This window comes from Mastigoproctus giganteus, chromosome 13 (assembly GCF_048544385.1).
Source record: "Mastigoproctus giganteus isolate SK-2022 chromosome 13, ASM4854438v1, whole genome shotgun sequence".
NCBI classification, from domain to species: Eukaryota; Metazoa; Arthropoda; class Arachnida; order Uropygi; family Thelyphonidae; genus Mastigoproctus; species Mastigoproctus giganteus.
The window spans coordinates 40,004,112-40,107,761 of record NC_143587.1 but is presented as its reverse complement, the minus strand read 5'-3'; the positions used below and the strand labels follow the sequence as shown (position 1 = coordinate 40,107,761).

At 37.0% G+C, this 103,650-nt stretch overlaps 1 protein-coding gene across 1 annotated transcript; it reads left to right on the top strand.

Annotated features, from left to right (window-relative positions):
- The first annotated feature begins 27,509 nt into the window (after positions 1 to 27,509).
- Positions 27,510 to 95,169, top strand: LOC150075983 (aldo-keto reductase 1B-like). The gene is made up of 9 exons (XM_090387225.1): positions 27,510 to 27,595; positions 34,800 to 34,967; positions 40,351 to 40,467; positions 48,299 to 48,379; positions 52,720 to 52,836; positions 68,815 to 68,921; positions 78,126 to 78,207; positions 78,362 to 78,445; positions 95,038 to 95,169. Exons 1-9 carry the CDS (start codon positions 27,512 to 27,514, stop codon positions 95,167 to 95,169), a joined length of 972 nt encoding a protein of 323 aa, XP_090243351.1. The 5' UTR covers positions 27,510 to 27,511.
- Positions 95,170 to 103,650: the final 8,481 nt, after the last annotated feature.

Genomic DNA, 103,650 nt, shown 5'->3' with positions numbered 1-103,650 from the left:
TCCAAAAAAATATTGTGGCAAATACCATCTTTCATTTATTCCTTTCTAGAGTGAGTATTTTGAAAATGTCCAGGCTCTGAAGGGGAGTTCTTCATGAGTGACTCTATGGAATGAATTTTGTCATGAAATTTTGAAAATTTATAAAAATGAAAAATTTATACAAAATGCTTTCAGATATTAATCTGTTCTTATTTTAATTTGGTCATCTAATATTACAGTGAAATTATTTTAAAAATCAAATAATTTTTAAAAAATTTGTAAAAATTCATAAAAAAACTTGGCATTACTTCTTTTTTGATGTAAAACTCTTTTCTTATTTATGTACCACTTGACAGAGAATTTTGGCTTTTGTGAGTCAAAATCAGACATCATGGTGACAGGCACATCTCCTCCCCCTCTGATTTTGAAACCTATTTTCAGGATATCATCTATTATAAACTGTGTTTACAATGTTTTAGAAACACAGATAAAAGATGATAGCACTTACTGAAAGATTTGTAGTGTAATTTAAGTGTTATTTGAAATGACCTTGAAAAACACACACCGTACCCTCTGTGATCACTGAACCCTCTGTGATAACCATCCCACCTGTAATGGACTATGCTGCATAGACAGTAGTATAAAAAGCTGAACAGCTTCCTATACTAGAGCAGTGATAATTTCTATCTGATTGTGAAAATCAAGGTAATAAAGTAGGAGTTATGGGATTTTATCAAGGTGATAAAGTAGGATTATGACCATCCCACCTGTAATGGACTATGCTACATAGGCAGTAGTATAAAAAGCTGAACAACTTCCTATGCTAGAGCAGTGGTAATTTCTATCTGATTTTGAAAATCAAGGTGATAAAGTAGGAGTTATGGGATATAGTAAAGATATCACAGAGTTTCAAAAGGGCATGATTGTGGGAGCTTGTACATCAGGTGCTTCCATATCAGAAATGGCATGTCTTTTCGGTTGCTCACTGCCCACTGTGGTTAAGATGTACAAAGAATAGTGTCAAGCAGGTCAAACCACCTTCTGCTGACAGAACTGCAAAGGATTATGCAAGGTGGATGTCTGTGGCAAGCAAAGCATGCAGTGTGTTGTGCAGGCTCAACAGTAGTCATTGTGTGACAGTTGACATCACAATACAATATGGGGAATGGAAGAATAATATCCAAAATGATGATGCACTGCATACTCAGACATATGGGGTTTCATAGCATATGACCCAAGAGACTCCCCTATCCCTCCTCATTACTGATCATCATCAATAGCGAATGCTGTTGTGTTGCAACATGCTGGTAGGATGCTGGAAGACTAAAAATGAGTGTGCTGGTTAGATGAGTCCAAATACCTGGTGCAGCATACTGATGGATGCCTTTGTATGTGTGGTGCAAGCAAAATGAGTCCATGGAACCCATTATTCAGGCAGGTGGCAGTGGTTTCTTAATATGGGTAGCACAATTGGTATAATCACTGTCCTCCCCACACCAGGTGGAAAAGACCCAAGTTTGAATCCTGTCAGTGAAGTGAGGAATTTTATGGACCTTTTTATGGATCCAGACCTTTCCTTCTAGCATTAACAGCAAAGGTTTCTTTTCTATTTTCCTTTGCATTTTTAGCCAGAGACTTCTCATAATATGCCTTAGCTAATGCCTGTTTGCAGCCTCATTGCAGATTAGTTTGTATGTACTGTTAGTTTCTGTATCCTCTGCTAATTTATAATGAATCCATGCATTTTTCTTCTCTGTCACTAGTCTCATCAGTTCATCTGACATCCACATTTAGGTCTCAACCTTGACAATATATCTTAGTTGGTATAAAAAGCTGTGTAGCCTCTATGATTACTTCTCTGAAAGCTTCCATTTATAATTTGCATTTGATAACTTCATCGATTAGTCTCACTGAAAGAATTTTAAAACTGTCTGAGACCACTGTGGTTGCCGTTATGAACGCAAAATACCTTCCCTTTACCCTCAACAGTAGTTATATCTTTAAGTAAATCCCCATCAGTATATTATGATTGCTGCCACCTAGTGGTTTCTTTATCTGGAGATTGTTAATGCATAAAGGATCACAGTACATAATCAGATCAAGTGTTTTTCTTTCTCTTGTTGCCTCTCTGATGTGTTGGTGTAGAAAGAAGTCATCCAATTCATCCAGAAGAGTCTTGCTACTGTGTGAACTACTTACCCACAATTCCATTAAATATGTTGAAAGTTAATATTATTATTATTATTATCATTAGCCTTATGGTGCAAGGAAGCCCCAGGCTTTTGCTGCATCAACCAAAAAAAAAAAAATTCTGAGTTACCTTGGGGGGGGAGAGAACAAGAGTCAGAAGTAGAAAGGAATCACCAAGGAAGAGAAGAATGATGATATCCAGCTCAGGACCCTGGTGTGCCAAGCCCATACTCACTAGATGTGAGCCCCTGCAGTTATATTCTCCATTATAAGGCATTCTGACTTGTTAACCCTTTCTATTTGTCTGTGTGTCTGTTCATTATACTCATCACAGACTCCTACTCTCATTTTAGTTTTCTTTGTGCTTATGTCCCACCAAATTTATTCGACATTGCACTGGCCACCCACATCAACTGGATGCACTGCCTTAGATTCTGTATGCTCCTTAGCCAAGAACATAACTTCTTCCCCACCATCCTGGCTTGTCTGTCCTTCCTGTGTGTATTTTACTCACCACTTTCAATTTCTGCATTCCATATATCTGTGCGGCACATGTTTCTGATAACCCTACATTGTCCACATTAGCAGAGGTATACAATGCAAGAAAGCAAGCTTATGCAGCATCAGCCAAAAAAAAAGAAAACCCTCATATTTCACCCCTCCATTCATTCATTCCAAATGCCTGTCCAGCTCAGCCTTAAATTTATTTAGGCTATCAACTTCCACAACAAAAGATGGAAGTGTGTTCCACCAATCAACTACCCACTGGCTAAAGGCAAATTTCTGCACATCTATTCTACAACAGTCTTTTCTCAATTTGAAACTGTGCCCCCCCTCAGGTTCTTAATCTGAGCAAGAGGAAGAATCCCATCAGCATTCAGCTTGCTCAACCCATTCAAAGCCTTATAGACCTCAATCAGATCATCTCACAGGTGCCGACTCTCCAGGCACTGCAATTTGCAGAACTTAAGCCTTTCTTTGGTAAGATGACCCCTTTCTTCCCCTCACCATCTTGTTGCCATTCTTTGTATTTGTTCTAGCAACTCTACATCTTTCCTAAAATGAGGCCTCCAGCCCTGTACACAGTACTCTAGGTGTGGCCTGACCATTGTCTTGTATAATGGGATAATCACCTCGCTGTCCCTGCTAGCAAAATTCCTATATATCATTGACAAGACTCCATGACCTGCCCTGGCAGCCCATCTGCACTACTCAGCGAACTTCACATTTGACTGCACAATTACCCCCAGTCTTTTTCACTTTCCACTTCCCTGAGTATAGTACCACACAGTTGGTACATTTCTTTTCGGTTATTGCTACCCATATGCAGCACTTTGCATTTGTAAATGTTAAACTTCAGTTGCCATTTCTCGCCCATTTGCCCAACTTATCTAGATCCAGTTGGAGTAGCATACTGTCTTTACTGTCGTTAACAACCCTGCCAACCTTTGTATCATCAATAATACCTTCATCAATATCATTGATAAATATACAAAACAACAATGGGTCCAACACCGAACCCTGTGCAACTCCAATAATAACATTTGTCCACGAAGAGCAGTGTCCATTGATTACCACTCTCTGTCGCCTCCCACTCAACCATTCCTTTATCCATTGTAGCAACTTACCCTTAATGCCATACCTCTCCAATTTGTACAGCAGTCTTCCATGTGCAACAGTATCAAAAGCTTTCCTGAAATCCAAGTATATGATATCAAAATTATTTTTGGCATTTAGTTCCTTTGTGACCACATTATAGTATCCAATCAAATTTGTCAGACAAGATCTCCCTTTAACAAACCCACGCTGTGTCTTAACTATTACTGCAGTCTTTTCTCGATGATTTTGCAATGCTTCTTTAACCAGTGATTTCATTATTTTCTTCAGAACACAAGTTAAACTAAAGATCTATAGTTACTTGTGTCACCTTTTAAATTGGTGATACATTTGCACACCTCCAGTCCATGAGGACCTCCCCTGAGTCCAAGGAAGCTCTCATAATTATGGCTAAGGGTTTGCTTACTTCCTTTGCTGCCTCCTTTAATATAACTGGATAGATCCCATCCACTCAATGTTTATCCCATGAGCCTTGCACAGTCTCTCCAAGGCTGAATTGATTGACAAGCCTCTCATTATGTACTCCTTTCTGTTATGTCTAGGGACAATTGCAGACACTGAAATTAATCTAACTCGTGACATTTTATCAACATTTCCCTATACTTATTAATTAAATCCTCAAATGTCTTGTAGTTTATTGAGCATCAAAATGAGGTTGAAGATTCAGTTCTGTCTTGTAGTCTGCTGAGCATCAAAATGAGGTTGAAGATTCAGTTCTGTCTTGTAGTCTACTGAGCATCAAAATGAGGTTGAAGATTCAGTTCTGTCAGCATGCCTAATTATTTCAAGCTTTGTCTCAATCATGTGCTTCTTATCACTATTATCAGCACTTAATTTTTCCTTTTTCTCTGATTTTTATAAAATAACAAGTGTAAAATATATTAAAATTGTTAAATAATTGCACAAACACTGCTGCACTGACCAAGATGGTGATAATGCTGAACCTGAAGACCAAAGACAACATCTGAGAGGCAATTTAAGTGTATCAGTATATAATGTTTGAAAATTCAAGGACTACCCTGTATAGTGTGTGGATATTTCTGTACCTGCTTGGAATTGGCAAAGCACAGGCTCCTAGAAACGTTTCTCAGTAAGAAATTTTTTCCCAGTCCATCCATTGTAGATCTAAGTTAATAATGAATTAAAATGGTCCATAATGGCCTTCATTCTGATATTCTGTGCAAAATATTTATAGTAAAATTTATTCTGTATATTAATTTCTATGCATATGTATAAGATAATATTTATTATTTAATTCCTCATATAAATCATATTCTGTGAATTAATTTTAAAAGTAGTTTATATTTAATTCTCTCCACTTTTTTTTTTATAGGGATCAAGGAAATGTTCATTATCCTTTTGCAATACCGTATTGATAATACCAGAATTTGCCCAGTGTATGCTGTTCCAGACATGTACAATAAAGAAATTAAAAACTTAAAACAGTTATAATGTCATATGGCATTTGAGCATAGGTTATGCTGTCACTTAATTAAAATGGGTAATTAATTGGGTGAAACTAAACATACGAAGTGAATAAAATTCCCAGACTAGTGCTATAAAAAGAACACAAAATAGAGCTCAAAAATGGTTTTATTTTTATTCAAAGTATCACATTGTTCTAAAAGTTTCTGAAAAGAATCAGCAAAGGGGTACAAAAAAGATGTTTAGTTTGACAGTTACATTTTCTTTATGTCCTCAGCATCCTGAAATTCTTTTCTTTGAGAACAGTTTTCACCTTGAGAAAAAGAAAGAAGTCCAATAGGGCTAGATTGGGAGAGTACGCTGGAGATTGATTTGTACAATGACAAGTTTCGTCAGAAATGTCTTCACAAGTGCGGAATGGATGGGGGGCATCATCATCAACAAGAACCGCTGCCTTTCTCTCAAAATTGCAGCCTCACCTAGAAAATGTGCTTCAATAGTCTTTGAAGCACCTGTACATAGAACAGAGCATTGACTCTCTCCCCTTCAGGTATAAAATTCCTTGTGAATCATACCCTGCTTGTCAAAAAATGTGAACAGCATTTTCTTTATCATGGACTTCTGTAAATGAAACTTGGAGATGATCTTGGTCTTTGAACCTCTTATATCATTCAGACACACTGGTCTGACAATGATTCATCACCATAAACAATTTTTAACATTTCATATGTTTCTATCACAGATTTTTCCAGTTTAAAGCAAAATTTGATATTTGTTCTTTGCTCCATTGGAAAAATTCTTGGGGTGGGGGGGGTGGGGAAATACAAGGACTAATAGATTAACAGTCGCCACTGGCAGAGGTGAAAGTGATTCTTGCACTGCTTCTATTGGAATGAGCAACAGCCTGCTAAACAAGATGCAGGGTATTTCAGAGACTGCTGGGAGTCATTGCGGTACAAGTAAACACATGGGCTGTGTTAGGGTAGCTAACAATAGAAACAAGTGCATGTATACTTGCGTATACACCAATGCTAGGAGTTTGGTAAATAAATTTGATGAATTTCAGGTATTGCTCAAAACATCAGAGACAGATATTGTTGGGATATCAGAGACGTGGTGTCACACAGATATAAGGAATGCAGAACTGGAATTTTGGGAGTACAATGTGTACAGAAAGGATAGACAAGATAGGAAGGAAGGAGGGGTTATGCTATTAGTTAAGAAACACATAAAATCCAAAGAAGTGAAGCCGGTTGACATCGCTGGACAGTGCAGTGTCAAGTCAGTTTGTTGTGACATAGGCATTGAGAGATCAAAATTGAAAGTAGCAGTTGTTATAGACCTAATGACTCTGATGAGTATAATAAGAAACTGTATAGGGAAATAGATTGGGCCAGTAAATCAGAGAGTCTTATAATGGGGGATTTTAATTTCCCAGATAGTGACTGGAATGTGTGGGTTGGTCACTCACACACTAGCAAGGCTTTTGTGGATTTATTGGGTGATTGTTTTCTACATCAGCATGTTCGGGAGGCAACTAGAGGGAGTAATACTCATGATTTGATTATCAGTAGTGATTCTTTATGCATTAAGAATCTACAGATAAAGGAACCACTAAGTGGCAGTGATCACAGTGTGCTGAAGTGGGAGTTATTCAAAGAGGTAACTACCATCAGGGGTAAAGGGAAGGGTTTTTGCTTTCATAAAGGCGACTACGGTGGTCTGAGACAGTATTTAAATTCTATATGGTGGGACCAACTGATGATGTTACCAACAGCCAATTCAAAATGGGAAGCATTCAAAGAATTTATCTTGGAAGCTACTAGGCTTTACATACCAACAAAGAAATATTGTTCAAGGTTTAGGCCTAAGTGGATGTCAGATGAACTAATGAGACATGGCAGAGAAGAAAAATGCATGGGATGCATATAAATTAATGGGTGACATGGAAGCCTATGACAGATATAAGCTGGTTTGTAACCAAGTCACAAAGGATATTAGGCAGGCAAAGGCAGATTATGAGAAATCTTTGCAAAGGATGCAAAGAAAAACAGCAAAGAGTTCTTTACTTATGTAAACTCTAGAAGGAAAGGGATGAATCAGATTGGTCCACTGGATATTGATGGTTCACTGTTGATGATCCTGCTCAGGTCGCTAACAAACTAGAGTATTTTGCATCTACATTCACACATGAGGAGTTATTCAGGGAGTTAAATTAAATTCTGGCTGTGAGCTAGATGATTTTGTAATAACTGAGAGGAAAGTAGAGGTGAAATTGTTAAAGATAAACATAAAAAAGGCACCCAGGGTGGATGGGATCTATCCAGTTATATTAAAGGAGGCAGCAAAGGAAGTAAGGAAACCGTTAGCCATAATTGTGAGAGCTTCCATGGACTCAAGGGAGGTACCCATGGACTGGAGATGTGCAAATGTGAACCCAATCCACAAAGGAGGATCAAAGGGAGACATAGGTAATTAAAGACCTGTTAGTTTAACTTCTATTCCAGGGAAAACAATGGAGGCACTGGTTAAAAAAGCATTGCAGGATCATCTAGACAAGACTTCAGTTATAGCTCAGACACAGCATGGGTTTGTTAAGGGGAAGTCTTCTCTGACTAATTTGATTGGATGCTATGATGTAGTCACAAAGGAACTGGATGCAAAGAATAACTTTGATATCATATATTTGGATCTTAGAAAAGCCTTTGATACTGTTGCACATGGAAGACTGCTGCACAAATTGGAGCAATGTGGCATTGGAGGCAAATTGCTGCTATGGATAAAGGGATGGTTGAGTGGGAGAAGACAGAGTATAGTAATCAATTGACACTGCACTTCGGGGACTAATGTTATTAGTGGAGTCCCTCAGGGTTAAGTGTTGGGTCCATTGTTGTTTTCTGTATTTATAAATGATATTGATGATGGTATATCAGGCTTAATGCCCAAGTTTGCAAACGATACAAATGTTGGTAGGGTTGTTAATGACACTAATGCCAGTACGCTGCTGCAACAGGATCTAGAAAAGTTGAGCAGATGGGCTGAGAGGTGGCAAATGAAGTTTAACATTGACAAATGTAAAGTACTACATATGGGAAGCAGTAATTTCAGAGTAATGTATCAACTCTGTGGTACCACACTGACAGTGGTAGAGAATGAAAAGGACCTGGGGGTAATTGTGCAAGCAGATATGAAGTTTTCTGATCATTTTAAGAAGGATGTAGAGCTTTTGGAACGAGTACAGAGAAGGGCAACAAGATTAGTGAATGGAACAAAGGGTTGCTCTTATGAAGAAAGGCTTAATTAAGTTTTGCAAATTACAGTGTCTGGAGCCTAGGCACCTGCGAGGTGATCTGATTGAGGTGTATAAAGCCTTGAATGGTTTGAGCAGGCTCAATGCAGATGGGATTCTTCCTCTTGCTCAGTATAATCTCCTGAGAGTGCATAAATTCAAATTGAGTAAAGATGGTTGTAGGATAGATGTGCAGAAGTTTGCCTTTAGCCAGCGGGTGGTTGATTGCTGGAACAAACTTCCATCTGTCTTTGTTGAAGTTGATACAAGGTAGAACTCGACAAACATTTGGAGCAAATGGATGGGTGAAATAAAGGTTTTTTTTTTTTTTTTTTTTTTTTGCTGATACTATATAAGCTTGCTTTCTTGCATCATGTGCCTTTGCTAATGCTAACCATCGGGTTTCTTTCCATCTTCTTCTATTGCTTGTCCGTCCGCAGACCTCTGTCACTCCTACTATAGTCTTTGAATGCTTTCCATTCTGATTCTATGCTGTTCACTACTGTCTCGGGTACAACCTTCCTGAACTCTTCTCTGAACATCGCTCCCCCTTTCCTCTTCTTTCAACTTCCACACCCTGAGTTTTCTCTCTCTTGTTATTTTGATCCTCTTCAATTTAGGGAATCTTAAAACTCCAACAACTAACCTGTGATCACTACCCAAGGAGATACTAGGAATGAACTTGATGTCCACTTAGTCTTCTGTATCACTCTTTATCCACAAGTATATAGTCAAGGAGGAATTCCTGTTGACTGTCCGAACTGTATCTTGAAGAAGATACTGTTCAAGAAGAGAAAGTCACTTTGTGACTCTTTCTCTTCTTGAATCAGGTGTTTCCTATGACCAAGCTGTTCCATAAACAGAAATCCTACAGTCTGTCACCATCATCATTCCTAGGTCTCCAACCATGCGGACCCATAATGTATTCTAGTCCTTGTTTCTCCAATCCGACTTTTGCATTCAGGTCACCCATGATAACTATATCACCCATGATAAGTTGTTGCTTAAGATGATCTTTCTTTTATTTTATGAGTATTAACAGGTTAGAAATTGTATATAGAACTACAGATATTGTTGATTGTTCTTTAAGTATTCAAAGTATTTTATTAAATTTTTTCGGGCTCAATAAAATACCAAATACGGAGGATGCGGAAAGGTCAGGGAATGACCACCGCATATCCCGGAGCAATATGGCCTTAGTTGCTAATGCTCCTAAAAACCAAATAACAAACAAACAAACAAACATCTGGTGTATAGGTATGGGGAGGGAGACAAGACTGGGGGGAAGGCAGAAGAATGGGGACAATGGTGAAGACAACCCCAGTGGTCAGTGGGGCCAGCTCAGGCTCCACCAGAGGAAAGGAGGGGGTGACAAATTCAAATTATTATATTAGGGCCACCCGTAATTTCTCACATCTACCCATATATTTATTTGTCTGTAAATTGCGTGTGTTCTCTGGTTGATTTGCCTGTTTGCTGGACGAAAACCCCAATTTCTGGAGGAAAAAACCTTGCTATCTATGCCTGAGACGGACTAATTCAGCCACTGAGTGAAAAAACCCACTAAAGTTCCTCGCGTCATCGACGGGATTCGGACCCAGGCCTTTTCCACCCAGTGTGGGGAGGACGGTGACAATACCACTGCACCTAAGCAAGGAGAAGTGGCAGTCAGGGGAGGAGACGGAGAATCGTCTCCCCCTACCAGGGAGGAGGGTATAAAGTAAATTGAGACTGCGAGCTCGCTTTAGATCGCCAATAAGGCGCTTTGCAGCAGAGCTGCACTGTCAAGTCCAGTGGTATCCATCTAGCCTCCACAGAGGTCTGATCAGGTAGTTGTCATTCGTGAGACTCAGGTCCTGTCCATGCTGTCTTGAGTATAATCCTTACAAGTGGTAGTCAGGTCCAGTGTTTGTCGCATTTTCATCACCCTTCTCCGGGAAGTGGAGTTTACTGGCTGGGTCTGTTGGTCATTCGGTAGTCGTGTTTGAGTTAGTCACATTTCATGATGACTTGTCAGAAAAGCCCAGACAAACACAAAAGCTTCTCACCTGGAGAATCCACTGAAGTTAAAAATTTAATTGATGTGCTTTTCCTGAAAGGAAACACACTTGATCCACATGTTATTAATTAAATGGCGGAGCGATGAACAACGTATCCGACGTGGTTGGCACCCATATTGGCGATCGTGAAGGTGGCCATATTGGCGTAAGCATGCGCTACATACAAGCACAACGCTATCATATATAAGAATTAAAGGCTCACAGAAATTCATTAAATCCACACAGAATTTTACATAAAGTCACCTAGCGATCCAGTATCTTTAGTTCTTCAAGTTCAAATCTTTGGCGAACAGTAAATCCATGATTAATCGGCACTATAATCACTTTTAATCAGAGCACATAGAAACGTGACCGCACGGTCGAAAATCCTCTCGTCTCCCCCCCTGATGACAAAAGTGTAAAGTGTTCATTGTGTAACAGCCCCAGGGGTTCCCCCCATCTCCGTGTTTGTACTCTGTTTGTGAAACACAGAACACTGTGAAGGCCAGAGATTTTAAAAAGTGTAAGGTGCATGTTTATGTCGTGTAGTGTCATGTTGTGTTGTTCCTCTGACCTTTTAACCGTTGGGCCCCTAGTGGGACCCCCCCGTTGCCCACACTTAGCCCCGAGGAGGCAGGTTAGGCATTGAGGGATCTCATTAGAAGTAAGTACTCTGGCAGGCCCTGCCACCTAATTTCCTAAGTTTCAAGTGGCAAGGGCCTAAAAAAAAATAATAATAAAAAATAAATAAAACAATAAAAAATAAATAAATAAAATAATAAAATAAATAAATAAATAAAATAATAAAATAAAAATAAATAAAATAGTAAAAAAAATAGATAAATAAAATAAAAATAAAAAAAATTAGTAATAATAATAAAAATATAATAAAATAAATAAATAAAATAAAAATAAATAAAATAGTAAAAAAAATAGATAAATAAAATAAAAATAAAAAAATAGATAAATAAAATAAAAAAAAATTAGTAATAATAATAAAAATATAATAAAATAAATAAATAAAATAAAAATAAATAAAATAGTAAAAAAAATAGATAAATAAAATAAAAATAAAAAAAATAGATAAATAAAATAAAAATAAAAAAATAGATAAATAAAATAAAAAAAAAATTAGTAATAATAATAAAAATATAATAAAATAAATAAATAAAAAATATAACAAAAATAATAATAAATATATAAAATGCATATTTAGTTAGAGTAGGGGTGAAGACTGAGAAAGGGGGGACATATAGAAATGTGGGGATGATAGGGAAGCCAACCCCGGGGAAGGTCAATGGGGCCTGGCCCCACCAGGAGAAAAAGGGGGGTGGCAGGGAGGGGGAGGAGACAGAAACACGACCCTCCCTCTCCCTACCAGGGGAGGGGGGATTAAAGTGAACCAAGTTAGGGTACGCGGCTCGGAATGCTAGTTGGCCAAGAAAAGCAGTTGACATCTAATGGCACGCCGGTGGCATGTCTTTATCTAGGAGATTGTCTTATTGGTCACATCTGTGAGAGTCAGCTCCAGAAGTATACGAACCTGTTTTCTTTCTTAGATTGTCTTAATTTGTGGGTTGTCTCTATTCAAAGGTAGTTATCTTTGGTGGTGAGATCTTTGGAGAATGTATGGTGGTTCACACCAAGGATGGTAATGCGGGTCAAGTTTAGCTGCCTTGTTCCAGTACCATCAGGGTCCCTGGGTTCATTTAGTAGAGGGTTATCACGTTGCTGCGATTAGTTGTCTTCTCCTCAAGGAAGGCTGCTGTGCGTAGTTGGTGAGAGCTTAATACTCTTCCTTAGTATCCAGTAGGTGGTTTTCTTTGCCTTTTGGTATATAAGTCAGCTTTGTGATAAGCTGGCAGCGGAGGTCATTGTAGAGGGGACACTCGTGCATGAGGTGATCCCAGTCCTCATTTCCTCCAAAGGAGCATGTTGGGTCTTCTTCTAGGCCAAAGGTTGTTAGTTTTGCCTTTATTGAACCATGGCCAGTAAGCAAATACGTGGCATACAGGCCTGGAGAAAACCATAATGGGGATTTTGGATAGACTCTGCTAACATTTGGGATGAATCTCCTGGTGATTTCCCCCTTGGTTGAATTTATCCAGCGGTCCTGCCACACTCGCTGCATGTGTGCTTGAAGTCTCTTCTCAAATTTTTGGTTGTTGGTAAGATTCAGCTCGAATCCCAAGCAGGTCTGAGACATGCCCTTAGAAAGATGATACAACATTCCAGTTCTCACCACCTCCAGGTCGAGAGGGAGGGCACCACCAGGACCTGGAGAGCGTGAGTACTCACAATGCAGCAGGCACGAGAGATGGAGAACAGGACCGTGCGTTGAGTGGAAACCAGTCGTAGCCTTGCCAAACCAAATTCTGGCTGCATACGTAATCACAGGGATAAAGGTAGCCTTGTAATACGAGAGGGTTTGCTTGCTGAGACCCCAGTCCCGACGGGATATCCTAGCAACCATGGCAGTATAGTTTCTTACTTTGGTTCTGATGTATTTGAGATGAGCTTGGAAGGAGAGTTTTCTATCTAGTACTATGCCAAGATATTTCAGTTACTCTGACAACTTTATGGTCTTGTTTTCAATTTTAATCTGTAATGGTCTTGTAATACAGAGAGTTCCTTTAAGAAGGAGAGAGTTTGTTTTTGATGGTGATATGGTCAAGCAGTGTGTTTTTGCCCGGTTCTGGAGGATTTGGAGTGCATGGTTTGCCAAAGTCTCAAGCTGGCCCTGGAATTTGCAGCCACCATCAGGATGAAGTCATCAGCAAAGGCTTGTGAACGAACCTCCCCGAGGTCAAGGCATAGAAATTCGTCCATCACCATGTTCCATAAGGTTGGCCCCAGGACCAAGCCCTGGGGGCAGCCACGGTGCATCCGTCTTGTGAGTTTCTGATAAGGTGCATTTACTGTGATCACCCTATTTGAGAGGTAGCTTTTCATGATATTGAACAAATTGTCGGGTACATTTGCTTGCCTGAGTCTGCGGAGGACGCTCGGCCACCAAAGGGTGTCGAACGCTCCCATGAAATCAATTGTAATCATCAGGAAGTATTTCCTGTCTGCTTCGCGGGCCTCAGTGAGCAGTGCCTGTAGAGCATCAACTGTGAAATGCCCCGGTCTGAAACCATATTGGTTTGGTGATACTAGGTTTGTTTTCTCATAGTAACTTTGGATCCGTACATGGAGATCACCTCCATGTACGGATCCATGTGATGCTCTAAGAGCTTGCTGCATACAGACAATAGGGCTATGGGCCTGTATGAACTTGGTAGATTTGGTGGTTTTGTAGGATTTTTAAGGATCAGTTTCATATTTGCAACCTTCCAGTCATCCGGGAAGGTGCTAGTGTGTAAGCAGAGATTGAATAGGTACAGCAATAGCTCCGGGGCGAGCTCCACAACCTTCTTCACAATCTCAGGCCCTGGACATTTTTCCCCATTGATAAGAGCTGCTGCGGCTAGGAGTTCTTCCTGTGTGAACTGCGGTTCAACTTGTCCAGTCCAATAGGTTTCATTTTCTCTGCAGATCTCATGCTGGTCAGTTGTTGTTGGATTAATGTTTGGATGAAAAACGTAGTTTAAGATATTTGAGACTGTGTCCCTCCAGGTGGTGGTTAGGTTTCCCTGTGGGTTTTCCATAGCAGTGTTCACTTCCCCCCCTGGGGAGTTTATTTGTGGCGATTTTGTACACCACCCCCAGGGGTCAGAATTTCCCGTGTAAGAGACAAGTTGCTCCCAGGATTGCTGCTTTGATTTCTTTATTCTTTCCGTATACGCGTTTCTTGCTGTTCGATATACTTGTTTAAGTTCTTCGACCTCCACATCAAACCAAGATCTTCTCGCCCTTTGAAACACTTTCCATTTGGCTTGTACCTCCTTTCTCATCCTTCGAAGCTCCTCGTTCCACCAGGGCACCGCTCCTAGAGGTTTTTTCCTTTTAATTGTGGCATTGCAGACTTGTTAATAGGCTGGTAATCTCTTTTTGAAGAAGGTTTGGATTTTGAGTTTGCCTGAGTTTCTGCTGCTGTTGTCCCACCATTTCCAGCAGGGCACCGCTGAACGTGTCCCAGTTTCTTTTTTCTATTGCATATCTATATTGCATTACTCTGGAAATGGGTTGTCTATTACGGTTTTTTGTGATCCTGAATGCAATGGCTCGGTGGTCCGATGTCGTCCAATCATCTTGGACCTTCCAGTCAGAGATATAGCTGGCTGTGTTTCTTGTAGCAAGAGAAATGTCAATGGTGGCTTCCCAAAAGGTGCTGCTGAAATTGAAGGAAGTTGTTTGGCTGATTGAGGATTTTCCGAAAGGGGAGTTACCCAGGTAGTCTTCCAGTCTTTGGCCGTTTGTTGCTCCTCGATAGTCTGGTGTTGTGCTGTACCACGCGGGAGACCTGCAGTTTACATCTGCCCCGACGATAATTCGCCCTCCTGGAAGAGTGTTAGTACACTTTGAAGGTATCTTATTGCCCCTATAATATCTTCGCCTGGACGGAAATATATGGCGACGACGTAAAAGTTTCCAAGCACTATAATAATGTGGGCACATACGGCCCAGGCTGTGCAAAGTTGGATTATCTTTGTGGCTGTGATGTCAGGGTTTCTTACAGCTATTGCTGCCCAGGGGGTTTTCCCTTCCACCTGGATGACTTTGTAGGTCAAAGAACCAGGCGTACGCCCATAAGAACCAGGGCAGAGGCTATCGCCTCTGACCTGGTTCTTATGGGCGTACGGCTCTTGCAGGATAATTACATCCATGTTGTCCTCGTCTGCCCGAATCCTGATTTGGCCGACCACAGCTTGGACCCGTTGTGCGTTAATTTGCATTATTTTTACCTCTTCGAAGTTAAATTTTTTAAGGTGTCTCCCCATAATCGATCCGTTGTTGGTGCTGACCCTTGGCTTTTATATATATGTTGGACATATTCTGTCTCTGATGGAATGTGCTGAGTCCATTTTTGAAACTTTTACAGTTCACACAAATAGGATCTTTGGTTTTGTTAGGACAGTTGTTAAATTCGTGGCCTTTTTCAGCACAATGGCCGCGCGTTGGCACTGTCTGCCTACAAGTGTGTGAGGTGTGGCCGAACCTGCAACACTTAAAGCATTTAGACACAGCCACGTGTTTGAGAAAGCGGTGGCTGACCCAGTTTATGTATACCCTTGCTTGATTGTTTAGGACCTTCCAGGCGATTGGGTTGAGTTGAACAATCAAGTTTTTGTCTCATCCTCCTTTGACTTTTTTTGAGTATTTAAGTGTGCTTAAGGCATCTGCCTCTAAGTCTGGGAAGTACTCCTGTAAGTTCCTACAGTATAGTTCCTCAGTGAGTTGCTGTGGGGTCAGGTTGTCACTGAGGTCAAAAATGATGATAGAGGGCCCCAACTTTTTTGGCGCCTCTGCCTTTAAACCCATTGTCGTTATTTTTGCATTGGTCATAATTTTGTTAGCTTCTTTTTTTAGTTTCCGTTTCGATCACTGGGAGCAACTTGTCTCTTACACGGGAAATTCTGACCCCTGGGGGGTGGTGTACAAAATCACCACAAACAAACTCCCCAGGGGGGAAGTGAACACCGCTACAGAAACTCCGCAGGGAAACCTAACCACCACCCGGAGGGACTCAGTCTCAAACATCTTAAACAACGTTTTTCCTCCAAACATTAATCCAACAACAACTGAGCAGCATGAGATCTGCAGAGAAAATGAAACCTATTGGACTGGACAAGTTGAACCGCAGTTCACACAGGAAGAACTCCTAGCCGCAGCAGCTCTTATCAAAGGGAAAAAATGTCCAGGGCCTGACTTGTTCGAGCCTGAGATTGTGAAGAAGGTTGTGGAGCTTTCCCCGGAGCTATAGCTGCACCTATTCAATCTCTGCCTACACACTAGCACCTTCCCTGATGACTGGAAAGTTGCAAATATGAAACTTATCCTTAAAAATCCGACAAAACCAAGACATCTACCAAGTTCGTACAGGCCCATAGCCCTATTGTCCGTATGCAGCAAGCTCCTAGAGCGTCTCCTCCATGTACGGATCCAAAGCCACTATGAGAAAGCAAACCTAATATCTCGAAACCAATATGGTTTCAGACCAGGGCGTTCCACGGTTGATGCTCTACTGGCACTGCTCACTGAGGCCCACCAAGCAGACAGAAAATACTTCCTGATGATTACAATTGATTTCGCGGGAGCGTTCGACACCCTTTGGTGGCCGAGCGTCCTCCGCAGACTCAGGCAAGCAAATGTACCGGACAATTTGTTCAATATCATGAAAAGCTACCTCTCAAATAGGGTAATCACAGTAAATGCACCTTATCAGAAACTCACAAGACGGATACACCGTGGCTGCCCCCAGGGCTCGGTCCTGGGGCCGACCTTATGGAACATGGTGATGGACGAATTTCTATGCCTTGACCTCGGGGAGGTTCGTTCACAAGCCTTTGCTGATGATCTCATCCTGATGGTGACTGCAAATTCCAGGGCCCAGCTTGAGACATTGGCAAACCATGCACTCCAAATCCTCCAGGACTGGGCAAAAACACACTGCTTGACCATATCACCCTCAAAAACAAACTCTCTGCTTCTTAAAGGAACTCTCTGTATTACAAGACCACCACAGATTAAAATTGGAAACAAGACCATAAAGTTGTCAGAGCAACTGAAATATCTTGGCATAGTACTAGATAGAAAACTCTCCTTCCAAGCTCATCTCAAATACATCAGAACCAAAGTGAGAAACTATACTGCCATGGTTGCTAGGATATCCCGTCGGGACTGGGGTCTCAGCAAGCGAACCCTCTCGTTGTATTACAAGGCTATCTTCATCCCTGTGATTACGTATGCAGCCGGAATTTGGTTTGGCAAGGCTACGACTGCAGTAAACAGACGAATCCTGGATTCCACTCAACGCACGGTTCTGCTCTCCATCTCTCGTGCCTGCTGCACTGTGAGTACTCACGCCCTCCAGGTCCTGGTGGGGGCCCTCCCCCTCGACCTGGAGGTGGTGAGAAATGGAATGTTGTATCATCTGTCTAAGGGCGTGTCTCAGACCTGCTTGGGATTCGAGCTGAATCTTACCAACAACCAAAAATTTGAGAAGAGGAGACTTCAAGCACACATGCAGTGGGTGTGGCAGGACCGCTGGACAAATTCAACCAAGGGGGAAATCACCAGGAGATTCATCCCAGATGTTAGCAGAATCTATCCAAAATCCCCATTATGGTTTTCTCCAGGCCTGTATGCCACGTATTTGCTTACTGGCCATGGTTCAATAAAGGCAAAACTAACAACCTTTGGCCTAGAAGAGGACTCAACATGCGCCTGTGGAGGAATTGAGGACTGGGATCACCTCATGCACGAGTGCCCCCTCTACGATGACCTCCGCTGCCAGCTTATCACAAAGTTGACTTATATACCAAAAGGCAAAGAAAACCACTTACTGGATACTAAGGAAGAGTATCAAGCTCTCACCAACTATGCACAGCAGCTTTTCTTGAGGAGAAGACAACTAATTGCAGCAACATGATAACCCTCTACTAAATGAACCCAGCGACCCTGATGGTACTGGAACCAGGCAGCTAAACTTAACCAGCATTACCATCATTGGTGTGAACTACTATACATTCTCCAAAATGTCACCCACCAAAGATAACTACCACATAACTACCTTTGAATAGAGACAACCCACAAATTAAGACAATTTAAGAAAGACAAAAGGTTCTTATTCTTCTTGACTTGTCTCTCATGGATGTGACCAATAAGACAATCTCCTAGATAAAGACTGACAATGCCACCGGCATGTGCCATTAGATGTCAACTTCTTTTCTTGGCCAACTAGCATTCCGAACCATGTACCCTAACTTGATTCACTTTAATACCCCCTCCCCTGGTAGGGAGAGGGAGGGGACAGGTTTCTGTCTCCTCCCCCTCCCTGCTACACCCTTTTTTTCTCCTGGTGGGGCCAGTCTCCACTGACCTTTCTGGGGTTGCCTTCCCTATCATCCCCATATTTCTATCTGTCCCCCCCTTCCTCAGTCTTCACCCCTACTCTAACTAAATATGCATTTTATTCTATTTTATTTTTATTTTATTATAATTTTTTTTATTTATTTATTATTATTTTTTTTTATTTTATTTATTTTTTTTATTTTATTTTTTATTTATTTATTGATTATTTTTTTTATTTATTATTTTTTATTTTATTTATTTATTTATTATTTTTTTTTATTTATTTATTGATTTTTTATTTTTTATTATTATTTTTTATTTTATTTATTTATTATTATTTATTTATTTATTTATTTTTATTTTATTATTATTTTTTATTATTATTATTATTTATTATTTTTTTTATTTATTTTTTTTATTTTATTATTTATTTATTTTATTTTATTATTTTTTTTTATTATTATTATTTATTTTTTTTTTTTATTTTTATTTTTTATTTTTTTTATTTTTTATTTTTTTTTTTAGGCCGTTGCCACTGAAATCTTAGGAAATTAGGTGGCAGGGCCTGCCAGAGTAATTACTTCTAATGCGATCCCTCTATGCCTGACCTGCCTCCTCGGTGTTAAGTGTGGGCAACGGGGGGTCCCACTAGGGGCCCAACGGCTAAAAGGTCAGAGGAACAACACAACATGACACTACACAACATAAACATGTACCTTACACTTTTTAAAATCTCTGGCCTTCACAGTGTTCTGTGTTTCACAAACAGAGTACACAACACGGAGATGGGGGAAACCCCTTGGGCCGTTAGACAATGAACACTTTACACTTTATGCGTGTATTATAGCGGAGATGGGGGAAACCCCTGGTGCTGTTAGACATCAATACACTTATGCCTGTATTATAATTATTATTTTATTTTATTTATTTTTTTTATTTTATTTTTTTTTTTTTTTTGGTCCTAGCCACTGAAATCCCAGGAAAGTAAGTGGCAAGACCAGCCAGAGTACAAATATAGGTAACACCCGGCCGGCCTCCCTGTGGCGGGTATTGGTAACGTCGGGTCTCACTAGGGGCCCGGCAGCAAACAGGGGTGAACAATGAGCACAACAAACTACACAGTACATATCCCACACACTTTTAAATCTCTGGCTTGTCCGATACAGAGAACATACGCGGAGATGGGAGAAATCCCAGGTGCCGTCAGACCCCGAACATACCTAATACGCCTGTATCACAGTGGTAACGTCACCGTCCTCCCCACACCGGGTGGAAAAGGCCTGGGTTCGAATCCCGTCGATGACGCGAGGAACTTTAATGGGCTTTTTTCACTCCATGGCTGAGTTAGTCGGTCTCAGGCATAGATAGCAAGGTTTTTCTCCCAGTAACTGGGGTTTTTTCGTCCAGCAAAACAGGCAAATCGACCATAGAACATATGCAATTTACAGACACAAATACGGGTTAATGTATTTAATTACGGGCAACCCTAAAATAATAATAAAAAAAATAAAATACCTGTATTTCTAGTTTTTCTTATTGCTGTTATTTTCGTAGTTTTGAGATCATCTTTCAACTCTGTCATTATTTTAGTTCTTGATTTGTTCACTTGTATGTGATTTTTTGGAGTTAATGGGTCTGATAACCACCAGATTCTACTGTTTTATCAGGGTTCTCTTTTTTATATGCTGAGGATTTTGTCGACTGGTCTGTGGTGGATGCCCTTGGATGGAGGCATCCGGTTTAGAGGTTGGAAGGTTCTTAAGTACAGCACCGGCATAAGATGGCACTGTAAATGATTCAGGTCCTGTGGTTAGGCCCAGTTCCCGCTCGGATGAAGACTGGGGAAGCTTAGCACAGACGTCTAAGGCCTTTTCCAGTATTGTAGACCTTGTCTTGATTTCTTCGTTGACAGCTTTTAGCTACTCATTCTCGATTAGAAGAGCTGTTGTGATTGTTTCTAGGCTTGTCCAACGCTCCTGGACATAGTTTCCAGTGGCTTTGGTGAATCTTATGGAGTCTTGGTTGAGGAGTGCCACCAAGTTCCTGTGCAAGACTGAAATGATCTGATGGAGTGAGGTGGTGTCTCCCTCATTAAAGAGGCCAGCCAGAACAGGTCGTGGGATCCCAGGTGAGACCACTTGGTCCAGAGCAGACGGTAGTTGTGTAGCCAAGAAGTCTGCTGGGGCAGTTTGAAGTGGCAGAGCTGATGGAGTTTGGTGAGCACCTGAGGAGACTCGCGTCTCAGGAGCAGCAAGAGTGTTTGTAGCTGCAGTTGAGGTGGAGTTTGCCATCGATTCGAGGATGGAGGCAGCTATTGGTGTAGAGATTCTTTGGTCCAAGGTGGAAGCTGAGTAATTATGGTCTATGAAAGGTGATATACAATGGCCGATCGCCCTGGAGGTCACGTGACTTGTTATTTCAAACAAAATGGCCGATGAAGAAAGGACGAATTATTCGCATCAAAACAATATGTCCTTCAAAATCACAATAATCAATACAATTTCACCAAAAATCAGTATCAACTGATATGAAATTAATTAGGGTATCCATAACTCTCTAAAAGATAGAGAAATCTAAAGATAAGTGGTCTAAAACTCTGGCAAAGAATGATAGTTAAAAACAACGGCCGGACCTATTGGGCGTAGCCATTATGAACGAGCCGTGAATGAACGATAAGGTGAAGATTTAAAATCGTTCATAACTGCAGAACGCCTTAGAAGTTAGGCATAAAATAAACATCAGTCGACTCACCGAACCAAACAGACCCACTTCGACTTGAATTTAATCCAAAATGATAAATTGGCACCACTTTAAAAAACACACTTTGAAGAGCACTAATTAACACATCCCGTCCACTGTGGCATCACTTCCGGCCATCCTCCTGATGAAAAGTTGGAAATTGCATTCTGTAGAGTTACTCGAAATTCATTGTATGAGGGACAAGAGTACACGTGCAGCCAATCTTCCACACCGCCGCAATGATAGAGTTCCGTAAGAGACAATCGAAATTTAAACAGTTTATGATTTAATGATCGATGTCCTGATAACAAATAGGAGGTAAACAAGTCAAGGCTAAACCAGACTGTAGATTTTTTATCTACAAGAGTGTCAACTTCAGGAAAAAACTTAACGTGTTACACTGCCCAGTGTTCTGCTGTCCCACCTACTCTGCCACAAATTGATCAACTCTTGCCAAATTCTTTGTCGTTCAGCTTTAACATTGACTTGAGTGTTAATAGAAATTCCAATAAGACTTCGGTTCCTGAGGGTACTTGTCTGGTTTCCTAATCAGCTTGATAAGGGCAGTCTTCCACAAATCCGGGAAAGTTCCGCATCTAAACATTTATCATACGTTGTAAAAGTATGCTGGGCTTAATCTTGGCGAGACGCACAATTAGCATTAGCATTAGCATTAGTAGAGGCATATGATGCAAGAAAGCAAGCTTATGCAGCATCAGCCAAAAAAAAAAAAAAAAAAAAACCCACTTCCACTTCACCCCTCTCTTCGTCAAAATACCTGTCCAGCTGAGCCTTAAACTTATTTAGGCTATCAACCTCCACCACAAGGGATGGGAGTCTGTTCCACCAACCAACCACCCGCTGGCTAAAGGCAAATTTCCGCACGTCTATCCTACATCTGTCTTTCCTCAATTTGAATTTATGCCCTCTCAGGTGATTTTTCTGAGCTAGAGGAAGAATCCCATCAGCATTGAGCATGCTTAAGCCATTCAAGGCTTTATACACCTCTATCAGATCACCTCACTGGTGCCTAGTCTCCAGACACTGTAATTTGCAAAACATAAGCCTTTCTTCGTAAGAGCACTCCTTTGTTCCATTCACTAATCTTGTTGGCCTTCTCTGTACTCGTTCCAGCAGCTCTACATCCTTCTTGAAATGAGGCCTCCAGACCTGTATACAGTACTCTAGGTGTGGCCTGACCATTGCCTTATACAATGGAATAATCACCTCCTTATCCCTGCTGGAAAAATTCCTGTATATCATTGACAATACTCCATGAGCTACTCTTGCAGCCCGTCTGCACTGCTCAGAGAACTTCATATCTGCCTGCACAACCACCCCCAAGTCCCTTTCATTCTCTACCACTGTCAGTGTAGTACCACAGAGTTGATACGTTGCTCTGGGGTTGCTGTTTCCCATGTGTAGTACTTTACATTTGTCAATGTTAATCTTCATTTGCCACCTCTCAGCCCATCTGCTCAACCTTTCCAGATCCTGTTGCAGCAGCATACTGTCAGTAGTGTCCTTGACAACCCTGCCAACCTTTGTATCATATGCAAACTTGGACATTAAGCTTGATATACCATCATCAATATCATTTATAAATACAGAAAACAATAATGGACCCAACACTGAGCCCTGAGGGACTCCACTAATAACATTAGTCCACGATGAGCAGTGTCCATTGATTACCACTCTCTGTCTTCTCCCCCTCAACCACCCCTTTATCCATAGCAGCAATTTGCCTCCAATGTCACACTGCTCCAATTTGTGTAGCAGTCTTCCATGTGCAACAGTATCAAAAGCCTTTCTAAGATCCAAGTATATAATATCAAAGTTATTCGCTGCATCCAGTTCTTTTGTGACTGCATCATAGTATCCAATCAAGTTGGTCAGGCAAGACTTCCCCTTAACAAAACCATGCTGTGTCTGAGCTATAACTGAAGTCTTGTCTAAATGATCCTGCAGTGCTTCTTTAACCAGTGCCTCCATTAATTTTCCTGGAACAGAAGTTAAGCTCACAGGTCTATAATTACTTGTGTCAGCCTTTGATCCTCCTTTGTGAATTGGGGTCACATTTGCATATTTCCAGTCTATGGGTACCTCCCCTGAGTCCAAGGAAGCTCTCATAATTATGGCTAAGGGTTTGCTTACTTCCTTTGCTGCCTCCTTTAATATAACTGGATAGATCCCATCCACCCCGAGTGCCTTTCTTGTGTTTATCTTCAACAGTTTCTCCTCCACTTTACTCCCAGTTATTTGAAGATTCTGTAGCTTACTGCTAGAGTTGAATACACCTCTGGCATTCCCCTTGCTGAATAACTCCTCATGTGTGAATGTCGATGCAAAATATTCATTTAGTTTGTTAGCTACCTGAGCAGCATCATCAACAGTTGACCCATCAATATCAAGTGGACCAATCTGATTCATCCCCTTCCTTCTAGAATTTACATAAGTAAAGAACTCTTTGCTGTTTTTCTTTGCATCCCTTGCCAAGGATTTCTCGTAATCTGCCTTCGCCTGCCTAACCTCCTTTGTAACTTGGTTGCATCTCAACTTGTATCTATCATAGGCTTCTGTGTCATGTGTTAATTTGTAAGTATCCCATGCATTTTTCTTCTCTGCCATATGCCTCATTAGTTCATCTGAGATCCATTTTGGCCTAAACCTTGAACAATATTTCTTAGTTGGTATGTAAAGCCTAGTAGCTTCTAAGATAAGTTCTTTGAATGCTTCCCATTTTGAATTTGCTGTTGGTAACATCATCAGTTGGTCCCACTGTATAGAATTTAAATACTGTCTCAGTCCATCGTAGTCGCCTTTACGAAAGCAATAACCCTTCCCTTTACCCCTAATGGTAGTTACCTCTTTGAGTAAATCCCACTTCAGCACACTGTGATCACTGCCACCTAGTGGTTCATTTATCTGCAGATTCTTAATGCATGAAGAATCACTGCTGATAATCAAATCAAGAGTACTCTAATCAAGAGTACAATAAAGGTACTCTCTCTCTCTCTCTCTCTCTCCAGCATGTCCATTCCTGGGCATTTCTTAACTTTCACTTGCTTGACCGCTGTGTCCAACTTGATGGTACTAAAAGGTTCGGTCTTAATTGAAGAAACATACAGAGTATTGGCAAAACGAATATTAGTGTGAAACTCAGAATCAGAGCACCCATTGTCTGTAGAAAAGATTATCTAGAATAACGTTTACAGAATCCGTCCAGTTAGTCGTCTCCAAACCATTGTATACGATCAATCAATACTATTCTTGCGTCAATAATTTATTTCTTATAATTTTATAAAGTATCCCCCACGGGTGTGCATTACCAGAGTTTTGCACAAATTCTGTCCATGTTTTCTTCTTTGTAGTAGCAATCGCCTTCGCATACTGTTTCTTGAGACCAATGTAACAATTAGAAAAGTTGCGAACATCAGCCTGAGACAAATGACGATTACGCTGATATGTGCGTCGAGCGTGATGGACCTGTTTCCGAAGCAAACATAATTCTGACAACCACTAGGAACATGTTCTGGAATTGACACGTTTTTTCCTTGATGATACGGATACGAATACTCGAAACTGAGGGACGAGAAGGTATGGAAATCGAGAAAGAAATTGCCCGATGGTCACTAGTTGTCTCGTTAGGTTGCACAGTCCAATCGTTGATAGTAGATTACAGAAGGAATTTGAGAAAGTGATATCAATGTTTGATTCGCCAGAGAATGTAGTAAACTGTTGAGGTCTGTTAAAAAATCTTCATGTGATGATTAATAATAAATTCTTCCAGTAATTGTCCTTGAGCATCAGAGCGTCCACTAAACCAAAACTTAGACTTGGCGTTTACATCCGCTGAAATAAGGACATTATAAGGCCCCAAAAAATTCAATGTGAATTCTAGATAATATAACGAATTATTTAAGGAGGGCAGTATATTGAGATGATGGTAGAATATGTGACAAGGATACAAGTTGCAATTTGGTGACAGAGACCATTAATGACAGTTACATAAATTTTATCGTTTAATACAACAATACAAGTCTTCAGTTGCTGGTGAACAGGTTGGATTACTCGAGTGGAAAGGGAATAACCCGTGATCTTTGAACAATCTCCCATTCGGTCTTTAGCAAAATATGGCTCTTGAATAGTGATGATTTCGATTGAGTTTTGTTCTGCTGTTAATCTAATCTCGTCCCTAACAGCTCTAGAATGATGCCCGTTTATCTGCATAAGTTTCAGAATAATAGACTGAACACTAGGTAAGTTGATGGGAAGCGATATCTCAGAAGACGAAAATCAGAGGCATACAATGCTGACTGCATAACACCGATTGTAAAGTTCCCCGTCTGTCAGATGGTCTGACGATGCATAACAAACAAAGGAGTGGGGCGAATTAAGTTTATTAACGGAACGGTGTATGCAGAAACCTACACAGCTATCTTGAAGGGGTGCCTGAAACACGTTATTAGAGATCACCACAAGACGTCTAAAACTGCATTTTTCAACAGGACTCAGCATCTTGCCACACAGCAAAATTCGTAAGTTTTATGCTATTTAGATTTAATGATGAGTTTGTATTCTTGTCTCACAAGGCTTGAAACATACACCAATGTTTTCCCTCGTTTTTCTCCCTTAAGCAGCTGCAGTCATACCTCAGAAATTCTGGCATTACAGTGTTGGACTGGCCTGGCAACAGTGCAGATTTGAACTCTATTGAAAATCGTTGGTATACAATGTCGTCTAAAATTGCTCAGAAGAAGCTAACGAGTAAGATTCAGCTGCAGGAGATCATTGTAAGGGTGTGGTTCCATGAAATTGGGCAACCGCATAGCCAGAAGTTGATTAACTCTATGCCAGATCGTTTCAAGGCTGTAATTGAAGCTCGAGGAGGAGTAACAACAAAATATTGTTGTTCCTCCTCGAGCTTCAATTTTGCTGATTTACAGTACGTAATTGTTGTTGTCGGTGACTCTATTGTCAGGGAAACTTACTGTGCAAAAAGGATAGATGGAACAGGACCAGCGTATGTCTGCCAGGGCAAAGGTTGATGACGTTGTGGAGCAGTATCATCTTTTAAGGGCACAAAAGTTGATATTTTTGTACACGTTGGCACTAATTTTTTTTTTAGCATAGCATTAGCATTAGCATTAGTAGAGGCATATGATGCAAGAAAGCAAGCTTATTCAGCATCAGCCAAAAAAAAAAAAAAAAAAAAAACCACTACTCCCATTTCACCCCTCCGTTCGTTCGAAATACCTGTCCAGCTGAGCCTTAAATTTGTTTAGGCTATCAACTTCAACAACAAGCGATGGGAGTCTATTCCACAAACCAACTGCCCGCTGGCTAAAGGCAAATTTCCGCACATCTATCCGACATCCGTCCTTCCTCAATTTGAATTTATGCCCTCTCAGGTGATTATTCTGAGCAAGAGGAAGAATCCCATCGGCATTGAGCATGCTCATATGATTAGGCAATCTACATTATCATCGAGTATTGTTTTAAAATTATTTGATGTTATAAAACCTCTCTCAGACTTCTAAACTGCATTCAAAAGAGGACAGTTCAAGTTAATTAATGTCTCTTGAAAAGTCTGCCCACTCTCTGTCTTACATCATTCATCCCGTTTTCTCTAGAAGCCCTTTTTCTCTACAAGCCTTTTGAATATGGTGGCCCAGTAGGACCATCTGGTGGCCACCCTGCAAGGTCACCATCTAGTTTCCCTGCAAGGTTTACAGCATGTATTCTGTAATCCGACAGATTTCTTCCAAACCAGTCTGAATACATGCCTGAACCAGTCAAGATACATTTGCTGTTCTCCTTCAAACTTGCAGATCAACTTTTTCTCTTCCTCGTTTATCCCTTCTACACCTGTAATGTTCGGGAAATACATGTGGAGAAAGGATGGAAGAACATTACAACAAAATTATAATATATAGTTAAAGTAATATCAACAAGTATCCTCTGTCTTCCCAGCTTTCAACTCATCTTCGGTACTAAATATCAGCTTTTAATACCCTCCACGTTTGTTGTTTTCATAAAAATAAATAAATAATATAATATAATATCCATAAAATCATCAATAAAAAAAAAATATCTAAATTGGAGGCGCTGGTGAAAAAGTCTTGAGAATGCGTATTTTATGTTGAAAATAATTAATGACGAAATGCGTTGGTTTAGAAGTAATTAAATAATCGAACTTGTTATAACGATCTGTATGCTGTGAGGAACAAAAATTAAGTACAGCGGACTTCTCGTGGTGGTGGGATCAAGTCAAAACATGGATCAAAATATGGTGGTTGTTCCAAATCAGACTCTAGCAAATGGAAAGATGATCCCAGTGTTTGGTTTAGGGACATGGAAGGTTTGTTATTATCTTTTCATATATTTAATAAGTCTTTATGTTTTTTTTCCCTTCTTAAATTGGGTTTTCTTAATTAGCTTTCACTATAAAAATAAATCTGGAAAATTGATTATAAAGTTTTTGAGGATTCCCAAGTGATTGATATTTTACATTGAAAACTGTACTTATTTCAATTTTCATTTACGAAAAAATATGGCAGTTAAAGTTATTCAAAATTAAACGGACACATTTTTTCCCCAATACAATAAAATGCAAAAATAAATAAAACCGTCATGCCGACTATAGGCACGGCAGCCTTTCATTTGCTAATATCTGAATACTGTGCTCCCTTACTCTTTGAAAGTTCAAATTAAACAAAACTTTTATGAAAACTTAAAACATTTAAAAGCTCATCAGAATTAAACACTTCGGGGTAATCCTGCACTTTAGTGTCCTGAGTCACGATCAGTCCGCAAGTCACTGCCAGCTCGGTACTGTCGTGAATCGTATTCTAACGGACAGTTCCGACTTTATCGAGCATGCGCAACACTCACTCCATCTGCCTGTCTGTGCTGGGAATTGTCACGGAGCATGCGCGACACTTATTGTATATACGGTACTGGCAATGTGCTACGTACGCGCAGTAGTATTATTTATTATTTTTCGTTTTCAGAAAGAATAAAAAACAATTTCCTGACTAAATAGAAGAATTTTATTATAAAAGTATAAGTAGCTAGTTATAAAAACAATAATGGACAAACCTATATGTAGTCGGGAAACAATTTTCTGACTACATAAGAAATTGATTTTATGAAAAGTAATTTGTATCTGCTTTTATTTTTATAATCAAATTCTTTTATGTAGTCAGGAAATTGTTTTTTATTCTTTCTGAAAACGAAAAAAAAAATAAATAAATAAATAATACTGTGCGTATGTAGTAGATTGCCAGTACTGTACAGTATATACAATAAGTGTCGCGCATGCTCCGTGACAATTCCCAGTACAGACTGGCAGATAGTGTTGCGCATGCTCGGTCAAGTCGGAACTGCCCGTTAGAATACGATTCATGACAGTTCCGAGCTGGCGGTGACTTGCTGGCAGATCGTGACAGACTCAAGACACTAAAGTGCAGGATTACTCACTTCGGCATACGTCCTCTATTTGTTACCGTAGTTTCATATTTTATTTTTTTATTTAAAGGTATCCCCTGAAGGCCACCAGCTGGTTTCCCTGCAAGGTTTACAGCCTACATCAGTTCGTCGAAATGTCACTCACTTGTTCTCTTTGGTGAGGGTACTTTCGTAAAGACAGCCACAAGAATAAGTTCAAATGGGCATAATACTACAGAGAAAAATAAATCTAATAGCAATCGATATATTGAAAAAAAAAAAAAAAAAACTGCAATAAACTCAATAATTTACTGTTTGCTAAATTGCACATTCACCTCAGTAGCTTGTTGAAGCAGTGCTCAGTTAAGATATAGGGAGAAAGTTATGAAGCTGGGCTTGTCTTTACAGAATATTTTTAAGAAATGTTTCATGCCTTTCTACTTTGCTTAATTATGATGCTTATCTGTGATATGACCGGCAGGAATGGCATTTTAATAGTTTTAAAGCAACTAAACTGCTGGTTTGACCTAGATAAAATAAGTGTTATTTTATTTTAATTGCATCTTTGTAAGGAAACAAAGATCGGCAGCGCCCCCTGTCATGGTAATCTGAATTATATTGGGTTAAAAAAAATTTTTAAATTTATTTTTAAATTATTTATTATTATTTTATTTATTTATTTATTTTATTTTTTTATTTTTTGAGAAGTTTCAAAATAGCTAGAACTGTCTAGCATGTGCTTCTGCCTGTGTTCAGCAATGCAATTTTTCTATGCTCTCAGACAGTGGTGAAACTATGAATTCTGGGTTATCCCCTACATGATCTTCAACAACTTAACAATCAGCTGTAACAATTTGCAGTGACCCCTGGGGGGAGGGAAACAGCTTAAACTTTTCTTAACTAAGAGCAGTAGCAAAACTACCACATATGGTAGTTTCAACAAACAGTAGCAATACAGCCATACTATGAGATTTACCACTGTGGTAGGGTGAAGTAAAGGGGGAAAAACATGTGGTACCAACAGCAGGTATATGGTTTTTAATAATTATACATGAAGCCCATTTGCAAATCTCATTCTGGACAAATCTTGGAATTTGTAGTTTTGCTACTGTTATGATGTCTTGTAATAAGAGGAAGTACAAAACATTATCTCCTTTAGAGAAGTGTGACATTTTAAAGCAGCTTAACTCAGGAGAAGCTAGAACCAAATTGTTGGCAGAGGCATTGAGAACCAGTGCAAGCCCTGGAGCAAACAGACTTACTGGACCAGCCTGCCTTTCTTGATGGGGTGGTGTTGCAGATTCCAATTCTAGGCCCCTTCCGTACAACAGTGCCTAGGCTGGGGCAGCTGACCCTACCCTTGATGCTCTTGAACATTGGCAAGTCTTCTTTTAATTTTCAAATTTTGTATTCACAAATTTGAAAACTGACTACATATTTCAGGCTAGTGGCAGGTAAATCAACAAATTTTAAAAGGTGCTATGGAATTAGGTGTTTGTATATGAGTGATGGAAAATTAATAATATTGTTGCTGCTGTTGTAGCAGAATGTCTCAGTGTAAATTTATTCAGTGGATCACTGAATTTGGTTTGAGTCCTGAACAAGTTTACAGTACTAATGAGAATTTTTACATAAAACTTTAGTTCATAAAAGCAAAAATTCTGCATCATATTTCAAAATCAGGGAAGAATGAGTGCTGTGCACACCTTTTGCAAAGTCCATCCGACGAAACCACAAGTGATAGGAAAACCCGAAAACTACCCTTTTCTTGTTTTACATAATGACCACAAGAGAGGTTGGGTATTGTGGTGTGGTAAGGTCAACAAGGATGGTGTTCCTCAAGACTCAGTTCTTTCTCCCACTCTTTTCCTCCTGTATATTAATGACCTTTTTCCACTAACTGTAAATCCTGTTCATAGTTTTGTTAAGGCACGCTACATTCCACCTTCTAGTTTGAGATTTGCCCTACTCAAACAGCTTCAACTTTTCAAATATCCACCACCAATTCCTTACATGATGATCTCCAATGGGTCAAAGATAACTTGGTTAATTTCAATCCTTCCACAATTGAATTTGTCTTATATCTTGCAAAAAGGAGTCTACTGCTCCTATACTTATCTTCAGTGACTCTCAGATTTTGAGACAAGATCATATATCTGTGTTAGGAATTACTCTGACTTCTAATCTCTCTCTCTCTTGGCATAAAACACATCACAAATATTGCTTCCTCTGCATCTAAAAAACTCTGCTTTCTTTTCTTCTAAACAATTACTCACCCCGTACAAATCTCAAATCTGCCTTAATGTTTAATGTAGTTCCTACATTTGGGGTTGTGCCCCCAAAACCTCTCTCAGGCTTCTAGATGCCATTCAAAGGAGGGCAGTCAGATCAATTAATGACTCGTCTCTTACAAATTTTCTCCACTCTGTCTCATAGACATTCTTTTCTGCTGCATGCCTTTTCTATAGATACTGTTTTCTATAAGCACTGTTTTCTCCTGAATTGGCTTCTGTAATTCTCCCTCTCTCTTATAAATCAGTCCAAACACATCAAAACCAGTCAACATCCATCTACTGACCTACTTGAAACCCACAGAATCAACCTTTCTTCTTCCTCCTCATTTATCCCCTCAACTTCTGTTTTCTGGAACAACCTTCCTTGACATGCATTTCCTGAAAAGTACAATCTACAGAAATTCAAGTCTGATATCAACAAGTATCTTCTGTCTTTTCATCCTTCACCCCATGTGCAGTACTAAGTACCATAGGTTCTAATACCTTCATATTTGGGGTTTCTTAAAAAATATATGTATACAGGGTGTTTCAGTTAAACGTTTCAGAACTTCTAAGAGGGGTAGGGTACATCCTGACAACTCGAAATCATATAGCAATGTGGGGTCAGAAATGCTTTCCTGAAGCGGTGTTGTACACAGAAGCACCATAAAGAAAAGAGACCGTAAGTGAGAAATCGTTTTAATAATACATGAAAAGAAGCAAAAGGTACATGGATTAAAGTAAGTGTTCGAAGTTTCTTCCACGGGCTACAATGCACGCCTCACATCTCCGACGCATGGACATCCGAACATTCTGGAATACTCCAGGCGAATTTCGAATTTCTTCGGCAGCTACTGCGATTCTTGCAACCAGGTCAACAGGGGTGTCATAAACTAGCGATTTCATATGACCCCAGAAATAAAAATCAAGACATGATAGGTCGGGTGACCGAGCAGTCCAACGCACGGGACCACCACGTCCGATCCACTGTTGACCAAATGTGACATCCAGGTAGTTACGAACATCTCCGCTATAATGGGCAGGGGCTCCATCGTGTTGGAACCACATTGTCTGTTGCGTCGATGCAGAAATCTGTTCATCTCTCAAAAGTTGTGGCAATACTTGCTGCAGAAAGATCAAGTAGATAGGTCCGGTTAGATGACACGGTAACAGGTAAGGTCCGATGAGGTGATCTCGCAGGCCAACGCACGGGACGTGGTGGTCCCGTGCGTTGGCCTGCTCGGTCACCCGACCTATCATGTCTTGATTTTTATTTCTGGGGTCATATGAAATCGCTAGTTTATGACACCCCTGTTGACAATGCTGAGGAGCTGGTTGCAAGAATCGCAGTAGCTGCCGAAGAAATTCGAAATTCGCCTGGAGTATTCCAGAATGTTTGGATGTCCATGCGTCGGAGATGTGAGGCGTGCATTGTAGCCCGTGGAAGAAACTTCGAACACTTACTTTAATCCATGTACGTTTTGCTTCTTTTCATGTATTATTAAAACGATTTCTCACTTACGGTCTCTTTTCTTTATGGTGCTTCTGTGTACAACACCGCTTCAGGAAAGCATTTCCGACCCCACATTGCTATATGATTTCGAGTTGTCAGGATGTACCCTACCCCTCTTAGAAGTTCTGAAACGTTTAACTGAAACACCCTGTATATATATAATGCTTGAAGGACCCCCTTAAGGCCTGGAGCCCAGGTGCAGTTGCACACCTTTGCACCATTGTAGCTATGTCTCAGTTTGGGTAAACCTGTGGCACAACTTCAATGGTGCAAATTGAGAACTGTTTGTCAAACAGTTTCAATCTGAATTTGTCCTTCCTGTATAAAGACATCAAAAAGAAATAAAAAATTCTAGAAAACTCTGCTTATTCTTGACAATGCATCAGGTCATCTGGATATAAATGAATTACAAAGTGATGACAACATTATAACAATGTTTTTTCCCTCATAACTGTACATCTGTGATATTACCAATTGACTAAAATGTGAATTCATGAAATCAAATTATGGTACCTCAAAAATCTTGTTCATGTAATAGTGCAGACTATAGATATCACAACCATATTAAAAAAGATAACAGATAATTTTCTTAAGATATTGAAATGGGATGGGTAGCAAAGACCTGATATCAGTTGTTGACCTGATAAGAAGGTGAAATAAGTTAGGAAGTGGTTGTAGATTGAATTAACAGCAAAAATAAAAATTATTTTCAGGCCAATAGCAAAATTATAAATAGTATCTTTCTTTTCTTCATCTTGCAAGATGAAGGAAAGAAAGGTGGATTTAGGAGCCATTCAAACAAATTTGGTGAAACATCATTATGCTTTTACACATATTATGAATGTGCTACAGAAGGTGACATATCAACTCACCAAATCCTGATTTTACATCAACTCTGTGAGTGTTTTGAGAAAGAGACTAAGCAAAGTGAAACAGATAAAAATCTGCAACTTCTTTATTAAAAACTGAACACTATATTGTATAATATATTCTGAATAATAAATAAATATGCAAACAAATATGATAATTCATGTTCATAAAATGTGTTTTCATGCTATAATCCCACTAATCTGAACATTTCAAAAATCCACCTGCATTAATTACTGAAATTGCTCTGGACTTGGGAATGAAAATTAAATTAAATATATTTTTTTCAACCTATTTGTTCAGTACATGCAGACATTATATACAAATCTTCATTGGTTCTGACATTTGGACACAATGATTAATTATGAATGTGCTGAAAGTTATAATCATTAATAACCACCATAATATTTCAAGTTATTTTTGGAAAGTTTAACAACCAGAAGGCATTGAACTTAATTTCAAAAAGTAAACTTAATGACTGGAACAGTGTTTGGGTGTATTCTAGCCTAATTCAGACTCTACAAACAAGTATAGAGTTGTTTAGATTTGACTAGACTGTTAATCACTAGTAAATGTTTCCATTGTTTTTTTTGAAGATAATGGTAAAATAATGGTTAAAGAATATAATGATGGAAACATAATGGTAAAATAAAATTGAAGAGAAGAAATGAAAGAAGACTCACTTGAGAAGTCACTGAATATTCTTATGATTTCCTTGGCATTCTACCTAAATGTTAAGAGAAACAAGACCTTAGTTACAAAACAGGTGAGTAATGTTACTAAGGTCTTGTTTCTGCTAACATTGGCAGGGGCAAAAACCCATTGTGTTAACCTACTCATGGAAGCCATTTTAATCCTGTTCTGCAGTTTCTCAATTTTTTAATGGAGAAATTAGGGTAAATGCTTTTCCTGAAAGATATTGGGAATTCATCTAGGTGAACAGAGTAATTTACAGCACAAAAGAAACAGAAAAAAAAAAAAAAATGAAGGTTGGAATGATCCCCATGTACTTAATAATGGGTTAAAAAAGCTTTTATTTGGAAACTCTCTCATGTCAGATGGTAGGAACATTTCCATTTTGCTGAATTAGTCTCAGATAGAGCTGGTAGGTTTTTTTTTTTTTTTTTTTTTTTTAATCAAGAAACCAGTTTTTTTCACTCCAATAAACAGATAAACCAACCTTTAAAACATCATAATGTGCATACATAATATACATATATAAGGCGAACAGAAACTTCTGCTAATAAAATTGCAAATTATGTTGGCAGTAAATTACTTTCAAAGTTGAAAATGCTATGGTGTGCATGTTTAAGCCACAACTGTCTATAAAAGATATGAATGCAGAAAATATATAGTTAACAGAATCTTATTTTAAAATGCAACAGACTCTTTTAAGGCTTCATTTTCATGTTATGTGATGTTAAGTTTAATAATGGAATTAATATCTGTTATTAATTTTGCAGTCAAGTCCACTTCAAGTTGGGCGGATCGTTTGTTCAGCTATTGATTTTGGATATCGTCATTTTGACTGTGCATTGGTATATGAGAATGAAAGCTACATCGGAGAAGCCCTTAAAAAGAAAATGGATGAAGGAGTAGTCAACAGGGAAAATCTGTTTATCACAAGTAAGGTGAGTGATATCTTTTTTAGGATGAGCCACCATAATTTTGTTAATTTAATTTATTCTTAGTAGTTGTATGTGTGTGCAGCTCTCCCCCATCACAAAAAAGCTAATTCACAATAGTGAGCAAAGATGTCACTTTCAGCTACATGTGAAATGTTTATTGCAGCAATATGATACTGATAATATATCCTATTAGCAATAAACATTTCACACGTAGTTGAGAGTGTCTCATTTATACACTAGTTCCAATCCTTATGTGATATCATTCAGACCACATTTTAAATTAGGCACCTGAATTTTTACAAACTGGAAAGTTAATTTTGGCAGCTTTCCCACATTTCCCAAGAAATGTGAGAAGTTTCCTTGGGAAACATGCCCTTTCCATGTTTACCATGCTTCAGAAATGTAATTGTTCTTTTAGTGACTATTTTGAGCCACATTTTTTCTTTAACATTGTTTACTTCATTCTTTAACACTGTTTACAGCAAGGATTCACAAAGTGCAGCCTGCAGGCCATCTGTGGCACGTGAGCTTTTTTTGTATGTATCCTGATGCTGTTATGATGTTATGTATAAATTTGAATAAAATCTTTCTTCAAATTTTATAGAATCAAAGGATTTATGTACTAACTACAGTGGAAACCAGTTAATATGAAATGTGCAGGGCTTTCACAAATATTTCTTGTTAACCAAATTTCATGGTAAAATTTTTGTTGACCAATTCCAATAGAGAAAAATGAAGGGATCTGGGTGTATAGGTGGGATTGATTTGCAGAAAGTAATTAGTTGACCGGTAGGTATTCTGAAAATCCCAATTATCACAGTCACGATAACAAGCTGCACCTACAAACCTTTCTCTTTCCAACCATCATGTGAGAATGGCAGTGATATCACACATTAACCCAGCCCACTCACAATTTCTATCATCATATTTCATCAATATTGGCCAAAAAAGAACTGGTTTACAGTATTTGACTACTACAAATGCAGTTAAAATTTTCAGTCTATAGACGTATCCATTAGGAAATTTGGGAAATCTTTACAGTTTTCTATGCACAACAAGTTAAAATTTTCACTTGTTGTGCATAGTATTTTCACTCTTATTAGAATGTCTTCATCCCTACACACTAGCAAATTTTTCCATATTTGTATATTTTGAAAGTTCACAATCATATGGAAAATATCAATATTATATTGACTTTTGAATTCATTTTTAAAATTGCCCACAAATGCTTGTTAACACGTTTGCTGCCACTTATATTTCCGAAAGTCCGTTCTATGTGCTTTTAGTGTAACTTAATATTTTTTCTAGATTTTGATTCTATATCATTCTTCAGTTGGATTATTTTTCTGGGGCACCTGGAACAAGTAGGCACTGCTTTTTGGTAAGTGGAAGGGATTTCATCTGATAATGGACTTCTAACACTAACAGATGCATCCATATTGATGGATTTCTGACACTAACAGATGCATCCATATTGATGGATTTCTGACGCACTAACAGATGCATCCATATTGATGATTTCTGACACTAATAGATGCATCCATATTGATGATTTCTGACACTAATAGATGCATTTGAATGAAATTCAGAATCCACATCATTTTAATAGAATTCTATTTCAGTGTCAGATGATATATTATAAAGAGCTGATTCTATGTCATCAGCTTCAGCATACTGTCCATACCTGTTCCTTTTCAGTCCTGATGTCCCAGGCTGTTGATCCTGGGACATCAGGATCACCCTTTAGGGTGAAATTTTATAGAAAAATATTTTTTTTGCACTAAATTTTATTAGTAGACACACTGAGGATGATGTTTTATTTTTCACAAAATAAAGAATTAAAATTTAGCATAATCTTCAAAAATTTTACCTTTTCTTCTTGTGGAAAATACTAGAATATATAACTTCAATATAAGCAAAGAACATTTGAAACTGGACCAAGTATACAGCTTTTATAGCACTCTCAGAGATCATGAGAAGGACCAGGACAAAGATGATGAAGAGCTGCCAACATCATCCCCAAGGTGGCCTCACAAACTGAAGAATTAAATTGAGCAGCATAATCTTCAAAAAATTTTATTAAATGTTATTATAAAATGTTCATTTTATGTGCCTTTCCTTTTATAGCATTCATTTAATGACTGCAATTGAATGGATGCAGATTTCCATTAAGACACAAACTTGCAGTTCCTTTTGACACATCTGTGTTCTAGTAATGAATGTGTTAACAAAATTATTTTAACCCATCATTTCAGAAATGTGCAAGCCAAGGAAACAAATATGCAAGAATTGAAATTTTTTTTAAATCTACTGACATAACACTGCACAATACTAAAATAGAAGAAATTATTTTCAGAATCACTTATGAAAGTATGCATTTCTTGATGAGATAGCCTTATCTGCTTTGCAGTATGTGCCTTCCATTTGCTAGATTTGTGAACTAAAAAGGCAGTAGATAAATGATAGAATGCAATTAAAATATATGATGGAATAAAGATGGATTTCTTCTACCAGTGGTCCTATCATATCAGGAACCACAAGGTGCCGGCATCAATACAACTAAAGGACATAGCATTTCAATTACTTATAAATTGTCAAAGGTTTAGAAGTAGTTGAAATGTTTGAAAAAAATGAAAAACATTGAATTGTATAATGTGATTAAATATGTGGATATCTTAAGTAAAACCATCCTTTAAATAATTATACAGCTGACATTTACAAATTTCTTATTTTCATTGTCAGTAAAATTTAGCACTATATAAATAACAAATTGAGTAATATATGCATTAAATTACATTACAGATGCATTCCATTGTTAAAACCTCTGTACCATACTCATAAAATTGTTTACAAAACTTCACCATATGATGGGGATAGATGTGAGTTGGAATTTGTGTAACAGTGCTTTCTTAGGAGAAAGTGCACACAGAAATGGATTAACCTATCAACATGAAATTTAATGGAGAGGTTCTTAAGAATATCCTAAGTCTTGAATGTTTTAAAAACATCAGCACTGTTGTTCCAGTTAATAGCATTTATGTTTCAGTGGGGAGATGGGGTGAAACATAAGTTGCAGAATTCGATATAAAATTCCACGGTGACCAAAACACTTGCTGAAAATTTGATGTTCTTGGAATTTCTCTTCTCAAGTAATTCCCAAAACTTATTTTCTTATGTATAACTATTTATGTGAGGGTGGGGGGACAATTATGGACTCAGAATTGGGTATAAAACTTTCCCACTGACATAAATAAACATGTGTTTCTTTGGACAAAACAATGCAGAGAAAGCAGTTTGTTTCTTCAAGTTTAATATTTGCTTGTTATGATGTCATTTAACACATACTTAGTAAAAATCAGATCAATCAGGCATAAATCAGATAAACACCAAATTTCCCAGGGGAAATTTGACTGACTGAATGTTGATCTGACTTGTGCTTATTGGATGATTGGATGATACTTATATATAGAGATAACTTTGAAAAGGATCAGAGCTGCTGTTCCAGTTTGTATCTAATGAGATTTTGTGAAAAAAATAAAATTTAAAAAATTATCAAATTTATATTGGTCTGATTTTAATTAAATTTGGGATCGCTAAACAAAATCTTTATAAATAACCCAAATTTCATGGAAGTCTGTCCAGTGGGAGTCAAGTTGCTACAGATGAATGGATGGTTGGACATGGTAAAGACAAATAGGCACTTTGCCACGAATTTGATAAAAAAAAATGTTATATTCATAATGGTAGTAATTATTATTTCATATTTTTTAATTTTATAGCTTAAACAGTTATACTAGACAAATTTCATATATCACCATTAAAGATTATAATAAAGCTGTGTGTGAACATTTCTCAGTGGCAATTTATTTACAAAATAATAATTTTTTTTCCAATGAATAACATTTTTCCTTCTCAGTGTAGACTAATTTTTCCATTCCAACTTTTAAAAGATTTCTATTTTGTTTTATTTTTATTTTTTTTTATTCTGTGCCTCTGTAAAATGTTTTAGAAAATATTTTATTAATGTATTATAGTATTTATAAAGTTATTTTATTTTATAAAAATATTTTATCCATAACATCAAGAGTTTTTTAAAAACATTTCAATTTAAATTGGTCACATTAGGAAAATTATATTTACTTCAATCTTTAGATTATTTGGGCAAAGACAATGAATTTTCTCATTTTTTGTTTGATGTTCAGAGACTTATTTTCAGGCTATTTGATGTGCTTTATTATTCCTCCACTACAATAAAGTTTTAAAAGAGCTGCTAATTTCTCAGAGACAAAAACAATAAATAACATTTTCCATGTCATAAATCAATTTGAATATGAGCACAGGAAATGTTTAATTTTGATATCTTGTTTGAAAATAATTTGCACAAGTATTCTTCCACAATTACTATTCAGATGAAATATTGAACTGTGGCAAGGGAGAGAAATTTCTTTCCCTTGCCACAGTTCAGATTATATGGTTGTGTGCATATGGGCTCACTAGATTGGAACAGTCAGTCGATATGCAAGTGTTGCCATAACCCCCTTATTCTTTTTGCAGAGGTCATAAAGCTTGACTGAAATGTACAGACAAATTACCTCCCCATGTAAATTTTATGTACAGTAGAATCTCATACATCTAGGATCTTTATGACCCAGCATATGTCAGATAGTTAAAAATTCCAGTTTTATTTTCTTTGAAAGTTAGGCACATCACCTAAATAATGCATTATTTTTAATAGTTAATACAGTAACTGTGATCTCTTGTAATTTCCACAGAATAATAGTTGCCAGCATTAAGCCAAAACGTTAACCATGCTACTGGACTAGACAGTGGGTAATGTTGCTTCCAGTACTGACATCACAATCATTCAGCATATTTTTTAATATGAGGTATAAATATTACAATGTGATTTCAGCAACAGAACTATATTGTGAACTAGTATTAATGTCTCTGGAAACAAACAATTTTATATGTTGCAAATACATAGTGACTGTCTAGGAAACATATAAAATAAATTGTGTTTTGGATATCATTAATGAAACATAGGGCATAAATCTGGATTTTTTTTTTTAAAGTCTGGATAGGCCTATTTTCCTTCTACCTGTGCCCAGTCAGCTATCTTCAGAGAAGTATTCAAAAAGCTTCAAATTTTTAATAATTTTTAATGCCAAATTTTTGAGGTTCCACTGTGTTTTGTACTTCATATTTTACTTTTGTTCAAAATTCATTCTATCATAAGCTCATGAGCAGTTTCTCAAATTTATATAATCGATTATTACTCACACAGAGCAGTTTGTTTCTTCAAGTTTAATATTTGCTTGTTATGATGCCATTTAACACATACTTAGTAAAATTTATTTTAGTGAGAATGTCTCATTTTTTGCTGTAGTGTTGGAATACTTATCACAGAAGAGCCAGAGTCATGAAAGGTTGCCAGCAGTCACTGAGAGACTTAGGCTTGGAATACTTGGATTTATATCTCATCCATTGGCCTATGGGATATGAAGTAGGTAACATAATGTATGATATTTCACTTTTTCAAAAGTTGCTTTAGATGCAGAAATTTTACCACTATTTTTGTATTTCTTTTTTTACATGAAAATGTATTGCATATCACACAAAAGGCTCCACTTTATATCACATAAATTACATTTGTGTGATATACAGTTGAGCCTTTTGACAGCAATTTATGTGTATTACACGTATGTATTGCAGTGAAACCACACTTTTCAGTTTTCATGAATTTAATTTTTACAAGTAGACTGGTAAATTATTTAAAATTTATGAATCTTTTTTTACATAATATGAGTATCTTCCTAGTGTATTTATAAAGTTTGCATTATACAGTAGATTTTCTCAAACCATATATAGACACATTTTACAAAAATCTCTAGAACTACTTAGTTAAAGATTCCTTAACACTCCATAAAATTGCACAGATTTGTTTTTTAGTTGAAGAGGGGGTGTGGGAAGCCATCTTATTTACGGTCACCTAAAAATTAGTTTTGGCAAAATTTTCAAACTCTTAGTAAGCTGAACAGCATGCCTTAAATACCTGGACATGTCATCAAATTAAATTAAAAAAATTAGTCTAAGAAATTTTGCTATTTTTTCAAAAATAGCAAAATTTCCTAGATCCAGAAGACTTTCACAGATTACAGAAAGTAGTGGGGTGTCTTATAGGAACAATGAAATTTTAGTAATTAATTTCATGTGAGATGTGTTAGTGCTGTATATGTGTTTTTCTGTGCAGTTTATGGGTTGTAGGTCAGTTTCTATAGTGACATATAAATTGTTTTTTTTTTTTTTTTTTTTTTTAATTCAACTGAATTCTCTTTAAACTTTAAAATATAACCATTGCTTTATATTTTTAGATTTTCCTTTTTATCCGTTGACAAAAAATTCAAACTTTTTGCACAGTATACAGTGCATAGTATTAGAGTAAAGCTGATTTTATATGCAAAATAGGAAATTGCAAAAAATTTAACTTTGTAGCTAAAATAATTTATTAGTTTCAAACAGTTTAATACTTTTTTTTAGTTAAAAATAATTTATGAGTTTGGAAATAGTAGACATCAGAGGCAGAACCTATATATAAGTAACAGCATTTTAGAACATAACTTTACTACATAATTTTTAGAGAATACTAGAATGAAATGTGTTGTGATATGTTGGTATTATGTTGGCATTGGCATTTTTTATCTGATAAAATACAGTTGAAGCCTTGCAACATCATTTTTAATGTAAAGATTATAATCTATTACAAAGAACCCTCCTTAACAATTTCTTGTGTTTCAGCTGGTATTATATTTTACTCTTATAAGCTTTCTAGCATATTTATAATTTTATGCTATGTGGAATTATCTTCATTTCCTTTTCATCCCCATCATTTTCTTATTTCCATCTTGAATATACTCTTGTGACTTGAATATTCAATCACATATTTTAATGTTCCTCAATTTAAAAAAAAAATTATAGTATATAGAAAATGGTCCAGGCTCAAATAAACCTTTTAGGTTGGTAACACGAATCCTTATACTATTTATTAAAGTTTATTTTCTGGTTTATTTTGAGAGTGGTGCTGTCACTCATCTTCATATACAATGCATCAAATTTAATGTTGAAAAACCATAAATCTCTCAAAAGATATAAAACAAAAACAAAATCTGTACTGAATTAGTTAAGAGCAGCACACTTTCGCATGAATGACATAAGAAAGCAGGACCAAAAGTCAAAATTCATCAGTGTCATATTTATAAATATCTCCCAGCAATTTTATTATTCCCTCTCAGTATTACCATTTAGTTTGTAATGCTATACAAAAATATCCTATTTATAATGTAAAGTGGTCATTTCAAAAAAAAAAAGAAAAAAAAGTAAACTTGTGTATGTTATCAGAGCAGTCCATTCAGTTGGCTGAATGGACTGCTGTGATAACCTACACAAGTACAGTGGAGGCTTTTCGACAGCAATTTCTAATTCACTGTAATACATAAATGTGCACTGCACATATGTATTACAGGGAGACTACTTTTCAGTTCTTGTAAATCAACTTTTTACAAGGAAATTGGAATGTGGAAGCAATATTATTAGCCACCAAAGCAAAAAAGACAAATGACACTGCATATTCAGAACATATTCAGACGGAGACCAAACAAAAAAAAGGGGGGAGGGGAGAGATAGTAGAAGTGGTAGGTAAACGGAGAATGAGGAAAGAAGGCATCCTCCAGCAGAAAGAAGAGGTGGGAAGGGAGAAGTAGGAATCATCCCTGGTCTGGGAGCCCACCAAAGGCCAAGAAAAGGAAGACAGCTTGCAGAACAAGGGAGGTCTGCAAAGTCAGTTACGTGCAATGGGAAGTGCCTGAGTTTGATTTCTATCAGTTCAGTGCTGTCATTCCAACGAGGAAGATGTCCAGTTAGGTGTTCATTCAGTTCGGATAGTGGCTGGTGCTGCGGGAAGAGCAGATATGAGAAGAGATCATAGCGGTTTCAGAAATGTCTGGTGTGGATGTCTATGTTGTGGAGAGATGATACCAATGCCTTTTGAAGACTGCTGAGGCATACCTGCTAAAAGCTAAAAAAGCTTCTTTTGATTTTAACATGTTGCTTTCCAGACTGAGTGTGGTTAAATTTATATCCGGTAACAGTTGATTACGTAGGTCTAGGTAGATGTTACACGAGTGCATTACGTGGTGCCAGTTCTCCACAAGCACAATGAGCATCGTTTACAATCCCAAAGTCCTGAAGTCGCTTTTTGAATAACCCATGTCCTGTCAGAAGAAAGGTAGTGTGAAATTAGGGAAGAACCAGCCAAGTCTTTGTTTGTTGAGGTAGGAGGCACTAGGTAGAAATAGCTTGGTAGTACTACCTTTGATGGAATCATCCCAATGGATTTGCCAGAGGGGAAACAAGTTCCTGCCAAGTACACTGGAATTCTTGTTTCGGATCTGCATCGACAATAGTTTTTATCCCCAGGAATTCAGTTTTTTTGTTCTTTCTGATGGTATGTGAAAGTGCTGTGAAGGCCTCTTGGAGGTCAAGGAGGATACAACCTGTTAATACTTGTAGTGCTGCTGTTGAGGTCGTTTTACAAGCCCAAGTCATTTTTAAGTTGTATCTGCAGAATAACATTCCTAGTGCTGATGGAACCATATGGCAGCTCCGTATGTTACGAACGGTACAAAAACAGCTGAATAAAGAAGGTGGAGTGCAGGTCCCTTAAGATCCCAGTCTTTGCGGGTGAAGCAAGCAATATATTGATATAATTTTTGGCCTTCTCTTTCATGTACTTTAGATGTGGCATGAAAGTTCTGCAATCATCTAGGGCAGGGGTGACCAACTTAATTTGTGATATGATCTACTTTTTTTATTCAAAATGCGCCGCAATTTACCATCTCAAGAATTTCATTGCACGTGGTTAAAAAAGTTAATCAACACATACTGAAAAATGTTGTTTATAAATTTTAAAATTAAATACAATTCAGAATTCTTATTATAAATTCACACGTATTTAAATTTTTAATTTATGTGAAGTTTGTGTCTTCATGTCATCTGCCAAGTTTTCAAAATTGGAGATATACTGTGATAAGAATCTTCTGTATGTAAGTCCATAAGAGTAGAGCGATTCTTCATTTGTGTTTGTTTCAAATACGAAAAGGCCGATTCACAAAGAGATGTGGAATCAAAACAGGAATTTAAAAGTTTAATTAATTTTTTTACATTTGGGTACTTTTCTCGGCAAACATCTTTCCAAAAGTCTTTTTTTCGATGATCTGGCTTTTAGGAAGTTATCATTTTGCAATGTAATAATTTCATTTTCAAGTAATATTTTCTGCAAGTGAAAAATCTCAGAGATTTTTTCTGCAATTTGTTTTGTATCTAAGTTGACATTAAATGGATAAGAAATATATTGAACAATGTCTTCAGCTGTTTTAAAATCACTGAATCTGGTTTTAAAATCATCAACTTTCTCAATTTCAGAAACATATTTCTCACTATTAAATTCAAAAGCAGAATATTTTTGCAAATGATCTTGATATTTGCAAAATGATCGAATTTTTTTTTTTCTTTGAGAACTTTCGCCATTGCAAAAATTGATATTTATATGCAGAAATACTACTAATCATGTCACCCACATTTTTATTTTTTTCCTTGTAATTCCAAATTCAGATCACTTAATTTACTGGCAAAATCTGCCAAAAAAATCAGATCACACAACCACTCCGTATCTTGTAGCTGCTGATAATCATCTCCTCTTTGATCAACAGATTTTTTAATTGCATTCAGCAAATTTCAAAATCTCTGTAGAAACTTGCTCCGACTCAGCCACCTCACATCTGTGTGTAATATCAGATCTGGTTCATTTTCATTGAATCGCATTTTGAAAAGTCTCCTTTGAAGGGATTGTGTCCTCTGATGGAATTCACAATATTTAAAGCTATGTCCATAACACTTTTAGTATTTAATCTTTTGCTGGCTTAACACTTGATGATGGATGATACAGTGGTAACTCAAAAAATCTGGGAATTCATTTGGCACAACGCAATGAATCCGTTAAGATTCCCCATCATTGCTTTAGCTTCATCTGTTGTTATTGATACAAGCTTAAATAGTGGTAATTTAAGTTTTTCAATGAAATTTTTGAATGCGTTAAATATATCAAGACCTCCAGTTCTTTCTTTTAACGAAACCATACCTAGCAGTTCTTCTCTAGTGGCAGAATCATCACACACCATACGAATAAAAACAAGCAATTGAGCTGTATCACTGACGTCTGTAGATTCATCCAGCTGTAAAGAAAAGGACACACAATTAGCAATATGAGCACGCAATTGTTCTCTCACATTTTTACTAATTTTTTCGATGCGTCGCATCACAGTATTTCGAGATAATTGCATATCTTGAAGAGTACTTTTAATTTCATTTTTGTTCTTGAAATTTTCAAAAAGAGAATCTGTTATTTCTAAAAATGCGTTGAAGTGCCTTTCTAAATTTCCTTTTTTTGGGTATAGCCATGGAAGCATTGCAAATCAAACAACAAAAACATTACAAAAAAATATTCTAGTTCCCACTTGATGAAAATGATACGTTTTACTCTTTTTTGTAGTATTCATTTTAAATCAAAGGGTATTAAATTAACGTATAAGTACTGTCCAATTATTAATATTAAGTAAGCTAAATAAGAATTCGACACATAGCCGATGCTCTCTACAATGTAACTGCATGAATTTTCACTAGACGAGCCTAGCGGTTGCGTGGCGACAAGAGTAGTCACGTGGTTCACGATTTGTAATGAGCTTATGCAGTGGAGCGCATAATAATAATAATAACGTTTAGATTTTGATTAATCAATTTTTTATATATATTTAAAATTCGTCGTGATTGACCACAATTAAAGCTGCAATCGACTGGTAGATCGCAATCGACTTGTTGGCCACCCCCGATCTAGGGTAACACCTAAATATTTGAATGAATGTTGATTCTTGAGTGCATGTTCTTTATAACGAATGTGTTGGTGGTCTGTTGATGTCAAGACGGCCTTTGAGAAGCAGGGTCCTGCTTTTATCAGTAGAGATTTGCAGCATATTCTCTTCAGCCCAAACCGACAGGACATTCAAGACTGTGTTGGCTCTAGTCTCGATAGCTGCACGAGTAGGGCCCTCAACAACGATAACCAGGTCATCTGCATATGAGAGCTGTATGGTGTGGGGGAAGTCCTGCAGGAGCCATTCATCCAGAATCCAGCTGATCCCAGAATAGAGCCCTGCAGGCAGCCTCTGGTGAGTTGGTGGGTGATAATATGAAATTTTTTTTTCATGGTAACTTTTCTGTTATAGAAGTAATCTGTAAGACATTTGAAGGAGCAGCCAGATATTCTAGCTTGCCACAAGATCCCTGGCCACCAGACAGTGTCAAAAGCTCCCTTAAAATCTATAAAAATTGCCAGTGATAATGAATATAAAATTTTGCTTTAAACTGGGAAAATAATCTGCAACAGAAATGTATGAAATGTTAAAAACTGTCTATGGTGATTAAATGCTAAGCCATATCAGTGTGTTTAAATGGTATATGCAGTTCAAATATGTACATAAGGTTGTTCGTGATGACTCAAGAAGTGGGTGTCTTCTTGGAATGAGGACAGAATTGAAAATGTTTGGGAAATTGTGGTACGAAATCACTATTTGACCCCTAGAATGATGGCTAATGAGTTGGATATGAATAAGGATATGGTCAAATTCTGAATGAAGATTTAGGGGGAGGAAAGGAAGATCTGTGCAAAATTTGTGCCATACAACCTCATGGATGAGCAGAAGCAACAAAGTGTCGTCTAGACTTGTCAAGGCAATCCTAATTTCCTCAACTGTATTGTCATTTGGAGATGAGAGTTGGGTTGATTCCAGGTCAACCCAGAGACGAAGCATCACAGCATTCAGTGGACTTTAAAATCATCACCAAGGCCCAGAAAGTTTTGTTTACAGAAGTCCAGGATCAAGACAATGCTGATCATGTTTTTTGGCAAACAAGGTGTGACTCATAAGGAATTTGTACCTGAAGGGGAAAGAGTCAGCGCTGTGTTCTGTGTACAGGTGTTTCAGAGACTACTGAAGTGCATTTCTCAGGTGAGGCCACAATTTAAAGAGAAAGGTAGCTGGTTCTTGTTGTGCAACAATGTCCCTTGTCCATTCTACATTTGTTGTGAAGACATTTCTGATAAAACATGGCATTGTACAGATCAATCATCCACCCTATTCTTCCAACCTAGCACCAACGAGCTTTGTCCTCTTCCCAAGGTGAAAAATTCTCTCAAATGAAAGAGATTTCAGAATGTTGAGGACATAAAGAAAAATGTAACTCTCTTTGGATGCCTTCACTGACTCTTTTAGAATGGCATAATAAGTACATTCAATCAGGTGGTGATTACTTTGAATAAAAATAAAACAATTTTTCAGCTCCTTCGCTTTGTGTTCTTCTCATTGCACCAGTCCAGGAACTTTATTACCATACCTTGTATAACATAAAAGTTGTTTCTTTCATCAAACTGCATTACATATTCATAGTAATTTACCAGATTTGTGGGTGCAATCTTTATAAACCATGCTAAGACCCATTTATGATGCCATTCTTGTCAAAATGATCCTGTGTTATGTTTATTAACATAGACTCTATAATATTACCAATTACAGAAGTTAAATCACTAGTCTATAATTGCTCATCACTTCTTTAGCAAGTGAAGGGCAGTTCTTCTCTTATGGATTGGGGGACGTCACATATCTGTGTATATTAAATTTTTGTCCATATGCTTTTATTGTTTTTCTTTAAGATCTGGTGGGATGGTAACTTTCAACAAGAAAGCATTGCCATTGATGCAAGGTCATTTCTATCTTAGATTGTTGATATTCGATTCTTTTAAGAAAAGAAAATACTGCTATGAAAAATTAATAGGACATATATTCTGGTATTATTAATGAATATTTAAAATAGAATGGTAAAATTTATAACCATAAATCATTTTTAAATTTATCCCCTTTTAAGTTACGACTCCAACAGGAACGGAATTTAATACCATTTGAGTGGCCTAATATTTTAAGAAAGAACAGCAGTTATTTAACAGCGCTTGAAATAAAGTTATGAATTTCCTTTCTTATTAAAAAAAACTTTTGTTTTAAATATAGCTATAACTTTTGTTGTAATTGTTAAAAATGCAATTTTTTTAAACAGCAATATATATATATATATATATATATATATATATATATATATAGGTTTTTGGAACTCCTATTTAATAAATTTGTCTCACATTATTATTTTTAATGAAGAATTTTTTTTTCTCCTCTCAGGAAGGAGATGTGCTGTTTCCCACAGATCTAAAAACTGGAATAACATTACATAGTGATGTTGATTATGTAGAGACATGGAGGGTAATTGTATATTGTCTGAATCTTTGGATAAGTAATTATTGATTATAAAATTGGTACTATAAACTTATGTATTCATAATTTGGATGCAATTTTTATGGGTAATCCAAAACACAAAGTAAATGATCTATAGTACTCTTGCTATAGTGGAATGAATAAAAAGAAGTTCAGAAGAAAAGGGGGAATATACAGATCTTAGGTTTGATTCCTGAAGATAGTAAAATTCCCTCTTTCGTTCTCAAAGTTTTATAGAGAATTTAAGTAGGAGGGATGAATAAAGAAGAAGAAAAGGCAGTTGATAAGATAATGCAATTTGACAATGAAAGAATGTTGACTGGTTGTTTGACCTGGTCTGATTGATTTAGAAAAAAAGTAGATATGATTGTGAATGACAGTATGAAACTTTTATTGAAATGTCTGTAGGAAAGACTTACTATGAGCGCATCAACAAGATAACGGAACAAATCATCAAAAGAAGAGGCATTGTTAAATCTTAAATGACTTTTAAATGTTTAAATTCAAAGTTTAAGAATTTTAATGAGTTTTAAGCATCATAATGCAATTCTTTTATAATTGTGCCATATTTTTTTTATTGCAGAGATTTTATTTTCAGTTATTGGAATGCCAGAAGTAACTAAAAAGCTTCAAGCTTTTCAAGGAAAATCAAATACAGTATTTAGCACCATCTTAATTTCACTGTTAAAGATATCATGTTAGAAATGCAAAATTCTACCAGGAGTAGATGGGATAGTGATTGCCAGTTAATTAAAATTACACTTATGTTTAAATTAAAATCTCAAACTAAAGAACTTAAGTGCTTTGATTTACAAAAGATTTCATATAATTATAGAGTAGAAATTCACAATAGATTTGCAAATTTTGTGGCAATGGAAGAAGAAAAAAAAGAGTCCTGGTGAAGGTAAACGTCTATGGATAACTGAATTCACCTTAAAATTGATTAAAAGAATTTAACCAAATCCAGATAAGTATCATCTGAAAACTTTTTGTCCATATCTTCTGTCTGTAGGCTTTACCCAGCATCAAATTAAAGGAGGCAGCAAAGGAAGTAAGCAATCCATTAGCCATAATTATGAGAGCTTCCTTGGACTCAGGGGAGGTACCCACAGACTGGAGTTGTGCAAATGTAACCCCAATTCACAAAGGAGGATCAAAGGCTGACACAAGTAATTATAGACCTGTGAGTTTAACTTCTGTTCCAGGAAAATGAATGGAAGCACTGGTTAAAGAAGCAGTACAGGATCATCTTGACAAGAATTCAGTTATAGCTCAGACACAGCATGGTTTTGTTAAGGGAAGGTCTTGCCTGACCAATTTAATTGGATACTATGATGTAGTCACAAAAGAATTGGATGCAGGGAATAACTTTGATATTATATATTTGGATCTTAGAAAGGCTTTTGATACTGTTGCACATGGAAGACTGCTGCACAAATTGGAGCAGTGTGGCATTGGTGGCAAATTGTTGCTATGGATAAAGGGATGGTTGAGTGGTAGAAGACAGAGAGTGGTAATTAATGGACACTGCTCATTGTGGACTAATGTTATTAGTGGAGTCCCTCAGGGTTCAGTGTTGGGTCCATTGTTGTTTTCTGTATTTATAAATAATATTGATGGTGGTATATCAAGCTTAATGTCCAAGTTTTCAGACGATACAAAGGTTGGCAGGGTTGTTAAGGACGCTACTGACATTATGCTGCTGCAACAGGATCTGTAAAGGTTGAGCAGATGGGCTGAGAGGTGGCAAATGAAGTTTAACATTGACAAATGTAAAGTACTACATATAGGAAACAGCAACCGCAGAGCAACGTATTAACTCTGTGGTACTACACTGACAGTGGTAGAGAATGAAAAGGACCTGGGGGTAATTGTGCAGGCAGATATGAAGTTCTCTGAGCAGTGCAGACAGGCTGCAAGAGTAGCTCATGGTGTCTTATCAATGATATACAGGAATTTTTCTAGCAGGGATAAGGAGGTGATTATTCCCTTGTATAAGGCAATGGTTAGGCCACACCTTGAGTACTGTATACAGGTCTGGAGGCCTCATTTCAAGAAGGATGTAGAGCTGCTGGAACAAGTACAGAGAAGGGCAACAAGATTAGTGAATGGAACGAAGGGTTGCTCTTACGAAGAAAGGCTTAAGTTTTGCAAATTACAGTGTCTGGAGACTAGGCACTGGCGAGGTGATCTGATAGAGGTGTACAAAGCCTTGAATGGTTTGGGCATGCTCAATGCTGATGGGATACTGCCTTTTGCTCAGAATAATCACCTGAGAGGGCATAAATTCAAATTGAGGAAAGACAGATGTAGGATAGATGTGCAGAAATTTGCCTTTAGCCAGCGGGTAGTTGGTTGGTGGAACAGACTTCCATCCCTTGTTGTGGAAGTTGATAGCCTAAATAAATTTAAGGCTCAGCTGGACAGGTATTTCGAACGAATGGAGGGGTGAAGTGGAAGGTTTTTTTTTTTTTTTTTTTTGACTGATGCTGCGTAAGCTTGCTTTCTTGCATCATATGCTTCTACTAATGCTAAATACCATAAATACAATATGTTAACTGATTATACTTCCCTCTTCAGCAATATTTACAGAAGTTGTCATAGAGATGAAATAATGCTTTCCAAGTCAAGCCATTGTAAAGTTGGAGATGGTTGTGCCATTAAACAAAATGACTTTTTATTTTATTTTATAATGCAAAACTTTGTTTTGTTTGTCAATTTAAAATAGAAAAGGGGTATATGTTCAGATATCACTCATAGGTAGGTAGGATATGTTTAGAGATTAGTTACTCTGTATCAGAAATACTAGTATCCATGCCACTTGACATCTACCTGGAAGCCAGGTTCTGTCTAGGCACCTGGCTTCCAAGTTAATAATAATGTATATCTTTCTGTACATTCAAATAATTTCCCTCCTAATGATATTTATTCAGCCAATTGGAGAATAGGGATGCAGGTTACGTGTAATATGTAAGAAATACAAAAATATGTAACAGAAGCTTATTTTACTGTGGTAAAACAAGCTTCTCTTTAAGCATGGTCACGCACTATGTTTATCTAACACGACCATGCAGTATCATTCTTGATTTCCATGTGTAACGTATTTATTTAAATAAACTAAATTCAACAAGGCATAATATTTTAAGATTCTATATCTATATAATATCGGTGTAGATACACCATAGACAACTCTTAAAGAAAAGCTATGATCATAGTGTGAAAAGCTCCCACCGATGAAAAGCCAACTAGCTTTGAAACAGTCTGTCTGGGTGGTGGCGCCCACCCAGAATAAATAACAATAGTGTTTTCTATTAGTGAAGTGTTGCTTATTCGGGGTAGTGCAATACTTGGTAACTCGTTGTGAAGGATGAGCACAATATGAGATACAGATGAAATGTGATGCCTTTCACACTACGGTCGTAGTTTTTCTTTAAGAGTTGTCTATGGTGTATCTACACTGATATTATATAGATATTGTAACGTATTTATATATTCATAGCTGAGGAAAAGACACACACACAGTGTCGAAAGCTTCTGTAAGTATTTTATTTTATTTTATCAAAAGAAGCGAGCACAGTGAGCAAGGGACAAAGTTCCCTAGTTATTATTGGGACCATTTTGTGGGAAGGAATAGCATAAGCAGTATGGTATTATTGCAATCTTTTCACATAGGGAGCAACATCCTCTTGCTGACATCCAGGTTTTTAAGTCTTTAAATAACTCTGGGTTCATGTGCAAACCAGTAAAAACCTATAAGATTTGACTGAAATATTGCTTATATATGAAAAAAGTTTATATAAACATGTGTCCAATTCTGAACAGTTACAGTGTTATTGCAGTTTCAGTTTTAAAAAAAATGGTAAAAAATAAAATAATAAAAATAAGCAGACACATACCTAATAAAATGTTTGCTTATTCCTATTTATTTATTATTATTTTTTAACATTGTAAACTCCATAGCCTTAACCATTCAGAATTGAATAGTTAAGGCTATGGACATATATGGCCATCATGTTATGTGAAACATACTGTGTAATGATGAAAATTAATTTCTTAGATGTAAAATCCTCTCAAATTGGAACACTTCTTAGAGTTAAACAATTCTATCTTAGGTGGAAAGCATCCTTAATGGGTTAATTTAGGATGCTTGATATTAGGATGTTCATTTAGGAATTGAAACCCACCTGTGGTTAAAGCTATAAAAATGTAAAGTTACATGTGCTTGGGTACAAGTTTATATGTTTTCTCTGTTGGTACTACCAACCTTATGATATATAATCCTTCTTTCTTTTTCTCATATTTTCTTTGATTTTTTTTTATCCACTAAGGGTATGGAAGACTGTGTGAAAGCAGGTATGGTGCATTCAATTGGTCTTTCCAACTTTAATGTCCAGCAGATAGAACGTATTTTACGTATAGCCGATATACCACCTGTGATGAACCAGGTAAAGCATTCTTGTTATCTGATTTATATTATAATATATATTTATAACACAGTATAGCAATATTTTTAAATCAAGTTAAACCATTTTCTTCAGCATTGTGTTATGAAACAATGCGCTTGCTGATAATTAGATTGCTGGATGAATTAAGTGTAAGAATTTAAATTTGGGGTAAATTTTACTCAAATTTGAATACTTGTACTTATAGCTTGGGCTGTATGTACTTTACTATATATAAGTACTGTAAATATTTTGTATTGTTTATTTTAATTTTAAATGCATATCTATGCATTCAGTTTCTGCCTCTGAGGATGCTTTGATTCCTAACCTTTGGCCATCAAGCTTTTGATTTATGATAGCACTATTATCCATAGGTTGACCTATTTGCTGATATTATTTAAACAAATGGCATCATCAAAAATAAAATGCAAAGCACTGTTATGACAGCTGTTCTAAGGCTACTGCTCTTTACAACAGATAACAGATTAGCTCATTTAGTGAATATTTTTCAACTCAGTTATCAAAAATTTGTCAACTCAGGTAGTGAATATTTATCAACTTTTGAATAACCTATTGAAATCTAAATGAACCAGAGAGAAATATATGAAAACCAAACAAAAAAAAAAACTTAAATTAAATACAGAACAAAGTATTTGAACCTTGGGTTGCACTTGTCTTGCACAACTAAATAATAAAAGTTTCATTGACTACATTTCATTGTAGTCAATGAAATGTAACCTTGAAATAATGTGAAAATTTTACACATCCCTACATGTCTGTATTCTATCTTTCATAACACTTTGGTTTCTCCAATGATGAGACTAAAGTTTTTTTTAAAAAAAAGGCATTCTGCATAGTCATCCATTTACTGATTTACATGTTGAGTTTTCAGCAGTTCATAATCTGATTGCAAATGGCAGTTCCTTATCAGTTTTTTTTTGATAAAAATTCTATATGCACTACAAAAATAAAATATCATGTTTATAATAGCAGTAATTACTGAAAAAACAAATAACTTTCATGACATAAGTGGCTATAAGGCACATTTTAATGGTAACTTTTAGAAGCTTAACCTAGCTAAATGTTCGTATACTTATTTTCTTCTTTTTTTTTTCCCTAGTCAATAATACTATAATCACTGTGTAAAATGTCATATTCATAATGGCAATGGTTATTTTACAAAATTGTTATAATGTTCTCCCATGTTCAGACACTATTTATAACATGGCTAATAAACAGAGATTTCTCATCGATTTCTATTTTTCTGGACAACAATACTATACCCACATACTTTATAATGGTAGGGCTTTTTGTTTTTGTTTTTTTTTTTTGTTAAAAAAGAAACGCTACCATTTTATATCACTGGATGAAGGGTGATGGTACAATCGATCAGCATTTCTTTGCCCTTTGATTACTAATAAAGAAAAAATGGATGTCTAAATTATGGAAATTATTATTATTATTATTATTATTATTATTTTATTATTAATATAGCAGATTATTATTTTAAACAAATATGCTATACTTTTTCTGCCATCTTCACTTTTAATGATTTTGGCTATCTATTTCCACGTTTTCTGTGATAACTGCAGCTGATCGTGCTCTGTATACTTGACTCCTCCTATGTATTTTACAACATTTTACATTTAAAAACTTATTCATTTTATCCTGTTATATTATATTAATGACTTTTTTGGATAAATAATATTTAAAAAACAGGAGTTTACCAGAATTCATTCAACAATGGAACACGCAAGGTGATTAGAAATAATTTTGCCACCACGATCACTTTTAAACATTTAATCTAGTTATTAAAAAAAATTTTAATTATAATTAGAGTACTGCATACTTGTATTCACCAACTGTAATAATATATTCGATTCAAAGAACATCCACACATAGAGAAAGCTTTGAAATAATAACATGTTTAAACAAATTTATTAAGAATATGAATTACTCTTTTAAAGAATATGTGCACAGTTTAATTAAAACTAAACATTTCAATTCAGAGTGTTAAGAGATATAAAATAAGTAGATTCAAACTGTTAAGCTAGAGTAAGATATAAAAATAAATCATATAAAAGTAATAAAGTTGAGATTTATAGATGATTTTCTCTACATAAAAATAAATAATTGCAGGAACTGTTGAAAGTGGCAAAGATAAATAGACTTTCAGTGAATAGTTTCTATATAAACAAGGAAATTTATAAAAGTTTTTACAAAATTTAGAAAAGAAATTTATAAAATTCATAAAAGAAATACTAACTTAGGTACTAAGCTAAATTTTTTGCCAAAGGTGATCTAGTTTAAACTTTTTCTGTTTAAACAGAAAATCATGAATCCTTGTATCTATCCATTACTAACACGTGAAGCTCACACATTGGATGTATTAATTAGACTAGGAAAAACCCCCAAACACACAAGTCATTCTCAGAAGAATAAAAGAAGCATCTTTATTATGTATTCTAAAAGATATTTCTTGGCTAAATGCCTAAGAGTATGAAAGAATTTGTTTATGCATGGGTAATGATGGTGCCGTTTGGATGGTGGCATCCATCGAGAATAAGTAACAATAGTCTTCTCCAGAGATTAAACATTACTTATTCAAGGTAGTGCAATACCGTGGCAACTTGTGAAGGTATTCATGATATGAGATACAATTAAAATGATGCATTAGAACAACATTGTAGTAGAAATGATGTGTGTGTGTGTGTGTGTGTGTGTGTGTGTGTGTGTGTGTGTGTGTGTGTGTGTGTGTGTGTGTGTGTGTATTACCCATGCATAAAAAAACTCCTTTATTATGTATCATCTTTAGCCACAGAGTGAATCAGAACTGCAGAAACAATCAAAATAAGGATATTTGATAAATGAAAACAAATGACATGTGGAGGATATTGAGCAAAGGGGAGGAGAGAGAGAGAGAGAGAGAGAGATACCTGGACCCTTTTGATTACTTCCTTTATTGGTAGATCCCAAAAATAAAATAACATTATGTCTTATTGTTCTCAATCATAAAACATTGTGATTGATAGACAAAGGGATTTCTAACCCACCTTCAAACTTTGCCCTTCCACGTTTCTTTGAAATGTGAAAGGGTAAATTTGCAGATTAAAAAAATAAAATAAAAAATTGATTCGCCTTACTGCTTGTACACAGTCCACTTGATACACAATTGTTTATATCTCATCTCCCAGAAATCCCTGAAAAAAAAGTTGCTAACAACTTACTTCTCAGAATTAGTGATTGGAATATTTGTATCTTTTTTTTGCTATTCACATATACTTCATCATGGCTCAAATAATGAGCAGAGAGCCCACCCTCTCATAGACTCCCACTGACCACAGTGGATGCCTCCGTAGCCAGGTGGGCAGGAGCAGCAGTGCGTAGCACATGCTTCTTGATTAGACTGGGGGTTCGAACCCGTGACCACCAAATACGGAGGATGCAGAAAGATCAGGGAATGACCACCGCATATCCCCGGAACAATATGGCCTTAGTTGCTAATTCTCCTAAAAACCAAATAACAACAACTGACCACAGTTTGTGTGCCATTACTGTGGATGATTGGAATATAGAATACAAAATATGAAACCAAACTGTTTTCACTGCCTGTGGCCTCTGTTTTGGTTTTGAACCACAAAAAATGAAATTTAGCAAACATACTTACCCAGTTCTGTTTAGTTTGAAACTAAAACAGACAATAAATTTCTTAAAAAATTTGAACAGTGATTCTGATTCGCTATTTGTGATGAATTACCCACTTTTCATATTGGTTTGTTTTGCTAAGAACATCAAAAACTGTATGCAAAATATCCCTTAGAAGGCGCTTGAAAACCAGCACGTCCCATATTTCAGAAATCATGACTGTCATAAACAAGCCTATTGTTATGCTTTGTGTTGCCAATGATTTTAGGGTTTTTATCAATATACCAGTAATTTTATGAAACTCTCGCTAAAATATTAAAAATGTATGAATAAATTACTGGTAAATTTGACCATTGGAAAAAAACCTTGGGATCTGTTAAGTCATAATGAATATTTCTATGGTACAGCTGTAATGAATGTTTTAATAATGTAGCCATGGCACTGTGCATGTGCACACTAATTCAACTTTAACCATAAATTTCAGATTCCCATCACAATGGCATCAACAAAGAAAAGGCTTGCTTACACAGTTGGCTACCAATTACAAGTCATCAGTTATTAGTAGTGGCAAATGATGCAAGAAAGCAAGCTTATACAGCATCAGCAAGAAAAAAAAAAACTTCCTATTCCATCTATCTATTCCCTCTGATAGTTTTTCTGGTTCTTTCTTGAAGTTATTTAAGTTATCCACTTCCACAATGAGAGATGGAAGTTTGTTCCTGCAATCAACCACCTGCTGAACTTCCACACTCTATTTTGCAACCATCCTTCCTCAATTTGAATTTATAAACTCTCATGTGATAGTCTGAGCAAGAGGAAGAATCCCAACAGCACTGAGCTTGCTCAATCTATTCAAAGCCTTAAACACCTCAATCAGATCACCTCACAGGTGCCTAGTCTTCAGATTAGCATTAGCATTAGTAGAGGCATATGATGCAAGAAAGCAAGCTTATTCAGCATCAGCCAAAAAAAAAAAAAAAAAAAACCCTCTCCCATTTCACCCCTCCGTTCGTTCGAAATACCTGTCCAGTTGAGCTTTAAATTTGTTTAGGCTATCAACTTCAACAACAAGTGATGGAAGTCGGTTCCACCAACCAACCACCCGCTGGCCAAAGGCAAATTTCCGCACATCTATCCGACATCCGTCCTTCCTCAATTTGAAATTATGCCCTCTGAGGTGATTATTCTGAGAAAGATGAAGAATCCCATTGGCATTGAGCATGCTCAAACCATTCAAAGCCTTATACACCTCTATCAGATCACCTCGCCGGTGCCTAGTCTCCAGACTCTGTAATTTGCAAAACTTAAGCCTTTCTTCGTAAGAGCAACCCTTTGTTCCATTTACTAATCTTGTTGCCCTTCTCTGTACCCGTTCCAGCAGCTCTACATCCTTCTTGAAATGAGGCCTCCAGACCTGTATACAGTACTCAAGATGTGGCCTAACCATTGCCTTATACAAGGGAATAATCACCTCCTTATCCCTGCTAGAAAAATTCCTGTATATCATTGACAAGACACCATGAGCTACTCTTGCAGCTCGTCTGCACTGCTCAGAGAACTTCATATCTGCCTGCACAATTACCCCCAGGTCCTTTTCATTCTCCACCACTGTCAGTGTAGTACCGCAGAGTTGATACATTGCTCTGGGGTTACTGTTACCCATATGTAGTATTTTACATTTGTCAATGTTAAACTTCATTTGCCACCTCTCAGCCCATCTGTTCAACCTTTCCAGATCCTGTTGCAGCAGCATAGCGTCAGTAGTGTCCTTAACGACCCTGCCAACCTTTGTATCATCTGCAAACTTAGACATTAAACTTGATATCCCATCATCAATATCATTCATAAACACCGAAAACAACAATGGACCAACACTGAACCTTGAGGAACTCCACTAATAACATTAGTCCACGTTGAGCAGTGTCCATTGATTACCACTCTCTGTCTTCTGCCACTCAACCATCCCCTTATCCATAGCAGCAATTTGCCTCCAATGCCACACTGCTCCAATTTGTGCAGCAGTCTTCCATGTGCAACAGTATCAAAAGCCTTTCTAAGATCCAAATATATAATATCAAAGTTATTCCCTGCATCCAGTTCTTTTGTGACTACATCGTAGTATCCAATCAAATTGGTCAGGCAAGACCTGCCCTTAACAAAACCATGCTGCGTCTGAGCTATAACTGAATTCTTGTCTAGATGATCCTGCAGTGCTTCTTTAACCAGTGCCTCCATTACTTTACCTGGAACAGAAGTTAAACTAACAGGTCTATAATTACTTGTGTCAGCCTTTGATCCTCCTTTGTGAATTGGGGTTACATTTGCACATCTCCAGTCTATGGGTACCTCCCCTGAGTCCAAAGAAGCTCTCATAATTATGGCTAGGGGTTTGCATACTTCCTTTGCTGCCTCCTTTAATATAACTGGATAGATCCCATCCACCCCAGGTGCCTTTTTTATGTTTATCCTCAACAATCTCTCCTCCACTTTCCTCTCAGTTATTACAAAATCATCCAGCTCACTGCCAATGTTTACTTTACCTACCTCATTCTCCTTCCTGAATAACTCCTCATGCGTGAATGTAGATGCAAAATACTCGTTTAGATTGTTAGCCACCTGAGCAGGATCCTCAACTGTTGAACCATCAATATCCAGTGGACCAATCTGATTCATCCCTTTCCTTCTCGAGTTCAAGTATGTAAAGAACTCCTTTCTGTTTTTCTTTGCATCCTTTGCCAAGGATTTTTCGTAGTCTGCCTAATCTCCTTTGTGACTTGGTTACAGACCAACTTATATCTATCATAGGCTTCCATGTCACCCATTAACTTGTATGTATCCCATGCATTTTTCTTCTCTGCCACATGTCTCATTAGTCCATCTGACAACCATTTAAGCCTAAACCTTGAACAATATTTCTTAGTTGGTATGTAAAGCCTGGTAGCCACCAAGATTAGTTCCTTGAATGCTTCCCATTTTGAGTTTGCTGTTGGTAACATCATCAGTTGGTCCCACTGTATAGAATTTAAATACTGTCTCAGACCATCATAGTCGCCTTTACGAAAACAAAAACCCTTCCCTTTACCTCTGATGGTAGTTACCTCCTTGAGTAAATCCCACTTCAACACACTGTGATCACTGCCACCTAGTGGTTCATTTATCTGCAGGTTCTTAATGCATGAAGAATCACTACTGATAATCAGATCAAAAGTATTGCTCCCTCTTGTTGCCTCACGAACATGCTGACGTAGAAAACAATCATCCAATAAATCCACAAAAGCCTTGCTAGTGTGCGAGTGACCAACCCACAAATTCCAGTCAATATCTGGGAAATTAAAATCCCCCATTATAAGACTCTCTGATTTACTGGCCCACTCTATTTCCCTGTACAATATATTATTATACTCATCAGAGTCATTAGGCCTATAGCACACTCCTACTCTCAATTTTGATTTCCCTATGCTTATGTCACACCAAACTGACTCGACACTGCCCTGTCCATCGATGTCAACTGGCTTCACTTCCTTTGACTTTATGTGTTTCTTAATTAATAGCATAACCCCTCCTCCCCTCCTGTCCTGTCTATCCTTTCTATATACATTGTAGTCCCCAAATTCCAGTTCCGCATTACCTATATCTGTGTGACACCACGTCTCTGATATCCCAACAATATCTGCCTTTGATGTTTTGAGCAATACCTCAAATTCATCAAATTTATTTACCAAACTCCTAGCATTGGTGTACATGCAGGTATACCTGTTTCTATTCTTAGCTACCCTAACACAACCCATGTGTTTACTTGTAACGCAATGACTACCAGCAGTCTCTGAAATATCCTGCATCTTGTTTTTCAGACTTCTGCTCATTTGAATAGAAGCAGTGCAAGAATCACTTCCACCTCTGCCAGTGGCTACTGTTAATCTATTAGTCCTTGTATCCCCCCCGAACTAGCAGTTTTCCAACCCACCTAACACTGCCTCGACAGCATCAGCAAAAATTCTTGCACCCTTTCTATTTAAGTGTATCCCATCCCTGTAGAAGCAATCTCTCCTGTTAACAAGTACAGTCCAGGCTGAAAAAAATTCTACCCCTTGAGCCTTGCACAATCCCTCCAGGGCCGAATTGATCGACAAGGCTCTCATCATATACTCCCTCCTATCGTGTCTGGGCAGAATTGCAGACACTTTCAAGTTCAACCCTAATTCACGGCTTTTTTTCAACAGTGACCTGTACTTGCTAAGTAATTCCGCCGGTCTCCTACTCTTAATATCATTAGCTATATCACCTTTTGTGCCCTTAAAAGATGATATTCGCTCTACAACATCATCAACCTTTGCCCCTGGCAGACATACCCTGGTCCTATTCCACCTATCCTTTTTACAAAGCATGTTCCCCGTTTCCCTGACAATAGAGTCACCAACAACTACTAGTTCCTGTGGGACCAGCGCATTCTGCCTAGGGGGCTGCCCCTGTGTTGCCTGATGACCAAGTGCAAGCTCTGGCGTTGATGTGGGCAGCTGAGAGCTTGATGGGCCCCTCAATTTATTTCCTTCGAGGGCATCCACCCTGTCCTTCAAGGTCTCATAAGGGCCCATAACAACGCTGAGTTGTCGCCTGATTTCCTTGCACTCCTTACATCGTGCACACACACAAAGACATCCCCCTTGGCAGTATCATGTCCCGTACCCGACTGCTCCGCAAACATCAAGCAAACAGTGCATTTTAATAGACTGTGATTCAGAGGGCAACTGCCCCCCTCAGTTCTCCCCTGAACCACAGCACTCCCATTAGCTTGAGCCTTTTGCTTTGCTGCTCTGGTCAGAGTCATGATTCCAATTTGATTCAATAAAATTTAAAACAAAAATTAAATCCTTAAGTTATATCCCAAAACAGTTATGTTATATATATATATATATATATTTTTTTTTTTTTTTTTTTTTTTCCGGTATCTAGTGTTCCCTTTATACAACTTCCGTATCACGTGTACCACTATAGTTATGTATTAATTATTTGTTACGATTAAGTCGTTATATATATTTATAGAGTTAAAAATACAATTTAATTGACAATAAAGTTTATCAAGATTAATAGATTTACTGATTAATTGACAATATTATATTATGCAGTATACTACACTAAGCTTATGCTATTGTGTAAAAATGGCGGGAATTCACGAACGGTATTTCTACGGACTCGTAAGTATTGATTAGCTTCGAAATCTCGCTATCTCAATTTAGAATAAACTAAGGATCCTGACTAGGTCTATAATCTACTTATAGAAGATAATTTGATATAACAATTGGTTAATAAATCGACTAAATTTGGTTAAAAGACCTCTCGTTCAATTTGTGACACGTGGATTTGATACCGTTACCGATACTAAGTAATATCTACGAAATCTCTGTCTAAGTTAAACTTTAAACTAAGTATCGTAACTAGGAATATAAAGCTACTCTAGAAAATAAGTTAATATGACAATTTAAACTAATAAAGCAGAAAATAAATCAGGAAAAACTTCTCTGTTTGAAGAGCTTTAAGGAGCAATGTCTGCACAGGCTAACCTCGCAAATTTGCTGAACTGAAGCCTTTCTTGGTAAGGGCACTCTTTTTTTTTCCCCTCACCAATCTCGTTGCCCTTTTCTGTACCCATTTCAGTAGCTCTGCATCCTTCCTAAAATGTGGCCAACAGACCTGTATGCAGTACTCAAGATGTGGCCAGATCATTACCTTATACAATGGAATAATCACCTCCTTATCTATCCCTGCCAGCAAAATCCTTGTATATCATTTACAGAATCCATGAACTGTCCTGCCAGTCTGTCTGCACTGCTCAGAGAACTTCATATCTGATTACAAAATAACCCCAGGTCTTTTTCATTTTCAACTCCCTAAGTGTAGCACTACACAGTTGGTATGTTACTCTGAGGTTACTGCTACCCTTGTACAAGTCTACTTTATGGGCACAAACATCATTTATATTTTACTGCTTTTAGCCATCTGACTAAGCCTTATACACTCAGTCAGATTTTATCTGACAATGTCAATTCATCAGTTGTTTTTAGTTATTTAAAATGTTTAAATATTTTTACATGTATTTAAAAGTTACTTTTATAAATTTTTTACATATTTTTGTTACTATTCATCTCGACGTAGTGACCTAATTCCTTAGGTCACTGAAATATTAATCCTCCCTTTTATATGACCTTTAGCCTTAGTTGCTGATGTGCCAATAAAACCCAAAACAACAACAACCCATATGCAGTACTTTGCACTTGTTAAACTTTAATTGCCATTTCTCAGCCGATCTGCCTAATTTTTCTAGATCCTGTTGCAGTAGCATATGATCCTTACTGTCATTAACCACCCTGCCAACCTTTATATCATCTGCAGACTTGGACATTAAGCCTGATATGCCTTTATCAATATCATTAATAAATATAGAAAGCAACAATGGGCCCAGCACTGAACCATGTGGGACTTCACTAATAGCATTAGTCCATGAAGAGCAGTATCCATTGATAACCACTCTCTATCTTCTACCACTCAGCCATTCCTTTATCCATACCAATAACTTGCCCTTGATGCCACACTGCTCCAATTTGTACAGCAAGTCTTTTATGCTCAACAGTGTCAAAGGCTTTCCTGAAATCCACATATATGATATCAAAATTATTTTTTGCATTTAAAATTATGTTATGCAAATAAACATGGAAACAGAACTACAGAAAGACATTTTGGGCCCCCACCAATAGAGAAGATGATCCAGGAGTCGCAAGAACAAGAGGATAAACAAAACAGGAAAAACAAGAGGATATGACAATCAAAAAAAATGAGCATAACCTTTGTCAACCAACAGCAAAATCAGCAGGACTTGAAAAAGAACTAAACAGCTGGTAATAGAACAGAGGAACTATGGTATATCTGTGTCAACAAAAACAAGCATTTTTGAGGCAAAAGTCAGAGCAGCAGCTAAGTAGCCCTTGCACCAGAAAATATTACGACAGAGCAGCAGCAAAGGGACAATGATTTTCGTGGCACAACAAGTTGGTGTTATAGATTTATGAAGCAAAATGGCATAGCTACCCTTGTCTATGTCTTTATGATGACACAGACAAGGATAGTGCAGAAATGCGAGAACGATTTGAAAACCAAATGTTGGCATTCACAGATTTATAATTAATGCTAGGAAACAGCAAACTATAAGCTTGACCAAATTAGTAATATTGGAAGTACATTTAACATTTAATGTACACTCAAATAGAAGTGTGGATGTTAAAGATACAAAATCGGTAACTGTGAGGACATCAGACCACAAAAAGACACACTGTAATGCTGACTTTGGCTTGTTGTGCTAATGGAATGAAACTTCCATCTGTCCTAATATTCAAGAGAAACATTTTGTGAAAGGAAAAAATTCCACCAGGTATTTTTGTTTATGTCAATCCTAAGGAGTGTACGTATGAAGGTGAACTTAAGCTATGACTGGAAAATGTGTGGTCACTGCATCCTGGTGGCATTCTCATGAAACCAGCTCTACTGGTATGGAATGAATTCCATGCACAAAAAACAGAGGCCCCAAAGAGTGGGGTGGAAAAGTTAAAAACACAACTTACTGTGATTCCAGGTTGACTTATAGGCAAGTACAATTGCTAGAGGTTTCTCTTAATATGGTTTTTAAAGCCTTCATGAAAGAAGAATGGAATAATGAATGAAGGTACCACAGCACAACTTAACGTCTACTGGTCATATGAAGAGACCAACAAGTTCTTAGGTGGTGTGCCAATGGGAAAAAAATTCTTGGTATGCAGTAAAAATTAAAGGTATGGCATCAGTAATGCCTTGGATGGCACAGAAGATGATATTCTGTTTGATGAGAATGACAGTTCGCTATCAGACAGTAGTAGTAGCAGTGACCATGGGAATGAGTGTAATGATCATCATGATAAGGATAACTACATTGAGGGATTTCTGGATTTTGAAGATGAATAAAGCACTTGCTTTTTCTTTTTTATTGCACCATTTTGGAAATAACTTGGATAACTGGATGCAGGAAATAACTTTGATATATCATATATCTGGATCTCAGAAAAGCTTTTGATACTGTTGCACATGGAAGACTGCTCCACAAATTGGAGCAGTGTTGACATTGGAGGCAAATCGCTGCTATGTATAAAGGGATGGTTCAGTGGGGGAAGACAGTGGTAATCAATGGACACTGCTCATCGTGGACTAATGTTATTAGTGGAGTCCCTCAGGATTCAGTGTTGAGTCCATTGTTGTTTTCTGTATTTATAAATGATATTGATGATGGCATATCAAGGTTAATGTTCACGTTTGCAGACAATATGAAGGTTGGCAAGATTGTTAAGGACAACTTGCCAACAGGATCTAGAAAAGTTGAGCAGATGGCAAATGAAGTTTAACATTGACAAACGTAAAGTACTACATATGGGAAGCAGTAACCCCAGAGTAATGTATCAACTCTGTGGTACTACACTGACAGTGGTAGAGAATGAAAAGGACCTGGGGGTAATTGTGCAGGCAGATATGAAGTTTTCTGAGCAGTGCAGATGGTCTGCAAGAGTAGCTCATGGTGTCTTGTCAATGATATACAGAAATTTTTCTAGTAGGGATAAGGAGGTGATTATCCCCTTGTATAAGACAATGGTCAGGCCACACCTTGAGTACTGTATACTGGTCTGGAGGCCTCATTTTAAGAAGGATGTAGAGCTGCTGGAATGAGTACAGAGAAGGGCAACAAAATTAGTGAATGGAACGAAGGGTTGCTCTTACGAAGAAAGGCTTAAGTTTTACAGATTACACTGTCTGGAGACTAGGCACCTGCGAGGTGATCTGATTGAGGTGTATAAAGCCTGGAATGGTTTGAGCATGCTCAATGCTGATGGGATTCTTTCTCTTGCTCAGAATAATCACCTGAGGGGGCATAAATTCAAATTGAGGAAAGACAGCTGTAGGATAGCATTAGCATTAGTAGAGGCATATGATGCAAGAAAGCAAGCTTATGCAGCATCAGCCAAAAAAAAAAAAAAAAACACTTCATTTCACCCCTCCATTCGTTCGAAATACCTGTCCAGCTGAGCCTTAAATTTATTTAGGCTATCAACTTCCACAACAAGGGATGGAAGTGTGTTCCACCAACCAACTACCCGCTGGCTAAAGGCAAATTTCCGCACATATATCCTACATCTGTCTTTCCTCAATCTGAATTTATGCCCTCTCAGGTGATTATTCTGAGCAAGAGGTAGAATACCATCGGCATTGAGCGTGCTCAAACCATTCAAGGCTTTATACTATCTATCAGATCACCTCGCCAGTGCCTAGTCTCCAGACATTGTAATTTGCAAAACTTAAGCCTTTCTTCGTAAGAGCAACTCTTTGTTCCATTCACTAATCTTGATGTACACTTGATATAGATGTAGGAAAGGAAAGGAAAAAACTGACTCGAGTAAATAATACAAAGTTCTTTGAGATAACAGAAGAGGAGAAAAAGCAGTATGTACTGGAACTTAAGAACAAGTTTGAGCTTCTTCAGATGGCTCAGGACCAAGATATCGATGAGGAATATTACAACTTTCTGAAAGTGATAAAGCCCAAGAAACCTATAGGTAAAAATAAACCCAAAGAAGAAAAAATTAGTCAAGAAACACTTGTTATTGTCAAGAAACATTCACAAGGAGAAAATTGAGTATACTGAATTATGCAAAGCCATTAGAAAGAGACTCAGAGAGGACATAAGAAGATTTAACACAAGAAAAATAGAACAAGCATTAAGGGAAAACAAAGGACTTAAATCAGCAGCCATGAGCAGTAATACAGAAAGACAAATGATACTGAAACTGAAGAATAGCAATGATGTACTTATAAATAGCAGAGAAGGCATAATTCAAATAGCAGAAGACTACTATAAAGAGTTATACAAGGATGGAGGGAATGATGCCAGCAGTGGGTAAAATGGATCGCAAATTAGCAACACATACGACATACCCGATATCCTTCCTGATGAGGTAGAACAATCGTTGAAGAAAATGAAGAATCAGAAAGCCCCGGGGAAAATAAAGTTACTGTAGAGTTGTTAAAATTGGGAGGAAGAGACATGGCACAAAAACTGGCAAGACTCTTCACAAAATGCATTAGAAAAGGTGTGATGCCTAAGGAGTGGAGTAATGCAACCATAGTTTTGCTGCATAAGAAAGGAGATAAATCAGAAATTGGAAATCATAGACCAATTAGCTTGTTATCCCACATCTAAAAGTTGTTCACAAGGGTCATTACTAACAGATTAGAAAGAATACTTGATGAGAATCAACCGAAAGAGCAAGTTAGCTTTAGGACAGGATTCTCAACTATGGATCACCTTCATGTAATGTCACAGCTAATGGAGAAACAAATGAATATGAAACACCGTTATGCCTGGAATTTGTGGATTATGAAAAGGCATTCCACTCCATACAGCATAAGGCAATGTTTTGGGCACTGGAAAGACAAGGCATAGATACCCCATATATTATTAGCATTAGTAGAGGCATATGATGCAAGAAAGCAATCTTATGCAGCATCAACCAAAAAAACTTCCACTTCACCCCTCTGTTCGTTCAAAATACCTGTCCAGCTGAGCCTTAAATTTATTTAGGCTATCAACTTCCACAACAAGGGATGGAAGTCTGTTCCACCAATCAACTACTCGCTGGCGCTGGCTAAAGGCAAATTTCCACACATCTATCCTACATCTGTCTTTCCTCAATTTGAATTTATGCCCTCTCAGGTTCTGAGCAAGAGGAAGAATCCCATCAGCATTGATGTGCAGAAGTTTGCCTTTAGCCAGCGGGTGGTTGGTTGGTGGAACAGACTTCCATCTTTTGTTGTGGAAGTTGATAGCCTAAATAAATTTAAGGCTGAGCTGCTGGACAGGTATTTGGAACGAACGGAGGGGTGAAATGGGAGTAGTTTTTTTTTTTTTTTTGACTGATGTTGCATAAGCTTTCTTTCTTGCATCATATGCCTCTACTAATGCTAATGCTAATTTTATTATTGCTCTTTAAAGATGAATTAGAATAACATTTTTGCATATATTAATTCTGAGTTGTTTAAAATGTTTTCGAGTCACCTGCTTTTATTTATAGTAATAGTATTCGCTGTATAGTGCAAGGAAGCCACAGGCTTTTGCTGCACTTGCAAAAAAAAAAAAAAAAGTAGATAAGAAAACACAAATTATGTGTATCCCTTCTCCCACAGGTAACTATCCGGTTGACTTTTTGAAAGTGACTACCAAATATGGAGGGGGCAGAAAGGTCAGGGAATGACCACCACATATCCCCGGAGCAATATGGCCTTAGTTGCTAATGCTCCTAAAAACCAAATTACAAACAGACTTTTTGAATTTATTCAAACTGTCAGCCTCAACTACCTGTAAGGGCAACTTGTTCCAGCAATCAACTCACTGGCTAAAAGAAAACTTCCTACAATCTAAGGCACCTCCGTAGCCAGGTGGGAAGGAGCAGCAGTGCGTAGCACACGCTTCTTGATTAGACCGGGGTTCGAGCCCGTCACCACCAAATACGGAAAGGTCAGGGAATGACCACCACATATCCCGGAGCAATATGGCCTTAGTTGCTAATGCTTCTAAAAACCAAAAAAACAAACAAACAAACAAACGTGCCTACAATCTAATCTAAACCTCAAGCCCTATAATTTGAATTTATGACCACTAGTTCTGGAATTCTTTATAACAGTGAGAATTCTACCTTCATTCATTTTACTAATCCATCTCAGAGCCTTGTAAACCTTAGTCAGGTCATCTCTGAGTTGGCTGGTTGCCAACCTCTGTAGCTCACATAATCAGAATCTTTCTTCATACAGCATATTTCTGTCGATCTCACCATTTGAGTTTTCCATCTTTGGATCCTTTCAAGAAGCTCAAAGTCTTTGTTCAGATGAGGTCTCCATATTTTTCAAGTATGGAGACCTTATTATTGAAAAGTTTGTAAAGAATTAGAAGTAATATGATATGTGCAGTAAAACAAATCAGTGCCTCAAAAATGTTATTTTTCCCTAAATAATCTAAATTATGGGTGTGTCTTATACCCCTGTGCATCTTATATGGCAGGAAACAATATATTTCACTGACAAAACTCAAATATTTTAGAATTATGTAATTAAAGGATAGCTGGCAGTTTTTAGAAGAACAGTGTAGATAGTTTAAACAGTATATCATTGTCATAGAACGTCTTGTTATGGGACAGTTATTGAGTAAAAAATGGTTCATAAAACAAAATTAAAGTAAAAATTAAAATTTCTTTAACTTGCTCATATAATTCACAGGTAGAATGCCATCCATATCTTACTCAGAAGAAACTTATTGAATTTTGTAAAGAAAAAGGTATTAAGATCACTGCATATAGTCCACTAGGATCTCCAGATCGACCATGGTAAATAATTATTTTTTCATGAATAAAGTTTATTTTATTTCTGTCTAGAGTATAGACCTTTCAACTGGCAAATCCCTAACAATGACAAAGAAATTCTGACTACATATTGCTGATTGTGTTTTCATGAACATTTTTTTACCCTTGTAATGATTTTGTAAAATAGTTTTATTTTTGTCTTCTTTCACCATGTGTAGGATAATTTTCAGTTGGTGATAAAGATGAGTGAAGCATAAAGATTGATTAATTATTTTGTAAAAATAATATTTTGTAAACAAATGAAAGGGGTGATTTCAAATGTTTTTAATGTTTAAATAATTATTTAAATAATTTTTTCCTTAAGGTGTGTTGTTCACTTTACAAATGTTAGTAGTATATGTTTTATCATTTGGATTTATTTAAGAAAAATCCATACTATTTAAAGCATATAACTCTTGTATGAAAAACAGTAATTAGATTAAGATATATGCAAATTCTGTGATAAAAAAAAACACAATTTTCTGTTGTGCCTTAAGCATTGCATAACAGAATAATTTTGCAAACTAATTTTTTTTCAAAATATTTTCTGCTATAAATTTTTCTCAACTTGTTGGCTGAAAAGTTTATATTTTGTGACTGAAAGGCTGCCTTCATATTGCCCTTCAGAATATTGCTCTTTAGTCCTCATATTCTTTTTTTTTGGGGGGGGGGAGGTAGAGAGAGAGAGAGAGAGAGAGAGAGAGAGAGAGAGAGAGAGAGAGAGAGAGAGAGAGAGAGTGAGTTTTGTTCTCCAACCAGGTTTTGTAGCAGGCATCATGTTCTGATAATTTCTGCCTACTCAACTAAGCTAAAGTAAAAAGTAAAGTGCAGCCATTATCAACCCACTGCAGGATGGAAGCCACCTCAACAATTCATGCTGAAGGAAATGGACCATAATCTGCCACGCTGGTCCAGTGCGGGTTGGCAGATCGACCGTATTCAGCAGTCAGGGGCTTGAACCCCGGTCTACTCAAAGAGCGTGTGCTACTGCACTCCCGCTCCTGCCCACTCAGCTACGGAGGCTACTGGGTGACAATAATAAAGTAAAGTAACAATTTTTGCAAAGCAAGATCTCTTCAGTATTCCCTTTTGTTTCAACAGAAGCAGATATTATATCTTTGTTGAAACAGTGGTACAATATTTCTTAAGAATAAAATTGATGGGTTTTCCAGATTATGCTTTTATACTCAAAGCTTGTTCTTAGGACTGAAATGACAAATTTTCAAGATGCTACCAAAAAGTGTATGGAATAATCAAAAAAATTAAAACTGGTTTCACTTGCTAGCTGTTCCATGTGGACCTTGTCCAAAAATAATTGTTGCACAGAGAGGAACATGCATAGGAAAGGATAAAATATTATCTGGATTTATAAAAAATATCCGTGGTTAAGTCAGTAACAACTTCACTTTTGTTTGTTATACCTAACAATGGTGTAATACTCAACAAGGTAACTTATTATAAATAGCCAACTTTTCAATTTGGCATTAGCTGTTCTAAATGTCAGTTAGTCAAAATAAACAGCTAGGATTTTAATTCCGTTAGCATTGTAACTGTTACTATTTCAATTTTGAACATTTTGGCCTTGATTACCCACCCTTCAGATTGGTATTTTGTAGTGGTATGCACTTCTGATTTCTCCTATTTTGATTTTTCTTCTGACATGCTTTGTGCAAAATGCCTATAAAAATACACTGAGTGGCCACTTTATTAGATACACCTACCTATAATAATAGGTAGGTCCCCTTTAGCCCTCAGAATAGCTTGAATTTATCATGAACTCTAGGGTGTGAAGAGTATTCCACAGGAATGCTGGTCTATGTTGGATCTGTCGCTTCCCAAAGTTGTTGCAAATTGTATAGATCTCTCTTCAAATAGGCCTCTGGGGTTGGGTATACTCATACTGTGATGTTTAGTGTTTTCCACCAACCATGGAATAAAACGAAAGAAGAAACCAAAATTTTTAAAATATTTAATATTTACAATAAATTATTTACAAACAAAATATTACTAATAGTAATTTTAAAATAAAATAAAACAACTGTAATATACAGGATAATAATAAAATGCCGAATTTAAAATGCAATAAAATATACTGGTTAAAATCGCTAAAATACTAACTGAAGCTTTCAAAGGCTTCTGCCTTCTTTCTCAACAGTGTAATTTCTGTTCTGCGGTGCATCATTAAATACCAGCAGGTTCACGGTGCATCTCACGTGAACGTGTACTGTTCCCGTCAGAACCGGAAGTGGCTCTGGAGCGTTTCAGGCAAAAACGTTCATCCCCTCCAAGGATTACCGCCTCAAAGAGGGGATGAATGCGCGTGCCCCTATCTCTGTTTATATTTTTCTCGGTAGAACTAATTCGCAAGCTCTCGAGCCACTTGCGGTCCCAAAATCTATGCGCCCGATCAGTGATGACCGCTTCATCTGGGGAGATTTGATGTTGCTTCTCCCAGAAATGTTCAGCTACGGCGGATTTGCCATAGTCTGCATTTCTTATCGCATTTGTGTGCTCCCCCAGACGATCTTTGAGACGCCGTTTTGTTTCTCCCACATAACACTCCCCACATTCCGGGCATTTAATACTGTATACGACCCCACTTATATTTTCATTTAAGACAGGGTCCTTCACCTGTGACACGATTGTGTGCAGCTTCCTGCCTGGGAGCTGCACACAACGTGTCTGGTAATTCCTTAATACGCGAGCTAAACGCTCGGATAAACCCGGATAGTAGGGAATGTATGCGGTGGCTATTGGCGTGAAGGACTCACTTCTACTCTGCCCTCCACTAATGTATTTCTCTATGATCCTCCGGGGGTAGCCACACTTCAAAAGATCCGCCGTAACACGTTCATACTCCAAGTTTCTATCCTCTGAGGTACTACAATGGGATTTTGCCCTATCCACTAATGCTCTTACTACACTGTTCCTGTGATAATTAGTCTGCGCTGAGTTGTAGTGTGAATATTGGCCCCTGCACATAGATTTTCTAAATACTTTTGTTTTCAAATGCTGGCCTTCTCTACAAATCAGCACATCCAGGAACGGCAAAACCCCTCCTTCCTCTACCTCAGAAGTGAATTGTATGAACGGGGAGAAGCTATTAAGAAAATTCAACGTATCATCCTCACTCCCTTCCCGAATAACTGAAAACGTATCATCAACATACCTTTTCCACGGACGCATAGGGAGAACTGTAGTGTTAAATAGTCTGGACTCGAGCTCCTCCATCGCTAAATTAGCTATGATGGCACTGATGGGGGAGCCCATAGCTGCACCGTTAACCTGCTTGTACATGGTGTTATTAAACACCATGGTAGTACTCGAAAGACATAACTCTATTCCTTTACATATGTCCTCTAAGTTTAGTTGAGTCCTATTATTCAAGGTGGTGTCTCTTTCTAAAGCCATGTACGCACAATGTATCCCATGGTCAATTGGGATGCAGGTAAACAACGATGTTACATCAAAGGATATCATAACCTCGTTTTCTTCTATACGTTGTCCTCTTATGAATTGTACAAATTCTGTACTGTCTCTGATACTATGTTCAGAGAGTCCAACTAATGGTGACAGTAGTTTGGCTAGGAAACCAGATAATGCATACGTGGGGCTGCCAATAAACGAGACTATCGGTCTGAGTGGCACACCCACTTTATGTATTTTTGGCAAACCGTAAAATCTCGGTATCTGGCTTCCTGTGGCATGTAATGCCCAATACCGTTCCTTTGGAATCTTATTGGATTTCATCCAACATTGCACCATCTTATTAACTTGTCGTTCCAGATTCGACAGGGGATTCTTATGAATAATCATATAGGTTGTGCGATCATTTAACAAATCTAATGCTTTGCTTACATATGCTTCTTTATCCAAAACCACCGTTGCTCTACCTTTATCAGCTGGTAGGACCACAACATTATCGTCCTGCTTAAGACTTTCTAGTGCTAATCTTTGCTTTATATTAAGATTCGAAGGAACTTTCTTGGCTTGACTTAAAATAGCTGCTGTTTTCACACGGATTTCATTGGCCATGCACACAGGTAACTTACTAGCCGCTCTCTCAATGCCCATAGCTATTTCTGCTATGGGAACTTTGGGCGGAATCGTAGCAAACTTAGGTCCTAGATTTAACACTTCTATTTGATCATCAGTCAACTGTTTACTACTGATATTAACAATAAAGTTACTATTGGTACTATTATCACTATTACTCCTGGACATGGTTTGTTCTTTAAGCCTATCGAACTTATTCATTTGTCTTTGTCTGTAACTGTCAGAAATCCGTTTGCCATTAGTGATTAGTGTGGTATCGAATAAAGCAAAACGGATTTCTGACAGTTACAGACAAAGACAAATGAATAAGTTCGATAGGCTTAAAGAACAAACCATGTCCAGGAGTAATAGTGATAATAGTACCAATAGTAACTTTATTGTTAATATCAGTAGTAAACAGTTGACTGATGATCAAATAGAAGTGTTAAATCTAGGACCTAAGTTTGCTACGATTCCGCCCAAAGTTCCCATAGCAGAAATAGCTATGGGCATTGAGAGAGCGGCTAGTAAGTTACCTGTGTGCATGGCCAATGAAATCCGTGTGAAAACAGCAGCTATTTTAAGTCAAGCCAAGAAAGTTCCTTTGAATCTTAATATAAAGCAAAGATTAGCACTAGAAAGTCTTAAGCAGGACGATAATGTTGTGGTCCTACCAGCTGATAAAGGTAGAGCAACGGTGGTTTTGGATAAAGAAGCATATGTAAGCAAAGCATTAGATTTGTTAAATGATCGCACAACCTATATGATTATTCATAAGAATCCCCTGTCGAATCTGGAACGACAAGTTAATAAGATGGTGCAATGTTGGATGAAATCCAATAAGATTCCAAAGGAACGGTATTGGGCATTACATGCCACAGGAAGCCAGATACCGAGATTTTACGGTTTGCCAAAAATACATAAAGTGGGTGTGCCACTCAGACCGATAGTCTCGTTTATTGGCAGCCCCACGTATGCATTATCTGGTTTCCTAGCCAAACTACTGTCACCATTAGTTGGACTCTCTGAACATAGTATCAGAGACAGTACAGAATTTGTACAATTCATAAGAGGACAACGTATAGAAGAAAACGAGGTTATGATATCCTTTGATGTAACATCGTTGTTTACCTGCATCCCAATTGACCATGGGATACATTGTGCGTACATGGCTTTAGAAAGAGACACCACCTTGAATAATAGGACTCAACTAAACTTAGAGGACATATGTAAAGGAATAGAGTTATGTCTTTCGAGTACTACCATGGTGTTTAATAACACCATGTACAAGCAGGTTAACGGTGCAGCTATGGGCTCCCCCATCAGTGCCATCATAGCTAATTTAGCGATGGAGGAGCTCGAGTCCAGACTATTTAACACTACAGTTCTCCCTATGCGTCCGTGGAAAAGGTATGTTGATGATACGTTTTCAGTTATTCGGGAAGGGAGTGAGGATGATACGTTGAATTTTCTTAATAGCTTCTCCCCGTTCATACAATTCACTTCTGAGGTAGAGGAAGGAGGGGTTTTGCCGTTCCTGGATGTGCTGATTTGTAGAGAAGGCCAGCATTTGAAAACAAAAGTATTTAGAAAATCTACGTGCAGGGGCCAATATTCACACTACAACTCAGCGCAGACTAATTATCACAGGAACAGTGTAGTAAGAGCATTAGTGGATAGGGCAAAATCCCATTGTAGTACCTCAGAGGATAGAAACTTGGAGTATGAACGTGTTACGGCGGATCTTTTGAAGTGTGGCTACCCCCGGAGGATCATAGAGAAATACATTAGTGGAGGGCAGAGTAGAAGTGAGTCCTTCACGCCAATAGCCACCGCATACATTCCCTACTATCCGGGTTTATCCGAGCGTTTAGCTCGCGTATTAAGGAATTACCAGACACGTTGTGTGCAGCTCCCAGGCAGGAAGCTGCACACAATCGTGTCACAGGTGAAGGACCCTGTCTTAAATGAAAATATAAGTGGGGTCGTATACAGTATTAAATGCCCGGAATGTGGGGAGTGTTATGTGGGAGAAACAAAATGGCGTCTCAAAGATCGTCTGGGGGAGCACACAAATGCGATAAGAAATGCAGACTATGGCAAATCCGCCGTAGCTGAACATTTCTGGGAGAAGCAACATCAAATCTCCCCAGATGAAGCGGTCATCACTGATCGGGCGCATAGATTTTGGGACCGCAAGTGGCTCGAGAGCTTGCGAATTAGTTCTACCGAGAAAAATATAAACAGAGATAGGGGCACGCGCATTCATCCCCTCTTTGAGGCGGTAATCCTTGGAGGGGATGAACGTTTTTGCCTGAAACGCTCCCGAGCCACTTCCGGTTCTGACGGGAACAGTACACGTTCACGTGAGATGCACCGTGAACCTGCTGGTATTTAATGATGCACCGCAGAACAGAAATTACACTGTTGAGAAAGAAGGCAGAAGCCTTTGAAAGCTTCAGTTAGTATTTTAGCGATTTTAACCAGTATATTTTAGTGCATTTTAAATTCGGCATTTTATTATTATCCTGTATATTACAGTTGTTTTATTTTATTTTAAAATTACTATTAGTAATATTTTGTTTGTAAATAATTTATTGTAAATATTAAATATTTTAAAAATTTTGGTTTCTTCTTTCGTTTTATTCCATGGTTGGTGGAAAACACTAAACATCACAGTATGTATAGATCTCTACTCTAAAAAGCCCATTCCACCTAATCTCACAGGTGCTCAATCTGATTGAGATCAGATTGAATCCTGTGATTAAGCACCTACTGAATCTGATTCAGTAGGCTGAATTCGCTCTTGTTCTCCTGGTACAGTTCTGGTACAACTGTACAGTTGTATACATTTCTGGCCTTGTGGCATGATGCATTATCGTGTTGGAAGACCCATTCTGAGATGGATACACTGCAGCCATGAAGGGATGCACCTGGTCGGAAACAATTTCTAGATAACCTCTGGCATCCAAATGTTGCTCTGCTGCTGTTAAGGGGCTCAATATGCACCACAACATGCTCTCCACACCATTATAACACCAACACCAGTCTACACTGACACCCAGTAGGATGGGTCCATGGACTCATGATTCTTTTGCCATATTTTGTTCCTCCTATCAGCATTAAAACAGCAGGAACTATGTGATGGCTACAGTACCCCATTTGGGACAAGGTATGATGAGTTGTGTATTCTGAAATGCTTCTTGGTTACCACTTATGTTTTTTACTGTTTTATGTTTTCTCACTCTTTTACTGGGTTATTATTTGACTGACCGTAACCTTTTAGCCTATACAAGTCTGGTGCAGGGTAACAGACACACTGGTTTATCTGGTGCCAATTGTCATTTCCTATTCAAAGTAACTTAAATCTTTTTTTCTTTCCTAATCTCATACTGACCATGTACAGCATCTTTATATCTGCCCACCTGCTTTGTATTGTATGGTACAAACATTTGAACATTTTAGCTGTACATAACAAAGTAACTACTCAGTGTCCAGTAGTAATATTTGGTATACAGGGTGTCTCAAAAATATTGGTACAAACGTTACCTACCTCCCCTAAACCTCTGTTTAGGGGAGGTAGGTAACATCTAAAGGAATGTAAATCGCATAGGAACCCATAACCAGAAATGTCACGGGAAAGTAGTAGCAGAGGCACAAGAAGCAGAAATGACACAAGACAGTAATTAGTGGCAAACATTTATTTGACATAATATTAACAATGGAGTATGAGATGGATGCATTTCATGATGTTACAACAGATGCTCGAAGGTTCCACCATGAGACGCGATGCATGCATGACACCGACGCAGCATGGATTGGCGGACACGGTCGAACACACATGGAGTTTCTTTGACAGTAGCAGCAGCAGCACAGACGAGTCTCGCCACTAGATCCATTTCCATCTCCACAGGCGATTCATACACGATAGATTTGAGGGCCCCCCCCACAGAAAGAAATCAAGGCTCGATAAATCAGGTGAGTGTGGGGGCCAGGCAATGGGTCCACCATGGCCAATCCATCGATGCCCAAAATGCCTGTTCAAATGGTCATAAACACACCTTCCATAATGGGCAGGTGCCCCATCATGTTGAAACCAAATGTTGCGTCTCACGTTTGCTGGAACATCGTCAAGTAACCCTGGTAGAACGTGTTCAAGAAAGATCCAATATTTAGCGGAGTTCATGCGGAATGGTAACAGGTATGGGCCAACTTGGCAGTCACCGACCATACCTGCCCACACATTTATTGTGAAGCGATGTTGTGCCGCATGGGGGCACATACCGTGTGGGTTGTCGTGAGCCCACACATGAGCATTGTGCTGATTGAATAAGCCTTCCCGAGTGAAATAAGCCTTATCCGTAAACAAAACATAGGCTGGAAAATTCAAGTCTTGAACACTTTCTTGGAGAAACCACTGCGCAAAAGCCACACGTGCAGGATGATCTTGGGGGAGCAGTAACTGAACCCTTTGGAGATGAAAAGGGTGTACAGAATCGTCATGCCAGACACGCTGTACACTGCAATGAGACACTCCTAAGGCAGAGGCAACGGCACATGTGCTGGTAGTAGGATTATTCTGGACGGCATTCAACACACTTTCTTCCATGGCGGGAGTTCGTGTCGAACATGGTCTGCCCGCATTACTCCTGATACCTCTAAATGACCCATAATTGCACAAATTTTGATGCACACGCGCAAACAAACGGTGGTCCGGTACATGTCTGTCTGGGAAACATTCTCCATAAATTTGTTGAGCAGCTCGTCCATTGCCCTCTGCTCACAGTTCGTATATATTGATGTATGCTCTTCGTGCGGCGACTACCGCCCCGTCTACCAACTTACGGTGACGTTTCCAGTTATGGGTTCCTATGCGATTCACATTCCTTTAAATGTTACCTACCTCTCCTAAACATTTGTATCAATATTTTTGAGACACCCTGTATAATGCACATTTTTACAGACAATATAAAACAACAACATATGAACTAGAGTACCATACCACAGGAACTGGTATACTATGACCTGAGTAGCAAATACATCAAATTCTCAAGGAACATGAACATATATATATATTCTTAACTAATGCCTTTTTTATTGCATGCATAAGTTACATATCTTGGTTATATATAATATTTGAAATTTCTTATCCAGGGCAAAAATGGGAGAACCAACCTTTTGGGAAGAACCAAAGGTTGAAGAAATTGCTAACAAATATAAAAAAACAATAGCCCAGGTAAATACAGTGCAGAAATGTTGCTATTTGTTTCTTTAACAAATTTAAAAAAGTCAAGTAATTAACTGAAATCTTTTTTCTTCTGACATATGAGTATTTGTAGCAGTTGTTATTTTTTATTTATGTACATATATCTTTTCCTTTCTTTTATTAGATACTTCTAAGATATGGCATTGATAATGACTTAATTGTTATTGCCAAGACTGTCCATGAAGAAAGACTAAAAGAAAATCTAGAGGTGTGATACATTTTTTAATTTGATATTACATTAATTATTTTATAAAGTGCTGAATGATAAGATAAGGTAAACTGTATATATTTCCTCTGCATTTAAATTCTTTCATTTAAATAATTTTGTTTAAATTTATAGACCATGACAATAAGAAAAGAGAGAGCGAGACTCACCAAAAGAGGTTATATGATTGAGATGTGACGCTGACATCGTCTCTACAGAACTTGTCAGTGTCACACACATCGTTAAAGTTTTGGCAACAGTTTAAATGTGAAGACATTAATCAGAATATGACAGATCAGAAATGGTTAAATACTATAAAAATCTCGGAACTGATGAAATATTTGGTTGTCATCATGCACAAATTAACATGTAATCTCATTTTTTCACTAAAATAAACATATAACACTGAATTAAAACACAACTTAATTAATATATACTGAATGAATATGTGTATCTACACACACACAAATATATCTTCCCAAACCTTTGAAGAAGGTCAGACCACTATGAATATGTTTTATACGATTGAAACACTATTGCTGCTTCTCCATGATTAAATAATATTTACTTAAGATAGTATTCAATAATATTAGTAAAATTCACTTAAGCTATTGTATAATCTTGCTGCCTGTATTCTGTCAGGGAGTCTGAGTAGCATGTAAGAAAGAATTTTCAAGGCCACATTGTCAAGGAGCTTGGTATATTCTTGCTGTGTGTACCATATTCAAAAATTTCTTGACATGTTCCCTCTTTAATTTTACTTTTCTACTGAATGCATTATAAACATCATAAAATGCATTATACAACTAATAGGAAAAACATCTGCAAAAAAGATCTAAACCTCCCAAAAACTTCCTCATTAATTTAATATACATGATCCCAGTTTCACTCGCAGTGATGTCCATTTCCACCTACAGTCTGCCAAGTCCACTTACTTTTCCTGACAGAATGCCAATTATCAGTTGTCTTAATACTCATCCTACCTACCCTCTTTATGATTCCTTTTGCTTCCAAGGTGTACTTATGCCTATATCTTCTGTGATATTCCTTGTCAGACTTCCAAATTTGGAATCTCCTCTGGCTTAATATCTCTCTACACCATTCTGTTCATTTATTGCCTCTACATTCTCCCAGCCACTAATCACTTGGAACTCTGATTTCATTTCTTTAAAACTCTACTTTCTCCATTCTGACTTTCCTAACAGGGAGTTAATTTTCCTTGATGATATTAATGTTCACAACTCCAACAGGCTTCAGTTTTCCACTTACATGGACCTAGCTGGTTGAGATACTGAGGCTGTTGTACTTACTAATGACTTTATACAGCTAGCTCATTCTAGAAATACTAGAATACTAGAAAATCACATGCACAACACTCTTGATTCATTTTCTCATAAACAACTCTTCAAAGTATACTGTCAATATTAGTGGTCCTCTAGGTACTTCAGATCGCAACTTGGTGATGATCTCTCTCTCATGGCCATTCCTAGCCTTGTGCTGTTTGGCATTACAAGAATGCAAAATGGATGGATTTGTGAGACTTATTCTTTTTTTTGTTGGTCGGATTACTGTTTTTAATCTCATCCTAACTTTTGCTTTGATCATAGCTATATTATTCTTGTACAGGTGAAATCCTTTATTCCACACTCCACCTTAAAATCTTGTCCTTTACCTAAACCTTGGTTTTCGAATAAATGTGCTATGGTTATTCAAGATAAGAATGTTGCATATCACAATTGGCTTGCATCCAAATCTTCAGGTTTATTTTCTGTCTACACCAAAGGTCACAACAATTGTAAATCAATTATTAATCAGTCCAAACTAGATTTTGAACAGGCTAAGAGTATAAAATTGCTTCTTGTCCAAACAATAGTTAAGAATTCTGGTTATATAGCATTTATAATTCAAAATTAAAAAGGCAATTATAATGTGCAGTTTGTTTCAGTTTTACAAGAATTTTCACCATTCACTTGCCTGGCTTGATATGGTCAATTTTGCATTGTTAAAATTTACAATTTTTACAACAACAGTAAAATGAAGTGCCAGTGCAGTTTTTTAAATGTTAATTTTTCTACAGCATACAGAATTTTTTGTTTTGAAAGGATTTTGGAAACTAAGACAATAATTACAGTTAAAATGAGATAAAAAAATATAACTACTTTAGCTCAATTAATCATATTGTTTTAAAAATTAAAACTGAATTTTTGTCAGATATGATTTTAAGTACATTTTTCTCAGTGAATTAAACTTACTTGAATGATTAAATAAAAATATTTTAAAATGAAATAGGAGTAATTTTTTATTGTTCCTTAGAAGAGATCCCAGTCTGAGTTTAGGAATCTATAATTCTTTATGGTTTCAAGGAACATTAATTGCACAAACAAAAAACTGTTAAATAAGCCTTGCTTACAGCAAATTTTATATAAAGGGGGCATACCGAAAAAAAAAAAGTTTATTTTATTATTTTTTTTCTTTAGTACATTGGTACATGTCCTTATGCACTTATTATATTCTACCATTTTACCAAAAAACTTCTTTATTGTTCTGTCTTTATTGAAGCTTCCAGACCAGTATGCAGACTGGTCTAGAAGCTTCATTTCAGGAAAGATGGAGATCTATTGAAAATGGATGCAGAAAAGAGCAGCGAGATTAGTAAAGGAAGGACACAAAAGAGTACTCATACCAAGAAAGACTTAAGTTCTGTAAATTGGAGCATATGGAAACTAGACACCTGCAGGTACTGCCTTCCAGGTGCTGCAATTGAAGTGTTTTAAGGCTTTAAAGGAATTGGGTGAACTAAATACTAATGGTATCTTTACCATTTCTTGGATGACAACATGAAGGCATAAATTGAAGTTTAAAAATGAAGGTTTCAGGACAGATGTCCAAAAATTTGTTCTCAGCCCTGAGAGTAATTGATTGTCAGAACAAAGTTCCATCTGGAAGTGGATAGTTTGAATAAATTTAAAGAAAGATTATACAAATTATTAGAACAGATGTACAGATGATGTTGGTGGGGTTTTTTTTTTTTTTTTGCTATCTTGCTTCATGTGCCACTGCTAATACTAGTACTAAGCTGTCAAAATAAAGAATAAAATTTTATTCTACCATGTTTCCCATTTTAAACTACAGGCAACCCCGTATAACATGGTACTTCTACAACACGGTTTTGCTCTAACATGGTTTAGAGAATTTTGGCAAACCTTGCATAGCAGGATATTTTTGAGCTTTTGTGCAGGGAAAACCCTGCTATTATGTTGGATGTAATTTTTCAACATTTCCACTCTTTTTAAATCCCCGCTGTTGACTTGCTAAAAAATAAAAAAAAATTGAGAAATCCTTCTATTTTATTTTGTTGGGAAATCCCCGTGTTATGTTCCGTGCTATTGAACTTCTGGAAAAATGTAGATTTCAAAGTTTTATTACTATTGGATAGCACGCTAGGCCATCCAAAAGATTTAAGTCATCCAAATGTTGAAGTTATGTTTCTACCACTACAGTTGTACTAGGTTAATACAACTTCTTTCATTCAGCCATTAGATCAAGGCATTATATCCACCATTAAAACTCATTACATCAGAAAATCGTTACAATGGATTTTGGAAAAAATTGATTCCGAATCTATTGAAGTAATGGAGGCATGGAAACATTTCTCAAACAAGTAAAACTGTCAGCATTAAATGCATGTTGGAAAAATGTATGGCTAGAGTCAATTCATTCAAGAAATATGATCGAACCGGCAGAAAACAGAATTGGTGCAATAGTAGAACTTGCTATTTCGGCAGGAAGGGAAGGTTTCAATGATATGACTACTGAAGCCATTGTGGGTAGCAGAGTTGATAGAATCGCCCTCCCTACACTGGGTGGAAAAGACCTGAGTTCGAATCCTGTCGACGATGGCGGGGGGGGGATCTTTTTTACAATGTGGCTTAGTCAGGTGAGGGTAGCATGGTTTTTTCTCCCGGAAACTCTGGTTTTTCATCCATCAAAACAGAAAATCAACCTCAGGACATGCAATTTATAGACAATATACGCAGAGCAATATGGCTTTAGTCGCCGATGCTCCTAAAAAAAAAAAATAAAAAAAAAATATGATTACTAAAGACATTCAAGGATTACTGGTAGAAAAAGAGGCTGGCGAAGCATATTTGGTGGAAATGGCATTAGAGGTAAAACTAAATCAATTCAGAGGATGATAACGCAGTTGAAAATTCTAAACTTCCAAATTTTACACTAAAAAACATACAGTTAGCCAAGCAGTTAGAATCTTATTTTTTGAATGCAGTTTCTTGAATGAAAGGAGCCCAAAGTTCAAAAGGGAGCTTCAAAAATGTTAAGTTCCATACGATGAAATTCACAAAGATTTATCAAGCAAAAGTAAACAAAACCAGATTACTGATTTTTTAAAGCAAGAAGAAGATACACAAAATCTAGAATGGTGTATTTTTGTTAGCTTTTGGAACGTAACCTCCCCTTTTGTACTTTTTCTTAGTCCTGTATAACATGATTTCGCACAACACCACATTTTATAGGAACTTAACTACCTGTATTGCCTTTTAGCCCCAAAAAAATTATGAAATACTCCAGTGCCTGCTGCTTGCTAATTGATCTGAATTCAGCATACAAGCTAGAGGATCAAAAGCAACAAATTCAAACCATAAGGCATTATTTTTTGTTGCTCTTAACCTTGCACTGACGTGCCCATGTTGGAAAGGCCTTGTCACCCTGTGGACATTAATAAATTGCCTGAATTTTGTTGCAATTGGAGAGGTATATGCACGCTTCATCCAATGTTGCTACGAATTTCCACCTTTCAGCTGCCAGATATTTTTCGTAGATTTCGTAGTTTTCAAGCATTGACCCGCCACTCTGAAATGTGCCTTGCTCCTAGGTGGTGTACGCGGGCCTTGTGCTTCTTCTCCAGTTGCAATTTTCATTGATTATGCGACAAACAGTTGACTGGAAGGTTCCCACACGTGACGCTACAGCTCTTTGGGTTTTTGGATTTTCACTGACAACGAGCAACTGCACTTTTCATACTACCTCCCTCATTCGACTTGGAGCAGGATGCAGTTTCTTCGGTGTTTTCCGCCCACTTGCAGCAGCTTCGCAGATTTTTCCTTTGCCATTCAAAACCTTATGGATACCAAACTTTGATACGCTAAAATTTTTCTACTTGCACATATCAATAATTTTTGCATAACGTACCCTTCTTTGGAAAGTGCGGTTATGTAACCTTCCAACCATGGATCCAATTTCGAGGCATGTCGACATTGAAACAACTTCTACAACTGATTCACCTGTTCATAAGGTTTGGGACTGCACCTGAGCAAAAAAAAAAATTTATATTGCTGCCATAGATCACAAGCAGAATTAATGTCAAAATCGTTTTCAAAAGGCTGAATCAACCCTCCGTATATACCCAACATTCAGTATATACTTGTTTTGTTTTTGCCAAAGCAATTTATGCTGTTAGGTATCATTATATTGTGTCTGCAAATTGTATATTCTGTGAGTAGTTTTCCTGAACTGGTGTGCATTCTGTGAATGTTTTTTGCTGGATGAAAACCGTGAGTTTCCAGGGGGGGAAGGTTGAGACTCCATACACCCCTTGTCCAAGACCAACTAACTTTCTCACAATATGAAAAAAATTCCTCCTGTCTTGATAGGATTTTGAACACCGGCATTTTCCACATGGCATGGAGGGACAGTGATCACAACCACTGTGCTACTTGAGAGAGTCACTCACTAGTATAACAGATTTGGATGAAGGATGAGGGCAAAAAAAGTGCATTATGTTTGTACTCGGAGGTGCTAGTTTTTATTTATATGCATTTTGACTGCTTTTTTTGCAACATAAAGTAACATATTAAATTGTTTAATAGGTATTGAACTTTAAATTGCGTCCTGAGGATATCATAACTCTAGACAGGCTTAATCGTGATTTCAGATTTTGTGGTCTTCCAGGGTAATTACAACTATTTTGAATTCATTCTATTTAATGATCTTAGAATTAAGAAGCTGTATGTATTGGAACTAAACATATTTATTGTTCTGATTCAACTGTGGCCTGTATTAGAACTCATTTCTCTAACATTAGTGTAATAATTATTGATTTATTAATATTATATATAATGAATAACTAGGGGGCTTCACCCCTACTTGCATTGCTCGCTAACCCCCGTGCATGTTTTTTTGCCTAAAATGTAGAGGTATAACAGAGTAAGTCAAATCTTTTTTATGTAAAAGACAAAACACACTGATCGATATCTAATCAAAACGCACTGATCGATATCTATCTGTCAAAACGCACTGATCGATATCTATCTGTCAAAACGCACTGATTGATATCTAATCAGGAAATGACTATGTAATTATTTACCTGTGCATCTGTAATGACGTAATTACCCTGCCCACTTGTACCACGTGACCCGCATCCCTCGTCTCCCATTGGCTACCCCACCATGCAGCATTCTCAAGGTGGAATAAATATCACTATGTAATTATTTACTTGCATTTACATGGGTCACTTAGGAAAAGGCCTTTTGCTTCGGATTCCATAATGCATGAGGAATATTATTGCATCCAAAAGAGCAGGACTAAAATATTTACAAATATACAAACTATATCAGGTCCCTTCATCAGCTGACATTACAATGGAACATCAAATGATGCCCGGCGTGGTCATGTATTAGACAGGGAATCATATGCACGAGGTTGGTGAACGTTATGGAGGCAGTTGTCTTTCAATGGAAGACAACAACGTATGAGGGCTATTCCGAACATATGGGGACTGGCAACACTGCTTCATTGCTATGGAAATGAGTGACAAGTTTACAGTCTAGGAAAGTTCCCTCACCTTTTCTTAGTTTGTGCAAGTATCACATAGTATTCATTTTTGGGTTCGTTATAGCAGTTTATATGAAGTGTATTTTATGATGGGGGATGAGAAAGATATTTCGTTAATCATTAGACAAAGAATCACAATTGAATTTTGTGTAAAGTTAGGCAAAAGTGGTCAGAATATGTTTGATATGATTCAAGAATCATATGGTGAAGAAGCCTTGGACAGAACGGCCATATTTAAATGGTGGAAGCATTTTATGGACGGGAAAAAAGGTGTACGAGATGAACAAAGAAGTGGGCGTCCGTCAACCTCAGTGAAAGATGAAAACATTGAGGAAGCCAAAATGTTATTGAAAGAAAATCGATGTTTATCGATTCGATATCTAGCAGTTCAGTTGAATGTTGGTGTAGCAAGATATCACAAAATTGTAAAGACGCACCTCACGTGTTTGCACAAGATGGGTACCACACGATCTTATCGCAGAACAAAAAGAACTCCGTGTTGAACTTTGTCAAGCCTTTATTAACAAGGTGGAAGAGAGCCCTACATTTCAAATAAAATAATCATGTGATGAGTCCTGGATTAAACATTTTGATCCCGAGTCCAAACAGCAGTTAAGCATGTGGAAACACCACGATTCACTGCCTCCAAAAAAATTTCAAGTTTTTGGTTCATCAAAAAAATTGCTGTTGATTTTGTTTTTTGATGCCCACAGAATAATACTGCAGCACTGGGTTCCTGAGAAACAAACTGTAAATGGAGAATATTATGCTAACACGTTGCAAGTTCACCTCAAAGGAGCAATTTGCAAAAACAGATCAGAACTGCTTAATCAAGAATGGTTTCTTCTTCAAGATAACGCTAGGCCACATGTTGCACAACCCAGCAATGCAAGCTTTAGCGAAAATTGGTGGTCAACCACTAGCCCACCCTCCATACAGTCCAGACCTCGCACCATGCGATTTTTGGGCTTTCCCGAGCCTCAAAAAAGAGTTGAGAGGAAAAAAATTTAACACAAACGAAGAAGTTAAATTTGCCACATCCGCTATTCTGCAATGCCTTTCAGAAAATGGGCTGCAGTACGTGTTTCAGAAGCTAGTGAACCACTGTAAAAAAAAAAAGTGTATAGAATGCGAAGGATGCTATTTCAAAAAGGAGACCCATACCAACCTCCAAAGTGACTCAGGCTCAGAGCAATGATCTCAATCTGTGTATTTTTGGAACAGCCCTCATAATTATTTACTTGCACATTTGTGGTGACATAATTGCCCCACCCTCTTTTCCCATTTGCTCGAATATGTGAACATAATTGCCTTGCCCTCTTCCATTGGCTCAAATAAATATCACTAGGAGGAAAACTTTTTTAATGTATAGAGAGATAATAATAATAATCTTGCATATTAAATAAACATTTGTTCACTCATTAGGTATAACAGATTCTGGATTTAGAAATTATAAACAGAAAAATTGTCTCAGAAATCCAATCAGTTTACTGAAGATAGATATATGTGCCAATATGTTGGCATAGGCAGTCTGAGGTCTTGTTTAGAAGTTATAAGGTGAGCTATGTTGAGAAAAAAGTTACATGTCTGGACTTGAAGTAAAGATTCTCAAATTTTACCTAGACTTGATGGGAAGGAATTTTTCCCAATCCTGATCAGTGAACTCAAGCTTGGAGAGGTTGTGCAGGGATTACACATAAAATTTTCCTTAGCATGGTCCACACTTGTTAAAGACAAGAGTTTTTGATGTGAAAACATCTATGGTGGCAATAGAGTAAAATCGATTGGTAACAAAATTTTCTTGTAATGGAAATGACACAAATGACATAACTTCCTAAATGCTGCTAACAATCATAACTAAAGTTGATTTGGTAGAGTAAGTAGTTGATTCAGTAGAGTAAGTTCATACTAAGAAATGATGTCACTTCCTAAATGATGCCAATTCAGTCACTAAAATGTGCTTTTCAAGATTTTGATCAACATCAACCTTCTAAGTAGTGTAAATAAGTAAGTTTCGATCAAACTGTTTAAACATTTAAACTGTTTACTGTAGTGCCGCCATAGATGTTTTCACATAAAATAAAACATCTTTCATGCATACAGAGTATGCATGCTGTTTTTTTTTTTTTTTTTTTTAAGGACAGGAGATACAAGGATATTTTTTGATGCTGTTGAGGCAGAATTTGGTGTTTTAAATTATTAGCTTTGGGGCTACATTAATGGCAGCTAAAAGAAAATTCTTACACTGACACAAAAAATTAGATTTAGAAGTACAGAGCCTAGTAGCAGTATCTTACAGGGTAGTACATGAAATTTTGACACATTTAAATGTTTCCTAAAAAACTCAATTCTTATTAGTTATGAATTTTCATGCTCAGATTTTTGAAAAACATTCTTATTTTAGCAAATGTTTAATATGACCTCCATTTTGACAAACAAGTTCCTGAAGGCATGCATTAGTGTTTGTAATGATGTGATGACACATTCCATGTCAATTTCACAACACGGTTAAACAATCATGTGCTTATTACTGCTTGTCAAGTCCATGAGTGTAGCAAATTTCCTGTAAAACACTTCTCTTTCAAGGAATCCCTTAATAAAACATCACTCAGAGGTGGCCAAAACTAGCAGCAGTTGTGACCAATCATAATAACAATATGACAACATGCAAGTGCCAAAAACGTAATCCAACACAACATTAGCTACATTCTGGGAAGAATAAGAATTGAGCACACAAACATTATCTACTCTTACTTGCTTAGGGCAGAAGATCCACTTCAATGCCATAACTGCCATACAAGTCTCCCATATTATACTTGACTACCCAAATTTTTCAGCAGAAGGCCAGATAGTCTTTGGAAAACATTATTCAGAACACAGGACAACTTCTCATTACAACTAATTTTAGGCAATACATCTGATATAATTGTATCTTCCATTTTCACAAATTAATAAACTATTAGTGAAAAGTGTAATGCGTAACTCCAAGCATGACATACTGCACCAAAAATCTAGTTAAAATAAGGTTCTGCAACAATGGCCACCAATAAAATTAAAGATAATGAGAAAGAAAATAAACTTTAAGTTTGGCACACTATTGCAACTGATGCACCATAAATATTTAAACAAACAAACATTACCTATATGTTGCATAGTTCCATCTTGTATAAACTATTGGGCATCTGTGGGAGCTAAGTTGCCCTGAGCTGCAGTAGAAAGTCATTCCAAAGCATATACAGATACCAGTGTGAGTTAATAATTTTGTTGAAAAGAAGAATCCAGTTAAGTTGTGAGTGGGCAAGGAGGTTCTGTTTGTTTTAACTGTACATTCTGCTTGTTCACATCCAATCTGAAAATAAGCTTGATCTGAAAACTGCAGTATAGTGTAACACTGTGTTTCTTCCCTCTGCCCATGTAGCAAATTGAAGTCTTCTTCACTTATCATTTTCATAAAGTTTATGCAATACTATATCTTCTATAGGAATATTTTCAAATCTAATTGAAACATTTGTTGAACAGAACACATAATTCCAAGTTCATGAGCTGCTTTTCATATTGACTTTTCTGGACTACTTTGCATTACAACTTTGAAGGATTCCACATTTTCTAGAGAATTAACTGTCTGCACAAGGTTGTTTTTGATCCTTTACACAGTCTTGCTCTTCAAACTGCTGGGATAAACAAAGTATCATGTTCTTGCAAGTGCTTACTGAATTTCAAATGAAGCCCAAAATTTTGTCTACAGAAGTTACTCTGTTTTGGTAGAAAAAAGCACAGCTTTAGACTTCTGCATGAGGCACAACTCACAGTCACTGACTCATTGGAATTTGTGACTCATTGGTACTCTCTAGCAAATTCTTTAGGAACTACTGCAAGCGACAAAATTCCACTAATAGTTCAGTTATAATGAATGATACAAATGTGTCAGAATATTGTGTACCACCCTGTATAGCGGTGATGCAAATGAGACTGTAAGACTATGGGAGGGCTATGGAGAAGTAATGGGAGATTATTGGACAGTTGTGAGAGAGTGCAAAAGCTAACCTGTTATTCAACTAGAAAAGTCCTGGAGAAAGTAATACCATCATAAGTGACTACATAGGATGTGTTAGAGTCACAACAAACACACAACCAGATTTTCTTGTCTAGCTTTTTGTGTTTGTTGATCACACTCCTTCCTATACATAGTAGCAAATATAATATGTATATGGGCGCCTCTGTGGGCAGGAGCAGCAGTGCTTAACATACGCTTCTTGATTAGACCGGGGTTCGAGCCCGTGACCACCAAATACGGAGGATGTGGAAAGGTCAGGGAATGACCACCGCAAATCCCTGGAGCAATATGGCCTTAGTTGCTAATGCTCCTAAAAAAAACTAACAAACAACAAAGAATATGTATAGGAAGGAATCAGTCTGTGTGACCTAAGCATTGTGAAAACAAAAATGCAAGTAGGAGCATGTTGTAGACTAGATAACTGCAGTGAGTATAATAAAAATGCTTACAGACAGGTAAGGTGAGCCAGTAGGTAATAATGTCTTATTATGATTTTCTGGGGGGGGGGGCTTGAATTTTGAGATACTGACTATAAACATGTGTGTTGGTTACTTGGCTAGTGACAGGACATGTCTAGATTTGCTGGATGGCTGCTTTCTATACGAACATGTTCAAGATACCTCAATGGAAAGAAATATTCTCCATCTGGTTAATTCAATTAAAAATCTTCGAATAAAGAACCTACTTTAATACACATAAGTGTATTAAAGTAGGTTCTATTTAAAACAAAAGACTAGTGTCACAGGAAAGAAGATGTGTTAGAGATTACAGTGGTCTTAGACAACTTCTAAGACTGGCAATTTTTACAAATGCTAAATAGGAAATTATTCTGGAAGCTACTAAGCTTTATATACAATAAAAAGGCATCATTCATGATATAGACCGGGAGTGTGCAACCCAGGGGTCCCAACCTCCTTGGGGATTGTGGAAGAAGTTCAAGGGTGGGTCACCAATTAAAGAACATTGAAAAAGAACTTACATAAAAATAATACTTTTATCATATTGCGTGACATTGTAGTTCCTACATGTCATAAAAGTACTATGTATTGTAGGAACTACATATAATAAAATTACTATGTATTATAGGAACTACAATGTCACACTAAACAATAAAACTGTTATGCTGGGGTCCTATTTCTTTATTGATTCTTAATTGGTGACACTTCCTTGCAACCCCATTGTAGTTCCTAAAATGCCACACGATACAGTACAATCAATACAATGTAGTTGAACAATTGGGATAACCCTTCAAACATCTGCTTGCATTGGCTGTTATTGTACTTGTTACTGAAACTTGTTAGTCTGTTTCATGGATGTGACATTCTTGATTAAATGCACAGACAGTGAAGTATGAGAGATAGAGAGTAGAGTAGAGTTTTCTGTTTTTCTATTCTTTATACTATATAATTTTCATTGCATAAATATAATAAATACTATTCAAAATCTGTAATGATGTTATTTTCATATTGTTCCTTAGACAAATAGATGGGGGTCGTGCATCATTGTCATCTGAATTTAGGGTTCATGGGTAGAAAAAGTTTGCGCATCCTTCATATAGACTAAAATGGCAGTCAAAAGAATTGATGACTTTGGTGGCAAAAAATTAAAATGTGTGGAATGATTATAAATTATCAGGGGACTGAATCTACAGTAAATTTTAATTATTCTGTAATGCAGATACCCATGAATGCAATGTTTTTATGTCACTCTCATCAAACCATACTTTTACAATCATTGATTTCTGACATGGCGAGTTATGTTGGAAGATGTAAGTGCCATTTCCATAAAGTTTTCACAATGTTAAGGTACACAGCATATCAATGTAGAATGTAGAAAATTCATGATTTCATTTACTGCAACCAGTGTACCTAGTCCATACCATGAGAAACATCTGTGAACCATGATAGCAATGGCAGCTGGGACATCACATTTGGGTAGTAAATATTCTCGAGAATATGTTGTATAATTCTTTGCTCCGCAGGACTGATTTATATTGAACCATAATTAAAGTTCCATGTGTTTTGTACCATGCTAGTTGATGGTGTGCATTTGTTTTTGTTATCAAAGGCTGGTGGCTATAACTCCTCCATGAAAATTTATTGAAATCAGCTCTCTGTATGTCTTTGAAACTCTTACAGGTTTCTCTGTGATTTCTCACAGCTGAAAACTCAGGTGCTCTAGGAAAATATGGCAAGATAAGGCGAGCATAAAATACTCACTCTTATCAATGAGTATCATGTGCCTACCTGATTATTTCTTTGGTTTACTGTTACCTTTGGATTTCCATATCTTAAGCACATTGCCAATTTTAGGCTTGCAAATATTTAATTCTTGAGCAGTAGCATGGCTCTTCAAAACTCTGTTGGCTGTTTCCATATGGTTATTGTTTGGAGTGAATTCCTGGTTAGCCACTGACAACGTTTATAACCTGATGTATTTGCACATTTTGTAATCATGTGCAATTTTCTATAATCAGGGGATTATCCAGTGACTTTTAGTAGGAGAGCATATATGTGTGGCCATAATGCACCTCCCAAGGTTTTTTTTTGCAGTACTTTGATCCAAGCCCAAGGCGGGAATCGAACCCGCGACCTTTGGGTTGCCAGGCAGGCACTTTACCCACCTAGCTAGCCCGGTCAGCGCATATATATATATAATTACATATCCTAGTGAGACAATTTTGTACTATACTATGGTTATGACTCACAAAGTGTGCAAAATTCATAGACTATAATGGAACAAATAGCCTCTGAACTAGACAAGACATTTTTTGTATCTTTTACTGGTAGCCATAGAACTATCTCAAAGTACATTTTGAAGTAATGGGGAGAAGAGAAGTGTCTGATTTTTTATGGAAAAAAACTATAAATGCCATTACCATTCACACAAAAAATTCCAAGAAACACAAATTGAATAACGATCTGGAAGAAAATACATGACTGTGAAATACTTATAGCAGTAATACTGAAAATGGCACAGAATTATCCAAATTGAATAAAATATTTCTGCAACAGAAGCTGAGAGATAAGTTGTGGGGAAGGGACTTTTCTAATGTGGGCCTTGTTAAACTTGATGAAGTTAAAAGGAATATTTTTGAAAGCACTTACAGAAGTGCATACAGCTTATTGATACTACCTGTCTTCTCTGCTGCTTTTGCTCTTGAAGATTTGAAAAATTAATAAAAATATAATCCAGTAAAATATAATGAAAGAATAAAAATATATAAAGGAAAAATTCAACCGCTAGGGTCTCATCTCATTAGGATCCACGAGGCCTCAATGACAAAAAAAAAAAAAGGTTATGACATCATCATCATCAGCCATTTTCAATCCACTGCAGGATGAAGGCCTCTCCAGCAACTTTCCAGTTCCTTCTGTTTTGAGCACTGGCCATCCATTTACTACTCTAAAACTCATCAATTTCATCTATCCATCTCCGCCTTTGTCTTCCAGGTTTTCTTCTAGCTCCTCTTGGGTACCATTCTGTTATTTTCTTAGTCCATCTGTCATCATGTCTTCGAGCTATGTGTCCTGCCCAAGACCATTTTAGTTCTTTAGTTTTGATAAGAATGTCCTTTACTTGAGTTTGCTGCCTAATCCATGTGTTTCTCTTCTTATCTAACAGTCTGATTCCCAATATAATTCGTTCCATTCTTCGCTGTGTAGTTCTTAGCTTCTCTTCCATTCTTTTGGTGAGTGCCCAAGTTTCACTTCCATAAGTCATGGTGGGGAGTATACATTGGTTCATTATTTTACGTTTCAGACAAACTGGGATATTGCTCTTAAGTATGTGACTATATTTCCTGAATGCTATCCATCCAAAATTTATTCTTCTCTTGACTTCCAGCCATTTATCATTATTACAGCTAATAACTTGTCCCAGATAAGTATATGACTCCACCTTTTCAATTACTGCTCCTTCAATCATTATTTCCCTTTCCGTGGCATACTTGTTCATCATTACTTTTGTTTTAGCCATATTCATCTTTAGTCCAAAATCCTTACTAACTGTGCATAACTGATTAAGATTTTCCTCTAATTCTTTGGGATCGTGGCTTATGACATATCGTTACATTAACTCCTGAATTCTGCCATTGATCTGGCTTGGAAAGCTGTGGCCTTATGCCATGAACGCCTCCATAGCCAGGTGGTCAGGAGCAGCAGTGTGTAGCACATGCCTCTTGATTAGACTGGGGTTCGAGCCCATGACCACCAAATACGGAGGATGCGGAAAGGTCAGGGAATGACCACCGTATATCCCCGGAGCAATATGGCCTTAGTTGCTAATGCTCCTAAAAACCAAATAACAACAACATATGCCATGAAATCATCAATCACAAAGCACTCACAAAGTCAAGAATTAAAAAACCAATGAACAAAAGTTTTAAAGCTAACTCTTAAATACTCAGTAACATCTCTTATTGGAATCTCAGAGTGAAGTAACTTTCAGATAGAATTATTGTTGTGGTGGGTGGACAGAAATAACCTTTAATAGAAGACTGTGAGACATCAACAGTGTATGAACATAGAAATCAGCCTTGATAGAAAATCAGGAAGTGTTAATAATCCTGAAATTAGAAAAAATAAAAAAATGACAGTAATAATAAAAAAAAAAAAAGAATATGGGAAACCCTACGATAAAGATGCGTGTGGAACTTCCTTGATATTTCTTTAGTATATGAGAGAAACAGAGACTTTAAAATGCCAGCCTATCCAAAATCCAGGATTTTTGCAATTTCCAAAATTCCATCTGTTACTTTCATTATTATTATTATTGTTGTTGTTGTTGTTGTTATTTATCTGTTTTATTATTTAAGGATTATTTCCACTCTCAGTTTTTCTATCTAGGCTGGTTTCTATTTAGCTCTCATAGTCTTCTGTTACAAATAATTTATTTTGTGTCCCTTTCCCCCTCCCCCCTCTATTGCAACAGCTCTAAGAATTACTTAATTTTGTTTGGTACTTCCTTCAAACTAGAGCTGGCTGGTAGTATTTAAAAGTTAACTCCATGGCTTTTGTTCTTAACTGAGTACATATTCTGCTATTGTGGTTTTAATAGAATAGAGCCACAGCCTCTCAGCCCAAGCCAGAGACAACCCAATAATTTAATGGTTATTGAAATGTTGCATCCTAGGTTTTGTTCACTGAAGCCTTATAGTTACTGATGAGATAAGACCCCAGTAGATGAATTTTTGCTTTATATATTTTATATTCAGCAATAATTTTAGTGATTTACCCATCATAGTAACCTGTATACCCACTGGGTATAATAGATTTGGATGATGATGATATTTCATATTTTTGTTCTTGTTTTGCTGTTATTTTTTAAAATTTTCCACCTTCTGAAAGTGCAAACTGCTGAAGAGACAAAAGTCTCAGCAAGCTGTGTGCACTTTCATAAGTGCTTTCAAAATATTCCTGCTAATTTCAAGGCAATATAGTAGTTATAATTCCTATATATATATATATATATATATTTGATATATATATATATCTCAAATAACCCTATGCATAAGCATTTTATATATTTTGAATTATAATGAAATTAATCAACAGGCATTTTCATTATGTAATATCATTTTTTTAAATCATTGATATATTTTGAATTGCCCTTGTAAAAACACATTTCAATAATTTAAAATTAATTTGTTAATTGCTGTTTTTATACAGAATTTTATTTTTTGTTTCTGTAGGCAACAGTTACATCCTCATTATCCTTTTACAAAACCATATGTAACATAATGGATACGTTATTGCATTTGTTTTGTGTACCACCACATGTACACTTAGAAATTAAAGAAAAAAAGTTGGCTGTGTTCTGTTGACTATAAGTAATGATTTTTTTTATAGATAAATTCCAGTTTCTATCATTAACTAAAATAATATAAATGATATTATAGATTATATAAGTATTACCATTTTTCAGTAAAAGAATAGTAAAGTTACCTACTCTTGCTTTTATATTGCATAATGAAAATGTAAATTGTAGAACGTACTTAATTAATAGATCATTAAACAAAAATTAAATCTCACAGCTTTAATTCTTCTAAACATGAAATATAGCTTCATTATGAAGGTTTCAGTTCCAGTTTTAAAAGTCTTAACTCTGGTTACTGAATTACAAACATTTGGATTTGATCAGAGCTATTATGAACAATTTAAAACACATTTGGATTTGATCAGAGCTATTATGAACAATTTAAAATGCATTTGGTGAACAGTGTATGAACAGTTTAAAACACAGCATACTGTGTTTTAAACTGGCAATATTCATAGTAAAATTTCTGTACTTCTGCAATTTTACTTATTATTATTAGAGATCATTAATGTGAATCTCTTATTTTACAATGCCATTATATTCTTCATATAAAATTAGATATGCATATATAAAGTTTATCATTGACATATAAGTTTCAACTAATTCAATTAGATTTGTTACAGTGACTGATTTATGAAAAATTGTTATATTTCCATTTTTTGTATGTCGCTAAATTTAATTTTTGTTGGATGTTTTTTTTTTTTTTTAAGAATGTGAAATAAATATTTTTTACAGAAAAATGTTGTCAGTCATATTTTGCTACTGCAAATAAAAATCACATTGAATGTTATTATTGCATTATGTACAATACCATAAGTTATTTTAACAACACCAGAGCTTGCCATTCATATTTATAGTGTTTATTTTTTCTGTAAAAGTGTGTTTTTTGGTTGCTCTACATTTTGTATGGGCTGAAAAACCCAGGATAATTGGACGAAAAAACTACTCTCTCTGCCTGAGATTGGCAAACTGCAGCCTCGATTAAAGAGAACTTTAAAAATTCCTCCAGTTGCCAGCCATAATTGAACCCAGATTCTCAAATGAGAGACAGACACTGATGTGTCACACTGACTAAGCTACCATGGAGGACATACTAAAAGCACACATTTAGCAGATAATTTTCAGATGAATTTAAAGAGACAGTCATTAATCAAGTTCTCTGTAACTGCACTATACACACGGCCAACATTAAGGGTGAGTAATCACACTGAGGTCTCTGGGCATCCTTTAAGGGTACCTCTTGATTCCATAGCCCCTTAAGGAAGCTTTTTGCTTAGGGAACAGTTCATGCTAGTACCAGCCCTGACAATAATTAATGACCATAACTTGAACATGAAATGTACAAGTTATGGTCATTAATTACTTAAATAACGTGGAGAAGAATTTGCAGATGTTTTGCACTGATATGCAAGCCACACAAAAATTACAACACTATATATGCAGGCAGTTAGCTTAACTTTTAACAAAGAGTCGAAAAAATTGTATGATATAGTTAATAATAGAAGATAGAGTGCATGTGAATGGACATTGATGTGTGTAGACCATCACAAGAAGAATTCCATGGGCTCACTACTGGAGACATTTTATTTCTGATATTTGTTAATGACATGGACAAAGGTATTATAATAATATAATTAAAAAGGCCTGTGCGCTCTGGATTCATTATCAAAACTAAAATTACTGTAACACAGAGCGAAAACAGATACAAAAATAGATTGTGACAAGTTTAATAGGAAATATACATATATTTGATTAGATACATACAAACAAAAAGCTTTCGGTTGTTTTGTCAACCTTCCTCAGTTAAACTGACAGTTAATGGATTCACTAGGAGGTTGGATGTTGAAGTCCAACCTCAGTTAAACTGACAGGTTGGATGTTGAAGCCTTCAACATCCAACAGTTAATCACGCACTGCATGTACAAGGTTGGCAGTACATGCCCTCGTGCTCCATTCTTAACTGTCAGTTTAACTAATATATGTATATTTCCTATTACTAAACTTGTCACAATCTATTTTTGTATCCGTTTTCGCTCTGTGTTATAGTAATTTTAGTTTTGGTATTATAATAAGTCCAGTGTCAAAATATACTGAAGCAAAAATGGAACAAGGCAGTTAACAATAACCATGCTACATTTGAAAGCCCTAAATCAATTACCCTTCATAGTTGATACAGTAGTTATAATCACTTTTACATTGGAAAGGCCAGGGGTTGAGGCTATATTGGTGAAAGGAACTTTTACGACTTTTTTTGTTTTTTTTTACATGCTCACCATGTTAGACCCTCATCTGATCATCAGATGAGGGTTGCATGGTTTTTATTTCCCAGAAACTTGGGTTTTTCTTCCAGAAAAAGCGATATGGCCAATTATAAATACAATGTGATGACATAATATTGATTTTAACGAAGATGAAAAAAAAAACTGTTCGTTTTTGTCCCAAAGCAAGAGGACAACTAAAGTTTCAGTAATGATTTAGGATATAATATAATGGCTATGTGGCCCACAATCATTTCCTGACCAAAATCAAGATTGTTTCCTATTTGGAGGATGAAATGAACTTTTGCAAGTATTTTTCATATCCTTAACCCCCATATTGTTTTTCTCCTGGAAGCTAATAAAGCAGATGACTGGGTGCAAGACAGAATTATAAACAGCATATACAGTTATTAATGAATAAACACATTTCATGTACAAGTTGTTGATTATGGTAGATGTTGGATATGCACCAAAGCAACTAAGGCTCTGATGTAACAATTTATTATACATATTCTCTAGTCAGTTTGCCTGTTTTGCTGGGTGAAAACCTAGAGTTTGAGTTTTCATCCAGCAAAAGCCTGTAAACAAAGCCACATGCAGCCTATTACAGCATGCAAATCAGGTAAACAAATAGAACAGCCTGTTTTTGGGACCACTATATTTAGCATCCATACTAGCACTGTTAATTTCAAGTAGCCACCATGCTATATTAGGCTGAAAATGTTACAAGGACACCATTTGGATGATTCTTTGAGGGGGACAGAGCCGACCGGGCTAGCCGGGTGGGTAAAGTGCCTGCCTGGCAACCCAAAGGTCGCAGGTTCAAATCCCGCCTCGGGCTTGGATCAAAAGTACTGCAAAAACCTTGGGAGGTGCATTATGGCCACAGAAGCCAATGCGCCAACAACTACCAAAAAAAAAAGAGGGAGACAGAGGATGGAATCAGGACAAAAAATGAAGCTGGAGTACTAGGTGGCTGAATGTGATAACCTTGTTTTAGGACAGTTCTAAACATAGAAATATTTCCAAAGAATACCTTTCAGAGGCTGCCATTTTGTCATCTACATGAGCATAGATGCGAGAAATCACTGGTGGCATGCGATCATAACACTAGGCATCACCTACATGCAGCATAACCACCATTTGACTATAATTACAAGGCATAAGACAGACCACAGCAATCTGCTTGAGAACTTACAGGAGAGCTAGTATTCAAGCATAACATACAGAAAGCTTAATGAGAGGCATCTTCATGCATGATAACAAGCCATCAGTATTCTCATTATGCTTTTACAGAAAGCCCATTTGAATTGGTGCAAGAACAGCATGTCAGCAGAACAATGAAAGAGCAATGGGTGATGATATCCTATACTGATGAGTGTTGAGGTGGTGTTTTCAATTTAATTCTCAATGCATTTGCATCTGGAATAAATATGAAACTGAATTCCAACCTACTAACACTGTGGAAAGTGATGAATTTGGTGATGGTGACTTAGTGATTTCAGCTGGCATCACTATTGATAACCATCAATACATACCAAGCAGGTGGTCCAGAAAAATAGCTAACATAAGGTTGGAGGATCCTTCCTTTGCCGGACATCCTCCAACTTCTTTTAATGGACAATAATACATGCCCCATACATCTCTCCTAGTGAATCCATACCTTTAATGGAAAGTATAGTCCATGTGGAATAGTTAGTCAATGCCCCAGTATTCAGTCTAATACAGCATGCATTCAGTCTAATACAGCATGCCCCAGTATTCAGTCTAATACAGCATGCAGGAATGTCAGTCATTAGCTTCCCTCCAACAAATTACACTACATATGTTGCCCCTTACTCAATAATAATAAGTGATACTCCAATATTAATTAACAGTCTTGTTCTTTGCATAAGGAGTCAGTCATGCTTGTATTGAGAACTACAAAGTTTACACTTTATCTGCATTATATCCAGATATTATTGTAAGGTGGGGTGCATGATGACCAGGTTTTTGAGTGTTTTTTTTTTTTTTTAAGATAGACCTAGAAACATGGTTAAGGGGCACGTATGCCCCTCCTCTTCCTCTGAATACGTTCCTGCACCTTATTAAAGTGTATTCCCATAGATTATTAGAGAACCCTTTGGGCTACACATGACTTTATTTGCATAACTTTGCCATTTCTAATCAATAGCTGTTTAGCCCTTGTGCACTATTAATATAGTGGCCATTTTACACCCTTCCTGACTATTTGCTCTGCTTCCCACTCCAATTCAAAAAGTCGTACATTTTTCAATTTTCACATTTATCAATACTTGTCATATAAGCTAGTCAGTAATCAAGTCACAAAGGAGGTTCGACAAGTGAAGGCAGATTATGAGAAATTTTTGGCAAAGGATGCAAAGAAAAACAGCAAAGGCTTCTTTATTTATGTAAACTCTAGAAGGAAGGGGATGAATCAGATTGGTTCAATTGATATTGATAGTTCGACTGTTGAGGAGCCTGCTCAGGTAGCTGACAAACTGAATGAGTATTTTGCATCTACATTCACACATGAGGAGTTATTTAGAGAGGGGAATGCCAAAAGTTTATCAAACTCTAACAAGGAGCTAAATAATTTTATAATAACTGAGAGCAAAGTGGAGGAGAAATTGTTGAAGTTAAACATAAGGAAGGTACCTGGGGTGGATGAGATCTATCCAGTTATTAAAGGAGGCAGCAAAAAAAGTAAGCAAACCCTTAGCACATCTCCAGATGGACTGGAGATGTGCAAATATATCCCCAATTCACAAAGAGGGATGAAAGGGTAACATGAGTAATTACAGACCTGTTAGTTTAACTTCTGTTCCAGGGAAAATAATGGAGTCACTGGTTAAAGAAGCATTGCAGAATCATCTAGACAAGACTGCAGTTATAATTCAGACACAGCATGGTTTTGTTAAGGGGAAGTCTTGTCTTACCAATTTGATTGGATACTGCGATGTGGTTACTAAGGAACTGGATGCAAAAAATAATTTTGATATCATATACTTGGATTTCAGGAAAGCTTTTGATACCGTTTCACATAAAAGACTGCTGTACAAATTGAAGCGGTATGACATTAAGGACAAGTTGCTGCTATGGATAAAGGGATGGCTGAATGGGAGAGGACAGAGAATGCTAATCAATGGACACTGCTCTTCATGGATATAATTAACCCAGGGGACTCCACTAAGGTTATTGATGGAGTCCCCTAGGTTCGGTGTCGGGCTCATTATTGTTTTCAGTATTTATCAGTGATATTGATGAAGGTATATCAGGCTTAATGCCCAAGTTTGCGGACGTTACGAAGGTTAGCAGGGTTGTTAATGACAGTAATGACAGCATGCTACTGCAACAGAAAACGTTACTAGAAAAGTTGGGCAGATGGGCTGAGAGGTGGCAACTGATGTTTAACATTGAGAAATGCAAAGTTCTGCGTATGGTTAGCAATAACCCCAGAATAACCTAGCAACTGTGTGGTACTACACTCAAGGTAATGGAGAATGAAAAGGACCTGGGGGTAATTGTGCAGTGAGATAGAAGTTTTCTGAGCAGTGCAGGCAGGCCGCCAGAGCAGCTCATGGGTCTTGTCAATGATATACAAGAATTTTGCTAGCAGGGATAAGGAGGTGATTATCCCCCTGTATAAGGCTATGGTCAGGCCACACCTTAAGTACTGCATACAGGCTTCATTTTAGGAAGAATGTAGAGCTACTGGAATGAGTATAGAAAAGGGCAAGACAATTGGTGAAGGGAACAAAGGGTTGCTTCTACAAAAAAGACTTAAGTTCTGCAAATTTCAATGTCCGGAGACTAGGCACCTGCAAGGTGATCTGATTGAGGTGTATAAGGCCTTGAATGGTTTGAGCAAGCTTAATGACAATGGCAATCTCTCCTTGCTCAGTTTATGCATTGAGGGGGGGTGTAAATTCAAGTTGAGGAAAGACAGTTGTAGAATAGATGTGCAAAAATTTGCCTTTAGCCAGTGGGTGGTTGATTGTTGGAACAAACTTCCATCTGTCATTGTGGAAGTTAATAGTTTAAATAAATTCAAGGAAGAACTTGACAAAATTTTGGAGTGAGTGGATGGGTGAAATGGGAAGGGTTTTTTTTGTGCTTTTTTTGTGCTTTCTTGCATCATATGCCTCTGCTAATGCTAATGTAGTTCGGCTGATATGTGGTTATGTTTATTCTTTATTCCGTTGTTTTAGACAATTAGCCACTTTTAGTGTGTTTAATCTTCAGTAAATCTTGCTCTTAATTTAGCAAATGTTTGAATGATGCCTTTCAGATGTCCCTTTTCATTTGATAAAATAAATTTTTAGTTTTTTTTTAATTTTTAATCATTTGCCAAACAGTTAAAAAAATATCGAACAAAAATAAATGAGAAGTATAAAACAATAAAGTTTTTATTATTTTTTTTATAATTTAAAGATTACTTGTCGACCTGGATTGAAACAGATGCATAGCATCATGCAACATAAATGTCTGTATTTTTATTATTTGTTTGCTTGTAGCCAGTAAAACGAAAGCTCTATGTCAAGATTAAAAACTTGTTGCTTATATTTCACAGATGCCATGCAGCAATGGGAATTGACTAAAAGGTAAAGCAATTCTGCTTGCCAGGCATCTGTTAAATGTCAAACAAAAAATGTCTCATAATTCATAGTATTTCAAAATGAAAACAAAAAATACTACCTAATGCTAGAGAAAGGTACACTTTTAAAAATTTTAAAAACACTTGGAAATTTTTTAAAAATAATGTTTCTCAGACGTAATACTAGCAGTGGAAAGTTAAATATTGCAAACTTCTGAATGACACAGCAAAATCACATTGATTGATGGGAGTTGGGTGGGGTGTATTTTTTCATATTTCGAAAAATTAAGGCCTTGTGACATTTTAAAACTGATAATGAAGTACTTATTATGCCTACCAGGAATTAATGCTGATACTGAATGTATTTTTTTCTATGATGAATAAAATTTGGACTGCTGGAACAATGCAATTATAAATGTTAAAAAAGCTATAACTGTCTCTCTTTTTTTTTTTTTAATTGAGATGCTTCTTTATTATAATCTGCATTGTTGCCAGATCTGGTAAGCATAAATATTAAGGCATTGAAATGAATGTCACATTTGATCTAATAAAATAATTTAATTTATATACATTTTTGTGTTTATTCTTTAATATTTGACTTCCAGCATAACAGCCCCTTATTTTGGTCACAAATGTGTATAGGTGTGACTAGAATCTTAATGTGGGGGTTGAAATCCCCCTCCTCAAATGTATATATATAAGTAAGTCAGGTTAGTGGGCACTTCAACTCCACCATGTAAAGCTGTACCATTCATATGCGACACTGTGCATTGGCAATTTCAAAGAGACAAAAATTAGAAGGCTTCCAGAGTACACTCATCGCAACCACGCAGAGGGAGACCTCAACTATCAGCCATGTCGGTCCTCAGATGAAGAGAAATAATCCACACCCAAAAGTGGAAATCTAACCCATGGGTGCAGAAATCCCATACTCAGGAAGGGAAAGAAAAAAAAAAAAATCAAACAAGAGTGAGAGGTCTAGATTTCTAAATTTCCCTCAAAGTTTGTTTAACCCAAACAAAGCTAAAAAATGTGGACAAATAATCCTTTAAGGGAAACAAACTATAACTAAGCTAGTATGGTTACATGAGTATATAGTACATATTTACACTCAGTATATAATGCATTCAATGCATATACAAAAAAAAACCCTCCCTCAAATATCAGTACAGTACTTTTACAATGAACGTTTAGTATTTAGATATGTATTAATAATATATATCTATACATGTTTAATACTGGACATAACTTGGTGTTGGGAATAATTAAATACCTGCCCAGTTTTATCTAATTTTTGATGTGAATAGGCAATGACTAAGAGACAAAATAGTATGCATATAAGAAGCGCTTTTATTGCAAGTCAATTTCTTTTCGACTATTTTGCTGACAGTGGGGCACCTCCGTAGCCAGATGGGAAGGAGCAGCAGTGCGCAGCACACGCTTCTTGATTAGACCAGGGTTCAAGCCCGTCACCACCAAATACGGAGGATGCGGAGAGGTCAAGGAATGACCACCACATATCCCGGAGCAATATGGCCTTAGTTGCTAATGCTCCTAAAAACCAACCAACCAAACAACAAACAGCTGACAGTGGATGAAATGAGCAGTAGCGCTGTACCCCGGTGTGCCGCTA

Coding starts and splice junctions, on each gene's coding strand:
- LOC150075983 (XM_090387225.1), top strand. CDS start 27,512: ATGGATCAAAATATGGTGGTTGTTCCAAATCAGACTCTAGCAAATGGA. Junction 40,468..48,298: donor ATTGGCCTATGGGATATGAA/GTAGGTAACATA, acceptor TTCTCCTCTCAG/GAAGGAGATGTGCTGTTTCC. Junction 68,922..78,125: donor GGATCTCCAGATCGACCATG/GTAAATAATTAT, acceptor TTTCTTATCCAG/GGCAAAAATGGGAGAACCAA.